The sequence below is a fragment of the Ovis canadensis genome, chromosome 8 (genome assembly GCF_042477335.2).
Source record: "Ovis canadensis isolate MfBH-ARS-UI-01 breed Bighorn chromosome 8, ARS-UI_OviCan_v2, whole genome shotgun sequence".
Classification (NCBI taxonomy): domain Eukaryota; kingdom Metazoa; phylum Chordata; class Mammalia; order Artiodactyla; family Bovidae; genus Ovis; species Ovis canadensis.
The window spans coordinates 80,978,136-81,122,314 of NC_091252.1; the positions used below are offsets into that span (position 1 = coordinate 80,978,136).

General features: G+C 39.9%; 1 protein-coding gene and 1 non-coding gene across 5 annotated transcripts; one reads left to right on the forward strand and one right to left on the reverse strand.

Annotated features, from left to right (window-relative positions):
- Positions 1-1,398: 1,398 nt before the first annotated feature.
- EPM2A (EPM2A glucan phosphatase, laforin) lies at positions 1,399-116,890 on the reverse strand. 4 transcript variants are annotated; one of them, XM_069598636.1, is made up of 4 exons: positions 116,366-116,890; positions 60,749-60,923; positions 13,797-14,038; positions 1,399-5,059 (listed from the first exon to the last, which is right to left on the reverse strand). In XM_069598636.1, the coding sequence occupies exons 1-4, from the start codon at positions 116,664-116,666 to the stop codon at positions 4,782-4,784; spliced, it is 996 nt and encodes a 331-aa protein (XP_069454737.1). In that variant the 5' UTR covers positions 116,667-116,890; the 3' UTR covers positions 1,399-4,781. The 4 variants fall into 4 exon arrangements, with proteins under 4 accessions (XP_069454737.1, XP_069454738.1, XP_069454739.1 ...); XM_069598637.1 differs by lacking the exon at positions 116,366-116,890 and adding an exon at positions 84,260-85,303; XM_069598638.1 differs by lacking the exon at positions 116,366-116,890 and adding an exon at positions 82,495-82,678.
- A 24,057-nt stretch (positions 116,891-140,947) lies between these two features.
- Positions 140,948-141,020, forward strand: TRNAG-CCC (transfer RNA glycine (anticodon CCC)). Its single transcript has one exon. It is a non-coding gene; the product is annotated as a tRNA-Gly (tRNA).
- The last annotated feature ends 3,159 nt before the right edge of the window (positions 141,021-144,179 follow it).

A 144,179-nucleotide genomic window follows, 5' to 3' on the forward strand; every position in this document is an offset into this window, starting at 1 on the left:
AGAGGGCTACAGTCCGTAGGTTTGCAAAGAGTCAGACATGGCTTAGCAACTGAGCAGGGACACCATCAAACCAGGAGTGAAACTGTCCTGCTTGCCTTAGAATAAGTTCACATTTTCTCTGTGACTCTAGATTTCTTATCTGTAAAATGGGGATAATAATAATATTTACCTTATAGGATTTGCTGGGAAGATGAAATATACTGATATATATATAGCACTTAGACTTACACGGACCACGTATGCTTTCAATAGTTACTAACTACTCTTGGCCTTAACTCATCAAACCACACCAAGCTCCATTACAGGCACTGTAAGTACATCACCAAACATTATGTTATGATTAATATGAAGTCACTCAGTCATATCTGACTCTTTTCGACCCCATGGACTATAACCTACCAGGCTCCTCCATCCATGGGATTTTCCAGACAAGAGTACTGGGGTGGGTTGCCATTTCCTTCTCCAAACAAAACGAATACAAATTTTGGCCTTTCTGATTTGTACATTTGTAGTAAGAGGACGCAGACAATAAAACAAATAAGCAAATGATGTGCTGTACCAGCCAGTAATATGTTCCATGAAGAAGAATGAAGCAGAGAGTGAGGAGTGGGAGGCTGGGACTGGGTGTGGTGATTTTAGTAGGGTGGTGCAGAGAGGCATTGCTAGAGAAGGGATGGGAGTGAGCCCTGCGCATACGAGGGAAGAGACCACTCCAGGCAGAGAGAAGAGGAGTCTACATGGAATAATCAAGGAGCACGACGGCCAGTGTGGGTAGAGCAGAGTGAGGCAGAAAGCAGTAGGAGGTTAGGGCAGAGACGTAACAGGAGACCAGGTTGTGGAGGTCCTTTTATTCTGAGCGGCAAAGCAAGACACTGGAGGTTGTGAGCATGGGAGTGGCATGATCTCACATAAATTTTATAGGATTGCCCTGGCCACTGATGAGCATGGTCAGGGCAGGAGGAGAGGCAAGGTGAGACACGGGCAGGGAGATCAGGTAGGAGGCTGTTTCTGAAGTCCAGTCTACAGATCATGGTGGCTTTACCCAGGGCTGTTTGAGGGAGGAGGTAAAACATAGTCAGGTTATATAGATATTTCTTAAGGAGAGGTAACAGGTTTTCCTGACGGATTAAATGTGAGCTTTGAAAGGAAGAGTGGGGCAAAAAATGACTTAACGCCACCAAGGTTTGTCAGCAATCAGATCAACAGAAATGGAAACCTGGAATAGAAAAAAAAAAAAAGAAAACAAAAAACAAGAATGACTTAATTCCATTGAGGTCGGAACCTGAGACTTTGCTAGCTTATTTATATTAACCGGATTAGGGAAGACTTCTGGGGTCATGGTTTGGGGAAGGAAGGAACAAAGTTGTCACTGTTGTTCTATTATTGCCATTATTTTTGTTGTAATGAGAGGGAGTTTCACCAGTCCTTCTCTTTTTATTCTTAATCCATCTCCTATCAGATTTTCTCTTTTTTCCCAGCAGGTAATAAGCACTGTGCATCCCACTCCTCTATTTGGTCAACACACTACAGCAAGCTGATCCTTTTTCCTATTGTGATCTAGTCCCATAGAGAAGTAGATGGATACTTACCGTGACCCTCTATCCAGGGAACATAACCTTGATCCTACCCCTACCCCTCGTTTCTACATTCATATCTTCCTTTTCAATCTCCTCAGTAGTATCGTTATAAAAGGAAACACCTGCTTTTTCTTCTTTTGGAAATTTTGCTGTTCTTTGCTTTTTTTCATTTTAGCCATTTCTCTTCCACTTACTCCAGGTTCCATTAATCCTCCCACCAATTCTTCCCCACTAACAACACTGTCTGCTCTCACTCCCATGAAACTCTCCAGCAACCCATCAACATGGCAATAAATCTCCTGACCTATCTCCCTAGCTCATCCCTTTCCACCGGTCCTCAATCTTTTTTTTTTTTTTTTGCTGCAGGAAGAGTCATTTGAGGTCTCTGAGTTCGATCTTCTGTAAAATAAAGGACTCAAACTAGATTGTCTCCAAAGATATTTTCAGTTCTAACTTCTGACCAAATTGACTCTGTTTAGTTATTCAGGATTTTTTCATGTATGGCAATTTCTCATTTCCTAGTGAGCTCATCCTCAATTTTTTACCCCCTTCATTACTTCCTATAGTTTCCAAAATCCTAACCACATTTTTCCTTAAAATGGTCAAACCAAATAGTTTTCACCCATACCTTAATGTCAATCAAAAGAGTGTGTTTCTTTTTTTAATTTTTCCTAACATTAGCACACAAAATAATTAAAGGAAAATGTTTCGAGTCTAAGAGAAAGTAAATTTATTTGGACATTTCTTCACCGTGGGTGAGATGTTATGATTTTCTTTGAAAAATGTGTGACTGAAAAGTATTGTTAATGCCAGTGACAAGCAGCTAATAGAACAACATCACTTTGATTTTCTCTGACACACCCTTGAGCTTTCCATCTTCCTGTCTTTGTGGTGTCCTCACCTATGACTTTCTTTTGTCCTGTAACAGCCCATTTTGATCAGCTAATGAGAAAGTGAGAGTGATAAGGAAGAAACAATTTAGCTCAGCCAACTGACTCATTTTCAAATAAGGAAACAGTTTGTTCCTTGAGATTTCAGTCTAAGTTAGAAATATTTTAAAAACCCTGTACACAGAGGTCATTTTTAATGCTTTTATTTAGCAAAAGTTCCAGGTGATTTTTAAATACATTGGACATCCCATTCATTGAAGATGGGAAGTTTTTCCAAAACATTTTTTAATAGCCCTAAACTGATTTTGTCTGTCGAAGCAAAACAGGGAAAAATCTACCCAAAAAAATGTCTTTCTATAGTGAAAGTTACATAGCTGGACTTCCTAGACATTAAAGAAATTCACAGACACACACACACACACACACATTATATAATTAGAAATATTCCATTTTTAAGATTAAATTTTACCAAACATGATATGACTATAAATGGGTTACTTGAACACAGTAGTTATTTTTACTTGTTGTTAACTAGAGAGCTGGTCTTCACATTATATAATCTTAGCTTATAAATTTTACTCTGAAAATCATAGGATACATTTGTCCTGCCTAGCCTTCTCTGCTCAAATGAAACACCATTTCCTCTGAGTCCTAGCTACAGGCCTCCTCTCCCTCCTCTCAATTCCACTGGAACTCACCTTTCCTCCTTCTAGTCCCCATACTTCCTAAATCAGACTCTCTCACAACTATCAATAAATATTTATGGAAGAAAAGAAGGAGCAGAAAAATAAATAAGCATTGTAGGTTAACAGAAAAAAGTATGGCTCTGAGTCAAACAAACCTCATCATATTTCATCTATTTATTCACCACATGACTGAGGACAGCTGATTTCATCTCTGTGAGTCTTAGTTTCCTCATCTCTATAAGAGAGATAATAAAAACCTTCCACATGGGGTACCATGAAGATCACATTACATAAGATTGTAAAGCATCCAGCACATAAGAGGCACCCAATAAAAATTATTTCCCCTTTCCCGTACCAGCCAATCATTACTAGTTCAACCCTGCAGTGCACCTGATTGAACACAGGGATGCTTCTAGGCTATGAGCTTTTTGAAGGCAAACTCTTATTAGTCTTCGAATTTCTTAGAGAGCCCCAGATAGTGAATTGCACTGTCTGGAGGCACAGTAAGTGTTTTGCATTAAACTGAGCATAAACCAGGATCATCCCTAATCTGTGAAACAATTAACTATGGACTTTGGCACTTGGGGCTCTTCTGAGAACACAGCTCCTCTTGTGAGCGACGTATGGCTGGGGCCACTCCGGCCTGGAGACAGCCCACTGTGGTTTAAATTAGGATAACTAACTTTCCTGAATTCTATGGTGACTGTTAGAACACTGCTCCATTTCTCACTGTAGAAACTGCGGCAGACAAGTTGACCTTCCACTGGGAGAGACTGAACTCACTAAAGTGTGCTGGCAACACCACAGGTGGTGTGCGCTTCACAACACTGAGTCAAATAAACCTGGGTGATAAACTCCAGCTCATCCCTGACCAGCCTTGAGACCTGGGCACCCTAGCTCTGAGCACAGAGCCTCAGCTAAAACACACAAAGATAGTAAGGTTACTGAGGTCATCGCACTGGGTTGTGCATACAGAAGGAAGGTGAGGCTTTGGAACACGTTTCAACAACTCTGAAGTAGGATGCAAAAAAAAAAAAATACAAAGGCTAGAAAGTCATCTTTTGGGGCCATATGGGGTTCTCCTTTTATCATAGTCCAGGCTCTCACCCACTCTATTCTCTTCTTTGGCCAACTGACCTATTCTTACAATTCCATTTCAGTTCAGCAGAAAAGTTGTGTGCGTGTGTGTAACATCTAGGTAACTCCCGAACCTCTCCTCCGCCTGCCAAGTCACAAGGCAACAAGCCAAAGCAGGGGTGTGTTCACAGGACAGCCAAGCACTGACCGTGCAGCAGGGGCCATCTGCCTGCCGGCACAGACTTGAGCCCGGTCCCTTTCCGTCTGATGCTGGAACCGCACTGCACGGCCCAACTACTCGTGGATTTTTCTCGGAATCAGTCACAGCACCCTTTGCAAAATATTTCAAAGAACATCCAGTTCAACTAAAGCAGAGCCGAAAGTCAGCCCCAGACTAAAGAAGGCGGGTCGGGATTGGGGGGTGGAGGGAGTAGGGGTGACAGGACCCGTCTTTCCAGTCGAAGAAGAATCTTGGCTTTTAGGTCAGTAACTAGCGTCACTCCAGGCTTCCTAAGGAAACTCGGAGGGAAGGAGGCGGATCCATCATCACCCTACACACCGCACACGGAAGACCGAATCCTCCCGAATTTCTGATAAAAGTCTTCCTCTGCGCGGGCCAGGGCTTCTTCGTCAATGTACACTGCCGGCCTCTTGGCCACGAGGAAATACTGCACTTTCCGGCGGCTCCAGCCCAGCACGTACTGCAGCCAGCCGCACACGGCGGCGGTGGAGCGCCCCACGCCGGCGTTGCAGTGCACGTACACCGTGTGTCCCTTCTCCAGCAGCGCGTGCAGGAGACACACCGCCTGCGGCAGCATCTGGACGCGGCCTGCGGTTGAGAGAGCACAGTACAGACGGGTGAGACCGGAACCACCCCGGGCCGCCCCTAACAGTCATTCCAGCGGCGCACCCCAAAAAGCGCGGCTTTTCGGCGGGAGAGGCGGAGATGGCGGAGCTTGCTTCCCTCCTTTGTATAGAAGAAAAGGGTGAGACGATGGCAGAGCCTGCTCATCACAAAGTGGAAAGAGCAGCCGGGAGGCAATAGGTCAGATCTGAATTGTCACTGGGTTTTGCTGCTCTTTTGAGTGAGCCTGCATCCTTGCAAACCTCCCTTCAAAGGGAAGTTCACTAGAGCCTAGCCTCAGAAGCATGGGTCCTTTCATCTATCAGAGGGGTCTGGGCAGAGGTTTAAAGGATTTTAAAGAGAAGCTCACAGGTCCTATCACCTGAATTTCCTTTAATCCAATAGGATCTTCCAGGTAAATGCAAGCAGAATTAGTCCCTATTGGTTAAAGGAGTCCATCTGCCTCATCGGACAAAAGCTAATTTTGATTTTCCAGGGGAATGGCTAACTTGTTAATTGACACACGTGGGATAGCCAGTCATTTATGTATTCCCTCATGATAGTGTGTACTGGGGCTTCCCTGGTAGCTCAGCAGTAAAGTATCCGCCTGCAACACCGGAGACCTGGCCTCGATCCCTGGGTCAGGAAGATCCCTTGGAGAAGGGAATGACAACCCATTCCAGTATTCTTGCCTGGGAATTCCCATGGACAGAGGAGCCTGGTGGGCTACAGTCCATGGGGTCGCAAAGAGTCAAACATGACTTCGTGTCTAAATCACCACCATCATCACAGTGTGTATTGAAACTGATTCAGTTTCCCTCTACTGGGCAATTAGGATTATAGGTGTTGCTGGCCTGTGGCTCCTGTCCTGATGATTGGATGTCCGGTGTCTTCCCCTCAGCACACTGAAACAGGATATACAATGCTCAGCTGAGGCCCGCTTGACCACTCCCTCTCTGTCATCCTAGGGACAGAGAGCCCCCTAAAGCCAGCAAACTCTTAGATGCCTAGAGCTTCTTCTGCTCTCAGATTCTCAGAGCAAAATGAATCTGGTGGGTTATTTTTGGAAGGTGGAGGATGGTCATTGTAAATTACTTCGAGAATGGGTGGAAGAGGGAAACTATACAGAGTCTTGGGTGAAAACCATGTGCTCTGAGCTCACATCCTCCAGCAGCTGTCTGTCCTCACCCACACGGAGACACCACAGCCCGGGGGGGAGGGGAGCGGGGGGATCTTTCGAGGGCCACAGAGAAGGCCTGTCCAGCCTTCACACGTACCATCCCACTGGATCACTGCAGAGGTGGGAAATGCCCCTCCCTCACTGAGGCCTAGAATTCTCCCATGAAGCTGCTTAGGTAAGTTTAAACTTGCCTTAGATGTCCTTTTTTTAAAATGCAAGTGCCTTGAAGGGGCCCACACAACACATTGCAGTCAGGCGTCAGCACCTTAGGAGAGAGTTACCGAAAACCCCGCTGTGGCCTGAAGACCCTCCCAGTGACCACTCTACTGTGACAGGAGGGGCCTTAGCTTTAGGCCCAGCCTGCTATGATATCAGAGTCGGAGATCTATATGGAAGCCAAAAAGGATTTTAGTAGCTTCCAGTGTGCTGTTACTCCCTCTGACTAAGGAATTTAAAGGCCCCACATGGCAGTTTAGAGATGGTTTTAACAGGAATGATTTAAGCAGAGCACACTTCACAGATCCTGCAGCTCCATCTCTCCCCACTGCCTGTTGCCACACTTTCATGCTCCCTGCCTGGTCCCTGAGGGCATCTGAGTTGAAGCCACACTAGCCCCTAGGCCTTGCTTGACTTCTGAGTCCAAACTGTGCCATAAACTTTAATTGATCTATGCCTCTGTGCTTGGTTCAGGGTGCTCTGAGGACAGCTTGGGGGGCATGCCATACAGTCGGTTACTCACAGGACTCTCCTAGAGGCAGTGAAGTAACACTAGAGATGTAACAAGGCGTAAGACACCATATGTATCAGAGCATGGTCTTGCTGGATGTCTCAGGGAGAGGGCTGTGTATTTGGTCCACTATTTGAGTTGGAAAATCAGATGAGGCAAAACCTCCAAGGTCTGTGTGAGTGACCCTGCTTATAACTATGAGGCCTATTCAAATGCAGAACTTCTCTTCCGTGGAGTAGGGGGGAGTTGGGGAGGGGCGGTGTTAGACGTTTAAGGATTGTTGGTCAGGAAGGGAACTTTCAGGGATGGATCCAGGAAGCTTGGGCTCTTTCTGCTCCTGGCACAGCTGGCATCACTTCCCAAGTTCCCCATTACAGTTGCCTCTCCAGTTTCCATGTTCATTGCCAGGGAATTAACAGAAACATTTTTAATGGGAGTTTTCAGTAAATCCCCAATACACAAGTAGACCACAGCGGCCATTAGCAGGAGGAGCTGCTGGAGTCAGAGACCCAGAGTTAATACTCACCTTCTGTAGCGTCAGGACCAGCCTGCCCTGGCCAGGTCTACATGGACCCATCAGAATCCCCTCTCTTGACCTTCTCTCTGGCCAGAAATACCCCAAGGAAGGGTCTGCACCAAGTGACCAAAATGACCTAGTATTTCCCCCTTTCCTTTTTATCTGTAAAAGATTCTTCAAGAGGTATTTTAAAAGTTGAGAAAGGATTTGTGTTAGTTTAAGGTTCAGTGAGCTCAGACACATAATCCTGGAATGTAAATGTCAGCTGCCACTCGGAAACTCCAGAAGGCTCCCAGTTTAAACACAGGTCTCACCCTCTAGAGGTCTTCTAGAATCACTCAGCCGTCCCACTTAAGAACTGTCGAACACTTATTTAAATAACACGAAGAAAGAATAAAAAGGGGCACCAGCCTATCTAGGATGCCCACCCAGCTCAGCCTGGCCCCAGCTGGGCCCTCCTTTATTTTGACTGTGCTTTGATTGGTAGCTCAGACGGTAAACAATCAGCCTGCAATGCGGGGGACTCGAGCCCAGTTCCTGGGTTGGAAAGATTCCCTGAAGAAGGGAAGGGCTACCCGCTCCAGTATTCTTGCCTGGAGAATTTCATGGGCAAAGGAACCTGGTGGGCTACAGTCCATGGGGTCGCAAAGAGCTGGACACAACTGAATGACTTGCATTTCACTTCACTTTGATTGATGACAGCGAACATGTACTGAGCTCTTTCTATCTGCTCAGCACGGCTCTAAGCTCTGTGTGCAATAGCTCCTTTACAGCCACCTCTCAACAAATATGGGCCTGGCACTATTATCACCCTCAGTTATATCAGAAATTTGTGCAAGGTTATTCCTTAATGGCCACTCCAGCCATCCAAATTCTGAAGTCTCTGGTTTTAACCTCTGTACCACTATCTTCCCTAACCTAGCTGGTCCATGGTTGGCTTGCTGGCCCCCTGCAGTCAATGTGAAGCCCCAGTGAGCCCCTGCTTCCACTTCCCTAGTCAGGCTGCAGCTGTCACCCCAGTGGGACAGTGACACCCTCCCTGGGGCTCAGCATCTCTGTCCCTACCCAGACAGCTGTCTGTGCCCTGCATGTCTTCTTGCTTGAAAACCATTCTAGGGAGCCTGAGAAAATACACGTCATCTTGAAAAAATAATCACAACCTAAAAGTTGGGAGTTATGTTTTATTTGATGGGAATTTTTAGGACTTCAAGCCCGGGAGACAGCATCTTAAGTCACCCTGAGAGAACTGCTCCAAGGAGGTGAGGGGATGAGCCAAGTTATACAGAAATTTTACAACAAAGGGCAGGGAGTTTGAACATCAAAAGATTATTGTTAAGTAAAGGAAACCAGATGTCCCCCGTTAAGGAATGTATCTTTTCTATGTAGGGGAAGATGCAAGAGTCTGAGCTCACTGGAACCATTCCTTTCATATGCATCTGAGCTATTCTGGAGCCAGTATCCTGTGCTCTTCACATCCTGAGCTCCTGTGGGCTCAACCATAGGGAGTGACTGTAGTCTGAGTGCTGTGGATTATGGGTATTCTTCTTCCTCAGTGCCCTTTGACCTCACGAGCTCACATCAGAGGGCTGGAATCACTGATGACTTGACATCCTTGTTAACTGATGTGGCAGGAAATATTCCATTTCTCATACATAACCCACCAAGGAATCACACGAGGGTGCCCAGAATCAGGGCTCACACAATAAAGCCAGCGTCAATCAGAGGCCCTAGGTTGAATGTTTCATATGTTTAGCCTCCAGATGGAATTTAATTCAATAAAATGCTTCCATTTTTAAAAACAATAATATCCCCAAGGCAAGAGAGAACCACTGATTTTTTTTTTTTTAGTGTAAAATATTCCGAATTTTAAATGTTGGCAAGTAAATTGAAAATTTTAAAGCCAGTGCAGGTCCAACAAAACACTCCACCATCTGTGATTTTTACTTTGGAATTTAAAACAGGCCTTGACTCCCCATAGATGCTCAATAAACATTCACTGAATACATGAATTAAAACAAAGTAAAACAAAACCATTAATACTGATTTGATCTGAGACAGTCCAAGACCCTTCTTATCTAATTTCTGGTCCACATCTCCTCCAAGTTAATCCAACTCTGGAATGGCTTTTGGGGGTCCCTGAAGATATCTGAGGTTGACCTAAGGCTGACCCTGAAAGAAATTGTTCCTGGCATAAGTTTCAGCCTTTCCAATACACACACACACGTCTTTCCTTTCTTAACCCAGAGGCAGATTAATGCTGAATATATTACAATTTTATTTGAGTGCATCTTCTTTTCTTTAATATAGATAAGGTCCCTGTTATCTATAACACCCTTTAATAGAAATGGAAGAACTGGCACTGATAATATGGCCCCAACTTTGGAATTTTCAAAGCTCTTCCATATCAATTATCTTATTCTACTGCTATAATCCTGTGAGGCAGATATTATGACTCCCCATTTTCCAAGTCTGCCCGTATCACACAGCTGCTCCAGGGTGATGAGGCTCAAGCCAGGTGCCATGGCTCCGGCAACACTGCATTTAGTGTGTTGAGTCAGAGAAAAGACTCAGACCGTGGCAACAAAGGGGTGGGCAAGGACTCTGGAGCGCATATGAGCCCCTTTGGGAGGCAAGGCTAGACCGTTTGTTATAAATGGCACTGCGCTGACAGAGGTCAAAACACAGTGTGAGTGCTTCCCGTGGGAAGGATAACTTCCTCTGGTGAACAGATTTCATGTGCTCAGGTGAGTGCTACATTCGGGAACTTTTCGTTTCTCAAGTGAAAGACACAAACCAAAAAAAAAAAAAAAAAATTTTTTAAGAAAAGAAAAAAATCCCTAAACAATCCCAACCCTTCTGCATGACAAAAAGTACAAGAGTGAGAATCGATGGCACAATTGATTATAACAGGTCTGTGACAACCAGTGGTGACAGTCAGGCCTAACAAACAGTCTTTCTTCTCAGACTTTATCTGACAGCATTATGCTGTGGCTCAAAACACTTCCAGATGGATTTTTCTCTAGAGTTCTAAAAATATTCAGCTGAATTAATCTATGTGTTCATTGTGCTAATATTGTGAGCCACGGAGATTGATCTATTGGTCAAAAATTCCTCTGCAATTCAGGAGTGGTTGTTAACCCTTTGATTACTCCCCCAGGTTTTGCTGAACCAGAGAAACTCTTTGCTCTCAGGTTTTGGCTTTTTTCAAGTGGGAGCTTTCATTTTGTTGCCATTTCTCTTGTTTCCAAACTGCCTCAGTGTGAAAGACAGTCCACTGTATACGTGGGTCCTGGGACTCCATGACCCCCACAAGATTTTAACAAAATTACAGTGGCTCCTTGGGGATAGCATTTTCCCTCAGGCTTCTGCACATTCCCAAACTATCGAACAAATTCCCTACCAGTTAGCAAGGTTTTGGGGTAATCAGTGCTTGGGGTAGGGCAAGCCATATTTATCTCAGCTTCTCTGAGCCTAGTCTCACATCCTATTCCAATGCGATAATGAAGCTAGAAGCAGAACCCTCCCTGGAAGCTATGGGCACACTTTCCTAACAACCTTCTCAGTTTTGAAGCCAGAGAAGCAAACTGGACAGGGCAAATGTGACCCAGGTTCACTGTACTTTTCTGTGCAAATAATGATTCGGGTTTTTTTTCTTTTTTTTAATTCCTTGGAAAAAGACGGAGCTCTCGAAGCTCTCCAATGAATGGATCAGCATTCATTATCAAGAAGAGTAACCAACCAACCAAACCTTCAGAAAGAAAAACAATACCTCATCTCCAGTGATATTTCAGTTCAGACAGGCCCATTGAGGGGCCTGGCCTGGCCAGCAGGACCATAAATATTCATAAAGAGTTAAGATGGCCAAGGTCCTAAGACTGTCAGAGTCCCCAGGTCCCCACCTACATCTTGGAGTATTGACTAGGGAGACAAGCTATCTCCCTAAAAACTCATGAAGTGAAAATGAAAGTTGCTCTGTTGTGTCCGACTCTTTGCAACCCTGTGGACTGTAGCCTGCCAGGATCCTCAGTCCATGGAATTCTCCAGGCCAGAATACTGGAGTGGGTAGCCATTCCCTTTTCCAGGGGTCTTCCCAACCAAAGAATGGAACCCAGGTCTCCCGGAGGCAGATTCTTTACCCTTTGAGACACCAGGGAAGACCAAGAAGCTCATGTCTTTGTCTAAATCCAGCTGATGATGAACATGGCAGGTTGAAAGTGTGGGTGGTGGTCTGTATAAAGTGCATGAAGAGTCCATGTGAGCATGTAAAGAAGCTTCATTGCACAGTGGCAAGCGCAGTATTCTGAGTCTGACTGTGTGTGCTGAAATCCAGGCTGGGTCTCTGCTGTATGACACCAGCCAGGTTACTTAACTTTTGTGTCCCTCATTCTCTTTCTCAGAAAAATGAAGATAACACCTCCCTGGACTCTTGTCATGAGAATTAAATGAGTTAACATTAGAAATTGTTCAAACCAGAGTTTGATACATAATGCATTTTGGGGGGAAGACAACTGATGATAGAAACATTTCCTTGCTGGACATCACTGTCTTCCTTCTTTCCTCCAGAATAGCAGTTCACCAAATGCCCTCAGAAGGCTGATGCTGAAGCTGAAACTCCAGTACTTTGGCCACCTGATGCAAAGAACTGACTCATTGGAAAAGACCCTGATGCTGGGAAATGTTGAAGGCAGGAGAAGGGGACGACAGAGGATGAGATAGTTGGATGGCATCACCGACTCGATGGACATGCGTTTGAGCAAGCTCCTGAAGTTGGTGATGGACAGGGAGGCCTGGCATGCTGAAGTCCATGGGGTCGCAGAGTCGGACAGGGCTGAGCCCCTGAACTGAACTGAACCGCTCTCATTCTGCGCCAGTCCATAGCTCTCTGCTGCCCTCTGCTGGCTTCTGATTGATATTATTCGAGTAGCTTGTTCTCTTGGATTCAGAGATCTCCACTCCTTTCCTTCAAGAACCCTATTCCCCGACCAGGCTGAAATACAGATTATTCCTCTAAAACCCCACGCCTCCATGCCTTGGTTGTTCCTCCCACCTGGCATGCCCTTTCTCCCTCTACGTTGACCTGCCTCAAATCCCAGGACACTCACATCGCCTCTCTGTGCTTCTCTGCAGAAATTCTCCTCCCACACCATAAACCTCCTAGCGCGTGTGACTCATCCTCATCACCTTCTTCTTTGCACTTTAATTAGCTTTGAACTTGCCTTACTGCCTCTTACCGTGAGATCAAACTGTTCCTCATTTGTCTCTGATTCTTGGCAGCACCTGTGTCACACCCTAATTCCCTCTTCACAGAGACAGGTTCAGCCAGTGTTTGTGCAGTAAATGGAAGCATCACTCTTGCCACCCTGCCCCCAGCTGCAGTTCTCTCTCCTTACCTCTCACCTTAACTGCTGCAGTAACTTCCTAACTGGCCTCCCCAGACCCACTGTGGGCCCATCCCTACATACTCCAAACTGCAATCAAAGGGCACTTTGGGGGGTAGTGGGGAGAAAGGTTATCTTAGCATCTCTCAGCCTCCCTCCCTTTCAACTGCTTCTGACTGCATAAGGATAGAGTCTCAAGTTTTCTTTGTGTCTGCAGGACTCTGCTCCCTTCTTTCCAGACCTGCAGCCACACTGCCCATCTTTCAGTTCCTGCAATACTATGTGCTGTCCTGCAAGGAGGACTCTCTACAAGCTACTGCCTTGGTCTGGAAGCCTCTGCCCACCTCACTTGTGCCCAACTCCCACTTTGGATCTCAGCTCAAGCACACCCAAGGAAACCTTCCCTGACCCTTCTTCCTAGGTCTGATTCGCCTGTGCATGCTCTCATTGCAGGATCTATGTAACTCTCTAATCAGAAAACTGACCAGAGCTTTACATTTCTATTTGCAGCCATTTGATTACTGCTTATCTTCCCTATTGGACTATAGCTTCCTGAGGACAGGAGCTGTGCCTGCTTTTCTTCACCTTTGAATTCCCAGCCACCAGCCTAGGGCCCCACACACATAGTAGATACACAATAAATATGTTTGATGAATAAATAAGTTAAAAGAACCAATGTGAAACGGAATCTTAGCCAAGGTGTCAAAAGATATATAGATCTTATATATATATCATATATGTGTATATATATATATATATAATATATTAACCCCCAAACCTTATATTTTTTCATAGCTATCATTCACATACAGGTTTTCAATTATAGACAGGTAGGTAGGTAAATAGGCAGACAGACAGACAGGCAAAAACCAACAAAGGCTTCTCTGAAACACATCCAGCAAGCTCCCTTGGACACTTACCTTCAGTGCTCATATCCGGTGTGGGCATCCAGATGTAGGCCAAGCCTTCCTCCTTATACAGCCTAATCATAGTGTCTGGTGTCATGGGTTCTGGGTAGCGGTTACAGCCTGAGGAATTCTGTACAATATCCCATTCCGTCTGGAAATTCATGACAGCTGTAACCCCTAGTTCATGCTTCAGTTTGATGGTTACGTGTTCCACTTGGCGAGGGCAGCTACCCAGCCAGATATTTGGTAGAATCCTAAGAAGAACACATGGAGTCAACTATAACTATTGTTGGTGTTATTGCAGCTGCATAAAACATGCAGTATTAAAATGCAATTAACCTTTAACACTGGGCACAGGAAAAGTTGTATGAAGAACATGAGAACCAATATTACTATTAAAAGACAAAAATACTGGTGATGGCATTTTGAGGGAAACAAATAATTCAATTAACTAGAAGGTCAGGGTATAGGCATCAGGAAACCAAATCTAGCAATATATTAAAATAAGTCCACCACATTATACTTATTCCATGAATGTATATGTGGTTCAATATTAGGAAATCCATCAACATATTTAAAAGTACTAACAAATTAAGGGAAAAACTCCTATGACTATATCATAAATTCTGGAAAATATGTGCTAGAATTCAGCAATCATTCCTGTTTAAAGCTCTGTATAAAAATTTCAAATAGTATGAGATTAAGAGAAACTAATAACAACCTTCTTTTAAATAAAATCAAAGTAAGGACTATTTCCATTAGTATTCAACACTATTCTATATGCTTCATCTAAAGCTATAATGTAGAAGAAGAAATATCTCTCTGTCAAAAAAGATTCAACTATAAGAGCTATGAACAATATTAAAAGTGTTAAGATTAAATTATCTGGATGAAGGAAAATACACAAAAATCAAATAACCATTCTCTGTACTACTAATAGCCAGGTAGAAACAGATTGGGAGCAGGAGGGGAAGTCTTATTCAAAAATAATGACAAAATTATAAAATATCTAGGAATGTCTTTAATCCAGAAAAAACTATAAAATTTTATTAGAGGACATTATAAAAATAATAACAACAAATAAGTAGACACACTGTGATGCTGTAATTTATTATAAGAAATATATATTTGTTCTTCATCCCCATATCTGACACAGAGTTCCAAAATCCATTGAAATTTCCTAAGTGCTGACAGCCATAAAGGTGTCTTTTCTTAATGAATTTGAAATTCAGCTAAGGGTGGGACTGGTTCCTCTGCCGTTCCCTTCTCCTCTTGCCTTCAAACTTTCCCAACATCAGGGTCTTTTCAAATGAATCAGCTCTTCACATTAGGTGGCCAAAATACTGCAGTTTCAGCTTTAACATCAGTCCTTTCAATGAACACCCAGGACCAGTTTCCCTTAGGATGGACTGGTTGGATCTCCTTGCAGTCCAAGGGACTCTCAAGAGTCTTCTCCAGCACCACAGTTCATAAGTATCAATTCTTCTGCATTCAGCCCTCTTTATAGTCCAACTCTCAATCCATACATGACTACTAGAAAAACCATAGCCTTGACTAGACGGACCTTTGTTGGCAAAGTAATGTCTCTGCTTTTGAATATGCTATCTAGGTTGGTCATAACTTTTCTTCCAAGGAGTAAGCATCTTTTAATTTCATGGCTGCAGTCACCATCTGCAGTGATTTTAGAGCCCCACAAAGTAAGTCAGCCACTGTTTCCCCTGTTTCCCCATCTATTTCCCATGAAATGATGGGACCGGATGCCATGGTCTTAGTTATCTGAATGTTGAGCTTTAAGCCAACTTTTTCACTCTCCTCTTTCATTTTCATCAAGAGGCTCATTAGTTCTTCTTCACTTTCTGCCATAAGGGTGGTGTTATCTGCATATCTCAGGTTACTGATATTTCTCCAGGCAATCTTGATTCCAGCTTGTGCTTCCTCCAGCCCAGTGTATCTCATGATGTACTCTGCATAGGAGTTAAATAAGCAAGGTGACAATATACAGGCTTGATGTACTCCTTTTCCTATTTGGAACCAGTCTGTTGTTCCATGTCCAGATCTAACTGTTGCTTCCTGACCTGCATACAGGTTTTTCAAGAGGTAAGTCAGGCAGTCTGGTATTCCCAACTCTTTCAGAATTTTCCAGGTTATTGTGATCCACACAGTCAAAGGCTTTGGCATAGTCGATAAAGCAGAAGTAGATGTTTTTCTGGAACTCTCTTGCTTTTTTGATGATCCAGCAGATGTTGGCAATTTTATCTCTGGTTCCTCTGCCTTTTCTAACACCAGCTTGAACATCTGGAACTTCACAGTTCACGCATTGCTGAAGCCTGGCTTGGAGAATTTTGAGCATTAGTTTACTAGCGGGTGAGATGAGTGCAATTGTGTGGTAGTTTGAGCATTCTTTGGCATTGCCTTTCTTTGGGATTGGAATGAAAACTGACCGTTTCCAGTCCTGTGGCCACTGCTGAGTTTTCCAAATTTGCTGGCATATTGAGTGCAGCACTTTCACAGCATTGTCTTTTAGAATTTGAAATAGCTCAACTGGAATTCCATCACCTCCACTAGCTTTGTTCATAGTGATGATTTCTAAGGCCCCCTTGACTTCACATTCCAGGATGTCTGGCTCTAGGTGAGTGATCACACCATCGTGATTATCTGGGTCATGAAGATCTTTTTTGTATAGTTCTTCTGAGTATTCTTGCCACCTCTTCTTAATATCTTCTGCTTCTGTTAGGTCCATACCATTTCTGTCCTTTATCGAGCCCATCTTTGCATGAAATGTTCCCTTGGTATCTCTAGTTTTCTTGAAAGGATCTCTAGTCTTTCCCATTCTACTGTTTTCATCTATTTCTTTGCATTGATCACTGAGGAAGGCTTTCTTATCTCTCCTTGCTATTCTTTGAAACTCTGCCTTCAGTTGGATATATCTTTCCTTTTCTCCTTTGCTTTTCACTTCTCTTCTTTTCACAGCTATTTGTAAGGCCTCCTCAGGTAGCCATTTTGCTTTTTTGCATTTCTTTTTCTTGAAATGGTCTTGATCCCTGTCTCCTGTACAATGTCCTGAACCTCCGTCCATAGTTCATCAGGCACTCTGTCTATCAGATCTAGACCCTTAAATCTATTTCTCACTTCCACTGTATAATCATAAGGGATTTTATTTAGGTCATGTCTGAATGGTCTAGTGGTTTTGCCCACTTTCTTCAATTTCAGTCTGAATTTGGCAATAAGGAGCTCATGATCTGAGCCACAGTCAGCTCCTGGTCTTGTTTTTGCTGACTGTATAGAGCTTCTCCATCTTTGGCTGCAAAGAATATAATCAATCTGATTTTGGTGTTGACCATCTGGTGATGTCCATGTGTAGAGACTTCTCTTGTGTTACTGGAAGAGGTTGTTTGCTCTGACCAGTGCTTTCTCTTGGCAACACTCTATTAGCCTTTGCCCTGCTTCATTCCGTATTCCAAGGCCAAATTTGCCTGTTACTTTAGGTATTTCTTGACTTCCTACTTTTGCATTCCAGTCCCCTATAATGAAAAGGACATCTTTTTTGGGTGTTAGTTCTGGAAGGTCTTCTAGGTCTTCAAAGAACCGTTCAACTTCAGCTTCTTCAGTGTTACTGGTTAGGGCATAGACTTGGATTACCATGATTTTGAATGGTTTGCCTTAGAAATGAACAGAGATCATTCTGTCGTTTTTGAGATTGCATCCAAGAACTGCATTTCAGACTCTTTTGTTGACTATGATGGCTACTCCATTTTTTCTAAGGGATTCCTGACCACAGTAGTAGATATAATGGTCATCTGAGTTAAATTCATCCATTCTAGTCCATCTTAGTTCACTGATTCCTAGAATGTAGACGTTCACTCTGCCATCTCCTGTTTGACCACTTCCAATTTGCCTTGATTCATGGACCTAACATTTCAGATTCCTATGCAATATTGCTCTTTACAGCATCGGACCTTGCTTTTATCACCCTTCTCCAAAGGAATTTCCAATCCCAGGAATCAAACCCAGGTCTTATGCATTGCAGGCAGAATCTTTACAGTCTGAGCCACCAGAGAACCCCATGTGAAGAGGGGCAGAGGATCCAAAGGTTTTTTACTTTATTACTGACTCCAAAGAATTCTGAGACACTCCACTGGGCCCAGTGGGCTGAGAAAAAGACCACAAGAAGGGATACATTTAGAGCAGCCCAGAGCTATGCTTGACCAGGACTCTGAGTTGAGTAGTCAGTCTTTGCAGGAATGGAAACGTCACACCTATGGGTCACTGCCTCTTCTTTCTGGCTGTTGTAATGAGAGAAGGAAACTTCCTCTATCTGGACATTCCCTTCCTTCTTTCAAACTATCCCATAAAGACTCCTCCCGCAGCAATCTGCTGGGGGACAAAGCAGGTAATAGTGTTGGGCCGCCATACCTATACTTTGGGGTTTAACTGAGCATACTTATGTACACTCAACTGGAAAAGAGGCAAGTGGACAGCTCAATTATACAGCCTTCTGAACAATCATGTACTTTTACTGGCAAAATTTTGAAGTGAACTAGTTACATATTAAAATGAATATTCATGACAGACAAGCTAAATTCCAAATGTTACCTAGAGTTCTATTAAATACTGTACTCTTTGAGTAGGAGCATTTAGTATTTTCTAGTAAATAAATGCCAAAATAAAGTGGCTAGCATGCAACAATTGCATAAATACCAAAGAGTTCATATAGATATACAAAGGGTAAATCAAGACATTTGAGCCTATGAAATAAGAAACCAGAATCCCAAACCAGACTCACTATATAGATCATACTGTGTTGCTTAAAAAGAGCATTATTTTATCATCTCATTCAGTCTTGGTCTTCAAATGTATTTAAACTAACCAGTAACCTTAAGAAACTTAGAATAAATCAAATATAAAGAGGCCCAAAGTTGGTACCTTAACATACATATTTCCCACATCAAGTTTCTAATGGAAATAAGCCCTTGAAATACACACCAACAGATACACATGAATAACACCAGTTTCTATATCAGATATTTCCAACTTTCACATAGCATAATTAATTTGCCCTCTAAAAATGCTAGGAGTCAGAGTACAGATTTAAGAAATTAATATAAAGTAATTCCTGATTTTTTAAAGTAAGATGTCCTGAACCTAGGAGATGGGTAACTAAAGTTAAATTCTGAAAACAAGCAGCATATTAAAGGAGAGAAAATTGAAGTTGTAAGGTAAATTATATAGAACCATTCTATGGGATATGGAGACAAAATACTGGGCTTGTTGGAAACACACAGAACCATAGAATATGCTTAATCAGACAGCTAATGTGCCCTTGATATGCATCTTGTTTCAGCTTGTTGTCTCTTATAGTAGGTGATACATCTCTAGTCATGTGTGTCCTTTCTAAATAGTAATTAAACTTTTACTTCTCCACTCAAAAGAGAAGATTTGACACCATTAAAAAATCAATTTTTACTCATCTCAGTTTTAATCTCCTTTTGGTGTCAAAGATACTTTAGATGATAAAATTAGGATTTTTTTTTAAAGGTGAGAAGCAATTTGTTGAAATATGAATAAAAAGTCTTCTGTAAGGTAGTTTTAATGAGAAGACATACCAAACTTCAAAGACTCAATAACAGAATAAAAATCATAGCTTGCAATTATATTGTAAATGACATCATAAAACTTCCAGAGAACTATTTTATGAATAACTCACTATCAATCATGAATTACATCAGAGATTTCTGGCATCTTCACTATAGATTATTTGGAAAGGTCAAAGAGAAAGCACTGTACCAAATGGATATTGACAGTCAACCCAGATGTGGCTTTGCATTCAAGACACATGTGGTGCTTTTATAAAAACTATTATCAGGATCTATCCCAGAGATACTCACAAAGAGGCTCCAAAGTGAGGTCTCAGATTCTGTGAATTGATTTTTATTTTATTTTTTTAGAAATTAACCATATTACATGCATAAGATATGCAGCTAGATTCCAGAACCATTAGCTAGAAGATCCCAATAAGTGTGCAGGAGGAGCTGAGTATATAAATCTCAATACCTTTTGGCAGCAATAAAGATTATGGAGACCAGAGGACGTGGACTTGCTTAGCTCTACACATGGACCAGTAAAGTGAAGCTCTTACTTTTTCCAACACTAGTTTCAAGACCACAAATGATTCCTAGACAAACAGTGAGGAATGGGAACTCTCGGTTGTGAGAGAGTATGTGGAATGCAGGATCTTTAGCTGCAGCATGTGGGATCTATTTTTTTGTTGTTGGGACATGCAGGATCTTTAGTTGTGACATGCAAACCCTTAGTTGAGGCATGTGGGAACTAGTTCCCTGACCAGGGATTGGACCCAGGCCCCTGGCATTGGGAGGACAGTCTTAGCCCCTGGACCACCAGTGGAGTTCCAAGAATGTACCATTATTGAAAAAAACTACTCACGTCAGTTTTGACTATTACTACCATGACTCAACACAGTTGAATTTAAATAAAATCCACCCTAGTGATGTCACAACTTGGTTGAAGACCAACGGAAAAACATGGATGGCTGACATTCTGGAACCTTACTTTCTTGGATTGCAAATCAAAAGCAGTTGCATTCATTTGAGTGAATCTGGATTTGTGGTTCCAGGTAATTACATCACAATCCTACACCATGTGCTTCACTTGTCAGTCTGGGACCTGTGGTACAACAGCTACTGAAGCATAAGAATCAGAATTCACTTGCCACCTCAGCTGTCAATCAAAGGAGCCCTCACTGGCAATAATGAGTACAATGGGCAGAATGAGCACCCAAGCACTTCACACAAAACATCACAGGGTATTGAGAGAAGGGGAGGGGGAGCGTGCAAAAGACAAGAGAGATATCAAGAAAGAAGACAGTTTTATAGGCTCCACATTGCAAATTCCATCCTTAATGGCCAGAAGAAATGGCAGAATAACCTTTTCTTGAAGGTGAAAATTAGCATTATTTTTTGTCCGCAGGAAAGAAAAAATTAGGAAAACTACAGGAATGGTGACATCAATGTAGGAACATAAGCTTTTGTTTATTTCTTATCACACTAAGAGATACAGCTCTTGAATTGTGGCACCCTATTCTTAGCCATACAGACAAAGAACCATTTGAAAGACAGAGAAAACAGATTTTGCTGAGGTTCTTCGCAAAATCCAGCTTAAGAATTTAGGACAAAAAGAAAAATGAACACATTTCCTAAGATGGATAATTGTGCTACGTTTACCTTATTTAATATTTTGTGGGCAATCTGATGTGAAATTAAAATGTGATCTGGCTTTTAAATAATGGGTGAAGAAAAAGTCTATCAGTCCTATAATTTAGATCTCATTAGTGAGAAAGCAAGAGAAACATTAAAATCAACCTCCAGTAAGCTCCAAGCTTCATTAGCATGTATAGCTCCTTCCACTGAAAATTTGTTCTCTGGTGTCAGGTGTTAAGTTATTGATGCCAAATTTCTACCCCCAAAGGGTGCTTGTAACAGATTTCAGTCAAGGCTGAATAACTGCTTAAAGACAAATTCTAATTTAGTGAGTGATGCTAATTAACTTCTTCAATAAAAAATAATTTTATTATTGCTTATGGGTCATAGACTGCAGAGTATAGAGAGCGTATGTGAATTTCGCCCAGTTAGTCTCTTAGACTTTTTGGATGTTCAGTGTAGTTTTTAGCCACATGAAGCAAATATTTTTGACATATGTTCCTTTATTTTCTATATTATAAAATGCCATATAAGTAAATTAATTGTGAAGGTCTGTTATGGGTTGAATCACTTTTCTCCCACATTCCTGTGTTGAAGTCCTTAACCCCATGTACCTTAAAGTGTAATGGTATTTGGAGATAGGTTCTCTACAAGGGGTAATCAAGTTAAGGTGAAGCCACGAGGGAAGGCTAATTCCATACGAATGTTGTCATAAGAAGGGAAAATTTGGTCACAGACATGTATGGAGAGAAGAGGACGTGAAGATAAAGAGAATGAGATTTCACTCTTACAGGCCTCCAGAACAAATCAATCTTATAGACACATTGATCCCACACTTTTAATCTCCAGAACTGTGAGACAATGTATGTGTGCTATCCAAGCCCTCTGGTTGGTGGCACTTTGTTATTGGCAGCCCCAGGAAGTGAATACAGGGTCTAAAATTCAAAGGTAAAATATATACAATTAACCAGACTCTTCAAATATCCATATATCAGGTGCACATAAAGTTACACATTTTAATAGATATTTCTCAACTTTTATCCTGATGTTCAGAATTCTACAAATACAACTAACATTTGATTATGGTGCCAAATTATTCTCTTACACACAATTCTGCCCACTGTCCCTCCTTTATTCGGGTCCTTCAGTCTATCACTTGAGCACTTACAACATGGCAGAAGAGCTCATCAGGCCCCTGACTGTGCTTTTGTCTTTTTTCTTGATATAATGACCCAGTTCTAAAGTCCTGAGGTATTTAGTTTTGATAAATACAAAAGAATCTTGGGATCCTCTGCTTGGCTTTCAGAGAATGAATGACAATGGAGAATTACCTGAAATGTATAAGAGCACAGTCTCTCAGATTCATAACTTCTTCAGACTCTTAGATCCCAGAGAGTTTGGCCTTCTTATTTTTGCAAATGTGTTGCCCTGAAATGTAGGTTTATATGGCATATTGTGAAGAAGGCAATGGCAACCCACTCCAGTACTCTTGTCTGGAAAATCCCATGGACAGAGGAGCCTGGTGGGCTGCAGTCCATGGGGTCGCGAAGAGTCGGACACAACTGAGCGACTTCACTTTCACTTTTCACTTTCATGCATTGGAGAAGGAAATGGCAACCCACTCCAGTCTTCTTGCCTGGAGAATCCCAGGGACAGAGGAGCCTGATGGGCTGCCGTCTATGGGGTCACACAGAGTCGGACACGACTGAAGCAACTTAGCAGCAGCAGCAGCATGCCATATTGACAGATAAAGAAGGCAGCTAGCACACTTCAGTTTCTCAGTCAAACAAGGTACCACAAACTGAGACAAATAACCAGGTTAGCAGCCTTAATTGTTTACCTTGATACAAATTTCAACAAATGTTCTATTAAAATATCCTCATGGCATGTTAATTTTGTTTCCAGTGCTGAGCATTCCTTGAAAGAGTAAAATGTCATGTTTAACATTTCTTCACTAATGAACTTGGGAGGATTTGTTCAAAATTAATCACTTGCATAATGAATTAGGTACCACAGAAGATCAAAGAAGTAATAAAAAATTAAGCATGTGAATTTTGTATTTATTTTAAAGTTATCTTGTCTATTCAATAAAAATGTAATGATGTCTGCTTTTTGCCAGGTACTCAACAATCAATGGTGAGCAAACAGTCAAGGCATGACCTTATTTGAGCCTACATTCTTTGAGGAAAACAGACAATAACTAAATAAATATTCAAAATGTATAATATTTATAAATTAATTTGGATTGTGCTATTGATGATTTTTATATTTCTCCCAGCAATCTTGATTCCAGCCTATGCTTCATCCAGCCTGGTATTTTGCATGATGTACTCTGCATATAGGTTAAATAAGCAGGCTGACAAAATACAAAATTGACGTACTCATTTCCCAATTCAGAACCAGTCCGTTGTTCCATTGTCTAGTTCTAATTGTTGCTTCTTGACCTGCATACAGATTTCTCAGGAGGCAGGTCAGGTGGTCTGGCATTCCCATCTTTTGAAGAATTTTCTACAGCTTATTGTGATCCACACAGCCAAAGGCTTTGGCATAGTCAATAAAGTAGAAATAGATGTTTTTCTAGAATTCTCTTGCTTTTTCAATGATTCAACAGATGTTGGCAATTTGATCTTGGTTCCTCTGCCTTTTCCAAATCCAGCTTGAACATCTGCAAATTCATGGTTCACGTACTGTTGAAGCCTGGCTTGGAGAATTTTGAGCATTACTTTGCTAGCATGCGGGATGAGTGCAATTGTGTGGTAGTTTGAACATTCTTTGGCACTGCCTTTCTTTGGGATTGGAATGAAAACTGACCCTTTCTATTCCTGCGGCCACTGCTGAGTTTTCCAAATTTGCTACCATATTGAGTGCAACACTTTGACAGTATCATGTTTTAGGACTTGAAATAGCTCAGCTGGAATTCCATCACCTCCACTAGCTTTGTTCATAGTGATGCTTCCTAAGGCTCACTTGACTTCAGACTCCAGGATGTCTGGCTTTAGGCGAGTGATCACACTCACACCACACAACTTCATACCACACATGATCACACCACACAACCTCAGATATGCAGATGACACCACCCTTATGGAAAAAAGCAAAAAGTAACTAAAGAGCCTCTTGTTGAAAGTCAAACAGGAGAGTGAAAAAGTTGGCTCAAAACTCAACATTCAAAAAACTAAAATCATGGCATCTGGTCCCATCACTTCATGGCAAATAGATGGGGAAACAAAGCACACAGTGACAGGCTTTATTTTCTTGGGCTCCAAAATTACTGCAGATGGTGACAACAGCTATGAAATTAAAAGACACTTGCTCCTTGGAAGAAAAGCGATGACAAACCTAGACAGCATATTAGAAAGCAGAGACATTACTTTGCCAACAAAGTCCATCTAATCAAGGCTGTGGGTTTCCCAGTAGTCATGCATGGATGTGAGAGTTGGACCATAAAGAAAGCTGAGCACTGAAGAATTGATGCTTTTGAACTGTGGTGTTGGAGAAGACTCTTGGATCAAACCATTCAATTCTAAAGGAAATCAGTACTGAATATTCATTGGAAGGACTGATGCTGAAGCTGAAGCTCCAATACTTTGGCCACCTGCTGTGAAGAACTGACTCACTGGAAAATACCTTGATGTTGAGAAAGACTGAAGGCAGAAGGAGAACGGGACGACAGAGGATGAGACGGTTGGACGGCATCATCGACTCGATGGACACTGAGTTTGAGCAAGCTCCTGGAGTTGGTGATGGACAGGGAAGCCTGGTGTGCTGCAGTCCATGGGGTCACAAACAGTCAGACATGACTGAGTGACTGAACAGAACTGTGCTATAGAGAACATTAAAAGGAAACTAAAGTAGAGAACCACAGAGGAACTAGAATTTACATAAGACAATCAGGAAGGTCATTCCTGAAAAAGTGACATTATTCATTTTTTTAAATTGAAGTATAGTTGATTCACAATGTTGCGTAAATTTTTGCTGCACAGTCTATAAGTGTGATTCAGTTATAACATATCCATGCATTCTTTTTTATATTATTTTCCATTATGGTTTATCATAGAATATTGAATACAGTTTCCTGTGCAGTACAGTAGGACCTTGTTATTTATCCATTCTAGGTATACTAGTTTGCATCTGCTAACTCCAAACTCACTCTCCATCCCTCTCCTCCTCCCCTCCCCCCCTGGCAACCACAAGTCTGTTCTCTGTATCTGCATCTGTTTCTGCTTCACAGATAAGTTCGTTTGTGTCATAGTTTAGATTCCACATATAAGTAATATCATGGTACTTGTCTTTCTCTTTCCGATGTACTTCACTTAGTATGATGACTCTACATGCCCATGCTCACGCTTAGTCACTTCAGTCCAGCCCTATGGACTATAACCCTCCAGGCTCAGTCCATGGTATTTCTCAGGCAAGAAAAATGGAGTGAGTCTCCAGGGGATCTTCTCAAAGCAGGGATCAAACCCACAGCCCCTGCACGGCAGGTGGATTCCTTACCCGTGAGCCATGGCGAGAAGCCCATGATAACTCAGCCCATCCACACTGCTGCAAATGGCATTATTTCACTCCTTTCTCTAGCTGAGTGCTATTCCAGTGTGTATATGCGCCACATCCTCTCTGTCCATTCATTTGTCAGCGGACATTTACATTGTTTCCTTGTCTTGGCTATTGTGAATATGCCGCTATGAACATAGAGGTTCATATATCTTTTTGACTTATGCTTTTGTCTGGATGTATATGGCTCAGTGGGTAAAGAATCCAACGGCAGTGTAGGAGATACAGGAGACGTGAGTTCAATCTCTGGGTCGTGAAGGTCCCCTGAAGGAGAAAACGGCAACCCACTCCAGCCAGTATTCTTGCCTGAAAAATCTCATGGACAGAGGAGCCTGGAGGGCTAAGTCCATAGGGTTGCAAAGAGTCAGACACAACTGAGCGATTAAGCACACACACACACATGCCTAGGAGTAGGTTCCTGGATCGTATGGTAACTATATTTTTAGATTTTTAGGAACCTCCATACAGTTTTCCACAGTGGCTATACCAATTTACATTCCTATCAACAATGTACAAGGGTTCCCTTGAAAAGATAATATAAAACCGAGACATGCTGTAGAAAAACGAGCAAGAGATGCCATGCTTAATGGTGAGAAAGAAGATATATTCTTTAAGAACTGATGATGGAGTGAAAGGAATAAGGAAGAAGTGTGGCATGAGATAGACGGAAAAGACCGTGCCAGGCCTCACTGATCCACCAAGGAATTTGTACAAGAATATAAAAGCAGTGAAATGTCAATGAGTGATTTTTAAGCCTAGGAGTCACATGGACTTGTTTTATAGTTTTTAAAAGGTGAGTGTGGCTGCTATGAGAAAGAGGAAAGACCTTTTGAATAGTGATGGCTTGGAATAGAGTTAGTAGCGCAGATTGAGAAGTGGATTAATTCAAGATGTACTTTAGCAGTGGAACCAGCAGCACTTGCACATTAATTGGATGAAAGGACTGAGGAGAGGGAGAGATGCTAAAATGGCTCTAAGCTTCCGTGTGTGCATGCGTGCTAAGTCACTTCAGTCGTGTCCAGCTCTTTGCAACCCTATGGACTGCCACCCACCAGGCTCCTCAGTCCAGGGGATTTTCCAGGCAAGAATACTGGAGTGGGTTGCCATGCCCTTCTCCAGGGGATCTTCAAGACCTAAGGATTGAACCCAGGTCTTTGCATTGCAGGCAGATTCTTTACCATCTGAGCCACCAGGGAAACCACGGCAGACAAAGTGGTCCACAGCGAAACTGATTTGATTTAATCAGTTCTCTAAGGAGTTACTTTTTAAAAATGTATTCTTTGTACCTGTAGGTCTTTATTTCAGCTAGGATACAAAAAGGCTGGAAAATGAAAAAATCATGATTGTTTTTCTTTCTGATGTTAATTCCTCATCAGCGCCATTAATCATTTGTTTGAAATACAGGGAAGTTCTATTGTGAAAAGGATTCTATTAGGTACTTTGAGTCATAGCAGGTGCTTTCTTTATAATTTTCTTCATTCAGGGTATTTGTATGGTTATTATTCATCTAGACCAGCGTTTCTTAAATATTAATATACAGAGGAATCATCTGGGATGGTGAGAAGATGCAGATAGTGATTCAATAAATCTAGGTTAGAGACTGAGATTCTGCATTTTCACAAGCTCCCTTCTAATAGTATCAATGCTGCTGACCTTTGGAACACACTTGAGTAGCAAGGAAACCTGAGTCTCCCACTTTGGCAGGTGGATTCTTTACCACTGAGCCACTAGGGTAGCCCCATACATCACAACTGATCAATACAATTCATAATCTTCAGGTGTACTGAGAAGGAAACAAAATAAGGTTCTCTTGCAAGTAGAAACAGAAAGACAAGCCTTTCATCTCTGTTGTTGATACTAATACTACAGACCTAATCCCTGAGCAGAGAGGCTTGCTATTTTTAAAAATTCTACTAATTACAGAAAAAAAATTAAATCTCTTTAGCCCTCTTTCTTGATTTCTCACTGAAGAATCTGTAGAAAGCCAAATGGTTATATTTACATAATAACCTCCCTTGGTTCTAAAACATTCCTCTTTTCTTCTTATTTACAATGCTTATTGGCCTCTTGATAGAATGAAAAGTTCCCCTTTGTGTTATCTTTTTAAAATGAAATGAGTATTTTTACATGTAGATGCTGAAAACTAGGAATGATACACACAAGACTTGAAATGTGTGGAACATCAGGGAATTTAAACGGTTGAGAGCTCTGATACAATTAGCAGTGTTACTGTCAGGGGTGGGCTTCCCTGATAGCTCAGTTGGCAAAGAATCCACCTGCAATGCAGGAGACCCCAATTCAACTCCTAGGTTGAGAAGATCCGCTGGAGGAGGAATAGCTAGTCACTCCAATATTCTTGGGCTTCCCTTCTGGCTCAGCTGGTAAAGAATCCAGCTACAATATGGGATACCTGGGTTTGGTTCCTGGGTTGAGAAGATCCTCTGGAGAAGAAAAGACTACCCACTCCAGAATTCTGGCCTGGAGAATTCCATGGACTGTACAGTCCATGGGGTTGAAAAGAGTCTGACACAACTGAGCGACTTGCACTTTCACAGTCAAGGGTGTCAGAAGTTAGATAAGGTTGCAGAAAGATGAACATTAAACACCACCTCTTGAGATGTAAGTAGTTTGAATGTCAAGTATAGAAGAGAGAGATTTGTAGCTATCAGTTCAGTTCAGTTCATTTCAGTTACTCAGTCATGTCCAACTCTTTGCCACCCCATGGACTGCAGCATGCCAGGCTTCCCTGTCCATCACCAACTCCCGCAGTTTACTCAAACTCATACGCATTGAGTCAGTGATGCCATCCAACCATCTCATCCTCTGTCGCCCCCTTCTCCTCCCACCTTCAATCTTTCCCAGCATCAGGTCTTTCCTAATGAGTCAGTTCTTCGCATCAGGTGGCCAAAGTATTGGAGTTTCAGCTTCAGTATCAGTCCTTCCAATGAATATTCAGGACTGATTTCCTTTAGGATGGACTGGTTGTATCTCTTTGCTGTCCAAAGGACTCTCAAGAGTCTTCTCCAACCAAATCAACTTTTGAATTGATTCAAAAGCATCAATTCTTCTGCGCTCAGCTTCCTTTATAGTCCAGCTTTCACATCTATACATGACTACTGGAAAAACCATAGCTTTGACTAGACGGACCTTTGTTAGCAAAGTAATATCTCTGCTTTGTAGCTATAAATACTGTAATACTGGGACCTAGAAAATCCCTGTGAATTTTGCTTCTTTCATTCTGCCTACATTCAGGGCAAATATACTTCATGATGTCCAAAACATAGCCATGACAGTCGATTAACCTGCTTAAGGAGGTTGAATCAAGTTACCCACACATCCTGAGAATCCATAAATATGGGGAAAAAGTCCACAGATATGCCAAGTGGTCTCAAATAAACAGTCAGACATGTATTCTAATACAATTCACAAAGAGAATTAAATACAAATAATACCCAAACTAAAATTGTCACGTTTAAATTGGTGAAATTTCAAACAACCCTAGTCATCACGAGATTGCCTTCGGCTATGTGGTGCTCTTATATGCAGTTAATTCATTCTGGCAAGACCTTCTCAATACAGTTTTATTTCAGGTCATCCATTCCACTGAGCATACTTAACTTCCATTCATTTAAGTGCTTCATTGGGAAAAACTGGCCTTACACTGTTTCAGCTAAAACTGCCTCTTCCATGTTTCATGGCCAAGGACATCGTCACCCCCACCTTGTGCTGTGTTTAGATGTTTTCAAGAGTTTTCAGGAAACTTATTCTGTATTTGCAACTGGGTTTAAATGTGTGGAGGAATGTTCAGATTTCAAACTTTTGAAACATAACTGGTATCTAAATCTCTGTCTCTTGAATAATATAAATCATCCACAGGCTCCTACTAAGAGAAATCAGTCTAGCAGCCAGAGACCCAACATCTGTCAAGTCCCATCTGGCACAGTTGACATTTCACGGTTTAATGAACACTTTCTATCTCTGTCTCAAATTACCTCTCAATTACACCTAGCAAATTACCAAATTACATCCTGATTACATTATCCCAAGTTACACATATCCTATTGATCACTTCCATTATCCCACAAACGCCTAGTTTATTCTTGCTTATGCTTCTGCTTCCTTCATAAACTATGTCCTCTAGAAGCCTTGTAAGTGCATTTCTCAGCATTTCAGACTCTGGTCTCTGTTTGATTTATATACTCTTATCTCACTAATATACGTTTCCATCTATAACTGCCATCTACATGCTGGTAAATTTCAAATATATTGCCTGCAGCTCAGACCTCAATGCTCTATTGGAATTCTCAACTCATATTCTCATTAAGTATCACCTGAACTCATCTCCACCATCTTCTACTCTTTGCTCCTGATCCATAAACCTGATCCTCCTGGTTGCTTTAGAGACCCATGAATTGTACCACAAGTCACCCAGTCACCTAAGCCAGGGAACTTTTCTTCCCTCTTTCCACTTCCCCTCCCTACAGGCCATTATCTCAGTCATATAAGTCAAGCTCCTGAAGCTGGAGAATCGGTCCTCTGTCCTCCATTCCCATTGCTTTCCTTCAGATTCTCAATACTCTAGAAGTGAATTACACTAGTACACTAAAATAACCTCCCAGTCTGTCTCCTTTCCACGCTGTAGCTAAAATGATCTTTCTAAAACACAAATCTGATCATGTGACTCTACTGCCTAAAACGCTAAGGTGACTACCCATCACTTTCATATGAAGTCTCAAGTCTTCAGCCTGACCCTTGGGAATCTGACCCCTGCACACCTCTCTCATCCTGATTCCCCATATGAACCCCACTCTCCATTTAGGGGAGATAGTAATAATTCTCCTGAGGCACTGTGCATGCTCCCTTCTCTGCCACTTATCCTGCGCTCTTCCTCTTGGGATTCATTTTCACTGCTCATCCATCTGATTAAACCTATTCAATCTTCCCTGGTCCCTCACAATCTCACTTAGGTCCTCCTTCTTTGTGTTCCCATAACAAACACACAGGGTTTCCGTGATAGCTCAGCTAGTAAAGAATCCACCTGCAATGCAGGAGATTCCAGTTCAATTCCTGGGTCAGGACGATCCCCTGGAGAAGAGATAGGCTGCCCATGCCCATATTCTTGGGCTTCCCTAGTGGCTCAGATGGAAAAGGATCTTCATGCACTGTGGGATACCTGGGTTGGGAAGATCCCCTGGAGGAGGGCATGGCAACCCACTCCTGTATGCTTGCCTGGAGTATTCTCACGGACAGAGGAGCCTGTCTGGCTAGAGTCCATGGGGTTGCAGAGTCAGACACAACTGAGAGGCTAAGCACAGCACAACACACACACACCATTATTTCAGGCTCTGACCTCTCCCACTCAAAATTTTGGTTTCTCTGAGCATTTTCCCCACTATACTGTGAGCCGCTTGAGAACAAGAATGACATCTTATTGATCACTGTATTTCCAGAACTTAACACTATATCCATCATAATGTTAGCAATTGAAAGCAAACAGGTGATTGAATAAATGAATGAGTGAATGAATGACTGAACAAGTGTCTTTACTTGGTTCATTTGACTGCATGATGGTTCTTACAGCTATCACCAATGGAACAGCATTTCTATGACTTGGGAAACTGTAGAGAAGATACTTTTAATTGCGTTATCCCAAGGATATAGGTGTTAAATTACTGGTTGAAATTAGTTTAAAAATAACAGTTTTCTCTGCAGACAAATGCGGAAGTTGTTTTTAGCCATAATATAAAGCTATGTCACCCAGCACATTTCCTTTTTTTGCATTAACTACCAGAAAAGTTAAAGACAAACTTAGTGTTCAATAGTAGTAATTAGACCATCTCAATTCACTAATAATTTCTATCCCATTTCCTCTCATAGATGGTCAATTTCTACCTAAATTATTTTACTACAGATAATTTATTCTCTAAATTCTTCTATTATAAATTATTTTAATATCTGTAAGTAGGTAGAGAATGGTGGCAAAAACCTAATCCTTTCAAATATATTTCTTCCACCTTAAGTCCCAGGTATTAAAAAGTCACATCAAATTAAAGAGAGGAGGGACAAATTAGGATGGGATTAACAGAAAGTAGATACGCAATAAGAATTTACTGTATAGCACAGGGTATTATATTCAGAAACATGTAATAACCTATAATGGAAAATAATCAGAAAAAAATAATTGAATCACTTTGCTGTACACCTGAAACTACCACAATATTGTAAATCAACTATACTTCATTTTTTTTAAAAAAAGGTCAAGATCAGCCTCTGTTTGAGCCACACAGACTCCTGGCAACCTACCAGAATCCCTGAGTTTCTTGGGTAGTCTTGTTCTGCAGCTATGCGTGTCAATCCAAAAGTCCCACTCACATAAAACTGATTGAATATTATAGCCACCGGTACAATTTATCTGTAATAATAAAGTTCCACTCATGCTTGGAATGTGGTCACAGTTTTATTAATTATAACCCATGGACCATAGCCATAAGTTTCATTTCATGCCATGTAGTATTTTAAATGTAAGCTGTTAATGCAGCTGGACAAATTTAGCAGACAATAACAAATGTGATTCACAACCCGACTCCACATGAGAATCTCCTGGGGATAGCTTTTGAAATACTTACACCAGATCCTCAGTAAAAACGTAGTTTCTGAAGATGTAAGGTGGGGCCCAGCATCCTTTTGCCCAAGTACCTCGAGTGATTCTACCATACATTGAGGCTTGAGAATCAAGGACTCAGAGCCAGAAAAGAAGTCCGAGTTAGAGATGAATATTCATCATCTTTCTCTTGAGAGGAGATTGCCTATCAGAATTTTTAAACTGAAAATAATTCTACTTTTAAAAAATCAAACTCTTTATTTACCCCCATTGAAATGAAACTCATTAGAAAAATATGAATTAAAAAGGGGAAATTAGAGATTATTATTAATTTTTAAAAGGATTTCTGTCTTTATAAAGGATTAATTTAAGCATTTCTTCAAGTACCAGTTACTGACTGAATTGACTTGTAGACTTGTCTCAGTCATTAATTATACTTGTGACCTTTGCAAAGTCACCTGAATCTCTCTAGATGTTGCTTTTCCAATCTGTTAACTGAGAGAACTGGAAGAAAGACGTACTTTCTCAGCTCACACTATTTCCCAGAGATGTCAAGGCATTACACAGAGGTGGAAGGGTGGCTGAGGGCACAGACCATGGAGCCAGGCCGCCTAAATTTGAATCGGGACACCATTGATTATGCTACCTTGGGCAGATTAAGTAAACTTTCAGTGCCTCAGCTCCATCAGATATGAAGTGGCGTTAACGATACTACATTGTTAGTATTCCCTGGTGGTCCAGTGGCTAAGAAGACTCAGATCTCCCAATGCAGGGGACCTGGGTTTGATCCCCGGTTGGGGAACTAGATACCACATGCCGCAACTAAAATAAAATAAGAAGATCTAGTGCAGTCAAATAAGTAAGTAAGCAAAAAAAAATACTACATACTTCACAGAGTTTTGAGATTAAATGAAATAATATATGTAAAAGCATTTACAATGGTTCTGACCATGTAGTAATCACTGTTAAAGCATTAGTTACCATTTCCACCACTAATATTACACCCCAAAAAAAGTCAGGGTCCTGAGTATTGCTAGTGCATTGATGAACCTTTAAGAAGGGGGTTCATCATGTAGCATTTCAAAATATATTTGACCAGTTAACCTTTGGTTGCAGGGGGACAGCTTTCTATAGATCACACTTTGGAGAAAGCTGGACTACATGACTGTCATGTCCCTTTAAACACGAGTATCCTGTGATTCATCTCCATATCTTAGAGACCCAGAAAACTATGGCCCGTGGGCTAAATCCAGCCGGCCATCTGTTTTTGTAAATAAAGTTTTCAGGGAACACTGCCATTCTCATTTGTTTACATATTCCTGTATCTACTTTCACACTACAACAAAAGAGTTGAGTAGCTGCAACAGAAACCATATGGCCCACGTAGCCTAAAATATATACTGTCCGACCCTGTGCCAATGCCCATCTTAGATGTGTAACGCACCGCAAAGCCTACAGCTCTTCTCCATAGTAACTCAACCGAGAGAAATTTTATTCTATGAATAGGCATGTCTATTCTATCAACCCAGTTGGCTGGAGAGAGAGAAAAAAAGAGTCATCAATGTGGGAGGCAAAGAGAGACTGGATATGGAGGTTCTCAATTATATGGTCTGGAAGATAAACAGCAAAAATCACAGAAGAAAAACTGCTGATGAGGAAAAAAAGGAAAGCAATTGGAAAAACAGGAGGTGACCCGAAGTCCTTGACCCTCTTTAAAGGTGCAACGTAGGAAGAACATATTTTCCCATCACTTTCCCAAAAGTCTACTCATCCTCCCCAAAATATTAGATTCCCTTTATAATTACTACGATTAATCAAGAACAATCCTAGAGAAATGCTTTCCTAGAAAAATGCTTTTGTTATGCTATTTGTTTCTTTACATAGATGTGTATGATTATCTTAATTTTATAGAGGAATAAACAGCAAAGTTTATGCAACTTTCCCATAGCTGATTAATGGTTGAGCTCTTAGTCAAAACTTGTTTTATTGGTCTCAGATTTCCCATTATGCCTTCACTGAAGTTATTTGGCTTTAGAAATTCTCTTAAATGCAGATAAGTGCTAGGTAAAATTCTGATGACCAGAATTTCTTATGCACTGTGCTAAATAATTGTTTATCACTGGGCAAAGCTTTACTATTTCTATCCATATGAATAATCTATTGCTCTCCATTAGCTGAGCTTTTGAGTGGGGGGGGGGCGGTAAGGAAGGAGGGGAATGGAGAGCCAGGTGATATAAGGAATCTGACTGCATCCTGTACAGATAGCAACCCTGTTGAAATGTATCTTACCAAGAAAGATAAAGAAAGGATTTCATTCAGTATGAATAGAAACACAGGAAGCTATTGAAGAATAGACAAAAATGTACTGTTTGAAATCACAGCTGCAAACCTTATCACTTATATTCCGTTACTACAAAGACTAGTCAGCTTTTCTTAGCCAAATGTGAATTAGAAGAAATATAATTTAGTGTTTAGAAAATATGCCTAATTTACCACCCAAGCCATACAATTTTGTCTTGAAGTAAGGAATTCTACATCAGCTTTTTAAAATGATGGTGATTAAGTAGACTACAATATACTTCCAGTCCTCTCTTCTTTTCATTATTCGTGGCACCCTGATGAAAAGTAATTATGCTTTGGTGAATTTTCCTCTTAGATGTAATTTGGACCACTTATCTGAGATTCTCAGAAGGGAGCTGACTTGACAACTAAAGAGAACACCTGTTTCTATCAATGTAAAGGAAGCTTTCCTGAGAGGCTTTTCCTCTGCTTAGCAATGCATAGCATTTCTGCAACCAGAAATATTGAGTGATGTATTAATGAACTGCCTTCTCTATTCAGCAAACAGAATCAGGAATTGAATGGTATATTTTTACATTTACATAAGGGAAGAAGGACTAATGGTCATGAATATAAAATAACCAAAAGAGGAGAGGGAGTGTGGCAGTGATTAGGAGGACTGAGCTAGGCTATCGGCTCTAGTGACTTGCCCTACCTGCATTGAGACCTCTCAGTTACTCAAGTGCATAAAAAAATTCATAACTTGGGATTCTGTTATTTTATTGAATAGGCCAAAGGAGATCTGCAGAAAAGGATGGGATATGTTTTATTGTTTCCAACACACATTATGTGTGTGAAAATTCCATCCATCCTCTTTTCATTGATATTAAAAGCAGGTAGCTGGCATGATACTAACTGTTCATAAAAAGAGTATGGTCCCTCCATTTTATTGAAACACTAAGTAATTCCATTTTCTGACTAGGACCAGTGATGCTTCAAATATAAGAGGCTTTATTTTTTCCTTTTATGATCAATAAAAAGGCTATACTCCTATTACTTTGGCTTTTCCATCCTGTTTTAATGAACATCAAAAAGCACTTTTACAAATATAATCTTTTGACCTCACTGCATTCTTGAGATGAACATCAACAAGTAAAATAAGTACAGCACCAAAGATCTAAAACACAATTTAGGTGGATCTACTGAAAATCAGTTAATGGTATTTAAGGAAATTTGATTTTCTTTGCCTGTACTTTACCATCCCTTTCTGTTTGCTTCTAATGGGAATTTAATTTCCTTCCCTTCCTTTACTGAAAGGAAATGCTGCAACAAGTTGTTTCGGTTGTTAATATTTGTAACACATTAGGAGTTTGCACCCTATCAAGTTTTCTAAGCAAATCCCATGGATGGAGGAGCCTGGTAGGCTGCAGTCCATTGGGTCGCTAAGAACACGACTGAGCGACTTCACTTTCACTTTTCACTTTTATGCTTTGGAGAAAGAAATGGTAACCCACTCCAGTGTTCTTGCATGGAGAATCCCAGGGATGGGGGAGCCTGGTGGGCTGCCGTCTCTGGGGTCGCACAGAGCTGGACACCACTGAAGCGACTTAGCAGCAGCAGCAGCAGCAATACTCAGCACATGAACTTTAAAAAACTTTCCACCGAAACGCAATATACACTAAAAATACATGCAAGTGTACTGCTCAATGATTTTTTTATAAATAATATATTCATATAGCCAGGACCCAAAATCAGAAACAGAATTTCTACCAGGCCCTAGAAGACTCTCCTCACACTCCTTTCTAGTCATTATAAAGATAACCACCATTTGAACTTCTTCTGACCCTAAAGATGTCAGTTCCATAGGGTCAAAGGTAAGTATGTTAAATCTTACAAGCAGGAATTTCCTACTTGTGTGGTTAGGACTGTACACACTCATCGCCACACACTCATCGCCACACACTCATTGCCACAGGCTCAGGTTCAGTCCCCAGTCAGAGAACTATGATCCCACAAAGCTGTGCAACATGACCATAAATAAATCAATAAAATTAATCTTACCAATCCTCATTGATCCCCCAAACATAAACCTGGCTTCAAAATTCTCCATAGTGATAATCAAGTCAGGAGACTAAAAACAATATCTAAATCTATTTGAAAATAATTTAAAACTCTATACCATCTATGTATAAAGATAATAGGCTGCTGCTGCTGCTGCTGCTGCTGCTGCTGCTGCTAAGTCACTTCAATCACATCTGACTCTGTGCGATCCCAGTGAAAGTGAAGTCACTCAGTCATGTCCGACTCGTAGCAACCCCATAGACTGCAGCCTACCAGGCTCCACTGTCCATGAGATTTTCCAGGCAAGAGTACTGGAATGGGGTGCCATTGCCTTCTCCAAAAGATAATATGAAGACATATATATATATATATATATGTATATATATATATATATATATATATGTAAAAGATTTAAGAAATAAACTTCCATGAATCCTTCGTAAAACTACCCTGTAACTTAATTCAACCAACCTGGGGATGATTTTTAAAAGACTAACAGCAGATAATGCCCCTATATGAAAGACATGATCATCAAGCAATTTATTTAAATATGTAATTAAATCTAAAGAGTTGATTATAATGACAAAACAATGTGCTATCACTTAAAAAATAAAGCCATACAATATTAAAAATAAAAATAAATAATTGTAAAGGACAGGGGGAAAAAAACCATTAACACTAAGAATTGAGATTGTAGTCAAGAGAGAGTGGGTTCTTTACCTATCAATGTAATGATATCTACAGTCATTCAAGAGGAGGCCTGTTGGCCTTTGAATTGATTAAATTGAATTTGAAGTAACAGTATGTTCACATTCAAAACATAACCTAAAGGAAGACAAGAAACATTCTGTATATCTTCTAATCATCAGAAAGGAGATCCTATATAAAAGAAAGAATAACAGGAAATATTTAGAAAGCATTAAAAACAGGAAACAAAATAAAATGGTATAATTAAAACTGAGCATCTTATAACACTAAATATTAACACACTATATTTACCTATTAATGGAAAACTACTTTTCCACTGACACAAAATATAAATCTAACTACATGTTAAACATAAAAGGTAAGGTAAAAACACTAATTTGGAAATGAGTAAAATAAGTGGATAGACAAAAATTTACCTTTTTACTATTAATTTGTCCTTAGATTCTAATTTGCAAAAATTAATCAAGGAACAAGATTTTAATGACAGGCAAGATTGAATTCAAGGCAAGAATATTAAAAGATTTCATTTTATATTAAATGAAAGATTTCACTTTTTCAAAGGAGACAACCTTCTGAGTAGAAAATTAAGATTGTATTTTATGACTCAAATAAATATAGAGTTTTTATTGTCTATAAGCGACCAAGGAAATTACTGATCTGCCCAAACTTTTATCCAGGAAGAATTTTCCTACAGAATTCTGGAAAACAAGATTGTTGCTTGTTCATAGTGCCAGTTGGGAAAATAATTAAGCATGTATCAGGCACTTACTGGAGAAGGAAATGGCAACCCACTTCAGTGTTCTTGCCTGGAGAATCCTAGGGACGGGGGAGCCTGGTGGGCTGCCGTGGATGGGGTCGCACAGAGTCGGACACTACTGAAGTGACTTAGCAGCAGCAGGCACTTACTAAGTGTGTTAATGTTTTATCTCCTTTAATCTTGGCAACAGCCTATTAAGGTTTTAGCTCATTGTTATCTTACAGATGATGCACAGCAGTTAAGTAACAAAGCTTTACTGCTTCAGTTCAGTTCAGTTCAGTTCAGTTGCCCAGTCATGTCCTACTCTTTGCAACCTCATGAATCACAGCACACCAGGCCTCCCTGTCCATCACCAACTCCTGGAGTTCACTCAGACTCACGTACATCGAGTACGTGATGCCATCCAGCCATCTCATCCTCGGTCGTCCCCTTCTCCTGTCCCCAATCCCTCCCAGCATCAGAGTCTTTTCCAATGATTCAACTCTTTGCATGAGGTGGCCAAAGTACTGGAGTTTCAGCTTCAGCATCATTCCCTCCAAAGAAATCCCAGGACTGATCTCCTTCAGAATGGACTGGTTGGATCTCCCTGCAGTCCAAAGGACTCTCAAGAGTCTTCTCCAACACCACAGTTCAAAAGCATCAATTCTTTGGCTCTCAGCTTTCTTCACAGTCCAACTCTCACAGCCATACACGACCAGTGGAAAAACCATAGCCTTGACTAGATGGACCTTTGTTGGCAAAGTAATATCTCTGCTTTTGAATATGCTATCTAGGTTGGTCATAACTTTTCTTCCAAGGAGTAAGCATCTTTTAATTTTATGGCTGCAGTCACCATCTGCAGTGATTTGGGGGCCCCAAAAAATAAAGTCTGACACTGTTTTCACTGTTTCCTCATCTATTTCCCATGAAGTGATGGGACCAGATGCCATGATCTTCGTTTTCTGAATGTTGAGCTTTAAGCCAACTTTTTCACTCTCCTCTTTCACTTTCATCAAAAGGCTTTTTAGTTCCTCTTCACTTTCTGCCATAAGGGTGGTATCATCTGCATATCTGAGGTTATTGATATTTCCCCCGGCAATCTTGATTCCAGCTTGTGATTCTTCCAGCCCAGGGTTTCTCATGATGTATTTTGCATATAAGTTAAATAAGCAGGATGACGAGATACAGCCTTGACATACTCCTTTTCCTATTTGGAACTAGTCTATTGTTCTATGTCCAGTTCTAACTGTCACTTCCTGACCTGCATATAGGTTTCTCAAGAGGCAGGTCAGGTGGTCTGGTATTCCCATCTCTTCCAGATTTCTCCACAGTTTATTGTGATCCACACAGTCAAAGGCTTTGGCATAGTCAATAAAGGAGAAATAGATGGTTTCCAGGAACTCTCTTGCTTTTTCCATGATCCAGCGGATGTTGGCAATTTGATCTCTGGTTCCTCTGCCTTTTCTAACACCAGCTTGAACATCAGGGAGTTTACGGTTCACGTATTGCTGAAGCCAGGCTTGGAGAATTTTGAGTATTACTTTACTAGCATGTGAGATGAGTGCAATTGTGCGGTAGTTTGAGCATTCTTTGGCATTACCTTTCCTTGGGATTGGAATGAAAACTGACCTTTTCCAGTCCTGTGGCCACTACTGAGTTTTCCAAATTTGCTGGCATATTGAGTGCAGCACTTTCACAGCATCATCTTTCAAGATTTGAAAGAGCTCAACTGGAATTCCATCACCTCCACTAGCTTTGTTCGTAGTGATGCTTTCTAAGGCCCACTTGACTTCACATTCCAGGATGTCTGGCTCTAGGTGAGTGATCACACCATCATGATTATCTTGGTCGTGAAGATCTTTTTTGTATACTTCTTCTGTGTATTCTTGCCACCTCTTCTTAACATCTTTTGCTTCTGTTAGGTCCATACCATTTCTGTCCTTTATCGAGCACATCTTTGCATGAAATGTTCCCTCGCGTCTCTAATTTTCTTGCATTGATCGCTAAGGAAGGCTTTCTTATCTCTTCTTGCTCTTCTTTGGAACTCTGCATTCAGATGCTTATATCTTTCCTTTTCTCCTTTGCTTTTCGCTTCTCTTCTTTTCACAGGTATTTGTAAGGCCTCCTCAGACAGCCATTTTGCCTTTCTTTTCCATGAGGATGGTCTTGATCCCCATCTCCTGTACAGTCACGAACCTCTGTCCATAGTTCATCAAGCACTCTATCAGATCTAGTCCCTTAAATCTATTTCTCACTTCCATGTATAATCATAAGGGATTTGATTTAGGTCATACCTGAATGGTCTAGTGGTTTTCCCTACTTTCTTCAATTTAAGTATGAATTTGGCAATAAGGCTGCGACGGCACGCAGAGAGCGGGCATCTGCGACAGCGCGCACAGCGCGGCCGAGAGGAGCTACCCCACGTCTGAGGTCAGGGGCGGCAGCCGGAAAGAGTTATCCCGCGTCCGAGGTCAGGGGCGGCGGCTGAGAGTGCCAGGCTGTGACAGCGCAGGAGCAGCGGAGAGGAGCTATCCCCGCCCTGAGGCAAGGGGCGGCGGCCGGGAGGAGCAACCCCACCCACGTCCAAGGAGCAGTGGCTGCGCGGGCGCTGGAGGGCCTAGAGGAGCTATTCCACGTTCAAGGTCAGGGAGGGCAGCGGTGAGGAGATATCCCTTGTCCAAGGTAAGGAGCAGCGGCTGCGCTTTGCTGGAGCAGCCGTGAAGAGATACCCCACGTCCAAGGTATGAGAAACCCCAAGTAAGACGGTAGGTGTTGCAAGAGGGCAGACACACTGAAACCATAATCACAGAAAACTAGTCAATCTAATCACACTAGGACCACAGCCTTGTCTAACTCAGTGAAACTAAGCTCTACTGCTTAGGAATTGTTAAAGTGGAATTCAATACCTGGCAGTTCAACTCAGAGCACATGCTTTTCATGAATACATTAAAATATGATGGAGAGAAAAGGCTACTAACACAGATTGAGTATGCATGTACCTTGAATTCACATGAGGATGACCAGATAACAGTCTAAGACTGAAAGGCTACCTGCACCTCTGCTGATTGGCGGTGATGGGCCTTCTGAGATCCTACAATCCTGGCCAGGACTGGCTAAACACATTACCTAGGCTGAATACCATAAAGTGAGTATGTCAGGGCTCCTCAAGATCACTCCAGATTTGTTGATTTACTAGATGATCTCACAGGACTCAGCATATAGTGTACTTGTGCTGAGATTTTATTACAGTAAAAAGATACAAAGCAAAATCAGCAAAAGGTACATAGGAGAAGGCTGGATGAAACCAGATGCAAGCTTCCAAGAGTCCCCCAAAACACACAGCATAATTGCATGGGCATGCTCAATTCCTCCAGCAACAAGTTGTTAAAATAAATAGGAAGAATTTTCTACCAGGGCAGCTCATTAGAGACACCATCAGTGGTTTTTACCGGAGGCTGAGAAATAGGTATCCTCTGCCTGTGGGCATGCTAAGTCACTTCAGTTGTGTCCAACTCTTGGAGACCCTATGAACTGTAGCCCACCAGGCTCCTCTGTCCGTGGGATTTTCCAAGCAAGAATACTTGAGTGGTTGCCATGTCCTTCTCCAAGGGATCTTCCCCAGCCAGGGATCAAACCCACATCTCTTATGTTACCTGTGTGGGCAGGCAGGTTCTTTACCACTAGCGCCACCTGGGAAGCCCTGCCTAATATGTACCAAAATTCTAGATTCCCAAAAGGAAGGCAGGTGTTAAGTATAAACACATCTTTTTGCAGTTTGGGTGTAGTGAGCCACCATTATTTTTTAGGGAAAATTTTTTTAATCAGTCTTGGGTCAATGGCGGGGGGGGGGGGGGGGGGGGCGGGGTTCTTTATTAGTTAGATTCCCAGAGACCACCAAGACAGCCAACCTTGCAAGCATGTTTTTCAAAGAATAAGCTATTTTAGATCTGCTCTGTTCTTTTTCTGCACAGTGAACATGAAGCAATTACCTTGATCTAAAAATTCCCCTCTATGCTTTGTGATCAATTGACCCTCTAACATATGCATTGATCCTCTACACTTATGACTCTCAGTTATGTGCAAGGCATTGTTTTAAAAGCAGTGAACAGATGTGATGCTGAATTCAGGCATATATCCTTCACTGAAGGAGTATATAGTCTTCTTATAGGCTTCATCGTTAATTAACTTTTACATGGGTTACAATATGGAGGCACGACAACTGGGAATACAACAGTAAGTGAAACGGACAGAGTCTTTACTCTCATTACCAGAAAAGGGGTAGGTGGCATCAGAGAAGGGGCCTGATCTATATCCAGATATGTCAACATGATGACACAGCATTATCGTCATGGAAAACAGTTGACACTGGTACAGTCCTGCTGCCAAAGGAGCCATCTGAAGCTGGATGGGATAATTTCCTGATCCAGTGTGACTATGTCCTATCTGCAGGATGCCATGCACAGTATTTAAAGTCTCAAAATATCCTTGTTCTCCAAGGCTCTATAACACTCCTTTGATAGGGTGGCAACATGAAATTTGCCTAACCATATAGATAAAAATGGGAGCAATTGAATATTGTACTTCTACAGGTCAAATAATCTGAATCTTACATTTATTAGTCAATTTTTTAGGAAATGCTAGAAATTTTTTTTCAGTGTTCTATGCTTTCTTCTCATTTACATTCTTTATTTCTTTTCTTCCATTAGCTCCTTCTCCTTCTGTGCTAGTTTCTCTTAACCACCTGATCCGTAATCTGAGACCTAACTTTCAATTTAAGTAGCATTTTTGTAACAATCTGTATGGTCAGTTGGGATCTGAAGCTGCTACAGGGCAGATTTTAATTGGAATTTTAGAAACAGGAAACAGCCTTTTGTGAAGATTTTCAAGTTCATTTTAAGGACCAATTTCATGCTCTCATCAAATGACAGACATTTTGCTCTTAAAATAGCAGATTTACAATCTCTGTTCCCAGAATCTGCTGAACTCAGACATAAGATCACTCAGGTGACGCATCTCTGGGGACTGCTCTTTAACCTTGTCCTAAACTGTCACTATCAAATTCCCATCAGTTTAGTATATCATAAGTCTATGCTTGGTCTTTCAACTTCTGGGTTAAACTTTGTTTCCTTAATTTGTCTTAGCACGCTAGCTACCTTTATGTGCACGCTACATTTGCTATTAATATTTCAGTTGTCCCAGAAAATCTGTTTGCATTAGCAAGAGGGCAGCCTGAGACAAACATCTTTAAATAAGCTAAAGGAATTGGTCAAGTCAACAAGAAAAAAATATGTTAAGCCAAAATTGGATAGTAAATACTGTCTGCATCTGTCTAAGCATTATGCTTCACCTTCTCTTTATTTTGTGTTTTATCTATAGATATGCTCCATTAAATGACCTGCGCTGAACTACTTTATAGCATTTTTTTTAATGTATGGGCTTCTTATTTTTAATGAATATCTGTAGTTTGGATTCACCATTTACAACACAAAAGATGGTTTTTGCTCCTAGACTCATTATTTCTTCTTCTCCTTGCAATTACTAGACCTCTGAGACAGCTTCAGTCAGAGTTAGTTGTTCCTTACTGTTATTTCTAAAGGCTTCCCTGATTGTTCAGTTGGTAAAGAATCTGCCTGCAATGCAGGAGATCCGCGTGCGATTCCTGGGTCGGGAAGATCTGCTGGAGAAGCCCACTCCAGTATTCTTGGGCTTCCCTTGTGGCTCAGCTGGTAAAGAATCCCCCTGCAATGCAAGAGACCTGGGTTCGATCCCTGGGTTGGGGAGATCCCTGGGAAAAGGGAAAGACTTCCTGCTCCAGGATTCTGGCCTGGAAAATAGTCCATGGGGTCGCAAAGAGTTGGACATGACTGAGCGACTTTCACTTTCATTTTCACTTTATGTCTAATCCTAGAAGATGCCTTTCCTATTCTTTTCATTTAAAACTCAACTTATTTTGTGATGGCATAGTTCACTGAATCCCAGATGGAAGCTATGTTGTTTTCACTAAAATTCATTTCATAATTAAGCAATAAAAGATCAACTAAGGGATGACATGCCTTATAAGGCTATTTCTATTTCAAAAAGCTAAATAGTAGGAAAATCTACTTAGCCTTTTCTAAGTTAAAGTAATAAAAAGCCATCTAAATTCAAAATCCAAAAGTAGTTTTATTTTTAATTAAAGTAATGTCAAGTGTTAATCTTGCCAGTGTATTAGGGGTTTCATACAATTTTTGAATCTCCATTTTCCTACAGTGTTTAGAAATATTTGTTTCTAGGTTTAGATACTTTTCCCTTTGCAAATTCCAGGAAGACTTTTTAAACTCTTGTAGAGGAGGAATACATTTCTTTCCTATTGTCCTTCTATGGGCTTCCCAGGTGGTGTAGTGGTAAAGAACCCGTCTGCCAGTGCAGGAGACCAAAGAGATGTGTGTTCGATCCCTGGGTTGGAAAGATACCCTGGAGGAGGAAATGGCACCCCACTCCATTATTCTTGTCTGGAAAATTCCGTGGGTAGAGAAGCCTGGCAGGCGACAGTCCATGGGGCTGCAAAGAGTCGGGCACAACTGAGCACATAAAGCATTATTGCGGTTTTACTCGCCCAGTAGAATCCTCTGTACATCCTCTAAAACCTACTCCCTGCTTTCATTAGCCTAAATCTGAGAGTAAGGCCCCAGCAGTCCTGTTAAACACTTCCTGTAGCCTGTGGACAGAAAACAATCCTTTCATTATAAAACGAGAGCCTGAACAAGTAGGTGTTATTAAGGTCTGTGTTTGTGTGTGTGTGTGTGTTGCTACATCCAGTGTTTTTTTCAGAGTATTTATCAACTACTTGGTGAAACACTTAGCATTTACATATGCTAAATTAATATTTAATTACCATTGATTTATTTATCAGGAAAAATAAGTCTATAGGACCTTCAAAGCAAAAAATGTAAAGAACTTTAAGAAAGAAGGACAAAAAAGGCAATTCACAACTTATCAAAGCATGAAAATAAAGATCTTACTTTTCAAAAAAAAATCTTTGAATGTACAAGTCATAATAGGGTTTTTATGATGTAGAAATATTCAACAGCAAAACTGATTATCTTATTTAGTATGTAACATACGCATTTTCACTATTCTTTCTTCATTGATCCCTTCTCCGTGGGTTTCATGATTTTGCATTCTGTTTGGCCAAAGATGAGACTATGATCTAAGAAACTAGTCATTTTCAATCTATTTAAATGATCACAATCAATGACCGGCAAAGTAATATACATATACCAACGCTCTGAAAACAGGAAAGAGCATTCCCCAGTGTGTTCATTGACTCCAATATAAGTAGGACCACTGTTCTTCTGGAAGTGGACATTCATAATGGGTAGCATAATTACTTAGACTACTTTCTGATCTGGGTAGAGTCACACAGAAAACTATCAAAACTATTCGGTCTTCAGTACTCATTTTAAATGAGGGAATAACTTCTTTGATTGTCATAGCTACTGTAATATTGGAATTGGGTGAGTCTTGCAAAAATTAAAATTCATGAGTCAATACATTTACATTCCATTAATTACCCAGCTCGTGAGTGTATGTCTACCCAGTCGTGTCCAACTCTTTGCAACCCCATGGACCGTAGCCTGTAGCCAGCCAGGCTTCTCTGTCCACGGCATTTTTCAGGCAAGAATACTGGAGTGGGTTGCCATTTCCTCCTCCAGGGGATCTTCCCAACCCAGGGATCCAACTCGCAACTTCTGCATCTCTGGCATTGGCAGGGGGATTCTTTACCACTGCACCACCTGGGAAGACCTTATTCTGCTCACTCAAACCTAGAAGTCCTGTCTCTTCTCACTCTCATCTGATGACGTTGGTTCCTATCTCATGGAGAAAAGAGAAGCAATCCACATGCCCTCACTACTTCATTGACTTACCTACACACATACCCATTGTCTGCTTCCTCCGAGACCACAGGTGAACTCTTTGCTCTCACGTATTCAGATCACTCTTGTTTACAAAAAATATTTTGCCCCATGATTCTTCCCTTTCTTCTCTAAATCATTAATTGTTTCCACTTTATGGAATCACTGTCTTTAACACCCAAGCATTCTGTAATAGCACCCATTTTACAAATTACCCTCTCCCACCATATATTTCCTTGATTCTCTGCTGTCTTTTATAGCAAAATTGTCGTTTTTCCTCACATAATGACTTAGGAATCCAAATTGCTTAACTTATATGATAGAATAGTCCCCTTTTCTTACTACCATTCCTATAGACACACCCTGAGATCTGAAAATCAAGTTCTCTCTTTTAATCAAGTTTCTCTCTCAGTCTCCTGAACAAGACATTTCAATCATAATTTAAATAACAATGTTGCTGACAATAAAAAAAGGCAGCACAGAATCCAGCTGCTTCCTTTTATACTTGTACATAAGCCACAACAGCACTATCAGCAGAAACTGACTTCTCCATAAACTTTAGCAGACACATTTTAAATGACGCCTAAGAAAAAAAGAATTAAAGGGAAGGTTTACAATTAGTTCATATTACCATTAAGGTGCTAATAGTTATCACTTATTTTTTATATGATACTGAAAATAAATCATCCTAATATAATAATCTATATAACATGAAATATATAATCTATTTAATATATTTTTAAAATTTTATAAATAAAAATATGTATTTTAATCATTAGAAAAACAGGACATCCATCAATTTGACCTTATAAAATATAAACAGCATTATTTATATGAGGAAAAGGAACTCTTTATTCTTTTTTTTTATTTTAAGGAACTCTTTGAAGAAATCTCACACATTCAATTAAATTGTTGCTGTTATTGTTGTTCAGTCACTAAGTTGTGTCCAACTCTTTGCAACCCCATGGACTGTAGTATGCTAGGCTTCCCTGTCCTTCACTACCTCCCTGAGTTTGCTCAAATTCAGGTCTATTGAGCCAGTGATACTATCTAACCATCTCATCCTCTGCTGCCCTCTTTTCCTTTAGCCTTCAATCTGTCCCAGCATCAGGGTCTTTTCCAACGAGTTGGAAGTTTGCATCAGGTGGACAAAGAATTGGAGCGCCAGCATCAGTTCTTGCAATGAATATTCTGGGTTGATTTCCTTTTAGGATTGACTGGTATGATCTCCTTGCAGTACAAGGGACTCTCAAGAATCTTCTCTAGCACCACAGTTCGAAGGCACCAAATCTTTGACGCTCAGCCTTATTTATGATCCAAGCCTCACATCTGCACCTGACTACTGGAAAAACTGTAGCTTTTACTATACAGACCTTTGTGGGCAAATAAATGGATTCATTGCCCAATCAGAAGAACTCAATAAGAAGGAAGATTATGTTTCTATTCTATGCCTAGTATGATGATCAATTATATCTTGGCTTTTATGTTTACAAAAACTTCAAATCATTCAATCAGATGCAAATATCAATTGAAATTACATTCTTCCTTTGGCGAGAAATGTGTTGATTGTGAACTACAGAAGGAGCACAATGTAATTAAATTCTGTTCAGTTCAGTTCAGTTCCTTGGCTCAGTCATGTCCGACTGTTTGCGACCCATGAATCGCAGCACGCCAGGCCTCCCTCTCTGTCCATCACCATCTCCCGGAGTTCACGCAAACTCACGTCCATCGAGTAGGTGATGCCATCCAGCCATCTCAATCTCTGTCGTCCCCTCTTCCACCTGCCCCCAATCCCTCCCAGCATCAGAGTCTTTTCTAATGAGACAACTCTTCACATGAGGTGGCCAAAGTATTGGAGTTTCAGCTTCAGCATCATTCCTTCCAAAGATATCCCAGGGCTAATCTCCTTTAGAATGGACTAGTTCGATCTCCTTACAGTCCAAGCGACTCTCAAGAGTCTTCTCCAACACTACAGTTCAAAAGCATCAATTCTTTAGCACTCAGCTTTCTTCACAGTCTAACTCTCACATCCATACATGACTACTGGAAAAACCATAGCCTTGATTAGATGGACCTTTGTTGGCAAAGTAATGTCTCTACTTTTGAATATGCTATCTAGGTTGGTCATAACTTTCCTTCCAAGGAGTAAGTGTCTTTTAATTTCATGGCTGCAATCACCATCTGCAGTGATTTTGGAGCCCCCCAAAATAAAGTCTGACACTGTTTCCACTGTTTCCCCATCTATTTCCGATGAAGTGATGAGACCAGATGCCATGATCTTCGTTTTCTGAATGTTGAGCTTTAAGCCAACTTTTTCACTCTCCTCTTTCATTTTCATCAAGAGGCTTTTTAGCTCCTCTTCACTTTCTGCCATAAGGGTGGTATCATCTGCATATCTGAGGTTACTGATATTTCTCCTGGCAATCTTGATTCCAACTTGTGCTTCTTCCAGCCCAGGGTTTCTCATTATGTATTCTGCATATAAGTTAAATAAGCAGGGTGACAATATACAGCCTTGACGTACTCCTTTTCCTATTTGGAACCAGTCTGTTGTTCCATGTCCAGTTCTAACTGCTGCTTCCTGACCTGCATATAGGTTTCTCAAGAGGCAGGTCAGGTGGTCTGGTATTCCCATCTCTTCCAGATTTCTCCACAGTTTATTGTGATCCACACAGTCAAAGGCTTTGGCATAGTCAATAAAGGAGAAATAGATGGTTTTCAGGAACTCTCTTGCTTTTTCCATGATCCAGCGGATGTTGGCAATTTGATCTCTGGTTCCTCTGCCTTTTCTAACACCAGCTTGAACATCTGGAAATTCATGGTTCACCCATTGCTGAAGCCTGACTTGGAGAATTCTGAGGACTACTTTACCAGCGTGTGAGATGAGTGCAATTGTGCGGTCGTTTGAGCATTCTTTGTCATTGCCTTTCTTTGGGATTGGAATGAAAACTGACCTTTTCCAGTCCTGTGGCCACTGCTGAGTTTTCCAAACTTGCTGGCATATTGAATGCAGCAGTTTCACAGCATCATCTTTTAGGATTTGAAATAGCTCAACTGGAATTCCATCACCTCCACTACCTTTGTTCATAGTGATGCTTTCTAAGGCCCACTTGACTTCACATTCCAGGATGTCTGACTCTAAGTGAGTGATCACACCATCGTGATTATCTGGGTTGTGAAGATCTTTCTTGTACAGTTCTTCTGTGTATTCTTGCCACCTCTTCTTAATATCTTCTGCTTCTGTTAGGTCCATACCATTTCTGTCCTTTATCGAGCCCATCTTTGCATGAAATGTTCCCTTGGTATCTCTGATTTTCTTGAAGAGATCTCTAGTCTTTCCCATTCTGTTGTTTTCCTCTATTTCTTTGCATTGATCGCTGAGAAAGGCTTTCTTATCTCTTCTTGCTATTCTTTGGAATTCTGCATTCAGATGTTTATATCTTTCCTTTTCTCCTTTGCTTTTTGTTTCTCTTCTTTTCACAACTATTTGTAAGGCCTCCCCAGACAGCCATTTTGCTTTTTGGCATTTCTTTTCCATGGGGATGGTCTTGATCCCTGTCTCCTGTACAATGTCATGAACCTCATTCCATAGTTCATCAGGCACTCTATCTATCGGATCCAGGCCCTTAAATCTATTTCCTACTTCCACTGTATAATCATAAGGGATTTGATTTAGGCCATGCCTGAATGGTCTAGCCATTTTCCCTACTTTCTTAAATTTAAGTCTGAATTTGGCAATAAGGAACTCATTATCTGAGCCACAGTCAGCTCCCAGTCTTGTTTTTATTGACTGTATAGAACTTCTCCATCTTTGGCTGCAAAGTATATAATCAATCTGATTTCGGTGTTGACCATCTGATGATGTCCATGTATAGAGTCTTCTCTTGTGTTGTTGGAAGAGGTCGTTTGCTATGACCAGTGCATTCTCTTGGCAAAACTCTATTAGTCTTTGCCCTGCTTCATTCCGTATTCCAAGGCCAAATTTGCCTGTTACTCCAGGTGTTTCTTGACTTCCTACTTTTGCATTCCAGTCCCCTATAATGAAAAGAACATCTTTTTGGAGTGTTAGTTCTAAAAGGTCTTGTAGGTCTTCAAAGAACCGTTCAACTACAGCTTCTTCATTGTTACTGGTTGGGGCTTAGACTTGGATTACTGTGATATTGAATGGTTTGCCTTGGAAACGAACGGAGATCATTCTGTTGTTTTTGAGATTGTATCCAAGTACTGCATTTCGGACTCTTTTGTTGACCATGATGGCTACTCCATTTCTTCTAAGGGATTCCTGCCCACAGTAGTAGATATAATGGTCATCCAAGTTAAATTCACCCATTTCAGTCAATTTTAGTTTGCTGATTCCTAGAATGTCGATGTTCACCCTTGCCATCTCCTGTTTGACCACTTCCAATTTGCCTTGATTCATGAGCTTAACATTCCAGGTTCCTATGCAATATTAATATTTCTCTTTACAGCATCAGACCCTGCTTCTATCACCAGTCACATCCACAACTGGGTATTGTTTTTGTTTTGGCTCCATCCCTTCATTCTTTCTGGAGTTATTTCTCCACTGATCTCTAGTAGCATACTGGGCAACTACTGACCTGGGGAGTTCCTCTTTCAGCATCCTATCATTTTGCCTTTTCATACTGTTCATGGGGTTCTCAAGACAAGAATACTGAAATGGTTTGCCATTCCCTTCTCCAGTGGACCACAGTCTGTCAGATCTCTCCCCCATGATCCACCCATCTTGAGTGGCCCCACAGGGTATGGCTTAGTTTCTTTGATTTAGACAAGGCTATGGTCCTAGTGTGATTAGATTGACTAGTTTTCTGTGATTATGGTTTCAGTGTCTGCCCTCTGATGCCCTCTTATAAAAGCATATTAAAAAGAAGAAAATGACTTTTCCAACAAAGGTCCATCCAGTCAAAGCTATGGTTTTTCTAGTGGTCGTATATGGACTTGAACATTGGACCATAAAGAAACTGAGCACCGAAGAACTGATGCTTTAGAACTATAGTGTTGGAGAAGACTCTTGAGAGTCCCTTGGACTGCAAGGAGATCCAACCAGTCAATCCTAAAGGAAATCAAAGAGTTGGACACCATTGAGTGACTAAAGGAAATAAGTCCTGAATATTCATTAGAAGGACTGATGCTGTAGCTGAAACTCCAACGCTTTGGCCACCTGATGCAAAGAACTGACTCATTAGAAAAGACCTTGATGCTAGGAAAGATTGAAGGCCAGAGGAGAAGGGGACGACAGAGTATGAGATGGTTGGATGGCATCACCAACTCAGTGGACATGAGTTTGAGCAAGCTCCGGGAGTTGGTGATGGACAGAGAAGCCTGGTGTGCTGCAGTCCATGGGTTTGCAAAGAGTCATACACAACTGAGTGACTGAACTGAACTGAATAAGTATTAAGGATTAATTGTTCACTGACTATATATAAAGTTGTATATTTCCAAATATTTCTGAAGAGTGGGAATGAATGTAGGTCCTGGGATTATAAAAATGAAGTAAAGTGTCACCTAGAAGCAGCACAAGATTACAGGCATTTGATGGCTCCCTCTGAAGCCAAAGAAGCTGATATGGAGTACAGTCACTGTTAGGTCAATATAGCAGCAAAATGTTGCATAATGCTTTTGTCTTTAACTGTAATCCTTGATTATTTCTAGAACTGCCTTTGGCATTCATCAAGTTCAACTAGCTCACTTTGCAAATCAGGAGACTGAAATTCAGAACTGTTATAGGATTTTCCCAAGGTTGCCCTGCAGTAAATGAGAGAGCTAGGCTGGCACCAAATTCCTCACTCTTTCTCCAAAGTAATTAATGCCATTCATTTGGAAAATGTGCTAGATAAAACAGTATCCAAAATGTGTGAAATTATTATTCTACAGTGTATAAAATAATTTTGACTTTTGAAAATTACCCAATATCTTTTCTTCATAAACCAAAGAGGCTACAAAGTATAAGTGTGCTTTTATAACACATTTTCTAAACTATAACATTTTTATAAGAGTTTAAAGTGTGACTCATAAAGTCTAATTTATGGCTCTTGAAATGTGTTTAATTGGCAATAAGTCATTTCAAGGTACAGATAGCACAGTCCCTTCCCACTAAAGTCTCATTAGGTTAGTTATCTCTGTCTTTAATGCAAACATTCATTCTTTGGCATAAAAAAAATCTGTCAATGAGAGAGATGTAGTTTGGTACCAAATATATGAATATGGAAGTGCATACCAATTTATAAAATCTCATTCTGGCATGGTAGAATCTTACTTAGTTTGGAGGACAAAATACAACCTAAATGTTAGAAATGAAGAATGTACTTAATATTTATTGAGCTACTCTTTACCAAGTTTATGTCAGACATTTTGAATACTTTATTTAACTTTAATTTTATTGCAGAAAAATTGATTTCACAGATCTAACTTGACTTTTACCAAATCCCTTTACAACAAGAATAAAGACAGTCTGTCAGAAATTAAACACATAAAACCCCAAGAAAGAGATAACGTGAGGAAAGACAACAACAGAATTGTGGAAACTGGAAAGCAATTGATTGATGACTGAATAATTTAACAGACTGAGGAAAAATAAATTCAAAGGTCAACAGTAAAGAAAGCTGAGAACTGACTGGAATTGAACTACAGAATCCCCAACGGGCTCAGAAACTGGATTTCCAGGTACTTCCAAATGTAAGTGAAAAGCACAGAACTGGCAAGTCTGTTTAGGACACAGCCAGACCCTCAGATTCATTTTCCCACTCTTTTCAGCTGGGACACTTTGCCTCCATGCTCCTGATAAAGAGTAGAACTGTGTTCTCTGTGGAAGGTTAAACAAGTCTCTGAACTGGGCAACACAGATAATTAAATGAAGAGTTTCTGGAAAACAAAAAGATGATAGCAGAAATAAAAAACTAAATATTAGTGATGGGTGATTAAGTAAGTTAAGAAAATCTGTCAGAACAGAAATTTAAAAAAAAAAAAACCCGCAGATAAGCAAAATATAAACGACTCAGACTAGGATTCCAGTATCTGAATAATAGAAGGTTCAGAAAGGGAAATCAGTCATCAAAGAAATAATTCAAGTAGTTTACCTAAAAAGAATTTGGAACTTCAGAATTTACAGATTTAGGAAATCTACTCACTGAGAGCTTAGCAAAATGCATAAAACAATGGCCACATCAAGACATTCCATCATTAAATTTCACAATACTGAAAATGAAGATTCTGACAGCTTCTCCAGATGGGAAAAAAACACAGTTCAAACCTAAAGGATCAGGAGCCATAATGGCTTCAATACTCAATAGCAAAGCTGGAAGGAATACATTCTTTGCAGAAGATTTAGATATATGTGAACAGTTAGGGGTGTTAAATAGCATTTACACAGGCATATGAATAAACATGGATACTGATCTCATTAGGATGATGGTATAACTATATTGAGAGGACTGAACAAGAGAAGGATGTCACTGAGGTTTGTGGGGGAACAGGAAGCAAAAAGAGTGACAGTTTCATTTTTCATGGTGTGAAAGCAGTAGATAATAACAAAAACTAAAATCAAGAAGTAGTAATATAGTCATATTTTTTATCATTTGTTTGTGTGTGTGCTCACTCAGTCATGTCCGACTCTTTGCAATCCCATGGACTGTAGCACCAGGCTCCTCTGTCCATGGAATTTTCCAGGCAAGAATACTGCATTGGGATGTCATGTCCTCCTCCAGGAGATCTTCCCAACCCAGGATTTGAATCCCCATTTCTTGTGTCTCCTGCATTGGCAGGGGGATTCTTTACCACTGTACCACCTGGGAAGCACTATTTAGCATTTATCTGAAGGTACCTTTGATGGTGTGGATCACAATAAACTGGAAAATTCTGAAAGAGATGGGAATCCCAGACCACCTGACCTGCCCCTTGAGAAACCTGTATGCAGGTCAGGAAGCAACAGTTTGAACTGGACATGGAACAACAGACTGGTTCCAAATAGGAAAAGGAGTACTTCAAGGCTGTATATTGTCACCCTGCTTATTTAACTTACATGCAGAGTACATCATGAGAAATGCTGGGCTGGAGGAAGCACAAGCTGGAATCAAGATTGCCGGGAGAAATATCAATAACCTCAGATATGCAGATGACACCACCCGTATGGCAGAAAGTGAAGAGGAACTAAAGAGACTCTTGATGAAAGTGAAAGAGGAGAGTGAAAAAGTTGGCTTAAAGCTCAACATTCAGAAAACTAAGATCATGGTATCCAGTCCCATCACTTCATGGCAGATAGATGGGAAAACAGTGGAAACAGTGGCTGACTTTATTTTCTTGGGCTCCAAAATCACTACAGATGGTGATTGCAGCCATGAAATTAAAAGACACTTACTCCTTGGAAGGAAAGTTATGACCAACCTAGATAGCATATTAAAAAGCAGAGACATTCCTTTGTCAACAAAGGTCCATCTAGTTAAGGCTATGGTTTTTCCAGTGGTCATGTATGGATGTGAGAGTTGGGCTATAAAGAAAGCTGAGTGCCAAAGAATTGATGCTTTTGAAGTATGGTGTTGGAGAAGACTCCTGAGAGTTCCTTGGACCACAAGGAGATCCAACCAGTCCATCCTAAAGGAGATCAGCCCTGGGTGTTCATTGGAAGGACTGATGCTAAAGCTGAAACTCCAATCCTTTGGCCACCTGATGTGAAGAGCTGACTCACTGGAAAAGACCCTGATGCTGGGAAAGATTGAGGGCAGGAGGAGAAGGGGACAACAGAGGATGAGATGGTTGGATGGCATCATTGACTCGATGGACATGGGTTTGGATGGACTCCAGGAGTTGGTGATGGACAGGGAGGCCTGGTTTGCTGTGGTTCATGGGGTCGCAAAGAGTCGGACACGACTGAGCGACTGAACTGAACTAAAATTAGCAAATAATCAGCTTAAAGATGTGAAGGCGGTTTTCTACAGACACACCAAATGAGTGGTGATACAGAGTTTGGGGCGTGGCAGACTTTTCTTCATAATAAAGCCTATTGATCTACTAGATTCGTGAAACATGTGCATGTACACCTTGGTTGACTTTTAAAACTACACGGTATACACAAACCTCCTAACCATTGTCACACCATAGAGTGTGAATTTCTGTAAAGGACATCCACAGTCCCTCTATTGGAGGTTATCTCTCTGGATCTGATTATGGGGATCAGATGTTCTCTTCTACATGATCTGCTCTCTAGGTTGCCCTGTGTTCTGGTGTTCTCAGAAGAGTCCTCGTTTATACCTGTATGCAGGCTGATTATCAAAAGTACCTATTTTTACTCTCAAAATTATCCTGATTGGGTCAACTTAATATTGCTCTCACAGTTCCATACCTTTGTACTTGCTATTGTCTTTACCTTGACTTTCCTCCCCCAAATGTCCTCCTGGAAAAGAAAAATCCTCCCCATTTCCCTTCCAGTTCTACTGATAAAGATTTCCTTGCACTAAAGATTTCTATTACGGTCCCTCATTCTGCTGCAAATACAACTTCACTTCAGCAATCATCTTACAATATTAGAGCTGTTTATGTGTTTGTCATCCACAAGAAGATGAGTTCCTGAGAACAGGGATCACTGTTGCTGCATCTCTAATGGTCCAGCACTGAGCCCAGGGGCTCCGCAGAGTAATCCATACAATTCTTACTCAGTGAATGAAATTGTCACACTACACAACATTCCTCTTGATAAAAGTGAAAGAGGAGAATGAAAAAGCTGGCTTAAAACTCAACATTCAAACAACGAAGATCATGGCATCTGGTCCCATCACTTCATGGCAAATAGATTAGGAAACAATGGAAACAGTGTCACACTTTATTTTCTTGGGCTCCAAAATCACTACAGATGGTGACTGCAGCCATGAAATTAAAAGACGCTTGCTCCTTGTCAACATTCAAAAAATGAAGATCATGGCATCCAGTTCCATCACTTCATGGCAAATAGACTGGGAAACAATGGAAACAGTGACACACTTTATTTTCTTGGGCTCCAAAATTAATACAGATGGTGACTGCTGCCATGAAATTAAAAGACGCTTGCTCCTTGGAAGAAAAGCTATGACAAAATTAGATAGCATATTAAAAAGCAGAGATATTACTTTGCCAGCAAAGGTCCATCTAATCAAAGCTATGGTTTTTCCAGTAGTCATATATGGATGTGAGTTGGACTACAAAGAAAGCTGAGCACCGAAGAATTGATGTTTTTGAACTATGATGTTGGAAAAGACTCTTGAGAGTCCCTTGGACTGCAAGGAAATCATACCATTCAATTCTAAAGGAAATCAGTCCTGAATATTCATTGGAAGGACTAATGCTGAAGCTGAAGCTCCAGTACTTCGGCCACCTAATGCAAAGAACTGACTTATTGGAAAAGACCCTGATGCTGGGAAAGAGTGAAGGCAGGAGGAGAGGGGATGACAGAGGATGAGATGGTTGGATGGCATCACTGATTCGATGGACATGCGTTTGAGTAAACTCTGGGAGTTGATGATGGACAGGGAAGCCTGGTGTGCTGCAGTCCATAGGGTCATAAAAAGTCATACATTACTGAGCAACTGAACTGAACTGAACTGAACTGAACATTTAATTATTAGATATTTTTTTACTCTTCAGTTCTTGACAGTCTTATCATTATGAAGGGTACTGACCTCACAATTTTTTTACCCCAACCATAAAAATAAAACTAGGCAAAATTCCATTCCCATATCCAAACTAAAGGCTGATAATTTGTGATTATAAATTATTAGGTGAGTTTGACTATCTCTATTATTATATATGCTCAAACATATAACCTATCATGGATGCATCTCTCTCAGCAATAAAAACAAATCCACAAATAACTTTAGCATTGTACATCAAATGAATACAGTAAGTAGATAGCTATTAGATGTTTTCAGTTTAACGATGAAATATATTATTGTCTTTTCAACTCATAAACTGAATTCACATTTTTATCTTGTCCAGTTTCAAGTGAGGATGAATTGTAGCTAAAATTTATAAGGGGAGTTAGACTGAAATAACTGATAGCACATAAAAGTCTTCCCCTTTTAAATTCTAAATTAGTCTTTATTTAACTAATCACAGAAGTTCTCACATTTTTTATGTCTCAAAGAATCATATGAAGAGGTTGGAAAAGAAATTCCAGGAATTGATGGGGCTCATCAATCTATATTTTTTAAAAAAACAAAACATCCAATTGATTTTTATTTTTAAAAATCATACCACCCAATTGATTTTCAAGAAGATAATTTTGAGACAGAACTGTGAGAAACACTGGAGGTTAATGGAACTTCTTAAAATCAGAGAGATGCCAACAGATCCACTATGAACAATTGCTATTTATTTACAAGTTCCCAGTTATCTCTATTAAAGAAATAAATAAATAGAAGGAATACTGTTAGGCCCAAAATTCTAAGCATGAGATTTTTTCTCATTTATATATGTATGTAGGTATTGTATCTGTGTTATACTACATATATATAATACACCATGTGTAAATATATATATTCTACATACTATACATATTATGTATCTATCGTCTATTTTATGTACATATATTATTATATAATTTTATATATTATATATTTTTTTCTTTTTATACCTGAGGAAGATAACAGGCTGAATTACCTGAAAATTCAGTAGGACAGAGACTTAGTGAAACTAAACTGCTTTGAAGAAAATTTTTAATGTAACCTTTCTTGCATAAACAATGAATACATGAACTATGTTTCATATTCAATTTCATATTCATATACAGCCATTATACCATATGTGAAACTGAAGAAATACCTTCTTTAAAAATGGAAACATTTTTTAATAAAAATTGAAATGTTTACTTGGGGAGGGAAAGTTCTCAGAGTGAGAGGTGTGCCCCACACAGATCCTCCCATCTCTTCATTCCAGAAGGGGTGGTAGGAGGGCCCAGGCTGATTATCTGCTTCTCTTCCACTCACTGAGATGTGATCTGCCCAAATGCACACAGCCTGGGTGAACACACTCATAGGTATAAAAGCTAGTAATGGCAGATGAAATTCATGCTCACCTACTGTTTCAAATAATGACTATGAAAAATTAAGGGTTAGCAGTTACTTTTTAAGCAAACAATGAAAGAGAGAAGGATCAAAAATGAATAGAGAACAACTGATTTAGGAGGAAACAAGATCACTCCAGGAATAGAAGATAACTTTAAAATAATTCTCCATAGTAATTTAAGCAAGTACTCATTCATAAACTAGAACAAACAAATATGCAAAAAGAGAATAAAAGAATAAGGAAGAGCCCATGAAAATTAAGAACCGAAATTAAGAGAAAAAAAAAAATAGGTAAGCTGGAAAAACAATGAAGTCTCCCAAAATGTAAAGCAATAAAACCAGAAGCTGAAAAATATTTTTTAAGAGTCAAAAATATAGTACAAGTCCATGAGGTCTAACATCCATCTAAAGAGTGTCTTCAATGACAGAACAAAGACAAGGAAGGAGGAGAAATAATCCAATAGCAGAAGAAAAAATCCCTAGAGCCCAAGACATGTCTCAGCACATGAAAGGGTTCAGAAAATGTGACTCAGCAAAAATGAAAAAGAATCCATTAACACATCTTGATTAAGTGTCAGAACATCTCAATGGATGTTCCTTCTCATTCTTTTCTTTTGATCTTCTTTTTCTCCTTGATTCCTAAATTGTGTGAATCTGAGGACTCTTCTTTGTAACTTCTTTATTTTCATCACCTCATCTATTGGCTCAATCATGTCTGACTCTTTGTGATTCCATGGGCCACCAGGCTCCTATGTCCATGGGATTCTCCAGGCAAGAGTACTGGAGTGGGTTGCCAGTTCCTTCTCTTTATTTTACTTATTTGCTACATGGTCTCAACTAGAGTGATCACTTTGAATGTCACCTGTATATTGATAACCCCAAGTTTATATTTCCATTTCCAACCTATCCCTGAAACTCCAAAACTAATAAACAACCTACTCTTTCAAATAATAACTATGAAAAATTAAGGGTTAGCAGTTACTTTTTAAACAAACAACGAAAGAGACAGGGATCAAACTCCACACAACACATGGATTTCTTTTCTGCAATCTAGCCTACATTTCAAAGGCAATATGTCTAAAATAAAATTTTCATCTCAGTCCCTACTCCAAATTGTTCTTCTCCTAAATCTTCCTCATCTTATTTATCCAGTTGCTCAGACCATAAAAACACAAGTCATACAGAACTCTTTTCCTCCTGCTGTGCATCCAAGCCATTAGCAAAGCCAACATCTAACATGAATTTATAAGAAAAGTGTGTCCAAGAAGAATATTCATTTCTTAACACTATGATAAAGTTGTTTTCTCCGTCTCTCCTACCCCTTATAGCCCTGTTTATATTAGTTATATCTCTCATTCAAAGCAATACAATTTTTAAGAACATGAGAATGCATCTTTGTCTATGGTACAAACATTGTGTGTCCTACAGTAAATAATACATACAGAGAATTTTAAATGTTGAATATTGGTTTTAAATTTCAAATCATCAAATTACAAAAGATTCATTTATATTTGCTAAATTAAATCCAACTTCTATAACCCTTGAAAATGTAAAAATAATGAAAAATAGAAGTTAATGGGTGAAAGTAGATGTGGAGGAAAATATAGGGACAATAAATCTCTGACCTCACACATTAGAAAATCAAGGGGCACAGTCAAAAATTTATGGGTCAAGAAATAGAATTTTTATGATGTTAAATAACAAAAGAATTTTTTTAATGAACCTGGTAGGGGTTGGAAGAGGGGAGAAAAAATAAGTGCGCTAAATTTGTCTCATGTAATAGCGGGGAGTCAAAAGCTATTTTTTTTTCTATTTTTCTGAAATATTTTAATTAAAAAAATTTTTTTTTGTATTGGAGTATAGTTGATTAACAATGTTATGATAGTTTCAGGTGAACAGCAAAGGGACTAAGGCATACATATACATGTATCCATCCTCCTCCAAACTCCCCTCCCATCCAGCCTGCCACATAACATTAGGCAGAGTTCCGTGTGTTATACAAAGGTCCTTGTTGCTTATCCATTTTTAGATATGGCAGTGTGTACATGTCCATCTCAAATTCCCTATCACTTCCCCATATCCTTCCCCCTGGCAACCATAAGTTTGTTCTCTAAGTCAGTGAGTCTCTTTCTGTGTTGTAAGTAAGTTCATTGGTATTATTTCTTTCAAAAACTATTTTTAAATTGACATATTAATAAATAAAATATGTGCATATTATTTAACTCTTGGATTTAAGTTTCAGAAAAACTAGCAATAAAATAGTTTAAAATAATTATTTCTGGTGAGTGGGAATGAAAGGAAAGTGTATGGAACCTTACTTTCCATTTAGTATCCTCTTCAGTGTCGAATTTGTATTATGACACATACTGTTAGTATAATAATTAAATAGACAAATAAATAAAAATAAATCTGTTAATAAATAACAAAACAAATGACCACATCCAATCTAGTCTTATGTCTAGATCTTCATACATATTTATTTGAATCATATTTTATAAAGAGACATCAATTTTTGTTTCACTGCTGGTCAGTAGCATAAAAGATACAAAAGCTGATTTATGATATTTTTAATCTAGTTTTTATTTTTAACCTACTATATAAGTACAAAAATTGGTTAACTAGTGTCTGGTCAAAATATGTTGATGCCAGAGTATGTATTTAGTAAAAAAAAATTCTATAAAAAGGATTCTTCATGTCTAGAACCAGAAAAGCTCTTACAGTAATTCACTGTAATTTACCTCCTCAAAGTACCCCAGGCCTATATAACCCTCCAGAGGGAGAGGCTTCAGTTTTTAACATAGTGACCACTTCCATTGTCCTAATGCTACTCTTGTCCTACTTCTATGCTTATAAACATGGCACTATTTTTACCTTGAATAATGCATGGCTTGGTGGCCTGCAATATTAAAATAGAAGTCCGTTGTGTGCTTCATCTCATTGGTGTGCCCAGTGGCCTCGATCCAGTGTCCTATTGGGAGACAATAAACACCATCCACCAAGTTGTTTTCATTGTAAGTACAGCAACGGTCATGGTGAGGCCCGTTGCCTAGAACAAAAAGAAATGACAAACAAAGCAATTACATTAATGCTTTGCTTCAACAGTCATAGAGTTGCTGATACAAAATTAATAGCAAGACAAAAATAAATACAAAGCTGCATAATCTACACATCTCAGATCTCAGTATAAACAAAAATAGACTAAGTTGGTGATGGACAGGGAAGTTAGGCGTGCTGCAGTCCATAGGGTCGCAAAGAGTCAGACACCACTGAGCAACTGAACTGAAGAGGGAACACAGTAAAAATATGTAAAGAATTACTTGTTAACTTCAGAGTACTATGCTCCCAATGAATACATGGATATTTACAAAAGCATATTAACTCAGAATTTCATGGGACTGCTCAGGGCCTTAAGAGCCCATTGTGAGTCACTCTGCAGCCTGATAAGCTGTTGAAAGGGGCTTCCCAGATGGCTCAGATGGTAAAGAATCTCCCTGCAATGCAGGAGCCCTGGGTTCAATCCCTGGGCCATGAAAATCCCCTGGAGAAGGAAATGGAAAACCACCCCATTATTCTTGCTTGAAGAATTCCATGGGCAGAGGAGCCTGGTGGGCTATAGTCCACAGAGTCACAAAGAGTCGGACATGACTGAGCAACTAACAGTTTTACTTTTCACTTTTCAAGCTGATGATAAGGGCTCTTAAGGCTATTTATGTCCCTATGCTGCATACTTTTATCTCCCTGGAATTTATGACTCCCTCCACATTTATGACTAAAATCAGTAATAAAATGTTTCAGTATCAGCTCAAACAACAGATTAATTTTTTTTAATAAATACATTTATAAATAATAAAATAAAGGACCATATCCAATCCAGTTTGCATGTAAATCAGTGGTTAGTATTATGTTCAGATGAGATAACTAAGCATCCACAGAGATTAACCAGCTTGCCCAGGATCATAGAACAAAGTACAGAGTGATCAGTAACCTGGGACCCCTAAGCCCCCACCTTTTAGGCACTTGATACCTTCATGCTGTTTTCTACTGCTTACTTTATAAAAGCACCAAGACAGACCCTCTGCCCTCCAGGGAGTGCAGCAAAAGAGGCAAGACAGGACAGCATGCCTCTGATAACATTTTTTGCTTACATCACAGTTCTGCCCGGTATCCACTTCACTAGTAAACAGACCCTCAATTTCTATGACAATTATTTCTACATTATTTTTATAATCTCTATGTGACTACCACATTTCAAGTCAATCTTTTCCTTAAACTACCTAATTTTCATATATTGTCATTAATAAGAAAAACATATAAAGTGTTAGTCACTCACTCATCTCCACTTCTGTGCAACCCCATGGACTATAGCCCACCAGCCTCCTCTGTCCATGGAATTCTCCAGGCAAGAATACTGAAGAGGTTTGCCATTCCCTTCTCCAGGGGATCTCCCGACCCACAGATTGATCCCAGGTCTCCTGCATTGCAGGTGGATCCTTTACCATCTGAGCCACCGGAGAAGCCCAAGAAAAACATATAATCAAAATAAAATAGGAATAAGTCACAATTATTATAAATATGAAAATTCGATTCAGTCATTCCTTGCTCTGTCTTCCAAAATATTTTATCTAAGGTTATTTAGCATATAGTGGCTCAGATGGTAAAGCATCTGTCTACGATGTGGGAGACCAGAGTTCGATCCCTGGGTTGGGAAGATCCCTTGGAGAAGGAAATGGCAATCCACTCCAGTACTCTAGCCTGGAAAATCCCATGGACAGAGGAGCCTGGTAGGCTACAGTCCATGGGGCCGCGAAGAGTTGGACACGACTAAGCGACTTCACGTTCACGTTCACATTCATGTTCTATCTTTTAAAATGCTTAAGTGATTGGGCAGTTCTTTAGAACATAATTCCCCTTACCAGACAGAGGGTACAGGATGGCCCCTTTAATAAATAAATCATCATTGATCTTCCTAGCTTAGGTTCTTCTTTTTCTCTTGATGGCTACAAGGTACTATACCAATTACCTTATCAACCTTGATATTTAATAGAGAAAACCAAACTATACTAGCAATCTTACTTCTAGAAACATATCCAACAGAAATATAACAAAAGTAAAGAAAGATACTTGGATACATACATGTGTGTAACAATACTATTTTAATAGCAAATACTATAAACTATCTCAGTTCAACTATTCATTCTCCCAAAAAATACTTATTGAATGTTGACTATATGACAGGCATTATACTAAATCTTGTTAAGGATTAAGGTATTTCCCATAAAAGCAATTTTAAAAAATGAATTATTTTAATCAGGCAGGTGACATGACCAAATTTTTATTGTGAAAATATCTCTCTGGTTACAGAGTAAAAAAATTAACTCAAACACAATGAGATTAGAAGCAGAAAGTCCACTTAGGAAATTTCTGTGTTAGCCCAGGTAAGAGTGATAAAAGCCTGAAAATAGAAAGGAATGGGACAATTCAGGAGGGAAAAGCCACAGGACTTAATGATTAATTGGATATGGGAGGTGAAGATAAAAAGAGAATCAGAAATGATTCCTAGGCTTCTGCTGAATACAACTCAATATATAGTGATACCATTTACTGAGATGTGAAAACCGGCAGAGTTGGAAGAAAAGACAGTCAGTCTGGTTTTGGCATTTGGGACTTGGAGTGCTATTTAGATACAAAAGGAGTTGTCAAGTAGAGAGCTGGAGTTATTGATTTGACACTCAGACCAGAGATCTGAAGTAGAAAAATAAGTTCATAAGTCATCTAAGTATAAATGGTAACTGAGACAAAGATATAGATGACTTACAAAGAAAAACAACGTTGATTGAGGAGATAAGACTTCTGGAACCAATTTTGAAAGCATCTCACCATTTTACAGCTGGATAGAGAAGAATAAGCTTAGAAAGGAGGAATAGAAAGGGAAGCTGTAGAGGAAAACTAGGAGTGAGTAAGTGAGGTGGGAAACCATAGACTAGACTAAAAACAGGACGGATGCCTATCTAACTTGAAACAGTAGTTATATCTGGAGAATGTAACTGGGAAGGAAGGACTATTTTACTCTAAATTATTTTGAATCCATTGCATTTGCTATAAAAAGAAGGCATTACTTTTTAGCTATGAAAGAAAAATATCTATGGCTCTTGCTGATCAGTACGAGACTTACAACAATTTACATGTTATAACTTAAATAAATATAATTATTGAGGAACTCAAATATACATAAATTACACTATTCAAGAAAAATTATGTATGTAACATGAACTTCCTAAGAATGCTTCATTCCTAGAATTGGGGTTTTTAATTACTCATTTTTACAAATACATATTTTAGGAGAAGTAACAAGACACATCTATCTCTCTCAGTCAGAGAGGTATCATGTCAGTGAAGGTGTAGCGGAGAGTGGGAGCTCCCACCTCATTCAGTAGTAACAAGGAGTCTGATCCCTTCAGCTGTCAATGCAAACTGGATGGGGAACCTGGGTGATGAGGTAACACCCTCCACCCTCCTGCTGGAGCAATGTCAGAGAACCAGAAGGTGGATCAGATGCAGAGTCTCATAAAATACTCAAAATGCCCCAGCTTCAATAGAAAGTCACTCATTATATGAAGACTCACAAAAACCTCAAACTGAATGGGAAAAAAATGCTCAAAAGATGTTATATTCAAGATGACAGACATGTTAGAACTATCTGACAAAGACTTTAAGCTTCAACAATCCATTGAACACACTTGAAATGAAAAATTGCAGTCTTATTAAGGAAATAGAAGATGTAAATAGGAACTAAATGGCAGTTTTAGAACTGAAAAATATAACAGTTGAAATAGTAACCTCAGAGGATGGGCTCAAGAGCAGAATGGAGGTCAGAAAGAAAAGAAATAGCAAGCTATAAGATAGAACATAAATTATTCAACAGAGAGAACACAGATAAAAAAAAAAAATAGAGCCTTAGGGACTTGTAGAACTATAACAAAAGATGTAACATTCCTGTAAATGGAATCTGAAGAAGAAATGAGAAAGGGGATGTAGCAGAAAAATATTTGAGAAAAATGATATCTAAATATGTCTAAATATTTTCTAAATTTGCCAACAAACATACAGGTTCGAGAACTAGCACAAACTCCAAAGAGGATAAACAAAAAGAAATCCATGCCACAACATATCATAATTAAATTTTTGGAAACTAAACACAAAGAAAAATCTTGAAAATAGCCAGAGAAAGATAACAATTTAGGAAAACACAAAGAAAAAGTCTTGAAAGTAGCCAGAGAAAAATAACAATTTAGGGAAATAATCATTCTTATGTCAGTAGTTTTCTAAAAAAATAAAAGTCAGGGCGAGGTGGGGAGGGGGGTGGGGGGGTGGGGGGGTGGGGGGGTGGGGGCGGGGGGGTGGGGGGGAGCCTACACAGAAGATCTCTATAAATAGAAAGGAAGTTGTTTAACATCAGAAAGGAAGAACATGATAAGCAAACAGGTAAATACAGTAGGTTTTCTTTCTTCTCTTGAGTTTCTAACAAATATTACAGTGCTCTCTGATGTCCTACATGTATGTAGTGGAAATATTTAAGGCAGTTATATGGAGAAGGGCAAAGAAATAAGATTCCTCCAATTCATTTAATATGGCAAAATGATGAAACCAGTCATCTATGACAAGTTTGTATAATATAGGTAAATCAAAATAGAATTCAAAAAAAAAACTGTTTAAGTATGAACCATATTTCCATAAGAAGGCAGAGAAAGGAAATAGAAAAAAAGAGAGAGAGAGAGAGAGAGAAAATGACCATAAACAAATGAAAAAAAAATAGCAAACTTAAGTCCTAATATACCAATAATCTCATTAAACATAAACTGTCTAAATACACATTAAAATACAGAAATTTTAAGAGTAGATTTTTGATTTTTTTTTTTTTTTTAGTGAACCAGCTATCTGCTGTCTAGGAAAAACTCACTTCAGATTAAACAGGCAAGTGAAAAGTAAAAGTATAGAAAAAGATACACCATGGAAGCACTAATTAAAAGAAAGTAGAAGTGGTTACATTCTTATCATATAAACTAGAACCTGAAAACAAAGAAAAGCACTAGAGATAATGAGGGTAATTATATGGTGGTCAAAGTATCAATCCAACCTGGATTGATGGAAGGATTATGCAAAGTGATATAAGACAAAGAAAGACTAATACTATGTGATCTCACTTACATGTGGAATCTACAAAACAAAAAACAAAACACAAAAAGCAATGAAAATGTGTTTCAATGAGTGAATAACAAATTCTGGTATGTCCATACCATGAGTCAGCCAAAACAAACAAACAAAAAAAGGAATGACCTGTTGATAATGCAATAACCTGGGTAAATCTCAAAAAATTATGCTGAGTGAAAAAAAAGTCAATCCCACATATTATATAATACCATTTTTATAACATTCTCAAAAAAAATGTATAGAAATGGAGAACAGTTTAGTGGTTGCCAGGGTTTGGAGGGTAGAGGAGGTGGTAATCAGGTGAGGCTGTAAAGAGGACACGGAAGATCCTGGTGGTGAATACGTTACTAATGAGAGAAATGACAAAAGTTACTCAAAATCTTTCTGTATTATTTCTTACAACTTCATGTGAATCAAATAAAATTACTTCAAAATAAAAAGTTTCATTCAAAAATAAATAAATCTTGGTTTGCCTGTTTTTTCCAAATAGACGAGAGAATTTTTAGGTATCCAATCCGCTTGTTGTTCCATAGGACTGGCCTAAGAGTACAATGTGTAGTTGTTCAGTCACCCAGTTGTGTCAGAGTCTTTGAGAACCCATGTATTGCAGCACACCAGGCCTCCCTGTCTTTCAACACCTGGAGGTGGCCCAAGTTCATGTCCATTGCACTGGTAATGCCATCCAATCATCTCCTCCTAGTAAACACATTGTTCACTAGCACTGTGATCATTTATGCCTAGAGGTTTAGTTAAATTTTCCAGGTCTCTTCTACCTCATGAAGGTGTCAGTTGGCTACTACGCTGTATCAGGTTAAAAGGTAACTTTGTGGCTTCTTTGAAGTTTGGGGTAGGATGAGGAGGGAACCTGCAGGAGTGAATTCTCTGTTCCATTGGAGCCACCCACTGTCAGTCACTTATTAGCATTAATTTTAAATAAATAAACATACAAACAACTCACTAAGGCAAGATAAAGTAACCTGTTTATTGGCAGAAAAGTAGAAAAGGATTCATTTAATTAACAATAAATGCCTATTTCCTTAGAGCGGACTTGGCCATAATGTTATTAGTTCATTGAGGCAAATCACGTGAATTAAAATAAAGCGACGAATGTGAAGGAGTAAGAAGACAGCTTTCTGGCATTCCAATTAAAGCCAGGGAAATAAGAAACCTCAAAAAAATCTAAAACTCTGGACTAACACATTATTTTAAATAGTTCTGTAAGTTTGAAAGTTCAAGTTAAAATGACTTTATTTTTTAGTCAGAACGTTTGAAATATGGGACAAGCAAAATTCATTGGATAGCAGTCTACTTAAAATTCTAATTATTTTGCATATGTTGTTTTATTTGAATCTATCCTCTTCGGAGTTTAATTACCTTGCAGTTTTTATTTCTAGCACATGAACATCAATTTGAACCTAACACATTAATCTCTAATTTTAGCTAGTAATTCACCCAAATCAGATCGCTCTCATGCCCATCTGTTACTTACTACTCCAGAAGTTATTGGTGCATAAAGTTGTACAAACATGGTATAATCATTACCAGCGCTGGCATTTTGATATTCTGTTCCAGTGGCAAAAGCAAAACAAAATAAAATGCAAAAAAATATTTTTGTTCAACCAACTGCCTCTTTGAGAAAGTGGCTCTTGTTCCAGTTGAGCACTTTGATAAATTGCAGCAGGCAATGGTTGAAAATAGTTGAGTTTGGGAGTAGTGGTATCTCTAATTTTCTTGAAGAGATCTCTAGTCTTTCCCATTCTGTTCTTTTCCTCTATTTCTTTGCATTGAAGGCTGAGGAAGGCTTTCTTATCTCTTCTTGCTATTCTTTGGAACTCTGCATTCAGATGCTTATATCTTTCCTTTCTCCTTTGCTTTTTGCCTCTCTTCTTTTCACAGCTATTTGTAAGCCTCCCCAGACAGCCATTTTGCTTTTTTGCATTTCTTTTCCAGGGGGATGGTCTTGATCCCTGTCTCCTGTACAATGTCACGAACCTCATTCCAGAGATCAGATTGCCAACATCTGCTGGATCATGGAAAAAGCAAGAGAGTTCCAGAAAAACATCTATTTCTGCTTTATTGACTATGCCAAAGACTTTGACTGTGTGGATCACAATAAACTGTGGAAAATTGTGAAAGAGATGGGAATACCAGACCACCTGACCTGCCTCTTGAGAAATCTGTATGCAGGTCAGGAAGCAACAGTTAGAACTGGACATGGAACAACAGACTGGTTCCAAATAGGAAAAGGAGGACGTCAAGGCTGTATATTGTCACCCTGCTTATTTAACTTCTATGCAGAGTACATCATGAGAAACACTGGACTGGAAGAAACACAAGCTGGAATCAAGATTGCCGGGAGAAATATCAATAACCTCAGATATGCAGATGACACCACCCTTACGGCAGAAAGTGAAGAGGACCTAAAAAGCCTCTTGATGAAAGTGAAAGAGGAGAGTGGAAAAGTTGGCTTAAAACTCAACATTAAGAAAATGAAGATCATGGCATCTGGTCCCATCACTTCATGGGAAATAGATGGGGAAACAGTAGAAACAGTGTCAGACTTTATTTTGGGGGGCTCCAAAATTACTGCAGATGGTGACTGCAGCCATGAAATTAAAAGACGCTTACTCCTTGGAAGAAAAGTTATGACCAACCTAGATAGTATATTCAAAAGCAGAGACATTACTTTGCTGACTAAGGTCCGCCTAGTCAAGGCTACGGTTTTTCCTGTGGTCATGTATGGATGTGAGAGTTGGACTGTGAAGAAGGCTGAGCACCGAAGAATTGATGCTTTTGAACTGTGGTGTTGGAGAAGACTCTTGAGGGTCCCTTGGGCTACAAGGAGATCCAACCAGTCCATTCTGAAGGAGATCAACCCTGGGATTTCTTTGGAAGGAATGATGCTAAAGCTGAAGCTCCAGTACTTAGGACACCTCATGCGAAGAGTTGACTCATTGGAAAAGACTCTGATGCTGGGAGGGATTGAGGGCAGGAGGAGAAGGGGACGACCCAGGATGAGATGGCTAGATGGCATCACGGACTCAATGGACGTGAGTCTGGGTGAGCTCCGGGAGATGGTGATGGACAGGGAGGCCTGGCGTGCTGCGGTTCATGGGGTCTCAAAGAGTTGGACACTACTGAGCAACTGAACTGAACTGAACTAGGAGTAGTGGTGGGAAACAGCTAAACTGCATCACAGAAGAGAGGACATGGGGGCAACCAAAGAAGGAAAGGATAGGAAAAGAAATGTGAAGATTGAGAAAGAGAAGGAAAGGTGAGATGGAGAAAGAGGAGAGAGATGGGAAGATTCGGCTCGCAGACTACGTAAAGCAAAGTTGATAATCAGTGCACATTGGTCATGAGACCACCAGAGAGCAGGTAAAGGCAAGTGTTTTGATACCTAATTTGAAGTTGTTTGTCCTTCTATAATATTCCTCTCTACTCACCAAGCCCCCCACCCCAACCTTCAATATAACCTATTACATTCACACACAAATTTCTTGCATGGAGAGAGAGAGAGGATAGTTCATTAATGAAAATTCATTTTAAAACTTAATTCCTTGCCAGTGTTGACTTGATGTATAACAGGGCAATATAAGCAAAGCAACAAGAAGCTATATCTGCTAAGCAGAGCAGAAGCAGGGAAGCAGATGTAAGGAAGACCCAGAGGATTTAAATCTTCCCTTCTCCACAGTTATCTTAGAGAGTGTTCCATCCTCCCCAATCTATAGGAACAGGGATACATACATGTATCATAAGGAGGAAGACCACAGTTTATATCTAACCTATGCAATTATACAGTCACTTTCAGAATCTGCATACACACCACAAAATAAAACTTTAAGAGCAAAAACAAGAAAAGTTAATAGGAAAATAATAAGTAACATAAAATTATGAAAGAATATTATTATTTACAGGATTTTTATCTCATTTGGTTATAGAATGCAAAAATCTAAACTGCAAAGTGTTAAGTAGACAACACCTCATGCTAATGGCAAAAAAAAAATGAAATCTGGCTAATGAAAATTAGGAAATCAAAGACTATCTATGGGCAGGAAGAAAGTGCTATACCAATTCAGGTAGGTATGTAGATGAAAGTTCACTTTCTGTATAACAATATTGCATTAAAATAATAGGAGGTTTATATACTCAAGAGTTCTATGCCATGAGTTAAAGCTAAAATAACTCCAAGGAAAAATCCAATACAAAACAATTCCACAAATTCAGGAAAGAGCTCCAAGAGTTTTGATTTAAAATTATAGTAATGACTACAAAGACACTTCACAATGATGAAAATAGGAACTAGATTTAGAAATAATAAGGCTTTTCTACAATAGACATGAGAATATTATTGTTAAGGAGGCTAGAATTTGGAGGACCAGAAAGGAAAACACTAAATGTGACAGGATGATTATGATAATGAATCAAACATCGGACTCCTCTGTATGTGTGTATGTGTGTGTGTGTGTGTGTGCACCCACATGCATGCAAATGTGTATATGTGTGTGTGACTATCTTTCAAGTTAAAAACAACTGATTATTATTGGTGATTGATATCTTTATGGCAAATGGTAAGTTGAAATGCGATATCTAAGCATCATCCTTTCGGTAAATCTGTACAGGTAAATTTGTCTAACCCTTCAAAATAAGCTACTCAGCTTAAGATGGTTACTTGACAGAACCACAAGTCAGGGGGCTCCTACCTTTGTATGTAATAGGTCTGGCTTCACTTGTTCTTGTTAATAATCAGACTTAAGACCATTCACTTATGCTTCAAATTCTATGAAACAATCAACAAAAATCCTTAGACAGTTGTTTATTAGGCAGGTGTAATGTGTTGGTCCTCTCAAAGCTGAGCTTAAGGTGTGCAGAAAACGGGAACAGCAGGAGTGATTAATAAAGCTTAGCCTTGGATTCACTCTCTGCCAGGCCTCCAGAGGGGATCTTTTAGGTAAAACTCCCCAAAGAGCCTTGATCAGTTCCAGCTAAGAATTTAAAGAAAAACTTAATTAACACCTGCCAAACCATGCAGAGCAGAATATTAGGAGGGAATTTTCCATGATTAAATCAAGGTTTAGATCAAGCTAGGTTGAAGAAATATAATTAAAAAATGGTTATGGGCAAAGCAAAATTCAATAGTTCTTTTCCTAAAAGATTTGCTAATAATTTAATATCTCTTCGTTGCAAACAAAATTAGGTACCCCCGAAATTTATATGCTGAAACTCTAACCCCCAAAATTACTTTCTCTGGATATAGGGCTGTTAGGGAACTTTCTCTGGATATAGGGCTGTTAGGGAATTCAGGTTGAATGAGAACATAAGGGTGGAGTCCTAAACCAATAGGACTGGTGCCCTTCTAAGAAGGGAAAGAGAAACAAGAATCTCTCTCTCCATGCAGGCATTGAGGACAGGCTATGTGAGGACACACCAAGAAGGCAGCCATGTGCAAAACAGAAGAGTCCTCTCCAGAAACCAAATCTGCTGGCCCTCTGATTTGGGACTTCTAACTTTCAGAACTGTGAGAAAATAAATTTCTGTCATTTAATCTACCCAGTCAATGGTATATTGTTATAGCAGCTCAAGCAGATGAATGCACTCCCATATATGAAATATTCTAGAATTTAATTCGGTTAATGGACTATCCAAGGATTATTGAGAGATTGTTGTATATCCAGTCCTGGAGTAAACTGAAGTAGACAAATGAAATTTACCACATGATTCTCACAATGAATAGATTATTGTTGATTAGACAACAGTTACACAAAGCAATTTGTGAATGAAACAAAACTAAACTAAATGATGAAAATAATTTTAAAACTACCTAAGACACTGATACATAAGCAGACTATTCAAGGACTGCAAATAAACTTAATCTCCAGGGACACTTTCCATTCATTATGACTGGAATGCAATGTTGGGATGAATTCTAAAGAGCAATTGGCCCACTAGGAAAGGAAACTATGATAGATTTGTGGTGTGTACATGGGTTTCCCTGGTGGCTCAGTTGGTAAGGAATCCACCTGCAATACGGGAGACCTGGGTTCAGTCTCTGGGTTAGGAAGGGAAAGGCTACCCACTCAGTATTCTGGCCTGGAGAATTCCAAGGACTCTATAGTCCATGGGGTCACAAAGAGTTAGACATGACTGAGAGACTTTCACTTTCATTTTTCACATGGATATAGAAGACTGAATTTCGGAGTATCAGTGTGAGCTACATCTAGTGAGAAAGGTTTTGTGATAAAGAGGATGGATCACAAACTGGGATGACAATATCAGATGCTTTAGATACATAACAAAGATGACAATACTGGATGCTTTAGATACTTAACTAGCCACAACAATGTATCAATGAGTATGATTTAAAGCAGGAAATAGATAACAAGAACAAATGTCTATTTTAGTGAGTAGAGTGAAAACAAAATATGGACTTGTAGGGGGTCCATGCTGCTGCTAAGTTGCTTCAGTCGTGTCCGACTCTGTGCGACCCCATAGATGGCAGCCCGCCAGGCTCCCCCATCCCTGGAATTCTCCAGGCTATAATACTTTCCAAATTCTAAAGCAAGCTGTGTAAAACAACCGGATTTCATGACTTGGAAAAGCAGAAAAGAGAATTACCAGTTTTCTAACCATTATTTAGGCAACTAGACTTCCTTTTTTATTACAGATGATTTCTATGAATTAATGATTCATAAGGATGCACACGTCTTAAAACGGAAAGCATCACAAAGATTGAAGATTCTCTTAAAAAACATCCCCCAAATGGCATTACTAGGCAATTATGCTTCCATTTAAAATTAACTACAACAAAGCTCTCCATTTTATATAATTTTTAGAAAAGATCTGAAACTTAGATTGTTCTTAATAGGCTTGACTCAAAGCACCAAGACTGAATATTAATAATTCATTCAATGTGATGGTAGTCTAGAGAGAAGCCAAAAGATTTGACCACCTGATTTGAAGCGATCAGATCTTGTGGTAGCTAATTATGCCATGACTCAAGGGATTAAACAAGAAGATCCAGATATTAAAATGCTCCATCTCTGCATAATTGGACATACTTCTACATACTGCAGTTACTTTCTATGTCACACGCAGTGATGTTTATTCACATATTTAATATATTTTTATTTGATTGCTCTAATAATGTTTAATGTTGATTTTCCTACTGCCATTTAAACAATTTTTATAGTAGTGTCTAGACTTTTGTTGTTGTTTAATTGTCAGGTCAATTTTTCTCTTCATAGCACTCTTAGACTTGACTAGAAATTTCATCACATTTCATTGTCTGAACATAAATCCAAGTTACACTATAAAAATAAAGCATTTACATTAATATTACACTCACTATATGAAGCAAATGCTTTCAACCAAATTTCACTACTTTGTTTGACATACCTTGAAGCCCACGACAAAAGTTCTCACGTCACCTATCTTTTGTGCATGCATGCTAAGGCACTTCAGGCATGTCCGACTCTTTGAGACCCTGTGGACTGTAGCCTGCCAGGCTCCTCTGTCCGTAGGATTCTCCAGGCAAGAATACTGGAGTGGGTTGGTATGCCCTCCTCCAGGGGATCTTCCCAACCAAGGGAAGGGACCTGCATCTCTTATGTCTCCTGCATTGGCAGGTGGGTTCTTTACCACTGGCACCACCTGGGAAGCCCTTATCTTTGTGTACTTTAAGTCAAACAATGCTGAGGCAGAAGGCAATACCTTCCCTAGTAACCATATCTCAAATGTCCCACGTTTAGATGCAAAGAACTCGAGATAATCATCTTCATCCCAGGAACTCTGAAAAACAGTGAGGACTGTTTTACATTTAACTTCGTTCTGACCCAGTTCACAAGTGCACAAGCATTGCAGTAGTTTCAAAGTAAGTCAACGCTTTCTAGAAAGTGGACTAAATGGTTTAATGAGACATTCCCTTGAACTGATCTAGGTCCAATGTGAAAACCATCTCTGTGGCTTCATGCTTTAGTTTCTTCCATGACAAAAATATTTTTTTTTTATGATGGAGATACAGCTAATGTAAACATCACATAAGCACTGCTCTAGTTACTGAAAAGAAATTAGAACTAAACAACTAGTTGAAATAAAGGATAGAGTGGCCCAATGTTTTTAAACACTAAATTGTTTCTGAAATTGATAAGCCAGCTTAAAACCTTTTTAATGAGACATTATACTGTGAAGAAAGCTGAGAACCGAAGAATTGATGCTTCTGAACTGTGGTGTTGGAGAAGACTCTTGAGGGTCCCTTGGACTGCAAGGAGATCCAACCAGTCCATTCTGAAGGAGATCAGCCCTGGGGTTTCTTTGGAAGGAATGATGCTAAAGCTGAAACTCCAGTACTTTGGCCACCTCACACGAAGAGTTGACTCACTGGAAAAGACTCTGATGCTGGGAGGGATTGTGGGCAGGAGGAGAAGGGGACGACAGAGGATGAGATGGCTGGTTGGCATCACTGACTCAATGGATGTGAGTCTGAGTGAACTCCAGGAGTTGGTAATGGACAGGGAGGCCTGGCATGCTGCGATTCATGGGGTCGCAAAGAGTCGGACACGACTGAGTGACTGAACTGAACTGATAAGCTGTAAAAATAAATTAGAGAGATTTTCTTAAAATTTACCAAAGCCATAAACTACACATGTATGAAAAATAGTTGATGGAGATTTTTGCTTCTCTGAATCTTATGTCTGACTGCAAGCAACAGAAAAACTAACAGTGACTTCAATAAATACACATAGATCTTTCATGCAACAAAAGATGCAAAGCCAGGCAGTCCAGAACTGGTGAAATACCAAGTACCTTCTAAATGTCTGCTTTGCCATCCTTCACACATTGACTTTGCTGTCATGCCTGTCAACTCATGTTCAAAGGGTGACACTCTACTAGTCATGAAAAAGAGTGAGGAGCCCCTGTTCCTTTTCATGAGGAAATTGAAAGCTTTCCTGGGAGCCTCACCCAAAAGACCTCTTACATCTCATTAGCTAGAGCTAGGCAACATGGACATCCTTAGACCGATTATTAACCAAGATGAATAAGAGTACCACACTCTTTAGAGCAATAATGACTGATCCCATTGCTACCCAAACAAATAAGGATTTCTGGTATCCTGAGAAAATGGGGGAAAACAAATGCTAATTAGGCCACTGAGGGTGATGATAATGGGTTGGAACACATCATCTTTCTCCAGCAAATAATCTCAGAAGATAGACCAAATTTCTTTTGGTATCTCACGTTTCTCCTTGATTTAATTCAAAAGTACCTAATGCATTAAATTTTTATTTGTGAAATATTTTAAAATAAATTGACAATAAAACTAAAAGCATTTTAATGTATTTTAAAAACTTTAAAATTGCCCACAAGCCACCCTTAAAAAAACAGAGAATATAGGCTGTCTGGTTCTTGACTGTGTTTGTCTTGTGCTAATATAACCTCTTCACTCTAACAGACTCTTCTTCTATGAGTGGCCTTATAAGTATGTGCTTTCAGCTGTGTCCAACTCCTCATGACCCCATGGACTGTGACCCACCAGACTCCTCTATCCATGGAATTTTCCAGGCAAGAATAATGGAGCAGGTTGCCATTTCCTTCTCCAGGTTATCTTCCCAACCCAGGGTTCTAACCCGCATCTCTTGCATCTCCTGGATTGGCAGACGGGTTCTTTACCCCTGAGCTACCAGGGAATCTCCTACTCTTAAATTGCCCCCAATCCCTCCTCTTCCAGTTTTCCTTTAGTCTCTGCCCCACCATCATCTCTGACAGCCTCATTTTCCTTCTAACTGCCCCAGTTCTCAATAAATATCCTCATTTCCCTATTCATTCTTCAGGGGCTACAGTTTGGCATCTGCCTTCATCGGCTTACTGAGGGGGGGGGGGGGGGAAACAACTTCAAATGAAGTCATCGTATCAGATTGATTTTTCGCTTTTCTTTACCAGCCTCCAGCTTGTAATGATAGTGTGTACTCTGTTGAAACTCTCCTGTCTCGGCTCCATATTACTATTCCCCTGGGAGGATATCATAGCAGTATAATAGTGTATGGACTCTACATTCAAACTCAGACTGCATTCCAAGTTATACTATTCACTACCTGTAAACAGTAATAAGTCATTTAAGCAATCTATGCCTCTGTTTTCTCATTTGTGAAAAAGGGAGAGTAGTACTATCTACTTCACAGGTGTGTTCTGAGAGACTTCAATTAAGTGATCCATTTGAAGAATTTAGCACAGTACCTACCACAGGTGCTGTTCAATAACAACTCAGTAGGAACACTTAACTATTACTCTTCTTTCTATCTCTTCCACTCCTGGTCTGTTTGCAAAACTGGTCACTGATATGCAAAACAGGTATACCTCAAAAATAAGCTCAAAATTTTTTAACAGCTTTGTTCATATCTACATGTTCCAAAGATAAGACCAATGATTTCTTTCCAGCACCTCAGCTGGTTTACAAATTCTGACCAATCTCTTATCAAACCATACTAACTTCTTCCTAAAATCAGAACTAATTGAAACTCCCAAATCTTTTCACTTTGAATTGCTCTCTAGATAAATTCTCTAGGTCTCTATTTTTACAAAATAATTTATTAATGCACATATAAGGCTTGACTTTTATTAATTTCTTGTTGGTTTATTCCTATTTGGGGGACTTAAAATTTTGAGTAATGCTTCTCTCAAACGAAATAGCAACTCTTTCCCGGTTTTCTCTCATCAGCAAGTGTGACAAAGCATGCTTCCTAAATTACTAATAAAGAGATTTAGCAGGGAAGGACCTAGAATAAAGTGACTTGTGAAATGCCAGTTGCACTTATCCTCATGTTCCTACGAGCTTATCAATCAGAGTACTTTAGGTCAGCCGTACAACTTCAGTGAACCCACCTAACTAAACTAAGTAGCCATTCAGTCACTTTCTAATCTGTAAAAGTGTTGGTCTCTCAGTCATGTCTGACTCTTTGTGGCTCCATGGACTGTGGCACACCAGGTTCCTCTGACAATGCAAATCTCCTGGCAAGAATACCAGAGCGGGTTGCCATTTCCTTCTCTAGGGGATTTTCCTGACCCAGGAATCGAACCCGGGTCTCCTACATTTCAGGCAGATTCTTTACCATCTAAGCTAAAAAATCCTTAAATAAGATACACTGTTCCTACATTTTTTCCATTTGTACAAATGAGAATTGATATTTTATGAAGTAAAAATTCTAAAAAAGATTTTAAACCTACTTTAAAATATGTAATGATGATGAAATGCCAGATTTTTTTAAACTTTTTGGAGTCATAAATTCTTTCGAGAATCAATAAAACTCTATGGATCATCTTCCACAAAAAAAAAAAAAAATGTTTGTGTGTTCATGCAAATAGCTTATCACTATTCTGTACATAAGAAGAGAGGATATATGATTCATAATTATGACCTTAAGAGAAAGAAATGAAATTCATTTTAACAAATCAATTTGTGTTTAAACATCTATCTTTCTATCATTACTTTTTTCCTCCTTGAAAAGAGGAAAAATTTACTTGACATAAAACAATTAAAATTTAAATTTCTTATCAAATGTCAGCCATTTAAAAATAAAGATTTCTCTATTTACACCATTTTACAAACAACTTTTAAACAGCTTTTCAAAGGAGTTACTTTCTCTTATGCAGTGATTATGGCAGTTTAGAAATTGCACTGACGGCTCCTTCCAAGGGGAAACTAGCAACCCACTATGTTGATAAAGAATCTTGGTTTGGTTTTTTTTTTTTTCATGCTACATGGAAAGACAACTCAAGGAGACCCAGACCATCACTCTGTTGTTGTTGTTTAGTTGCTAAGTCATATCCGACTCCTTTGCGACCCCACGGACTGTAACCCGCAGGGCTCTTCTGTCTATGGAATTTCCCAGGTAAGAATACTGAAGTGGGTAGCCATTCCCTTCTCCAGGGGATCTCCCGACCCAGGGATGGAACCTGTGACTCCTGCATTAGCAGGCAGATTCTTTATCACTGAGCCACCTGGGAAGCCAACCATCCCTTATATGGAAGCCTTACTATCAAAAGAAGTCAGCAAGGAATAACTCATCAAGCTTTACAAGTGTACTTTTCCTATTGAACTGATCTTGTAGAATTAATTTTCTAAGAAATTCTGACACAAGGTAAACTGATTTGCAACCCTGACTGTGTTTCACAAACATGTCATAGACATCAAAGGATTCAGCATAACCACTTTATTATCTTAGGGTACATAGGATAAAACTAGCATCAGTGGTATTATCAGTCAAAAATGTCTATGTGAGTTTATTGAAAAATAAAATTGTTAGAGCACTCACAAAAGAAGCCAACAGCAAGATATTTGTAGGTGATTTTAACTGATTTTAATTACCTACATCAAAGTAATTTAACTACATCTGAGCTAAGTTAAGCTATCTAAGGCTTCTTCCCAAAAGAAGCAAAGTGTTTGTCCCTCAATTGTGTCCAACTCTTTTCAACCCCATGGACCATAGCTCTCCAGGCTCCTCTGTCCATGAGATTCTCCAGAAGAGAATCCTGGAGTGGGTAGCCATTCCCTTCTCCAGGGGATCTTCTCAACCCAGGGATTAAACCAGGGTTCCAAAAGTTCTGGATAAATTGCTAAGTTTTAGTGATTGTCCTCATATTTATGTCAATCACTTTTAAACAAATGGTAACAGATTCTCAGAATTATTTTGGGAGGGAGTGCATGGGATGGGAAAGGGTGGAAATAAGATTGGGAGAAAATGAGATGGTGATTAAATTCTTTTCTATGACATTATATACAAACTATAAAATTATAGTAGAGTGCAAGTGAAATACTGCCACCCAGTGGAATTAAGATAGAAATAAAATCTTTGAAAAGAATGCAAGAATTTCATACCACTTTTCAACTAGAACAATAGAGCTTAATAATTTTTAAAGTACTTTCAAATATATTATTTCTCAAAAAAAAAAAAAAACCCAGTGGGACCGACAACAAACATGTGAGTACCTCTTTTCCTGAGTGTGAGGTTCTGGCAGATTACATGACTTGACAGAGTCCTATATTTATCCAACAGCAAAGCAAACCCCAGAGCTCAGGGCTGCTGGCACTCAGTCCGCTGCTGCTGATACCATGCAGTTCCTTCTAAAAAGAGCCTCTATCTCCACCCTTGACCAAAACCTGCACTTCATAGAGGAGAAAAGTGAGACTCAGAGATTATCTGGTCTTCTCAAACATTTCCAAGGGATTGCAGGAATATAGATTAAAGTAGAACCCTACTGGGGTTTCCCTGGTGGCTCAGGGGTAAAGAATCCGCCTGCAATGCAGGAGCCGCAGGTGATGCAGGTTCGATCCCTGGGTAAAGAAGATCCCCAGGAGGAGGGCATGGCAACACACTCCAGTATTCTTGCCTGGAAAACCCTATGGACAGAGGAACCTGGTGGGCTACAGCGCAGAGTTGCAATAGTCACACAAGACTGAACTGACAGCACACACACACACACTTACACCCACTGTGATAACTGACAACTTCAAGTTTTCAGTGGCATAGAAGAGCAAAGGTTTACTTCTCTTCTGTGCTAGAGCTCATTATAGATTGGCTCAAGGAGATCCAACCAGTCCATTCTGAAGTAGATCAGCCCTGGGATTTCTTTGGAAGGAAAGCTGAAACTCCAGTACTTCGGCCACCTCGTGTGAAGAGTTGACTCATTGGAAAAGACTCTGATGCTGGGAGGGATTGGGGGCAGGAGGAGAAGGGGACGACAGAGGATGAGATGGCTGGATGGCATCACCGACTCGATGGACGTGAGTCTGAGTGAACTCCGGGAGTTGGTGATGGACAGGGAGGCCTGGTGTGCTGCGATTCATGGGGTCACAAAGAGTCGGACACGACCGAGTGACTGAACTGAAGTAAGGACTCTCCTTCATGTGGTCATCATCTCTGTGCTGGGACCTTCAGAAAGAGGAACCATTTTTTGGAATATCAATAGTAATCTCTTTTCAGAGAGAAAAAAGTAAGGCAAAGCAACAGGAAGTGACATACATCATTTCTTCTTACACTTCATTGACTAAAGCAAGCCATATGACAAAGGTATACATCTTCAATAGGGCAAAGAACAATCTCCCACAGGGAAAGGATGCAGATATTGGTAAACAATAATCAACTACCATACCCTCATCTGTTCAAAATATGCTAAGGAAAAAGTGGTTCTCAATTACACAGAGGAAAGAGGTCAGATCCTTTAATATGTGGGATGGGATTCAAGCAACTTTACTTAAACATCAAAAAGAAAGGTTAGGGACTTCCCAGGTGGTCCCACAGCTAAGAAGCTACCAATTCAGGGGACCTGGGTTTGATCACTGGTCAAAGAACTACATCCCAATATGCCACAACTAAGAGTTTGCATGCCCCAAATAAGACCCAGCACAGCTAAATAAATAAAAGGAAAATCTATCACAGAAGGCAAGGGCTTGAAATATTTGTTTCATAAATGGGAAATAAAAATGAGTATCTATTAAACAAGTAGACCGAGAAAACATATTTAGAATGTTTGTAAGTATAAGTAATGACTCTAAGTCCTAGTCCTGGATACAGCACTTTATCAATAGAAACTCATAGAAGTTGCCTGTGTTCAGGGAAGGATACCATATCTCATCAGATATGGCAGGGTTACTCTCATCACATGGCAGGGTTACTTAATCTACATATACACAAAACTATAGTTATGTGGCTGGGGCTACCAGAGCTAGATAAACACAAATTATATCTATTATCAATCATCATTGCTGCCTTACTTACACATAAGTTAAATCTACAACAAGTTGAGTGGGGGTAACAGAACCAGCATATGCACTAATTGCATATATGATGAACATGTTGTTGTTCAGCTGCTAAGTCACATCCAACTCTTTGCAACCACATGGACGGCAGCATGCCAGGCTTCCCTGTCCTTTACTAGCTCATGGAGTTTGCTCAAACTCATGTCCATTGACATAAGTGTTGATTAGATTCAGTAGAAATGTTTTCATTTTAGGGCTTCTGATCAGAGACTTAACATTAACATAGGCAGAGGGAACAAACCATACCCATCTCTCCTGCTAGAGCAAGTTTTCATATTATTTCCCCAAAGCCAATGGAATAATGCAGCATGGTTTGTTACAGATCTGAGACTGCTATGGTTTTAACAGAAATCCAAGAAAAGGATACAGCACTAACAAAGAGGTGCATCAAATATTGCGAGAAAATAAGCCTCTAGGTAGACTGAAAGTTAGATTGTTTTTAGGAAATAGCAGGAAAGTACAGGCAAAGTACATTTTTTTAAAGTAAATAACTGCCAGATTTTGAGGAAACTGAAAGGTCAGACTAGAAGTTTAGACTCATAGGAAATAAGAAACCATCAAAGAACATTCAGTCACACATGGGACATGATTGAATCTGTGCTTTAGGAAGACAGCAGCATGGAAGAAAGAATGAATAGAGAAGGGAAGCAGGGGAGTTAGACCTGTAAATGCCAAGGAACCAAACTGACTGCAGAGGCAGGAAGATGAACATAAAATGGGATGCAGGTGCAGTTTGAAATATTTAACCTGCATAATCTCTTACAGTGGTCTTCCAAGTCAGCTGCTTATCAAAAGCACTTGTAAAATTCTTACTCTCTGGACAATCTCAGAATTGTTAAATCAAAATCTTGGCCTAGGAAACGCCCTAGAGACTCATGATGCAGGCATTCCAGTCTAAGAAGTACGAATATTCCATACACTTGAGTGACTAAGCTATAGTGTCTTCAAACCAGGATGACAGAAAAAGAAACTTTGCAAAGGCTGATTATAACTTGAGGTTTGAATAGCCTGAGTTTAAAGTACTTGCAGGACATCCAGATGCAAAAGTCTCATAGACGATAGAATAGATAAGCCTGACACCCAGAAGAGGGATTAGAGCTAGAGATATATTATCATGGAATTGGAGGAGGTCCTCCTAAGAAAGAAGGTAACTTAATATAAGAGGTGATCTGAGGGAAGAAGCTCAAAGAGCACTTAAACCTAACAGCAGTGCACAGAAAGATGAACATGGTAATGTTAGGGTTAGCCAAGAAAGGACAAATGTATTTAACAGATAATGCCAATAAATCAGCATTAAACCAAATTGCTCCACTTGTTTACAACAGAGTGAAGCACTATACAAAACCAATTCATGCATTTCATCCTTTTATATGCCCACTGCCTATTCTATAGTTTTTATTATCCATCCAAGTATCTGCATCAATATCACCCGAAATGGTTTAAAAAAAAAAACACCTCTCAGTGATTGAACATCTGAAAGACAAATAGCCCAATGAAATTTGAGTGAAAAGATGTGAATAGACATTTCTCCAAGAATATACAACACACATGTATCTTCTGATTGACACGTGGCCAATAAGCATATGAAAAGATACTTAACATCATCAGCCATTCAGTTCGGTTCAGTTCAATCGCTCAGTCGTGTCCGACTCTTTGTGACCCCATGAATTGCAGCACACCAGGCCTCCCTGTCCATCACCAACTCCCGGAGTGCACTCAGACTCACATCCATCGAGTCGGTGATGCCATCCAGCCATCTCATCCTCTGTCATCCCCTTCTCCTCCTGCCCCCAATCCCTCCCAGCATCAGAGTCATTTCCAATGAGTCAACTCTTTGCATGAGGTGGCCAAAGTACTGGAGTTTCATCTTCAGCATCATTCCATCAGCCATTAGGGAAATGCAAATCAAAACCACAATGAAACATCACTTCACACCCCCAGAATGACTAAAATAAAAAATACAGAAAATAACAAGCATTGTCAACCAAGTGAGAAACGGAAACTCTGAAACATTGTTGGTGGGAATTTAAAATGCTGCAGTCACTTTGGAAAACAGTTTGGCAGTTCCTCAAAAGTTAAACAATGGAGTTCCCATATGATTCAGCAGCAAACTTCTGGGTATATACCCAAAAGAAGTAAAAACATCGGTCCCCACAAAACTGTACATGAATGTTTATAGCAGCATTATTCAAAAACTTCGGAGAAGGCAATGGCACCCCACTCCAGTACTCTTGCCTGGAAAATCCTATGGACAGAGGAGCCTGGTAGGCTGCAGTCCATGGGGTCGCTAAGAATCAGATACGACTGAGCGACTTCACTTTCACTTTTCACTTTCATGCATTGGAGAAGAAAATGGCAACACACTCCAGTGTTCTTGCCTGGAGAATCCCAGGGATGGGGGACCCTGGTGGGCTGCCGTCTATGGGGTTGCAGAGAGTCAGATACAACTGAAGTGACTTACCTTACCTTATTCAAAAACTTAGAATAACCCATATGTCCATAAGGGGTGAGCAATGAATAAACAAAATGTCATACATTCATACAGTGAATATGATTCAGTCATAAAAGCAAGATGAGCTGAGACATGCTACAGGATTCAGGAACATTTGAAAACATCATGCTTAGTGAAAGTTGGTTACACAGGGCTGCATAGTGTATGGTCCCATGTACATGAAATACCGAGAACAGGCAAATCCATAGAGACTGAGAGTACAATAGTGTTTGCCAGAGGACAGGGGTATGGGGAGGAATGGGAACTGATCAATAATGAGCACAAGGTTTCTTTTTGGAGTAGTGGAAATATTTGAGAATGGGTGTTGGTGGTTATACAACTTTATGAATATGCTGAAAACCCCTGAATTATATAACTTGAAGGGGTGAATTGTATGATACATGAATTATATCTTAACAAAACTGTTAAAAACATGGATTTCCAAGCATCATTTTTGGAGATTGTGTTAAGTCTGTGATTGACCCCAAATCTGTATTTTAAACAGCTCCCCTGGTGATTCCAATGCTCCAAAAGTTTGGGGTGGGGAGACAGAGGGGGTCACTGATGCACCTAGAAACTTCACCAGCGAGTTACTTGAGTTATATTTGAAGAAAAAAGATGCCAACAGAGAAGGTTAAAAATGAACAATGTGGCAAGAAAGGCTGCTTCTGCCCAAGTCCTCTAAGTCCCAAGAGAGGTCCTCCTCATCAGCCCAGCAGATGCCCCCAGGTCCCCTGCAGACACCATTACCACCCTCCTCCCCAGCTGCCCCTACAGCAAGACCTCCTTTACCAAAACCCTACTTTCCTACAGCTCACCCCACCTGACCCTAGGACATGCAGGGAGCCCCTCCATAAAAGGCTGAATGGCTTACATGCCTCTGAGCCCTCCGATTTGGGCTTTGTCCTTCTCACTTCAGTAAAACCAGGACTCTCACTTGAGGAGGATAAAGGCAGGACACCAATTTCCTGTTGGATACACATCAGGCAGATTTTTTTAAAATAATCTAGTTTTTATTTTCGTAGTTACAGATAAAAGGGGTCAGGGAAGAACTTATTATTCTTTAAATACCAAGTTCAAAATACTACCCCCAAGACTTTCCCAACTCTTTCTTGAATTCCCACCTGGATGAACTTCCTCCATAACACCGTAAATAGATTCTTAGATTTCTGTCACAGTCCTTACTTGATTAAAAGTCTTTTTCTCTCAGCTAGAATATGTCTCTCAAATGCAAGGGCTGTGAATTTTTCACCTATGTTTCCAGCACCTATTGCAATTCCAGGTGGATAACTGAGCCTCAAAATTGTTTGTTAAATGAATTGAATAAACAAATCAATACAGATTCTGATTTCTTAGTTTTTGCCTAGTTGAGGGATTTTTTTCTCAAAGGCTAAAACCAAAGTAAGGTTTTAAATAATAATAAAATTGGTGGTTTAAAGATACTGATATATTTTTATTTTCATGACACTTTCCCCTTTGTAATAGCAGACTACCTAGAAGAGTTTCTTTTTTAAGTTTGATTTGGATTATGTCTCTCTATTCACACCTAATTACATTGATCCACTAATGAATTCTAAGTACATCTCTCTGAGAAATAATAAAACCTCTTCAACCATCTGGAGAAGGTGATGGCCCCCTACTCCAGTACTCTTGCCTGGAAAATCCCATGGATGGAGGAGCCTGGTGGGCTGCAGTCCATGGGGTCGCAAAGAGTCGGATATGACTGAGCGACTTCCCTTTCACTTTTCACTTTCCTGCGTTGGAGAAGGAAATGGCAACCTACTCCAGTGTTCTTGCCTGGAGAATCCCAGGGACAGGGGAGCCTGGTGGGCTGCCGTCTATAGGGTCACAGAGTCGGACACGACTGAAGTGACTTAGCAGCAGCAGCAACCATCATCAAAAATAACATTATCAAGTGAAAATTTCAGATTCAGATTTCTAAACAGATCAAGTAAAGACAAAAGTCTGTGCAAAAAAAAGCATACACAGCTCAGGGATAAAGTACTTTTAATAAATTTTTATGGGATACTCTTTCATTACAAATAATATAGGAAATGTAACCAAAAAATAATAATGATAAATAGGCCAATAACAAAATCTTAATATTTTTAATACAAAATATTCATCACTTTAATTTACAAAGAATGCTCCTCTATATTAATTCAATTCTTCCTCATAATTATTCTGAATTAGTAAGTGTTAAAGCAACACTTAAAACCAATGTGTTCTGCACAACACCCAGAATCTGCGCAAACTCAGAATTCAATAAGTTATATATTGTATGGTTCTGAGGGCTTCCCTGATGGCTCAGTGGTAAAGAGCCTGCCTGCAATGCAGGAGACCTGGGCTCAATCCCTGTGTTGGGAAGATCCCCTGGAGGAGGGCATGGCAACCCACTCCAGTAATCTTGCCTGGAGAATTCCATGGACAGAGGAGCCTGACGGGCTACAGTCCATGGGGTCACACAGAGTCAGCACGACTGAAGTGACTAAGCAGCAGCAACAGAATAGTTCTGAATCTAAGATCATGGAAATAACAGTATAACTCCCAAATATAATTTTCTGTGTATGGGACTCTGAATTATTCTTCTTCTGGATAGTGACTCTCACACTCATCAAATAGATTCTTAGCAATTGTGGTCAGTAAAGACAGTAGTATATGACATAAATGTAGTAAGGACATAGATGTAAATGCTATATTACAAACATAAATCTACAAACATAACATCCAGAACAAGCTACAATATGCATGAACCTTTGAAAACATTATGCTAAGTGAAAGTCGATTGTACTACAACAGAAATTTTGTCAATAACAGGTCAAATCTATTATTTCTCACAGAATAGAGCCTCTTAACAGTAAGCTGAAAAAAGGAAATGATTTCAAAGTAACCATTCCTCTAATTCTCTTTAATTAGCTAAAATTTGGGATAAAGCTCTTTGTTAACATAACATTATGATTTAACATTTAAAAAAATGAAGGTCATGAAACTGAAAATGTTAAGTATCTCACTCCACTGTATACTGGCTGTACTACAGACCTCAGCCAGCTGCACATGGCCCATGATCCCACCATCAGAGCAGAAAACAGAAAATTTTTAACAGAAAATAAAGAAACTCAAATTGATGGTCATCTTGGAATAATGGAAAAATTTCATTAGCTTACTGCTATGGAAACACTGGCACCAACACTGGTAACCAAGACAGAGCTATCTCTCATGCCTAGAGGAGACCCACCCAGCTAGTCAGACCTGACCTGTCAGCCAAGTCAGTTTCTTTCACAGAAAGTTGAAATCTCCTTGGGCTTCTTCCATCTCATTAAGCTATCCATTCTCTGACTTTCTACAAATCAAAATTTATAAATCTTTTTCTCATTCACTCTCATGTTCCAGACACTCCTGAGCTTTATCTTTACACAAAGAAACATTGATTGGAGTATAAAATCTCTACCATATACATGTCATTTCCCTAAATTCCCCACCATAAAATATGTTATACTGGTTTAAACTAATATTTTATCTAGCTCATTTTGTTTCTACAAGAGCACCAAGGGACATTTTTTGGATTTTAGTTGTTCTGCCACCTCTTAGGAAAAAAAAATTTCCAGACCATTTCTCCCTCCTCACTGGGTGAGGATGCAATGATATTTTCTTTAATTTTCACTAAAATTAGAACCCCATTCTGCTTCTAGAGAACAAGAATAAGTCATCTAAAAGCAGCAAGCATTTTCATTTCAGTTCTCTGGCAAATTATGGAAGGTCAGGTACTGGGGGAGATGGAATGAGAAACTGTATGTCCAGTTCTTTGCAACCCCACAGACTATACAGTCCATGGAATTCTCCAGGCCAGGATACTGGGTGGGTAACCTTTCCATTCTTCAGGGGATCTTCCCAACCCTGGGATCGAACCCAGGTCTCCCACATTGCAGCTGGATTCTTTACCAGCTGAGCCAAAAGGGAAGCCCAAGAATCCTGGAGTGGGTAGCCTATCCCTTCTCCAGCGGATCTTCCCGACCCAGGAATCAAACCAGAGTCTCCTGCATTGCAGGCAGATTCTTTACCAACTGAGCTATCAGGGAAGTGTAATAACATCTATTCCTGGATTATTTTAGTCTGGCACAATTTATTTTGGATATGTGGCTATGTGGTAGGCCATGGTTTGGTCCAAGAGCAGGAAGAAAAAAAAAAAAAGGCCATTTATTTTGATTTCAATGTCATTCCTCTTGGTCTCAAAACTTTGGGTCATTTTAGCTGAAACAACACATTAAAAAAATATTTTGGAGGAAAAGAAGGTTGAAGAAGATTAAGAGAGTATCAAAAGAAAGAACCATTTGTAATAAATTAAGTCTCAACTCACTTCTCCATTGTTTCTCCATCAAATCCCTTCTTAGTGACCGTGCAGAGACAGCCTAGGTATTACACAGCCACCATGACCTCCTGCTCACCTATGAAGTCCCAGAGCTCAGAGTTTATGTACAAGATATTAAAATTCACTCATCAAACTATTTGCAGGGCAGGAGTAGAGACAGAGATGTAGAGGACGGACTTGTGGGGGAAGGAGAGAGTGGGACAAATTGAGAGAGAAGCATTGACATATACACACTACCATGTGTAAAACAGATAACAGAGATTAGCTCAGTGCTCTGTGATGATCTAGGGGGGTGGGGCAGCGCAGGTGGGAGGGAGGCTCAAGAGAGGGCATATATGTATACCTAAATAGCTGATTAATGTTGTACAGCAGAAACTAACACAACATTGTAAAGCAATTAAACTCCAATTTTTAAAATGTAAAAATAATAAAATTGACTCATCAAATCTCCATGCCCTGCAGAGGTGATATTGTCAGGAAGGAAAAGTGCTAAATCATGACACTTGTGTTCTAGCCTAATGTTTCTCACAAGGCTAGCAGTGTGTGAGCTTAGGTCATCCACTTAAACTTTATGGGTCCCACTTTATCCATCAAAAAATGAGGAGAGTTAATTTGGTGATGTTATGGTTCAACATAAACTCAGGTTTCCTAGGATGGTTTCAAGATGATTAAGAAAGAGTAAAATTAAATTTATTGTAATTTTTAGTGAGTAGAATTTTTCATTCAACAGTAATAAACTATTGCTGAAATGAATATTTCTTTCTTAGCATTTCATGAGTCACTCTTCAAAGTTTTATTTATACTTGTTTTCCATAACTATCTCATTAAGCTATCTCATGTAATGCTCTACCAGGTACCTCAATTTATGTTCCCCTTTTAATGGTTTATTTGATAGTTTGAGTGCAGTAAGCATAGTTATGCTCTTCAAAGACCCTCATCTCCTAATGGATGAAACAAAGGACCAAAGTTATATTTAGGAGAACTTTCTTCTACTCAAAGTTTATCCAATTAAGAGTGAGTGAACTGTATTCACAAAATTGGACTGAAATGTGGATATCTCTTATGCAGTATGTATCCATTTATCCTCCACTCAAACACAGTCCTCACCAAGGCATAGCACAGTAAAAGCAGAAGCATAGTAGAAATGGGTGGTGCAAGTAATTTTTCAGAGGCTGCAGCATGGTCTAGAATACACTGGCAACACAGGTATAGTTTGGGGTCAGTGTATGGAGTAGTCTAATATTACTTAAAACTGGTGCCTCAATAAGCACAAACTGTCTTTAAGATCAAGAAATTTCATCTTGGTAAAAATGGAAATGGACAGGTAATTCAGTTCCTAGAAAATGCTGACTATCTTAAAGCTACTACGTTTTTCTAGATACTTTATAAATTAGTCCTCACAATAGCCCTGGTGTGTTAATTACCCCTTTGCAGAAGGGAAGAAATGAACTCCTGGCATTAGGTAATTCATGTAAGGTAATACAATAATTCTGGTAGAATCTGCAGTGTAACCTGGGTTTATCTTATTGCAAATATTTGTTCTTCTTACTGTACTATTATTTCCTTTCCTATTGCCTTCCAATAGGTGCTTTCATTGAGAATATCGATAACAGTAAAGTAACTATAGAGGATTTTTTCTTCCCAAAGACAAATGATAACCTGCCTTAATAATACAGACTGTAGAGAACCGTTTGATAAATTAAATATATATTGGAAAAGATTTACTACTGATTATAGGTTGAATTGTGCCTCCCAAAAATTGTATTGCTCAAGCCTTACTCAATGCCCATTTCTTCAGAGTAAAATTATTTGGGGAGTCTTTGCAGTGGTAATAACGTTAGAATGACAGCATTGGGGTGGACTTTATTCCAATGTGACTGGTATCTACATAAAAAGAGTAAATTTGAACAGAGAGACACATGGAAGGTGATGTGAAGACACAGGGAGGAAGACAACCATCTGTAAGTCAACGGGTGAGGACTAGAACACAGTTCTTCCTCATGAGTCTCAGAAGAAACAAACCCTGCCCACACTTTAATTTTGAACTTCTATCCTCCAAAACTGTGAGACAATAAATTTCTGTAGTTTATCCCATCCAGTCAATAGGAGTTTATTATGACAGCCTTAGCAAAAAAACGCATTATCTTAAAAACATAAAGTTGCATGTTTATTTGCATAATCTTCCTAAATTATTATAATCAATTATTTAAGTATTAACATTTTAACATGTCAGTTCAGTTCAGTCCCTCAGTCGCATCCAACTCTGCAAACCCATGAATCGCAGCATGCCAGGCCTCCCTGTCCATCACCAGTTGCGGAGTTCACTCAGACTCATGTCCATCGAGTCCGTGATGCCATGCAGCCATTTCATCCTCTGTCGTCCCCTTCTCCTCCTGCCCCCAATCCCTCCCAGCATCAGAGTCTTTTCCAATGAGTCAACTCTTTGCATGAGGTGGCCAAAGTACTGGAGTTTTTCAGCTTTAGCACCATTCTTCCAAAGAAATCCCAGGGATGATCTCCTTCAGAATGGATTGGATGGATCTCCTTGCAGTCCAAGGGACTCTCAAGAGTCTTCTCCAACACCACACTTCAAAAGCATCAATTCTTCAGCGCTCAGTCTTCTTCACAGTTCAACTGTCACATCCATACATGACCACTGGAAAAACCATAGCCTTGACTAGATGGACCTTTGTTGGCAAAGTAATGTCTCTGCTTTTGAATATGCTATCTAGGTTGGTCGTAACTTTTCTTCCAAGGAGTAAGTGTCTGTTAATTTCATGGCTGCAGTCACCATCTGCAGTGATTTTGGAGCCCCCAAAAATAAAGTCTGACACTGTCTCCACTGTTTCCCCATCTATTTCCCATGAAGTGATGGGACCAGATGCCATGACCTCGTTTTCTGAATGTTGAGCTTTAAGCCAACTTTTTCACTCTCCTCTTTCACTCTCATCAAGAGGCTTTTTAGTTCCTCTTCACTTTCTGCCATAAGGGTGGTGTCATCTGCATATCTGAGGTGATTGATATTTCTCCCGGCAATCTTGATTCCAGCTTGTGTTCCTCCAGCCCAGCATTTCTCATGATGTACTCTGCATAGAAGTTAAATAAGCAGGGTGACAATATACAGCCTTGATGTACTCCTTTTCCTATTTGGAACCAGTCTGTTGTTCCATGTCCAGTTCTAACTGTTGCTTCTTGACCTGCACAATAGGTTTCTCAAGAGGCAGGTCAGGTGGTCTGGTATTCCCATCTCTTTCACAATTTTCCACAGTTTATTGTGATCCACACAGTCAAAGGTTTTGGCATAGTCAATAAAGCAGAAATAGATGTCTCTTCTGGAACTCTCTTGCTTTTTCCATGATCCAGCGGATGTTGGCAATTTGATCTCTGGTTCCTCTGCCTTTTCTAAAACCAGCTTGAACATCAGGAAGTTCACTGTTCACATATTGCTGACGTCTGGCTTGAAGAATTTTGAGCATTACTTTACTGGCCTGTGAGATGAGTGCAATTGTGCACTAGTTTGAGCATTCTTTGGCATTGCCTTTCTTTGGGATTGGAATGAAAACTGACCTTTTCCAGTCCTGTGGCCACTGCTGAGTTTTCCAAGTTTCCTGGCATATTGAGTGCAGCACTATCATAGCATCATCTTTCAGCATTTGAAATAGCTCAACTGGAATTCCATCACCTCCACTAGCTTTGTTTGTAGTGATGCTTTCTAAGGCCCACTTGACTTCATATGCCAGGATGTCTGGCTCTAGGTGAGTGATCATACCATCGTGATTATCTTGGTCATGAAGATCTTTTTTGTCCAATTCTTCTGTGTATTCTTGCCACCTCTTCTTAATATCTTCTGCTTCTGCTAGGTCCATACCATTTCTGTCCTTTATCGAGCCCATCTTTATATGAAATGTTCCCTTGGTATCTCTAATTTTCTTGAAGAGATCTCTAGTCTTTCACATTCTGTTCTTTTCCTCCATTTCTTTGCGTTGATCACTGAGGAATTCTTTCTTATCTCTTCTTGCTCTTCTTTGGAAGTCTGCATTCAGATGCTTATATCTTTCCTTTTCTCCTTTGCTTTTCACCTCTCTTCTTTTCACAGCTATTTGTAAGCCCTCCCCAGACAGCCATTTTGCTTTTGTGCATTTCTTTTCCATGGGGATGGTCTTGATCCCTGTCTCCTGTACAATGTCATGAACCTCATTCCATAGTTCATCAGGCACTCTGTCTATCAGATCCAGGCCCTTAAATCTATTTCTCACTTCCACTGTATAATCATAAAGGATTTGATTTAGGTCATACCTGAATGGTCTAGTGGTTTTCCCTACTTTCTTCAAATTGTCTGAATTTGGCAATAAGGAGCTCATGATCTGAGCCACAGTCACCTCCTGGTCTTGTTTTTGTTGACTGTATACAGCTTCTCCATCTTTAGCTGCAAAGAATGTAATCAATATGATTTTAGTGTTGACCATCTGGTGATGTACATGTGTAGAGTCTTCTCTTGTGTTGTTGGAAGAGGGTGTTTGCTATGACCAGTGCATTTTCTTGGCCTAACTCTATTAGTCTTTGCCCTGCTTCATTCCACATTCCAAGGCCGAATTTGCCTGTTACTCCAGGTGTTTCTTGACTTCCTACTTTTGCATTCCAGTCCCCTATAATGAAAAGGACATCTTTTTTGGGTGTTAGTTCTAAAAGGTCTTGTAGGTCTTCGTGGAACCATTCAACTTCAGTTTCCTCAGCGTTACTGGTTGGGGCATAGACTTGGATAACTGTGATATTGAATGGTTTGCTTTAGAAATGAACAAAGATCATTCTGTCATTTTTGAGATTGCATCCAAGTACTGCATTTCGGACTCTTTTGTTGATCATGATGGCTACTCCATTTCTTCTGAGGGATTCCTGCCTGCAGTAGTAAATATAATGGTCATCTGAGTTAGATTCACCCATTCCAGTCCATTTTAGTTCTCTGATTCCTAGAATGTCAACGTTCGCTCTTGCTATCTCTTTTTTGACCACTTCCAATTTGCCTTGATTCATGGTCCTGATATTCCAAGTTCCTATGCAATATTGCTCTTTAAAGCATCAGACCTTGCTTCCATCACCAGTCACATCCACACCTGGGTATTGGTTTGCTTTGGCTCCATCCCTTCATTCTTTCTGGAGTTATTTCTCCACTGATCTCCAGTAGCATGTTGAGAACCTACTGACCTGGGGAGTTCCTCTTTCAGTATCCTATCATTTTGCCTTTTCACACTGTTCATGGGGTTATCAAGGCAAGAATACTGAAGTGGTTTGCCATTCCCTTCTCCAGTGGACCACATTCTGTCAGACCTCTCCACCATGAGCTGCCCATCTTGGGTTGCCCCATGGGCATGGCTTAGTTTCATTGAGTTAGACAAGGCTGTGGTCCTAGTGTGATTAGATTGACTAGTTTTCTGTGAGTATGGTTTCAGTGTGTCTGCCCTCTGATGCCCTCTTGCAACACCTACCATCTTACTTGGGTTTCTCTTACCTTGGGCGTGGGGTATCTCTTCATGGTTGCTCCAGCAAAGTGCAACTGCTGCTCCTTTACATGTCAATACTACTCTAAACAAATCACAGTTATGGCAAAAAAAAAAAAAATAGTAAGACATGAAGACAAATTAGTTTTTGCTTAGGAATAAAAGTGGAATAAAAAATAGTGATAATGATGTTGAATTTATGATCAATACAATCTAAGATTAGGATGCTGAATACAGAGTGTGATTGAGTGTAAACAAATGCCAGTTTAATACTAAAGAGTTAGTAATCTGTTTGTTTCCAAGGCAAACCATTCAATACCATGGTAATCCGAGCCTATGTCCCAACCTGTAATGCTAAAGAAGCTGAAGTTAAACAGTTCTATGAAGACCTACAAGACCTTTTAGAACTAACACCCAAAAAGATGTTCTTTTCACTATAGGGGACTGGAATGCAAAAGTAGGAAGTCAAGAAACACCTGGAGTAACAGGCAAATTTGGCCTTGGAGTATGGAATAAAGCAGGTCAAATATTAACAGAGTTTTGCCAAGAGAACGCACTGGTCATAACAAACACCCTCTTCCAACAACACAAAAGAAGGCTCTACACATGGACATCAACAAATGGTCAACACTAAAATCATATTGATTATATTATTTGCAGCCAAAGATGGAGAAGCTCTATACCATCAGCAAAAACAAGACCAGGAGCTGACTGTGACTCAGATCATGAACTCTTTATTGCCAAATTCAGACTTAAATTGAAGAAAGTAGGGAAAACCACTAGACCATTCAGGTATGACCTAAATCAAATTCCTTATGATTATACAGTGGAAGTGAGAAATAGATTTAAGGGCCTAGATCTGATAGATAAGAGTGCCTGATGAACTATGGAATGAGGTTCGTGACATTGTACAGGAGACAGGGATCAAGACCATCCCCATGGAAAAGAAATGCACAAAAGCAAATTGGCTGTCTGAGGAGGCCTTACAAATAGCTGTGGAAAGAAGGGAAGTGAAAAGCAAAGGAGAAAAGGAAAGATATAAACATCTGAATGCAGAGTTCCAAAGAAGAGCAAGAAGAGATAAGAAGGAATTTCTCAGCGATCAATGCAAAGAAATAGAGTAAAGAACAGAATGGGAAAGACTAGAGATCTCTTCAAGAAAATTAGAGATACCAAGGGAACATTTCATATAAAGATGGGCTCGATAAAGGACAGAAATGGTATGGACCTAGAAGAAGCAGAAGATATTAAGAAGAGGTGGCAAGAATACACAGAAGAACTGGACAAAAAAGATCTTCATGACCAAGATAATCACGATGGTGTGATCACTCACCTAGAGCCAGACATCCTGGCATATGAAGTCAAGTGGGCCTTAGAAAGCATCACTACAAACAAAGCTAGTGGAGGTGATGGAATTCCAGTTGAGCTATTTCAAATGCTGAAAGATGATGCTATGATAGTGCTGCACTCAATATGCCAGGAAACTTGGAAAACTCAGCAGTGGCCACAGGACTGGAAAAGGTCAGTTTTCATTCCAATCCCAAAGAAAGGCAATGCCAAAGAATGCTCAAACTAGTGCACAATTGCACTCATCTCACAGGCCAGTAAAGTAATGCTCAAAATTCTTCAAGCCAGACGTCAGCAATATGTGAACAGTGAACTTCCTGATGTTCAAGCTGGTTTTAGAAAAGGCAGAGGAACCAGAGATCAAATTGCCAACATCCGCTGGATCATGGAAAAAGCAAGAGAGTTCCAGAAGAGACATCTATTTCTGCTTTATTGACTATGCCAAAACCTTTGACTGTGTGGATCACAATAAACTGTGGAAAACTGTTAAAGAGATGGGAATACCAGACCACCTGACCTGCCTCTTGAGAAACCTATTGTGCAGGTCAAGAAGCAACAGTTAGAACTGGACATGGAACAACAGACTGGTTCCAAATAGGAAAAGGAGTACATCAAGGCTGTATATTGTCACCCTGCTTATTTAACTTCTATGCAGAGTACATCATGAGAAATGCTGGACTGGAGGAACACAAGCTGGAATCAAGATTGCTGGGAGAAATATCAATCACCTCAGATATGCAGATGACACCACCCTTATGGCAGAAAGTGAAGAGGAACTCAAAAGCCTCTTGTTGAAAGTGAAAGAGGAGAGTGAAAAAGTTGGCTTAAAGCTCAACATTCAGAAAACTAAGATCATAGCATCCGGCCCCATCACTTCATGGGAAATAGATGGGGAAACAGTGGAAACAGTGGCTGTCTTTATTTTTGGGGGTTCCAAAAACACTGCAGATCGTGATTGCACCCATGAAATTAAAAGATGTTTATGCCTTGGAAGGAAAGTTATGACCAGGTATGGATGTGAGAGTTGGACTGTGAAGAAAGCTGAGCGCCAAAGAATTTATGCTTTTGAACTGTGGTGTTGTAGAAGACTCTTGAAAGTCCCTTGGACTGCAAGGAGATCCAACCAATCCATTCTAATGGAGATCAGTACCGGGTGTTCATTGGAAGGACTGATGCTAAAGCTGAAACTCCAGTACTTTGGCCACTTCATTCAAAGAATTGACTCATTGGAAAAGACTCTGATGCTGGGAGGGATTGGGGGCAGGAGGAGAAGGGATGACAGAGGATGAGATGGCTGGATGGCATAACCAACTCAATGGACATGAGTATGAGTAATCTCTAGAGCTGGTGATGCACAGGGAGGCCTGGCGTGCTGCGATTCATGGGGTCGCTAAAAGTCGGACACAACTGAGTGACTGACTGAACTGAACTGAACTAAATCTTCAGCAGGAAAGAAAACAGTACCAAATATAAAGGCTATTTTAACAAGAAAGATATAGGTTGGATTCTAATGTGTGTGTTTGTCTGTGTGTGTACACACATATATACATATATACACCCATACACAAATATATTAGAAATTAAACACAATAAGAATTGTCATTTTGCACAGTTTTTAATAATATGCTGTAAAAAAATTTAACAGCAAACTTTTAAAAATGAAATGAGATGTGTGAGACGGTAACAGGCAAGACAGGGGTCTTCAATTGGAGGAAATAGGCTGCAAGTGTCAGATATTTTTCTCTCTCTCTTAAGCAGCAGGAAGAAACAAACTACAAGTGCCAGATTTTTTTTCCTTTTTCCATACAAAATTAAAAGGTTTCTCTTAAAATTCTGTGTTCCCATGATGACACTTCATTCTACCTGATCTTAACTTTTCTCAAACCTTGAGCTAACCAATGCGTTTTTCTTATGGAAATGTTTTTCTTAAGCGATGTTAACGAAATTATGTATTTGCTTTGGAATTTGTCTTTCTTCAAAATGATTTCTCCTAAGACTAACTTTTTTTCTTTTCTCAAACCTTGAGCTAATAATAGCTCAACAAACCAGTATTCATATCAATTGTTTCATGGCTGGGGGATGACACAACTGTGCCATCCTATCTCAAAAATGCATGTTGTGGGAGAGGGGCCTGGTGAAACTCCCTCAGCCTTGACGTGTCTCTCTTATCTGATTAATAGTTTTCTAACAGACATAGGGCAATGGCACCCCCACTCCAGTACTCTTGCCTGGAAAATCCCATGGACAAAGGAGCCTGGTAGGCTGCAGTCCATGGGGTCACGAAGAGTCGAACATGACTGAGCGACTTCACTTTCACTTTTCACTTTCATGCACTGGAGAAGGAAATGGCCACCCACCACAGTGTTCTTGCCTGGGGAATCCCAGGAACGGGGGAGCCTGGTGGGCTGCCGTCTATGGGGTCGCACAGAGTCAGACACGACTGAAGCAACTTAGCAGCAGTAGTAGCAGCAACAGACATAAAACATCTGGCTAAAGACTAGCAGGGGGGCACTCTTTCTGCCCCCTTCTGATGTCTATGTCAGAAGCTTTGTCTATCTATTTTATACTTTAATAAAAGCTTTTTACTACACAAAAACTCTGAGCAATCAACCCTCGTCTCTGGCCCCATATTGAATTCTTCTCCTCTGGAGGCCAAGAATCCTGGTGTCTTTCACGGCTCAGCAACAACATTTGACTTGTTACAGGCAAGTTATAGAGACTTCTTCCTATAAGAGGAACAACTTAAAAAATGGCAAAATATATGAACAACGTTTTTTGGATGTTGAACAAAAGGCAGTACAGGACAGATATCTCTGAGAAAAGGAAAAAAGACAAGGGGAACAATATGAATGCCATGGATATCTGCTTGTAGAGAATTTCTGAACCATGACCCAGGGATAGAATCCCAAATAGCATCCAACAGTGTCACTGATTGAGGAACTAGAAATACGAATATAGGGAGAATAAATTGACTAGAATTTGCACGGCCTAATTCTAGACAGGAGAAAGCTGTATGGAGAGGTCCATAAATATTCATAAAGATCTCTTAGATTCTTTGGTTTCATGCCTATCTGTGGACGTATAAGTTGGAATTTGACAGAGCCATATAACAAATGATGGAAAAAAGAAACTTCTAAAAATTGTAAGCCAAAAAATTAGCACAGCTCACAGAGCTGGGACACATTTGCGTTTCTATCAGATAGAGTGAGAAGATCTTATTTAATACATGAAGCAACCAGGAGAAAATGTAGAGGGATCATTGCTTAGAAGTGGGGCTAAAGTAGCTCTACAGTAAAAGCTACTGTGCCATGCATTTATAAACCTTCAAGATAAACCTCAAAAGGGACAAGCTAATCAATAAAGAACTGCTACAAAGAAAAATCCCAAACTTCCTTAAAAACAATGTAAAATTACAATGTCTACAATCCAAACAAAAATCAATAGATACAAATGTCATTTTTTTCTATATACTATCAACGAACAATTGAAACTTAAAATTGAAAAGTTTTAAAATACACCATTAAAAGTATCACCCCCCCCCATTAAAAAAATGTATAAATCTAATGAAACATGTATAAGATCTGTATTTGGAAACTACAAAACATTGGTAAAAGAAATTAAAGACCTAATTACATGTTTTTAATTTATTTATTTGGCTGCACTGAGTCTTAGTTGCAGCACTCGGGATCTTTGTTGCCATGTGCAGGATCTAGTTCCCCAACCAGGGATCAAAACTATGCCCCCTGCATTGGGACCATGGAGTTTTAACCACTGAACTACCAGGAAACTCTGCACAAAGACCTAATTAAATGGAAATGTATTCCATGTTCACAGATTGAAAGAATTAATAGTGTTAATATGTCAATTCTTCTGAATTTGATCTATAGATTCAATGCAGTCCCAACAAAATTACAGCAAGCCATTTTGTAGATTAAACAAATTGATTCTAAATACATATGAAAGGGCAAAAGACCAAGAAAAGCCAACACAATACTGAAGAACAAACTTGGGGGACTCATGCTACACTATTTCAAGATTATAAAGCTACAGTGATCCAAACCATGCAATATGGTACAACAGTAGACACAGATTAGTGGAACTAAATAAAGAGCCCAGAAATAGATCTGTACAAATACAGTCAACCTATTTTTGATTAAGGCAATTCAAACAAGACAGGATACTATTTTCAACAAATGGTGCTAGAAAAACTGGACACTCATATGCAGTCCACGGGGTTGCAAAGAGTCAGACATGACTGAACACCTTCACTTTCACGTTCATATAGAGAAGAAGGAAAAAAAAAAAAAACCTAGATGCAGACCTTATATCATACACAAAAATTAACACAAAATGGATTATAGACCTGCAAATAAAATGCAAAATTATAAAACTTCCAGAAGATAACATATGAGAAAATCTAGATAACCTTGGATTTGGGGAAGAGTTTTTTAATTCAAAAACCACAAGCACAACCCATGAAAGGAAAAAATGGTAAACTGGACTGAATTAAAATTAAAAATTTTCATGGTAAAAGACACTACTAAGAGAATAAAAAGACAAGTTATAGACAGGGAGGAAATGTTTGCAGATAACATATCTCTTAAGAATTTGCATATGAAATACACAAAGAAGTCTTAAAAATCACTAACAAGGAAACAACCAACTAGAAAATAGAGAAAAGAACTGAGCAGACTTCCAATTAAAGATGTTATACAGATGGCAAATAAGGATTTACAAAAATATACAACATGATTTATTTTTAGAGTATTGCAAATTAAAACAATGAGATACCATGACACACCTATTAGAATGGTTAAAATCCAAAAAATGAACAAAACCAGAACTGTTGTACTGGGCTACATCTACTGCAGAAGAGACTGAAGCTCTTTTTTTTTTTTTTAATTCATTTTATTCAAGTTGTAAGTAGCTGATTTACAATATTGTGGTTTTTAAAATTTATTTATTTTAATTGGAGGCTAACAGAATCCAACATCATATTGCAAAGATCATACATCATGACCAAGTGGGCTTTATCCCAGGAATGTAAGGATTCTTTAATATCCACAAATCAATCAATGTAATACACCACATTAACAAATTGAAAGGTAAAAACCATATGATTATCTTAATAGATGTAGAGAAAGCCTTTGACAAAATTCAACATCCATTTATGATTAAAAAAAAAAAACCTCCAGAAAGCAGGAATAGAAGGAACCTACCTCAACACAATAAAAGCTATATATGACAAACCTACAGCAAACATTATCTTCAATGGTGAAAAATTGAAAGCATTTCTACTAAAGTCAGGAACAAGGCAAGGGTGCCCATTCTCACCACTACTATTCAACATAGTTTTGGAAGTTTTGGCCACAGCAATCAGAGAAGAAAAAGAAATAAAAGGAATCCAGATTGGAAAAGAAGAAGTGAAACTCTCACTGTTTGCAGATGACATGATCCTCTACATAGAAAACCCTAAAGACTCCACCAGAAAATTATTAGAGCTAATCAATGAATTAGTAAAGTTGCAGGATATAAAATTAAAACACAGAAATTCCTTGCATTCCTATACACCACCAATGAGAAAATAGAAAGAGAAATTAAGGAAACAATTCCATTCACCATTGCAACAAAAAGAATAAAATACTTAGGAATATATCTATCTAAAGAAACAAAAGACCTATATATACAAAACTATAAAACACTGATTAAAGAAATCAAAGAGGACACAATCATTATGTAGTGGCCTTCTTTGTCTCTTTTCACAGCCTTTGTTTTAAAGTCTATTTTATCGGATATGAGTATTGCCACTCCTGCTTTCTTTTGGTCTCTATTTGCATGATATATCTTTTTCCAGCCCTTCACTTTCAGTCTGTATGTGCCGCTTGTTTTGAGGTGGGTTTCCTGTAGGCAGCATATATAGGGGTCTTGTTTTTGCATCCATTCAGCCAGTCTTTGCCTTTTGGTTGGGGCATTCAACCCATTTACGTTTAAGGTAATTATTGATAAATATGATCCTGTTGCCATTTACTTTATTGTTTTGGGTTCAGGTTTATACACCCTTTTTGTGTTTCCTGTCTAGAGAATATCCTTTAGCATTTGTTGGAGAGCTGGTTTGGTGGTGCTGAATTCTCTCAGCTTTTGCTTGTCTGTAAAGCTTTTGATTTCTCCTTCATATTTGAGTGAGATCCTTGCTGGGTACAGTATTCTGGGCTGTAGGTTATTTTCTTTCATCCCTTTAAGTATGTCTTGCCATTCCCTCCTGGCCTGAAGAGTTTCTATTGAAAGATCAGCTGTTATCCTTATGGGAATCCCCTTGTGTGTTATTTGTTGTTTTTCCCTTGCTGCTTTTAATATTTGTTCTTTGTGTTTGATCTTTGTTAATTTGATTAATATGTGTCTTGGGGTATTTCGCCTTGGATTTATCCTATTTGAAACTCTCTGGGTTTCTTGGACTTGGGTGATTATTTCCTTCCCCATTTTAGGGAAGTTTTCAACTATTATCTCCTCAAGGATTTTCTCATGGTCTTTCTGTTTGTCTTCTTCTTCTGGGACTCCTATAATTCAAATGTTGGAGCGTTTTATATTGTCCTGGAGGTCTCTGAGATTGTCCTCATTTCTTTTAATTCATTTTTCTTTTTTCCTCTCTGATTCATTTATTTCTACCATTCTATCTTCTATTTCACTAATCCTATCTTCTGCCTCCGTTATTCTACTATTTGCTGCCTCCAGAGTGTTTCTGATCTCATTTACTGCGTTATTCATTATATATTGACTCTTTTTTATTTCTTCTAGGTCTTTGTTAAACCTTTCTTGCATCTTCTCAATCCTTGTCTCCAGGCTATTTATCTGTGATTCCATTTTTATTTCAAGATTTTGGATCATTTTCACTATCAATATTCAGAATTCTTTCTCAGGTAGATTTCCTATCTCTTCCTCTTTTGTTTGGTTTGGTGGGCATTTCTCCTGTTCCTTTACCTGCTGAGTATTCCTCTGTCTCTTCATCTTGGTTATATTGCTGTGTTTAGGGTGGCCTTTCTATATTCTGGGAATTTGTGGAGTTCTCTTTATTATGGAGCTTCCTCACTGTGAGTGGGGTTGTATCAGTGGCTTGTCAATGTTTCTTGGTTAGGGAGGCTTGTGCTGGAGTTCTGGTGGGTGGAGCTGGATTTCTTCTATCTGGAGTGCAATGGAGTGACAAGTACTGGGTTATGAGATGTCAATGGTTTTGGAGTAACTTGAGCTGCCTGTATATTGAAGCTCAGGGGAGTGTTCCTATGTTGCTGGAGAATTTGCGTGGTATGTCTTGCTCTGGAACTTGTTGGCCCTTGGGTGGTGCTTGGTTTCAGTGTAGGTATGGAGGCATTTGATGAGCTCCTATTGATTAATGTTCCCTGGATTCAGGAGTTCTCTGATGTTCTCAGGATTTGGACTTAAGCCTCCTGCTTCTGGTTTTCAGTTTTATTTTTACAGTAGCCTTAAGACTTCTCCATCTATACAGCACCAATGATAAAACATCTAGGTTAAAGATGAAAAGTTTCTCCACACTGAGGGATACCCAGAGAGGTTCACCTTCTGCCTGGCCCATGGGCAGTTTCCCCAGACATAGTGATAAGATGGATCCCAGATTCCAAACAGCTTAGGGTCCCAGCAGCATCCACAGCGGTATTTTTCACAGAACTAGAACAAATAATTTCAAGATTTGTATGGAAATACAAAAAACCTCGAATAGCCAAAGCAATCTTGAGAAAGAAGAATGGAACTGGAGGAATCAACCTGCTTGACTTCAGGCTCTACTACAAAGCCACAGGCATCAAGACAGTATGATACTGGCACAAAGACAGAAATATAGATCAATGGAACAAAATAGAAAGCCCAGAGATAAATCCACACACATATGGACACCTTATCTTTGACAAAGGAGGCAAGAATATACAATGGAGTAAAGACAATCTCTTTAACAAGTGGTGCTGGGAAAACTGGTCAACCACTTGTAAAAGAATGAAACTAGATCACTTTCTAACACCACACACAAAAACAAACTCAAAATGGATTAAAGATCTAAACATAAGACCAGAAAATATAAAACTGCTAGAGGAGAACATAGGCAAAACACTCTCTGACATAAATCACAGCAGGATCCTCTATGATCCATCTCCAAGAGTAATGGAAATAAAAGCAAAAATAAACAAATGGGATCTAATTAAAATTAAAAGCTTCTGCACAACAAAGGAAAATATAAGCAAGGTGAAAAGACAGCCTTCTGAATGGGAGAAAATAATAGCAAATGAAGCAACTGACAAACAACTAATCTCAAAAATATACAAGCAACTTATGCAGCTCAATTCCAGAAAAATAAACGACCCAATCAAAAAATGGGCCAAAGAACTAAATAGACATTTCTCCAAAGAAGACATACAGATGGCTAACAAACACATGAAAAGATGCTCAACATCACTCATTATTAGAGAAATGCAAATCAAAACCACAGTGAGGTACCACTTCACACCAGTCAGAATGGCTGTGATCCAAAAGTCTGCAAGCAATAAATGCTGGAGAGGGTGTGGAGAAAAGGGAACCCTCTTACACTGTTGGTGGAAATGCAAACTAGTACAGCCACTATGGAGAACAGTGTGGAGATTCCTTAAAAAATTGCAAATAAAACTGCCTTATGACCCAGCAATCCCACTGCTGGGCACACACACCAAGGAAACTAGAATAGAAAGAGACACATGTACCCCAATGTTCATCGCAGCATTGTTTATAATAGCCAGAACATGGAAACAACCTAGATGTCCATCAGCAGATGAATGGATAAGAAAGCTGTGGTACATATACACAATGGAGTATTACTCAGCCATTAAAAAGAATACATCTGAATCAGTTCTAATGAGATGGATGAAACTGGAGCCGATTATACAGAGTGAAGTAAGCCAGAAAGAAAAACACCAATACAGTATACTAACACATATATATGGAATTTAGAAAGATGGTAATGATAACCCTGTATGCGAGACAGCAAAAGAGACACAGATGTGTATAGTGGGCTTTTGGACTCTGAGGGAGAGGGAGAGGGAAAGGGTGGGATGATTTGGGAGAATGGCATTGAAACATGTATACTATCCTGTAAGAAACGAATCACCAGTCTATGTCCGATGCAGGATACAGGATGCTTGGGGCTGGTGCACAGGGATGATCCAGAGAGATGATATGGGGTAGGAGGTGGGAGGGGGGATCATGTTTGGGAACTCATGTACACCCGTGGTGGATTCATGTCAATGTATGGCAAAACCAATACAGCAGTGTAAAGTAAAATAAAGAAAAAATAAAAATTAAAACAAAAACAAAAAACAAAGAGGACACAAATAGATGGAGAAATATACCATGTTCATGGACTGGAAGAATCAATATAGTGAAGATGAGTATACTACCCAAAGCAATCTATAGATTCAATGCAATCCCTCTCAAGCTACCAATGGTATTTTTCACATAACTAGAACAAATAATTTCAAGATTTGTATGGAAATACAAAAAACCTCAAATAGCCAAAGCAATCTTGAGAAAGAAGAATGGAACTGGAGAAATCAACCTGCCTGACTTCAGGCTCTACTACAAAGCCACAGGCATCAAGACAGTATGATACTGGCACAAAGACAGAAATATAGAACAATGGAACAAAACAGAAAGCCCAGATATAAATCCATGCATCTATGGACACCTTATCTTTGACAAAAGAGGCAAGAATATGCAATGGAGAAAAGACAGTCTCTTTAACAAGTGGTACTGGGAAAACTGGCCAACCACTTGTAAAAGAATGAAACTAGAACACTTTCTAGCACCATACACAAAAATAAACTCAAAATGGATTAAAGATCTAAATGTAAGACCAGAAACTATAAAACTCCTAGCGGAGAACATAGGCAGAACACTCTCTGACATAATCACAGCAGGATTCTCTATGACCCACCTCCCAGAGTAATGGAAATAAAAGCAAAAATAAACAAATGGGACCTAATTAAACTTAAAAACTTTTGCACAACAAAGGAAACTATAAGCAAAGTGAAAAGATAGGTTTCAGAATGGGAGAAAATAATAGTAAACAAAGCAAATGACAAAGAATCTCAAAAATATACAAGCAACTCCTGCAGCTCAATTCCAGAAAAATAAATGACCCAATCAAAGAATGGGCCAAAGAACTAAACAGACATTTCTCCAAAGAAGACATACAGATGGCTAACAAACACATGAAAAGATGCTCGACATCACTCATTATCAGTTCAGTTCAGTCGCTCAGTCGTGTTCGACTCTTTGCAACCCCATGAATCGCAGCAGGCCAGGCCTCCCTGTCCATCACCAACTCCTGGAGTTCATTCAGACTCACGTCCATCAAGTCGGTGATGCCATCCAGCCACCTAATCCTCTGTTGTCCCCTTCTCCTCCTGCCCCCAATCCCTCCCAGCATCAGAGTCTTTTCCAATGACTCATCTCTTCACATAAAGTGGCCAAAGTACTGGACTTTCAGCTTTACCATCATTCCTTCCAAAGAAATCCCAGGGTTGATCTCCTTCAGAATGGACTGGTCGGATCTCCTTGCAGTCCAAAGGACTCTCAAGAGTCTTCTCCAACACCACAGTTCAAAAGCATCAATTCTTCAGCACTCAGCTTTCTTCACAGTCCAACTCTCACATCCATACATGACCACTGGAAAAACCATAGCCTTGACTAGACGGACCTTTGTTGGCAAAGTAATGTCTCTGCTTTTCAATATGCTCTCTAGGTTGGTCACAACTTCCTTCCAAGGAGTAAGCGTGTTTTAATTTCATGGCTGCAGTCACCATCCGCAGTGATTTTGGAGCCCCCCAAAAAAGTCTGACACTGTTTCCACTGTTATCATTGTCACTCATTATCAGAGAAATGCAAATCAAAACCACAATAAGGTATCATCTCATGCCAGTCAGAACAGCTGCTATCCAAAAATCTACAAACAATAAATGTTGGAGAGGTGTGGAGAAAAGGGGACCTTCTTATACTGTTGGTGGGAATGCAAACTAGTGTAGCCACTATGGAGAACAGTGTGGAGATTCCTTAAAAAACTGGAAATAGAACTGCCATATGACCCTAAAATCCCACTGCTGGGCATACACACCGAGGAAACCAGAATTGAAAGAGACACATGTACCCCCATGTTCATCGCAGCACTGTTTATAATAGCCAGGACATGGAAGCAACTGGAAATCTTTATTGCAAAATTCAGTCTTAAATTGAAGAAAGTAGGGAATACCACCAGGCCATTCAGCTATGACCTAAATCAAATCCCTTATGATTATATATATAGTGGAGGTGACAAATAGATTCAATGGATTACATCTGGTAGACAGAGTGCCACAGTCAGCTTCAGACCTTGTTTTTATTGACTGCCTCAGTTCAGTTCAGTTCAGTCACTCAGTCGTGTCTGACTCTTTGCGACCCCATGAATCGCAGCACGCCAGGCCTCCCTGTCCATCACCAACTCCTGGAGTTCACTCAGACTCATGTCCATTGAGTCAGTGATGCCATCCAGCCATCTCATCCTCTGTCATCCCCTCTCCTCCTGCCCCTAATCCCTCCCAGCATCAGAGTCTTTTCCAATGAGTCAACTCTTCACATGAGGTGGCCAAAGTACTGGACTTTCAGCTTTAGCATCATTCCTTCCAAGAAATCCCAGGGTTGATCTCCTTCAGAATGGACTGGTTGGATCTCCTTGCAGTCCAAGGGACTCTCAAGAGTCTTCTCCAACACCACAGTTCAAAAGCATCAATTCTTCGGCGCTCAGCCTTCTTCACAGTCCAACTCTCACATCCATACATGACTACTGGAAAAACCATAGCCTTGACTAAACAGACCTTAGTCGGCAAAGTAACAGAGCTTTTCTATCTTTGGCTGCAAAGAACGTAATCAATCTGGCTTCAGTATTGACCATCTGGTCATGTCCACGTGTAGCATAGACTCTTGTGTTATTAGAAAATGATGTTTGCTATGACCAGTGTGTTCTCTTGACAAAACTTTATTAGCCTTTGCCCTGCTTCATGTTGTATTTCAAGGCCAAACTTGCCTGTTACTCAAGGTATCCCTTGACTTTCTTCTTTTGCATTCCACTCCCCTATGATGAAATGACATTTTTTTCTGGTGTTAGTTCTAGAAGGTGCTGTAGGTCTTCACAGAACAGGTCAACTTCAGCTCTTCAGCATAAGTGCTTGGAGTATAGAGTTGGACTACTGGTGATGTTGAATGGTTTTCCTTGGAAAAGAACTGAGATCATTCTGTCATTTTTGGAGAGTGCACCCAAGTACTGCATTTCTTGGGCTTCCCAGGTGGCAGTAGCAGTAAAGAACCCATTTGCCAATGCAGGAGACATAAGAGACACAGGTTCTGATCCTTGGTCAGGAAGTTTCCCTGGAGGAGGAAATGACAACCAATACCAGAATTCTTGCCTGGAGAATCCCATGGACAGAAGAGCCTGGCAGGCTATATCCCATAGGGTCGCAAAATGTTGGACATGACTGAAATGACTTAGCACATAGCACACACTGCATTTCTTACTTTTTTTTTTTTTTTTGACTGTGAGAACTACTTCATTTCTTCTGAGGGATTCTTGGCCACAGTAGTAGATGTAATGGTCATCTAAATTAAAATCACCCATTCCCATCCATTTTAGTTCACTGATTCCTAAAATGTTGATGTTCACTCTTGCCATCTCCTGCTTGATCACATCCAATTTTCCTTGATTCATGGACCTAACATTCCAGGTTCCTATGCAATATTGTTGTTTACAACATTGTACTTTACTTTCACCACCAGACACTTCTACAGCTGAACATCATTCCTGCTTTTGCCCAGCCACTTCCATTCTTACTGGAGCTATCAGTAATTGTCTTCCCCCAATAGCATATTGAACACCTTCTGACCTGGGGATGGGGGGGGAGCTGGTGTCATATATTTTTGCCTTTTCAGACTGTACATGGGGTTCTTCAGGCAAGAATATTGGAGTGAGTTGCCATTTCATTCTCCAGTGATCCATGTTTTGTCAGAACTCTTTGCTATGACCCATCCATCTTGGGTGGTCCTGCATGGCATGGCTCATAGCTCCTTCACAATGATAAAGCTGTAATCCATGAAGTGATGGTTTTTAATACCATTCTACAATAAAACAAACCAGAGCTCTTTGGAGAAATGACTGATTTTTTTGTTAGGGCTTCTACAGTACATGTAGCATAGTACAACAGTTTTGTTCAATTATAAATATGAAAAAGAACTATAGGAATACCTTAATGACATTGCCAATTCAGTTCCAGGCTATCAAAATAAAGCAAATATCAAAATAAGGCAATTAAAAAAAAACAATTTAAATACCTTAAACATACTCTGTTGCTAAAAATGCTGATCGTCATCTGTACCTTCACCAAGTCATAATTTTGTTTGCTGATGGAGGGTCAACGCTGATGACTACTGACCTGTTAGGATGGTGGCTGGTAAAGGCTGCAGTGGCTGTAGCAATTTCTTTTAAAAAAAGACAACAGTGAAATCTACCACGTCAATTGACTCTTTCTTTCATGAACAGTATTTCTGAAGCACACAATGCTATTTGATAGCCTTTGACCCATGACAGGACTTCTTTCAAAACTGGAGCTAATCTTCCCAAGACCTGCTCCTGCCTTATCAATTAAGTTTATGTAATATTCTAAATATCCTCTTGTCATTTCAACAGTCTTCATGACATCTTCCCAGGAGTAGATTCTATTTCAAGAAATCACATTCTTTGCTTATGTATAAGAAACAACTCCTCATGGGGAAAGCCTTACCATGAGACTGAAACAACTGAGTCACATTTTCAGGCTCCACTTCTAATTTGAGTTCTCTTGCTATTTCCACCACATCTGCTAATACTTCTTCCAAGTCTTGAACCCCTCAAAGTCATCCCTGAAGGCTGGAATCAACTTCTCCCAAACTTCTATTAATATTGATATTTTGACCTCTTTCCATGAATCACAAATGTTCTGAATGGCATCTAGGATGGTGAATCTTTTGCAGAAGGATAAAAAATATAAAAATAATGAAAAAGTTTGAAGTATTGCAAGAATTACCAAAATGTGACACAGAGACATTAAGTGAGCAAACGCTGTTTATAAATGGCACCAATAGACTTGTTCAACACAAAGTTGCCACAAATCCTCAATGTAAGAAGAAAAAAAAAAATGGGACATCTGCAAAGCTCAATAAAGTGAAGTAGAATAAAGCAAGGTATACCTGTATGTGTGTTGAAGGGTAGGGAGAATGCCAGCAAAGTTAATGCTTTCTAGATTAAAGGGGATGCCTATGGCTGACATTTCCACTCTTTCCTCTCCTCCCTTATTCTACTGAATGCAGATGCAATGATTAGAACAGCAGCTGTAGCCTTGAGGGAAAAGCTAAGAAAATACAATGGCACCTTACTTGGTATCCACAAGCTATGAACCATTATCACTATCATCTACCTATGAACTTTTTATAGCACAAAAACTAACCCTTATGTGTTTAAGCAATTGCCTGTTGTGTTTTCTGTTACTTGCAGCCTGTTGCCATGCCCTCCTCCAGGGGATCTTCCCAACCCAGGCATCAAACCCAGGTCTCCCGCATTGCAGGTGGATCCTTTACTCTCTGAGCCACCAGCCTCCAAGAACACTGGAGTGGATAGCCTATCTATTTTCCAGGGGATCTTCCCAACCAAGGAATTGAACCCAGGTCTCCTTCATTGCAGGCTGATTCTTTACCAGCTGAGCTACCAGAGAAACCCAACCTGCAGTCTATTGCATTCCAAACTGTTTATCAAACAGTCCACATTTTTTGCAGGGGGAAGATCCTCCTCCCTACTGTTCATACTGTTTCTATTTCTTACAATCAGAGTCCAAGGCATTATAACTAATGCAATTTTAAACTATAAAAGAGGTATAAGGAAAGGAACAGGTGCCAAGAGAAAGAATAAAAAAGTAGTTAAGAAAGACATGTGGGGCTTCCCTGGTGTTTCAGTGGTTAAGAATCCTCTATTTCCACAGCAAGGGCATGGGTTTGATCCTTGGTCGGAGAACTATGATCCTATATGCCAAGGGGAATGGCATCAATAAATAAATATTTTTTAAAAAGAAGAAGAAAGACTTGTAAGAAGAGACTTAACAAATAGATGCCAATGTGGAAAAGTTGAAGGAATGGTCTCCCACCTGCCTCCTTCCACCCTACCTTATCCCTAACATGAAATAACTATGCTCTCAATACAGGACGGAATGGTTTTCCGGGAAAGGACCTTAGAAGAGGTGTAAGGTCTAGAGATCTGAACAGAACATATCTTGAGATAACTATGTATTCACCAACGGACTAGAAGGTAAAAGAAAAAGGGAGCAGCATTCAGGAATAAAATAGATTGAAATATTTCTACCTATAATCACATTTTTGTTTGCTTTGTTTTGTTTTACTTTCTTAATGATAAGGACTACGAGTCCTCTGGATTCTCACCCATTAACCCTAAGTGAAGAAACTTTCCCCTCCACAAAATCTGCCAAATTACACGATATCCCATGAGTATACTTCCATTTACAGGAGATTTTGGATAAACACAAGCAACTTCAGCAGGGATCCAGCATAGTTGCTTCTACAAATCAACATAACCTTTATTCATAAAAATAAATGGTCACCTAAAGATTACCAGACACTAGAGGAAAACTTTTAGCATTAAAAAAAATATTGCTATGGGGAAAGGAACAGAAAGTTAATGCAAGACAAAAACAAATTCAATCAATTCTATTATATGCTCAGAAAGATTTAAATATAAATCATCCATACCGGAAGAAAAACCAGCTCTGGGGAAAAAAAAAAAGAAATCAGAGAATAACAGAAAAATGTGGGAGATTAAAAATGACTGTCAAAAAAAAATTTTAAGTCAGTTCTCTTGCCTGGAAAATCCCATGGACGGAGGAGCCTGGTAGGCTGCAGTCCATGGGGTCGCTAAGAGTCGGGCACGACTGAGCGACTTCACTTTCACTTTTCACTGTCATGCATTGGAGAAGGAAATGGCAACCCACTCCAGTGTTCTTGCCTGGAGAATCCCAGGGACGGGGGAGCCTAGTAGGCTGCCGTCTGTGGGGTCCCACAGAGTCGGACACGACTGAAGCGACTTGCAGCAGCAGCAGCAGCAGTATAAGACGTAACTAATGGGATGGATAGTATTAAAAACAAAACAGTGATCTGGAAACATAGTCAGGGAAATCTATCCAAACAAAAGATGGAAAACACAGGAGAAATGCTAAGAGATACTCATATAAAAGCAGAAGGCACAGTATATGAGTAATACATGTCAGAGCAAAGAACAGAGAAAACAGAGAGGGGGAAATATAGAAACAATAGAAAGTTTCCATTAGTAAAAAAAATAATTCCTGGAATTGAAAAAGGCAACCAATTGTAAAGTCATGGCACCCCACTCCAGTACTCTTGCCTGGAAAATCCCATGGACAGAGGAGCCTGGTGGGCTGCAGTCCACGGGGTCGCTAAGAGTCAGACACGACTGAGCGACTTCACTTTTCACTTTCATGCTTTGGAGAAGGAAATGGCAACCCACTCCAATGTTCTTGCCTGGAGAATCCCAGGGACGGGGGAGCCTGGTGGGCTGCCATCTATGGGGTCGCACAGAGTCGGACACGACTGAAGCGACTTAGCAGCAGCAGCAGCAAGAACAACAACAACAAAAGACTGAGACACAACCTGGTAAAATAATGTAAGGAAAAGTTTTTAAGCTTCAAAGAGGAAAAAAAAAAAAAGTGCCAACAAAGAAATGGGCTTACTTTGACGTGAGAATTATCAACTACAACTGGTGCTAGAAGGTACTGAGGCAGTGCCTTCAAAGCAAACATTATTTTGAGACTAGAATACTGTACCAGATGACTAATCAAACGTGAAAGCAAGATAAAGACCTTTTCAGGCATTTAAGAACTCAGGTAGTTTATCTCTCAGTTACTGTTTCTTTAAATTATTTCAGGATACGATTGAATGAAAGGACTAAGATATTCAAGAAAGTGGAAAATGTGAATCCTAAACAATGCAATTAACACAGGAATCCAAGTAAAAGCAACAACAATAATATAAATCCCAGATAGCTATGCTCAGAAAGACATACATCAATATAGGTAAAAATTAAAACAAAACCCCCAAATCTTCAAGGAACAATGTTTTCAAACTGTGAGGAATTTACATTCATCAGATAGTTCATTTAAACTAGGAAATTTTGAGGATCAAATGCTGTTCCTGTTTTTAAAAAGTAACTAGAAAGTTTAAAACAAGGTGTAAAAAAACATTGCCACTCAAATATAAAGTAAAATGAACTCTGATATCATTTTACATAAAATCTGAGCATGATTTATAGTGTAAGAGAACTTTTCCTCCTAGTACACAGGTTTCATGTTACAGAATTATATTTCTAAACTTTTAAATTAGTGCAATTACACTACTTGGTTCTGCAATAATTATTTCCCAATCATAATAGTAAAAATAACAACAAGTAACACTTATTTAACACTTATATGTCCTATCCTAAGCTCTTTAGATTTATTAGCCAGTTTGGCCCTTTTAACAATAGCACAGTAAAGTTAAGTGACTTGCCCAAGGTCATACACTGGTTGGTGAAGCTAGACATTCTGGCTCTAGAATCCCTGCTCTTAAATACTGGCTATGCTGCTTCTCATTTTGCTGTCTGTTAACTTACAATTCTTTGAATCAACCTATCAGCCTAAAACAAAATGGCATAATAACAATTATACTACAAAATACAAATTATATAGAACTTAACATAGAAACAATGATTAACCGAAGTAAAGAAAAGGAAAGGAGTGTGCAGGTGTTATTTTTCTTAATCTTTTATATATACATGGGCTTCCCAGGTGGCGCTGGTGGTAAAGAATCTGCCTGCCAATTCCGGAGACATAAGAGACACAAGTTCTATTCCTGGGTAGGGAAGATCCCCTGGAGGAAGGCAAGGCAACCTACTCCAGTATTCTTGCCTGCAGAATCTCATGGACAGAGGAGCCTGGGGAGGAGGCCACAGTTTATAGGGCTGAAAAGTGTCAGACACGACTGAAGTGACTTAGCATGCACACATGCAACTTTGTATATAAAAGAAGCATAAAGGAAGAAATTTCTACATAATAGAAAGTCAACAGTAAACTACATGAGTATAATGTAAAATAATAATATAAAAATCAGCAGGGAGGGGAGAGATAATGAACCTGAGCTAAATTTCTCATATTTCACAGCAAGTAAGATGATTAATTTTATAGGTATATAGCAGCTGTCAGTAGACATTGTCTAATTTTAAAGTGTAACATATAATTCATGTGGCAACTCTCAGAAAACCTAAAAACAGAAAAATTCAAGTTGATAAATTAAGAAATTCAGAAAAATATCTGCATTTGGGAGAATTCAGAAAAACTAAAAATAGAAAAGGAGGACTGGAGAAAGGGAAGATCTTTGTTTTTAACCATCTTAATTTTTATTAAAATTATCAGATATTACTTTATTATGAAAATAACTATGCAATACTACTAATAAGAGAATATCCTATAAAGAAGGGCATAATCGATGAGAGTACCTTTCAATTCTGTCATGGTAACACAAAAGGACAATAAATGGTACCAGACTATGAAACTCAGTGGGGTGCAAAAAGAGGAACAAGGATAACATATAAACATATTACAGAACACTCATGTTCTTTGCTGATTCTTTGTTTCCACATCACTATGGTCACTCCAGTACTCTTGCCTGGAAAATCCTATGGACAGAGGAGCCTGGTAGGCTGCAGTCCATGGGGTTGCTAAGAGTCGGGCACAACTGAGCGACTTCACTTTCACTTTTCACTGTTATGCATTGGAGAAGGAAATGGCAACCCACTCCAGTGTTCTTGCCTGGAGAATCCCAGGGTCAGAGGAGCCTAGTGGGCTGCCATCTATGGGGTCGCACAGAGGCAGACATGACTGAAGTAACTTACCAGCAGCAGCATGAGCTAAATGGCCCACTTTTTCATATAAACTTCCCCAGGGACCTTTCATCCACTTTAGACAACCACTGAGCCACACACACTCCAGTCCCCTACTCTGTACGTTTCATTTAAAGAAAGGGCTGTCTAAATTCAAACTCGGGCAGGAGTCTACACTTGGCATCACTTTTTCAGGGAATAATTTGGCAACCAGAATAATTTGGCAACCCTTATTCCCTGGTGGCTCAGATGGTAAAGAATCTGCCTACAATGCAGGAGACCTGGGTTGGGTTCCTGGATGGGGAAGATACCCTGGAGAAGAGAATGACAACCCACTCCAGTATTCTTGCCTGAAAAATTCCATGGACAGAGGAGACTGGCAGGCTACAGACTATGGGGTTGCAAAGAGTTGGGCACAACTGAGCAACTAACACTACTACTACTACTGAAATGTAAAACACGGCTACCCTTTGACTTAACAATTTCACATCTCAGAATCTACCCTACAAAGACATTCCCAAATGCTCAAAGAGAACTTTATACAAGGACTTTCAATTAAGCTGTTACTGTTTATAACAGAAGATGGAACGCAATCTAAATGCACACTGGTAGATACAGAATATTTCATTACCATTTAGAAAATGAAATACATCTACATGGAGTAACACTAAAAAGTTTTTGCAACATGTTGCAGAGCAAGAAAAGGCAAGAAGGTGAAGATATTATACAACTTGTGTGTGAGACAAGTACACACTTCATATATTGGTATACATGGGCTTAGGGTGAGTGGAGGAAACAAGTTTTTACTTTTGTACATGTTTTTGCTTTTTTTTTTCCCAGCCACCACATGGTTTTGTATTTTTGTATTGGTTTTGTATTTTAAGAAATCAGAGCATATCTCCACTGCCAAATTATGCTGTGCTTAGTTGCTCAGTCGTGTCTGACTCTTTGTGACCCCATGCCTCTTGATGAAAGTGAAAGAGGAGAGTGAAAAAGTTGGCTTAAAGCTCAACATTCAGAAAATGAAGATCATAGCATCTGGTCCCATCACTTCATGGGAAATAGATGGAGAAACAGTGGAAACAATGTCAGACTTTATTTTGGGGGGCTCCAAAATCACTGCAGATGGTGACTGTAGCCATGAAATTCAAAGACACTTACTCCTTGGAAGAAAAGTTATGACCAAACTAGATAGCATATTCAAAAGCAGAGATATTACTTTGCCGACTAAGGTCCATCTGGTCAAGGCTATGGTTTTTCCAGTAGTCATGTATGGATGTGAGAGTTGGACTGTGAAGAAGGCTGAGCACCAAAGAATTGATGCTTTTGAACTGCGGTGTTGGAGAAGACTCTTGAGAGTTCCTTGGACCGCAAGGAGATCCAACCAGTCCATTCTGAAAGAGATCAGCCCTGGGATTTATTTGGAAGGAATGATGCTCAAGCTGAAACTCTACTTTGGCCACCTCATGAGAAGAGTTGACTCATTGGAAAAAACTCTGATGCTGGGAGGGATTGAGGGCAGGAGGAGAAGGGGACGATGGCGGATGAGATAACTGGATAGCATCATGGACTCGATGGAGTTGGGTCTGAGTGAACTCCAGGAGTTGGTGATGGACAGGGAGGCCTGGCCTGCTGCGATTCATGGGGTCGCAAAGAGTCGGACAGGACTGAGCGACTGAACTGAATTGAACTGGGCTGTAGCCAGCCAGGCTCCTCTGTCCATGGGATTCTCCAGGCAAGAATACCGGAGTGGGTTGATATGCCCTCCTCCAGGGGATGGTGAAGGCAATGGCACCCCACTCCAGTACTCTTGCCTGGAAAATCCCATGGACGGTGGAGCTTGGTAGGCTGCTGCAGTCCATGGGGTTGCCAAGAGTGGGGCACAACTGAGCGACTTCACTTTCACTTTTCACTGTCATGCATTTGAGAAGGAAATGGCAACCCACTCCGGTGTTCTTGCTTGGAGAATCCCAGGGACAGTGGAGCCTGGTGGGCTGCTGTCTATGGGGTCGCACAGAGTCGGACACGACTGAAGCGACTTAGCAGCAGCAGCAGCCTCCAGGGGATCTTCCCGACCCAGGGATCGAACCCAGTTCTCCCGCACTGCAGGAGGATTCTTTACCTTCTGAGACACTAGGGAAGCCACATATTCTGGGCTTTGAAAAAAAATTCGAAAAGAGAAAACGCTCAACATCTTGCCATTTGTTCAGTCTCAAATGGAAAAGAAGAAAAATAAAATACACTAAGCAGCATGCTGCCGTTTAGGATTAGCGAAAAGGCTAGCTTTACTGGGTGGGTCATTTTTTAGTGGATTGGGGCAGGAAAATGAGGGCACAAAAACAGTCATGGCGGAGTTGAGGAGCAAAACCCAGGAGCGGCGGGGCCCAGGGAGCCCGCCTCAGAGAGGGTGCGAGGGGCCAGGCGGGCGGAGGCCAGAGCGTCTGGGCAGCAGGCGCAAGACACCAGGTCCCGGGTGTGTGGGAAAGAGGCCGGAGGGGTAGAGACCGAACTGACGGCAGACCGGGAACACAGCGTCCACCAGGGGAACCGGTCGGGAGCGGGACGCCCGGCTGGTGGCGACAGCTGGGCGGCCAGGCCAGGGTCAGCCCGGGGCGCCCGGGCAGTCCGGGCGGCGGGCAAAGCCCGAGATCCAGGCCGAGCGCCCGGGGAGCCGCGGGGGGACAGTGGAATCCGCCCCAGGCCGAGGCCGGGGCCCCGGGGTGCAGGGCGGCACAGCAGCCCCCGTACCTTCCCAGGAGAGCTCTCCTCCCGGCTCGCGTTTCAGGAACTTGTACCAGAACGTGTCCACGCGGCCCGGCTCCGCCCCGTCCTGCGCCGCCTCCTCCGCCGCCAGCTCCACCTCCCCGAGCCACAGGCCCGGCTCCTGCAGCGCCAGCGCGCCCGCGCCCGCCGCCGTGCCCGCCGGCCTCAGACGCACGGCCCCACGCGGCTCCCAGTGCCCCAGCTCGGGCCGGGACCCCACGACCAGCAGCTCCGGCCCTGCCCCGGCCACGGCGGGCGACACCACCACCCCGAAGCGGAACCGCATGGCGGCGGCGGGCGGCGCGACTCCGGGTGCCCGTGTCCCTGCGACCGGGAGACTCGGCCCGAGCGCTAGGCGGACGCGGCGATTGGGTCCCGGGCGCGGGCGGGGACACGTGCGAGGCTGCACCTTTTTTGGGCTGCATCACGCGGCCCAGGAGCCCGAGCCTGATCCAGGCCGGGGCCTCTGGCCGTGGGAGGTGGTTCGCTGCGTGCACGACCCGTCGCGCCGGGAGAAGGAGGCTGCGCCCGACCCGCGGCCTCTTCTAGCGGCTCCGCGGTTGGCTGGGGACCCGGGGAAAGCAAAAAAAAAAAAAACAAAAACAAAAAAAAAAAACGGGCTAGGAAAGCAAACTCCCCATAAACTCCGAGAGTTTCCAGTGACCTTTCCAAAAGACTCGAAATTATTTCTGTGATTATAGGAATAATGTGGTCTTTTCTATCAAAGAATATAATCAACTTCCTTCCTAGGAAACCCATGCCAGTTTGTAGTCTTAAGTTCCTGTACTGCATGGCAAATAGAAGGCAAAAGGTTGGAAATAGTGACAGAGTTCCTCTTCTTGGGCTCCAGACTCAGTGTAGGCTGTGACTGTAACCATGAAATCAGTGTGGACGGTAACTGTAGCCATGAAATCGGAATAGGATTGCTTCTTGCCAGGAAAGCTATGACAAACAGTGTGTGGAAAAGTAGAGACATTATTCTGCCCACACAGGCCGATTTAGTCAAGGCTGTGGTCTTCCCAGTGGTCACTTTTGGTTGTGAGAGCTGGACCTGGACCATAAGGAAGGCAGAATCCAAAGGCAGAATGCCTTCAAACTGTGGTGCTGGATGAGACTCCTGAAAGTCTCTTGGACAGCAAGAAGATCAAACCAGTCAAGAGAGAGATCAACACTGAATATTCACTGGAAGGACTGATGCTGAAGCTGAAACTCTGGTATTTTGGTCATCTAAAGTGAACAGACAACTCATTGGAAAAGCCCCCCATGCTGGGAAAGATTGATAGCAGAAGGAGGAGAGGGCATCAGAGGAGGAGGCATGACCGATGATGGACATGACCTTGGGCAAATGTCCAGAGATAATGAGGCACGGAAATGCCTGGCGTGCTGCAATCCATGGGGTCGCAGAGAGTCAGACAGGACTGGGCGACTGAACAACAACTAGGAAAGTTCCTGTAACCAAGCTGCACATGTTGGTAGGTCTCCAGCGTTGCAAGCGGATTCTTTACCAACTGAGCCACCAGGGAAGCCCCTCCCCCACCCAGATGCTTCATTCGTTCCCGGCCTCCTCACTTGGCAGCTGCTTCACTTGAATTAGCCAATCGCGCTGGATTGTGCTACCACGCTCCCATCAATCCGAATTGTTGTTGTTGTTCAGTCGCCCTGTGCGAGTCTTCAGGGTCCCAAGGACTGCAGCACGCCAGGATTCCCGGTCCCTCACAATCTCCCAGAGTAAGGTACAGCACGTCAGGGATAAACACGGAGAGAAGCAGACTTCCCGCTCAGTGTGATTGACCGCCAGACTGTTGTAGAGTATTTTTCTCATTCTCCCCGGCACGAGTCGGATTAGATTTCCAACAATTTGGGAGCTCGTCGGGGATCCACATGACCTGGAGAGATCGAGTGAACTACCCACCCCTACAAGTAGCTAAGAAGCACCTCTTCTGGGGATATTTCTCCTACAAGGGAAACAGCTGGAATTGAAGCTACTGGAAAAGAGTGCAAGAAACCTCTGAAGAAAGAAAGGGGGTGGGTGGTGATGAGCCTCCAGTCGAGTGCACACAATCAGAGGAGATGTGTGCGTGCTACCTCGCTTCAGTGGTATCCGACTTTGCAACATATGGACTGTAGCCCGCCAGGCTCCTCTGTCTGTGGAATTCTCCAGGCAAGAATACTGGAGTGGGTTGCCATGCCCTCCAAGAATCAGATGATAGGGATAAGGTCGTAAGAATTCTTCCTTAGGCAAGAAGGATTCCAAGGGGAAAAAGGCCAATAACTAGATTCCCCTAAATGGTCCCCTAGGACACATGCTCCAACTTTGGGGAGATAATCCTAGGAGGAAAGGGAAAAAACAGATCGTTCTGTTTCATTTGGACTCAAGAACCTATGTTGAAACCATCAGTATTTTGGCCTAAGTTTGGGTTAGATGAAGGTTGGATCTGCCAATTGCTTATAGAGTTTGTTAATGACAAGAGTCCAGTTGCCCAGGAAGAAATAGATTATGTTCTTTGTTGGAGAAAGGGGCCAGTGGTTCTGTTCCGCTTAAAGATGGAACTAGGTAAAGAAAGGAGAAGGAAAATAGGAAGTGGGATCCTCTCAACTGTTTGCCTCATCCTTATAACCCAGGAGGCCTACAGCCTGAACTGCCCAGGAACAGCCTGAACCGCTTCAGGTAGAAGAGGAAATAAGAACAGAAGAGAGGGAAACCAAGATGGCCACCATGGCCTCAGCACCCTCTCCAGCACTGTTCCCCTCCCTTCCTCCACTGAGGAAGGAGATAAAACAATGTAAAGTGGACATTCAAAGTTCACCCTTCCCCTCAAAAGGAGAGAAACCTCAGGCCGTCTACTTCTCCAAGAAGTTCACCTAGGAGGAAGGGGAACTGGATTTGTGGACATCCCCCTTACCAGCTCCAAGGTTCAAGAATTGAAGAAAGAACTGAAGGCCCTACTAGAGGATCCACCTGGGGTTGCAGACCAGCTGGATCAACTTCTAGGCCCCCAGATTTTTACATGGGCCGAACTTATGTCTATCTTAGGTGTTGTGTTTTCTTGCTAGGAAAGATCAGTGATTCCGAGAGCAGCAATGGCCGGCTGATTGGAAAAGGAAATACCCAGCTAGCCCAAATGCCTTAGTAGCTGAAGTGAAATTCCCTAACCAAGAAGCCACAATGGGATAATAACAGTCCTGAACATAGGGGTCATATGAGAGATCTCAGGGACCTAATAATAAAAGGGATCAGAGAGTCAGTTCCCCAATCCCAAAATATTACTAAGGCCTTTGACATCAAGCAAGGAAAAGATGAAGGGCTGGTTGAATTTCTGAGTAGGTTAAAAGACCAAATAAGAAAATACTCTGGATTGAATTTAGATGATCCTCTTGGCCAAAATATGTTAAAATTGCATCTTATAACTAATACTTGGCCAGATATTTCTAAGAAATTACAGAAATTAGACAATTGTAAATATATAAGTTTAGAAAAATTAAGGGAAGCCAGAAGGTATATGTAGGTAGGGATGAAGAAAAACAAATAATTAATGTTAGAAACCAAATTTCCTTGGACCAAGTGCCTCCCAATTACTCTTCTCAGAATCAGAACTGCCCCTCGTAAGAATACTGGATTATTCCCATATGAGATGCTGTATGGCTTACCATATATGGGTCCAATTGCTGACCTGCCAAGCCTGGAAACTAAAGACCAGTTTCTGAGAAATAAATACGTGGCCTCTCCTCTACTCTGCCTTCTCTTAAGTTTCAGGGCCTGTTGGTTGGCTCAGGCTCCATCCTTGGATTTCCCATGCATCCTCATCAGCCTGCTGATCGTGTTCTGAGGAAAACCTGGAAGGAAGACAACTCAAACTGGCCTGAGAAGGACCTGATAAGGTACTGCTCATGAAGGAAACAGCTGCCCGCACTGCAGAGAAAGGTTGAACTCATTATAGGAGAATCAAAGGGACTCCATCCCCTAACAAAAAAGAACAATGGGCTGTGGTCCAACACTCCAATCCTATAAAGCTGTCTTTGAAAAGACTTTAATATCCCTCTTGGTCATTCTATATACCTAGATGCTGATTGTTGGGGGCAGCCCTTATCAGGTCAACTTAATTATTAATGTGACCATGAGCATGGATCCCCTAACTGTGAAATTGATGCTTTCCAGGTCTTGCCTTATGGTGACCTACACAGCCAAAAACAGCTATCTGAAGAACATAAGTACCTTTGTCCTGAACCATATCGGGCATGTCAGGAAATGATCCATGACAACTCTCCTGCTATATTTGGGCCAAAGTATGGGGGACTACCCAGGATTGGTTACACGGCTGAGCCATATAAAGCAGCTCCCACCCTAGTGGAACTAAAAGATTATCCCTGGCAAGGGGGGGTCTCTGAGATGATTATGGGAATCTACAGTGTAACCCACTGTTGTTAACAGTCAAACCAGAGATAAGCATCCATCTCTTGAGCATTGGTATGGACTAGGGGCAGACATATCCAGGAGATATCCACTGGGAAGGTTAGCTATTAAGCTTGTTAAAAATTTTACCTCCTCATTAGTGACATAGACCCAGAACTCTAAACAAACTTGACCCTCAGTTCCTAATGACCCTACTAAGGTCACCATGGTAGAGGTGAAGGATTAACACCAAACTCTAGATCACAGCTAGAAACCAGATAGCAGAGAGATTAGAACTGGTGTTATTCTGATGGTCCACCATCAATAAAAGTGTGGATTGGATAAACTATATTTATTCTAACCAGCAGAGATTTGTTAACTATACTAGAGACACTATCAAGGGAATAGAAAACAATTAGACTCAACCAGTAAGATGACCTGGGAGACTGGCTGGCCTTAGACATGATCCTGGCAGAAAAGCAGGGAGTATGTTATGCATGTGTGCATGCTCAGTCGCTCCCATCAGGTCTGACTCTTTGTGACCCTATAGACTGTAACCTGCCAGGATCCTCTGTTCATGGGATTCTCCAGGCAAGAATACTGGAGTGGGTTGCCATTTTCTTCTCCAGAGGATCTTCCTGACCCAGGGATCAAACCAGTGTCTCATGGGTCTCATGCCTTGCAGGCAGATTCTTTACTACTGAGCCACCAAGGAAGCCCATATGTGTCATGATAGGAGGTCAATGTTGTACCTTCATCCCCAACAGGGCCGCCCCTTATGGCACAACAACAAGAGTCCTGCAAGGTCTTACCACCTTGGCTAATGTGTTGGCTGAAAACTCAGGGACAGATAATCCTTTCTCCATCCTGATAGTGGCTCAGCAAATGGAAAGGTATAAAGACCTCTGTCTTGACCTCCCTAATCATTGTATTTGGAGGAATGGCCCTAGGAGGATGTTGTATAATTCCATGTATTAGAAGTCTTGTGTTAAGAGTAATGGAAACTGCCCTGTCTAAACAGTCTGCAAAAGACCATCAGAACAACTCTTACTATTAGACACCTCAGAACATGAACTCCAGACCTTCCATAGGTCATTTACTCCCTGGGCCCCAGGTTCTTACCTGTGAACTGAAGAAATAATGACCTATAAAGGCCCTTCCAGCTCTAAAGTTTCTCTGGTTAGTGCAAGAGGCACCGCTCAGAGCCACGATCTCATGCAAAAACATTTCATACTTTTCCCTTGTCTAGACCAATGTGATGCCTGAAATGACACACAATCACTTTATTTTTGGAAGAATGTTATAATACTTTTAGTATGTATAAAATGGGTTTACAGTAAACATTTTCAAGCTTTTCCGAGGTAAAACAAACAAACAAACAAAAAAAGGTAATTCTATGACTATGAATTTATGGCTTTGATAATTTTTAAATGGCATAAAATAAAACCTTTTGCTTTAAATCTGCTTTCAATAAAAGTCAAAAATATTTTTTCAACTTAAAACATCATTTTGGGCCCAGAAACACAGGCTGTTTGGTCAAAAGAAAACTATTGAGGATGAGGTGCAGAGGACAGGGGCTTCAATTTTGGTTACTGCCTTAAGAAAACCAGTTGTCCTGTTTACATATTTGTGACTTTTTGATTCTTTATTAAAATTTTCTTCGTGGTCTTAACATGTCTGTATTCACCGACACTTAAGATATCAATCTTCTGTGAACTAAAGACACTAAAGGATGCCTCTTTCAGTATTGAAAAGCTTGTGGGTTACAGTCCATAGGGTCGCAAAGATTCAGACACTACTGAACAAGCACTCACTTGCTTAATGCTTGCGAATAGTTGGGGAGAAAGTCAACATTTCAGGCCTTCAGAATATCATAAGTAAAACAAAGAAGTACAAATATGTAACCTACAAACTCAGTCTCTCAGTGGAGCAATTAGTAAGCTATTAATACATTTCATTTTAAATATTGATATTCCAGTCAGTGTTTGGTTAGTTGCTAAGCATAAGGATAAACACAAAGAAAATTGTGAAGACTGAAGAGCTGGCCAAATACGGTGAATTCGGTAGCAAAGTAGACATTAAATCACAGTGGAAGTGAGTCAGTTTATTAAAATTGCTGTTACACAATATTCTCAGGGTCATTTTGGGAAAATGAGAGTGCTTTGAGCATGCAAAGACCCTGGAAGCTGGCAGTTGAGACCTTTCTTGAGCTCTGCATGCTGCCCCTGCTGCATGGGTTCCAGATGGCATTATTCCCACCGGCTCTTCCAGAGGGAATACTACCCATTCTGGAGATGAAACAGTAGCAAAAAACGAAAACAATGTATTTGTTCAACAGACATTATTTCCTTTTCTTCTCTCTCCTCATAAAGAAGTTGAGTAACAGTTGGAAGCACCATTTTTTAAGGCCCTAAACAAAATTTGTAATGGCTTATTTTTGGCAATGGCAACCCACTCCAGTACTCTTGCCTGGAAAATCCCGTGGATGGAGGAGCCTGGTAGGCAGCAGTCCATGGGGTCTCGAAAAGTCAGATACGACTGAGGGACTTCCCTTTTCACTTTCATGTATTGGAGAAGGAAATGGCAACTCACTCCAGTGTTCTTGCCTGGAGAATGCCAGGGACTGGGGAGCCTGGTGGGCTACCGTCTATGGGGTCACACAGAGTCAGACACAACTGAAGCAACTTAGCAGCAGCAGCAGCAGCATTTTTGGCATAAATTTAAACATAGTATAAAAGTGCTAGCTACATTGTACCCTTGGTAAAATGCAGTTGGGAAGAGAGACAGATATGGATTAACAGACATATTTTAAAGTCTCATCCATACTTTGTCAATCATTTGAACTTTTTAACAGTGATAATTAGAATAGCTATGGGGCCCTTTTTATGTGCCAGACACAGGGTTTTCATATTCATATTATCTCATTTAATTCTCTCACCACTCCCATGAGATGACTGCAGTTGTTATCCTCATTTTTATATGTGAGGAACCAGGCTAGAGAGGTCTAGTAAACACAGCAAGGAAGGGGCAGAACCACGTGCTAAAAGACATCCATTGAGCTCATAGTTAAAGATAATTTAATATAATATTTGTTTTCTGATAAGGAAATCATTTACCAAATTTGAAATCCCAGCATATTTGAATAGGTTATTCCCCATTAGTTCTTAAAAATGAACTTTATGTAATTATTTCCTGTAACAAAACTCATGCTTAGGAATAATTAGAACAGATGAATCATAAGTGGCAGTCTTAACTGATCAATGAGTCTGTAAAACTCATAAATATCTTGGTATTTAATGTGAATTTGCCCTCAGGTGATAGAAAAATGGTAACTTTTAATGCCTTAATATGCCTATCTTGTTGGCAGAGGAAACACAGATTTAAGAAGGCAGTATGAAAAAATTTATCAATCATTAAGCTGTGTTATTTCCAGCTCCTTTTCCTTGTTGTCTATGTGAGATTTCTTTTTACATTTCAATAACTGAGGGTACTTATTAAAAGAGATTATTTATGAAACCCATTTGGGATCAGATTCTTGATGCTATAATGACCAGCTGAATTAGAGCAAGAATTAGAACAAGAATTAGCTCAGCAGAGTAACATAATTCTGATGATAATTTTTAAAAGACAAAACTAATTTATTGTCATTTTATTTCATTTCTGTAGTACTATCTCCTATATAACTATAATATATCTTCACAGATGAGTGATAAGTTCAAATTTAGAGTTTAAGGATCCAATTCAAATGTAAATTCTTTCAAAGCTCCCTCAGGGAAAGCTATTACTGGGATCTGGTCATTTCTGTTTTCTGAGGCAATCTTTCACTAGTCAGTGAGTTATCATAAATCTTTCCTTATAATATTGTGTGTGTATTCACACACTCACTGATGTAAAACATATTTCAACCAAGTAGTTTAGAAACCATTATAAGGATTAGTTTATGACTTGTCAGAATATACTGAATTAAATGTGTCACATACTACTGCCAATTGTGTAGCTTAAAAAAAATAACAAAAGGAAAAACAAAAAAACCTTCCAGAGAGAATTTGAATACAGCTTAAAAACGTTTGCATATTGCAGCTTCTCTTCCAGCTTGGAAAACTGTAGGTTAAGCTACTTGAAATCTCTTTGAGTATCTGGAGCAGTAGAAGGATTTGAACCCTACCAAGGCTTTGTTCAAAAATCCCACAACGTTTCTCAACTATTTAAAAAATCCATGTTCCTTTTGGATATATGTAAAAAATCTTCTATTTCCAGGAGATTCCAATAATTCCATTTCCCACCCCCGCACAGACAATGCATCATCAACAACAGCTAGTTTTGTCATGCTTATTTCTCTATAATTCATGCAATCAAAAAGGTTAATGTTTAAAATGCTCCAAGTATAAGATGACAATGAAATGCATACCTTTTCCAAAGGCGTTAACTTTGCCCCTTCCCTCACACATTTCTTCCCACTCTCTGAATTGTGAAATCCACATGTCTTCCTGGAATTTCTCAATTGGGAGCTTCTATTCAGCAGGTCAGCCTGGTTTCTGTTAGGCAATGACCTCAGCTGACTTTTCCTATGGAAAGGAGAGAGCCAAGCTAGGTGGCCAGACCTCGAGGTTAGAGACCCCAGTCTAGAGTTCCTTCAGTGGTAAAAAGATCCTCCTAGGGCCTGGATAACTTGCATGGCAGGCTAATTAACACCTTTCTTCAGGAGGGTAGAGAGCCTGATAATGCAACACTTGGGAATAAAACAGCAGTAGGTAGAAGGGATGATTTAAAACTCCCAAGGGAACTTTCAAAGAGTTTGTGAAAAAGGAAAGAGGTTAGCTGAAAGCAGAGCTGGCTTGTTTGTCCTTAAATGGAGAATGGAGATTGAGGTGGGAGAGGAGGACAGTTGTTGGGGGTCGGGGGAGGCCAGGAGGCAAACCTGACAGCACTTTTTAAGAATTTGAATGCACTGTAATTTACCCTTTGCATATTTTTCCTTAACCATTGTATTATATGTGTTTATATTAAGTATGTGTGTTAATTGCTCAGTTATGTCTAACTCTTTGCAACCCCATGGACTGCAGCCCACCAGGCTCCTCTATTCATGGAATTCTCCAAGCAGGAATACTGGAGTGGGTTACCATCTCCTTCTCTAGAGGATCTTCCTAACCCAGGGATCAAACTCAGTCCTCCTAAATTGCAGGCAGATTCTTTACCATCTGAGCCACCAGGGAAAGTGAAAGTGAAGTTGCTCAGTCATGTCCGACTCTTTGCCACCCCATGGACTGTAGCCTACCAGGTCCCTCCATCCATCCATGGGATTTTCCAGGCAAGAGTACTGGAGCAGGTTGGTATATCCTTCTCCAGAGGGATCTTTCTGACCCAGGGATCGAACCTGGGTCTCCCACTTTGTAGGCAGATGATTTTACCGTCTGAACCACCAGGGAAGTCCTATTAAGGAAGCCCTATATTAAGTATAAATACTTTAAACATGAAACAGTTTAGGGTGCCGATTTCTGAGGTGGGAAGAAAACAGCAGGCAGGAAGTTGGGGTGACAACATTCCTTTACTTCACCATCACTGGACAAAGGCCAGGATGCTAGAGAAAAGGTAGGCATTGGTGGGAGGGAACCATAGGGAGAAACATGAGGGGGAACCCCACTGGCCTTCAAGAGGAAAGAAAGGATAAAGCAGTATCTGAGTAAATGCCGTGGGCCTTCCCCAAATCTCTAATTCTTTTCAGGGCTCCCTCGAAATGCAAAAATAGGTTAGAAGGGGAACACGTCTTCATATTTTAATTAATGAAACCAGCCACTTTTTAAAGAAATATACTTGTCCAAGCAGGCACTATGGACATTGCCAATGTATAATTTTCCAGAATGTATCTGCTGCAAATTAATAAGGGAACCAGCAAGGTGGTAAAGATGGTTCAAAAACAATTCAAGAAACAAAGTCTATAGACACTAAAAAATTGCTAGATCACTAGGTTAGATACAAAATTGATTAATTTCCCACTGGGCAATAAAACTGTGACCTTTGGGTTTCTCTGTTCCACCACACAGAAATCAATTGCATCTTTAACCATGAAACATTTACAAAATATAATATATAACTTTGAGGGTAGGGTCTTAATCAATGATAAACAGTAACATAAATCAAGGCAGGAAGAATAATTCTTGAATGCATCTGATGGATACTGTTCCCGTCTGCCCGACATGCAGTCAACTTGCATTTTACTTCTAAGTTTTGAATACTTTTTCCTAACTATATAATAATAATAATAATAACTTCTCATTTATTTGAGCGCTGATCTACTGTGAGGTAGGCACCGTGCTAGGTGTCTAACATACCTCATCTTACTTAACCTTCTCCACACTTCCACAACATAATTATGATCTCCATTATACAGAAGGATGAAAGTTTCTGAAACATTAACCTATTTACCTCAAGCCGTACAGCTGATAAATGACAGAGCCGGGAACTGTACTCAGGAACGTCTTCTCCAGCATATGGTTGTGCAGCTCACATATTGCACAGAAGCACTGAGATGGAGGGATCGGTGGAGCTGAAATGCAGCCCATGCTGCCCTTGCAAACCCTTTTAATCTGTGTCCTTTTTTCTTCCCATAAAACACCTGCTCCTTGGTAAGCCTAGTACCACAGAGTAAATCCATAGAAAGCCATGGGGGCTGAGAATACTAGGGGTGACACACATCACTATTTCCTTCTCCCAGAGGAAAATATTCCCAGTTCTTACAAAGGTATATATGTAAGCTAAAGCCCTGATTCCACACTGGGATGATCCAGAGGGATGGTACGGGGAGGGAGGTGGGAGGGGGGTTCAGAATGAGGAACACATGTATTCCTGTGGCGGATTCATGTTGATGTATGGCAAAACCAATACAATATTTTAAAGTAATTAACCTCCAATTAAAATAAATAAATTTATATTTTAAAATAAATTAATTAATTTTTAAAAATAAAATAAAAATTAAAAATGGGCAGAACTGAATAGGCATTTTCCCAAAGAGGAAATGCAGATCATCAACAGGCACATGAACAGATGCTCAACATCGCTAATAACCAGGCAATTATAAACCAAGACCACGACAAGATGTCACCTCACACCTGTCCAAACAGCTGTCATCAAAAAGGGCACAAATATCAAATGTTGGTGAGGATGTAGAGAAAAGGGATCCCTCATACACTGTTGGTGTGAAAGTAAATTTGCGCAGCCACTGTGGAAAATAGTACAGAGGATTCTCAAAAAACTAAAAATAGAGCTACCATATGACCCAGCAATTCCACTCCTAGGTATCTAGTCGAAAAACACCAAAGCACTAATTTGAAAAGAAACATGCCCTCTAGTGTTCATGGCAGCATTATTTACAATAGCTAAGATATGGGAGCAACCTAGGTATCAATCAAGTGATGAGTGGATAAGGAAGATGTGGCATTTATATACAACGTAATACTACTCAGCCATGAAAGACTGAGGCAACGTGGATGGACTTAAAGGACATTAGGCTCAGTGAAATAAGTCAGAAATACAAATACCGTATGATATCACTTACATGTAGAATCTAAAGACTACAACAAACAAACAAATATGACAAAAAATAAGCAGACTCACAGAGAGAACAAACTAGTAGTCACTGGTGTGAAGAAAGATGGAGAAGTAATATAGGGACAGAGGTTTAAGATGGACAAACTATTAGGTATAAAAGAGGCTACAAGGATACACTGTAAAACATGGGGAATATAGCCAATCTTTTATGATAACTATAGATGGAGTATAACCTTTAAAATTTGTGTATCACTGTATTATACATCTGTAATATAATATTGTACATCAATTTTTTTAAGTAAATGAACAAAAACAAAGGCAGCATTCTGCCACACAATATGTTCATAGACACAGTATCACAGTGCAGAGCCTGTGTAAGAAGGAAGGAGGGGAGAGAGGGAACAAGAAAAAGCATTATTTTTTAAAAAGTGGGAAAAAAAGATAACTGTTTAGACACAGTTTGGTAAATATATTTTCACTCATTAGGACAGATCCTTTGCAAAAATTACAGCTCTAAGCAGATTGTATATATCAGCCTGGGGGGCGGGGGCGGAAACAGATGTATCTAACTAGACGTAGAACAGTAGTCTAGATGTTATATACATTCTCTGTGGTGAGATTATCTGCCTTTGGAGTTCTACCAAGTGGAGGAGTCTGCATCCTCTGCTAAGACTTGGAGAACTAGAGGCTTCACAGTCATTCCGTAGCTCTAGGAACTCCAAAAGATGAATGAAGCAGGGAACAAAAATTCTTCTGCTTCCTTCCTTAAAAGGAGGCCAGAAGAGGCTGTGGTGAGGGAAACAGTTTTCTGAACCTGACTTAGCAGTTTCCACTTCAGCTTATCAATATAAATATGAACCAGATGGAGTGAAGTGCTATTCTCTCTATGCCACCACATGCAAAAAAAGAGCTTGCAGGATGTACCCAAAAAAAGCAAATGAACTGTTGTATTGCCCCTTTAAGTCACGTGAATTGTGAACTCTGCTTTTCAAAGGAAAACACACATAAACTTGGTTTGTAAAAATCTAGAAGAGACTTTGTTCACTTCACCATACACTAAGGTTCTAACTTGTACTTTATAGTGGTAGATAGGAAAAATAACCATTTCATTTTTTTTAAAATCCCTCCCCCCAAAGCAACTAATTCATATCAGAACATCAATATACAAATACTGTTGAAATCGACAGCACTGGATTAGGCAACTTGGACTTCATAAATATATGATCCTTGGCCTCGAGGAGTTTATGGCGTAGTCGTTAGAGACAAACACACGTGAAAAATAGACTTACAGCACAGATGTTATTTTTAATATAAGGATACTAAATTATGTGTCACAGAGCAAGGACTGACAACTAGAAACAGAAATCAGAAAGGGCCGAACAGGACTGAAACACCAAGGACCCAGAACGGCTGCGTCTGACCATCAGGTCATCAACAACTTGGAAGCAGAACATGGGAGAGACAGCAAACAAGAGATGGAGATAAGGGGACACACATATCCCAAGTCAGGGGACTGCATCCGCAAAATCGGAAGCAGAAAGCCTCAAAGCATGTTTCAGGTAAAGTCATTTTAAAGGACCAAAGGATATGGATTCCAGAAGTTGGTTTCTAAAATAATTATATAACAGACATGTATTTTTGCCCTACTCAGTTACATTTCAGAGTAGTCATGCACTTTATTTCACATGTTTCACATACCACAATTTGTTTTTTTTCTGTCTTTATTGAATGTGTGACAATATTGCTTCTGTTTTTTATGTTTTGGTTTTTTAGTCACAAGGCATGTAGACGAGGGATCGAACCTGTATCCCCTGTGCTAGAAGGCGAAGTCTCAACCACTGGACCACCAGAGAAGCCCCCACATATCACAATTTGTAATAAAAAGCAATGGATAAACAGACAAGCCGCTGCTGCTGCTGCTAAGTCACGTCAGTCGTGTCCGACTCTGTGCGACCCCATAGACGGCAGCCCACCCAGGCTCCTCTGTCCCTGAGATTCTCCAGGCAAGAACACTGGAGTGGCTTGCCATTGCCTTCTCTGAAAGAGGCAAGTATGTTACTCCTTTCTATTGCAAAGGAGTGGAAAATGAAAAAAAAAAAGAAAAAAGAAAATGTCCTGGGTGTTAATGTTAAAGAGAGAATAAGAAACTTATTGAAATCAAGAGGTGAAGCATTTCACACACCTTCAGTTCAGTCGCTCAGTCGTGTCCGACTCTTTGCGACCCCATGAATAGCAGCACACCAGGCCTCCCTATCCATCACCAACTCCCGGAGTTCACTCAAACTCCCCACACACCTTAGTTCAATATAAAGACATGAGTTCACTTAGGCTATTTCGTAACAGCAGGAATGAGCACATGGTAAATTTCGATAGTCTATTTGCTCATTACCTTCTGCAGTGAATATGTGAGTGCATCACCTTCAAGCCTATCAGGCAAACAATATTAATCATGGAAAGACTGATATATATACATTCAATAATTTCATTTAGGTATCAAGCTTTTTGGAGTATTAGGTTAGGTGCGGATAGTGCATTCTTAAGTGAATCTCTTTGGGATGCAGTAACACTCTTTTTAGAGCGTGTGATTTATTATCACTTTGAGGTAAGGATTGATTTTCCAGAGTCTTTAATTTTCAATAAATGTCCAGCTCTGACATAGTCACTGCAGGGCCACTAAATTCACCAGGAAAAAAAAAAAAAAAGAATCTGTGGTTTAACTACATCTGTATGTTCCAGGTGGAGCAGCAATTGATCCTATAATTCAATTTAGAAATTCCTCCATAGAATAAAAGAAAACATCCTTTGTTTCACCAGATTAATGCCTTTAATATTTAATTAGTTTAATATACTTAGTTTACCATTTTGCCCTGAATTAAAAAATTCAAGCTACTGCATTTAGAACTGCAGATTTTCAAGATCCTCCTGGTCCTGCGTATTCCAGCCTCTTTGTGTGACACACAAGCAAACTGAGGTGCTTATGAAACCATTTTTTAAGTTTCCATTCATTTGTTTTCACCTATACATCTAGGTTCCTAAAACATGAAGGATTCTTAGAGACACACTTCCTCTTATTTCTATCCTCCTTATTCTCACTCCCTTTCCTGAAGGGCTGACTATTTGGTAACCTCGTGTCACTGATACATTCACCAGAACATTCCCAATCCATGATGAATAATAATGTTTTCACTGTGTTGTGCAATTAGCACCAAAATCTTAATTCCAGAACTTTTTATCAATCCGAACAAGGTCCCATGCATATTCATGTGTGTGTGCACGTGCATGCTCAGTCATGTCCACCTCTTTGCAACCTCGTGGACTGTAGCCCACAAGTCTCCTCTGTCCGTGGGATTCTCTGGGCAAGAATGCTGGAGTCGGTTGCCATTTCCTTCTCCAGGGGATTTTCCCGACCCCGGGATTGAACCTGCATGTCTTGCATCTTCTGCGCTGGCAGGTGGGGTCTTTACATATTCTTAAACAGTCTCAATTTCCCTCTTCCTCCATCTTCTGGTAATCCCCATTCATCTTTCCATCACTATGGATTTGCCTATCCTGGAGATTTCATACAAATGGAATTGCCTTAAAGTCTCTACTGTTGTCTCTGAGATGTCTTTACAAGCCACTGATAATCGAATCGACAAGCTTTGATACTGGTACTTTCCTTTTTACTAAACTGATAGTTGCATTGTGTTCTATCCAAAGAATCCCATGCCACCTTTTGTTTAAAGCAAACAGTTTCTGAAATTTGAAGTTTGATACCTTGGTGACGGTTGTCCACATCAGCCTGTCACAGTTTTAAATACTGTGCCATTCTACTAAGGGGTATGGTACCTCTCCTGCCCTTAGTTGCATCACTTGGCATGTGATAAACAAGACTTCTGCATGTGTCTTAGTAACAGAACAGCTCTGCTTCATCCACCTGCGGCACTCTCTGTCAGGTCCCATAAAGCACTTTGGGATATTGCTTTGCATGAAAATAGGAAAAAGTTTAACATTATAATCTCTCTAGAATTTTGACCCAGATATGCATAAAACAAATTTAGAAGTTTTTAGTGGGTTTCCCAGGTGGCTCAGCCAGTAAAGAGTCCACCTGCAGTGCAGAAGACATAGAAGAAGGGGGTTCGATCTCTGGATTTGGAAGATCCCCTGAAGGAGGAAATGGCAACCCACTCCAGTATTCTTGCTCAGAGAATCCCATGGACAGAGGAGCCTGGCTGGCTACAGTCTATGGGGTTTTCAAGAGTTGAACACGACTGAGGCGACTGAGCACAAAGGGAATTGTGATCTTTTCACTAATGATAAATTCTTTCTTCAATAGTATAAAACTTTCACTTTGCTGATTCCTTGCCTTTCTTGTATACAAGAAGTTTTCAGATTCTAGACTGGATCATACTGTAAACTTTTTGAAGATACTTTGGAGGGCAAACCAGTCACAAGTAGTCACCATCAGGGACATGGTTGAAATGAAGTGACAACAATATAAAGAGCTATGATCAAGCTGCCACAGTGATTGACCCAAGGCAGACGTCAGCAAACTTTTTCTGTAAAGGGCCAGATAGTAAATATTTTATGCTTTGTGGACTACCTGGTTTCTGTCCCAATAACTCGACTTGCAACACAAATACACCATGGGCAATGTGTAAGATGATGAGTGTGGTTGGGTTCTAATAAAGCTTTATTACAAAACTAGGCACAGGATACAGTTTATTAACCGTTGTTGAAGGAATGGCACATGATCTAAGCTGGTCCATTAAGATTTCTTCCCCAGCTGGGGAAGGAAAACTCTCTGAATATTAGATTCTAAGACTAAAGCTGAGAGCTACCTGCATCAAAGGTTCTAGCCTCAAGGGCACAGTCTGAGAAGGGAGCTGACACACTAAGAGGAGCAAAGACAAGAGACAGAATCATCTCATTATTCAAGGCTATGAATCCTTTTTTTCAGGTCAGCACTTCTCCGGCCCTTCTGTGCTTAGGTTTTATGTACCTTTTTACTCTTTTTTTTTTTTTTGGTGTCAGCTGATTCAACTTGTGTTTCTTGTGTTCATTATCCCTGACTGTGTAATCTTGTTTAAGCTCTCAAACTCTGCCTCACTTTCTTCACTTGTAAAATGAGAAGAAAAATGAACCTGCTTCACTGGGTGGATGAAGAAATCAAATGAGATATAGTATATGGGAAAGTGCTTAGAACAATGCTTGGCAGATAATAAACACTATGCAAATATTATTGCCATCATTCTCATCATCACTATTGTTAAGAATCTGGTTGCTTGGAAGAACTTAATATGTATCTGGAATGTTACATTTTCATTAAAAGAAAGAATAATTAGTTCACACAGGCAAACCTCCTGGGCAAAAATAACTCATTAATTTTTCCCTTTGTAATAAAGGTTATGAAGGTAATGGAAGGAAAGAACTGTCAACACCATGGATTCTAAGACTGATATTTTCAGAATTCAGGAATATGTACTAAATTAAATAGTCATGACCTTAAGAATAAGCAGTGAAGTCTATGTTTAAAATGCAAGGGCTTAAACGTCATTTTGCTTTATTTCTTAGCTAGGTTACACAGATCACCTAGCTGGCATATGTTCACTAGTAAATTGGATATGCAGTAATGTGTCTCCATTAATCTTCAATAACACTAATGCTTCAGCAGTTTGAGATGCCAAGATAAAAACTACCTGTGCAAATCCAGACCATTCTTAGAACTAGTTAAATCATTCATATCTACTAAAGAACATTGAAAACTTTCATTTTGTGATAATCATTTCCTTATTTCTCTTTATACTTTTATTTCCTACATATATAACCATCATATAGTATGGCAGAGGTTACTAGTATTCCCTAGCAATTACTAGGGTTAAGTCTCAATGTAGTCTGATAGGAAACAAACTATTCTTCTCTGAGAGGAAACCATTTATCAAATGTGCTACAGGGCCTGGCTAAAACATACAGGCAGAAATTGACAGGCTATACCTGAAAATGAGGGAATGGAATATAAGCTGGATAAGATATTGGGTTATTTATTTGAAGGCCCTCTTCTGTACTTTGGGATATATCATCTTTAGCAAGGACTCCTGAAGTCAGTCCTAATACATTCTAGGAATGGCTCCTTCAAATCTGGGGCCGCGGAAGGCGGGGAGTTGAAGAGGGGAAGATAGTACGTAGTGAATGATGTGAATGTTGAAATTGCCTTGGCATAGTATTAAGAAATTAATCACTCAGTCATGTCTGACTCTTTGTGACCCCATGGACTGTAGCCCACCAGACTCCTCTGTCTATGGAATTCTCCAGGCAAGAATACTGGAGTAGGTGGCCATTTCCTTCTCCAGGGTATCTTCCCGACCCAGGGATCAAACCCAGTTCTCCCACATTGCAGACAGACGCTTTACTGACTGAGCCACCAGGGAAGCCAAGGCAGAGTATTAAGGAAGGGATAAAAAGACAATGGGGTGAGCAGGCTAGATTTTATTTAGAATACAGGGTAAGCGAAGCCATCAGCTGACCTTGCTTTGTGAAGAATAGAGTGTTTTAAGAGTCAGTAGTCTGAGATATGCCAGCATACTCCCTTGGAAGTAAAGAACTGCCATCTTGCAATTCCTACAACTAAGAAAAAGACACAGATTTTGTTATGCCTCTTTGGATTTTGGAGAATATATACCTCAGGAGAATATCACCTCAGCCCATTCACTGGGTCCCTGGGAAGACTACCAGTTGTGGTCGAGCCCAGAAGAAAAAGGTCTCTGCAGCAATTCCAGTATATGGTACAAGTGACAATGCCTTTAGTAGCGTATGTCTCAGCTGCTCCCATCAAACTAGAGATGTTTGACGTAGTCAGCAGTGCTGTCTGGCATCTCTGCAAACTCCAGAGCAGCTCTCCAATAAAAATTAACAAGAAATGGTGCATAAATATCTTAATTTCTTTGTCCCTAAAATAAGTTAATTCTGGCTCCCCTGAGTTCCCTGATGGGGCTAAGCTCTAGTCATCCACAGTAATAGCTGGTTTGAAAAGTACCATATGTTGTCAGCTTCCACTTCTTGTCTATTTCCCCACTGCAACTAATATTGTTCTTTCCTTCCCAAAATAAACTATTGGATTGAACCATATTTGCCGTTTTTGCAAGTCATAAATTATTAGATACCAGTAGTTTCATAAGTTTCAAATTAACTTTTGAGCTGAATCCTTGATTTAGGATTCTGAAGACACACATACTAAAAAGTTATTTCACCTATTTTTTGAATTTTGTGTAAATGAAACCATATCACATGTATTCCTTTAAAACTTAAGCTTTTCGTTCAACATTATGTTTTTGAGATACATTCATATTGGGTCATGGAAATGCAGTTTTTGTGTATATACAGTATATTTTATTGCTTGAATATTTCATATTTTATAAATTTTGTTGTCAATAGATAGGCAAATTAGTTTTAGTATGGTCCTATTATAAACAGTGGCGCTGTTGACAGCCTGGTATCTACATCCTGATATACATGCACAAGTTTCTCTGGAGTATGTAACTAAAAGTCAAATTGCTAAACCATAAAGTATGTTGATATTCTATTTGTTCTTTAAAGAATACCCAAAATAGGAAAAAGTAACCTTTACTAGGATTCAACTCAGTGTGTGCAGCATCTTCCTAACCTCTGCTTTCTACACGGCATATCTCCAGTGAGAGAACTTTAATTCTATGCAGCCCTGGGTGGGAAAGAAGACACAGATTTCTGATTCTTCTTAGAGTAACTTCTTCTATGTTTTCTCCTTGAAGAGTGTAATCTCCCTGTTTTCTCTTTTCTTCAACAAATAAATAAACCTAATTCCTTTAGTTATTTCTTCATAGAATTTATTTCCTATGGCTCTGATTATTTTCATGACTCTTCTGGGCCACCCCTTGATTTTTCAAATCTAGGATGACTATAAAATTTATTGTCCAAAGCAGGTCAATTTTGAGGATGGAAAGAAGTATTAAAATAATGAACTGTGCTAACTGACTTAGAACAGATCTAAACAAGATCCATCTTAGGCAAACCAGAATGTACTTTATTCATATCACACTTTATGTGGAGTGTTCTCAAACCAAATAAGGAATGCTTCTGGAGGACTGGCTCGTATTAAGTGTTAAAGAGGAGGGGTTGGCTCCATGACACGTTCCCATTTACAACCCCAGTCTCAGGGATGTTATTATGAAGTTATTATGCCTAAGTAACAGCGCATAATGGTATTCCTAAACAGAAAGAGCAGACCATCAGTCTCTTAGAGGCAACAAGAATATACTAACTAGGTTTCAACTGTGTCCTTTAGGGAAATTGTGACTGCATATTTGATCTTCCTTTTGGCAATAGACACAAATCTCATGGTAATTTAGTATTCAAAGGAGATTCTTCAAAAGTATTAGCTGGTTGCTGAGTAACGATAGGAAAGAAGGTGAAATGGGGGGAATTTTGCTAACTTCCCTTGTATTTACTGGCTTCAGAAAACAGGTCTTTTATGGTTAGGGTCCATTTGACAATTTCTACTTAAAAAATTGAAAGTGTGACATTTTTCTGCAAGAAGAAATATGCAAAACAAAACTATTTTAGGCACAAAGAAATTTCACAGGGTTAGTATTTGTTTATATAGAACAGTCTGTAATGCATCTCATTGTTTAGATAAGTGAAATATCCGAATAAAGAAGTAAAATGTTTGGGAAAAAGTCAAATTGCTTCGGAAATGCTTAGGATTTTCTCAAATAATTCGGTAATAATAATAGAAGTGGCCATTTAATAGGAGCTGCCTTGTCGTGGTCACTGAGCTGCAACTTGAGTTATATCACAAAATCAGTTCTGTTCAGTCGCTCAGTCATGTCCAACTCTTTGCGACCCCATGAACCACAGTACGCCAGGCCTCCCTGTCCATCACCAACTCCCGGAGTACACCCAAACCCACATCCATTGTGTCGGTGATGCCATACAACCATCTCATCCTCTGTCATCGCCTTCTCCTCCTGCCCTCAATCTTTCCCAGCATCAGGGTCTTTTCAAATGAATCAGCTCTCCTCATCAGGTGGCCAAAGTATTGAACTTTCAGCTTCAACATCAGTCCTTCCAATGAACTCCCAGGACTGATCTCCTTTAGGATGGACTGGTTGGATCTCCTTGCAGTCCAAGGGACTCTCAAGAGTCTTCTCCAACACCACAGTTCAAAAGCATCAATTCTTCAGGGCTCAGCTTTCTTCACAGTCCAACTCTCACATCCATACATGACTGCTGGAAAAACCATAGCCTTGACTAGATGGACCTTTGTTGGCAAAGTAATGTCTCTGCTTTTTAATATGCTGTCTATGTTGCTCATAACTTTCCTTCCAAGGAGCAAGCGTCTTTTAATTTCATGGCTGCAGTCACCATCTGCAGTGATTTTGAAGCCCTCCAAAATAAAGTCTGACACTGTCTCCACTGTTTCCCCATCTATTTCCCATGAAGTGATGGGACCAGATGCCATGATCTTAGTTTTCTGAATGTTGAACTTTAAGCCAACCTTTTCACTCTCCTCTTTCACTTTCATCAAGAGGCTCTTTAACACTACTTCATTTTCTGCCATAAAGGTGGTGTCATCTGCATATCTGAGGTTATTAATATTTCTCCCAGCAATCTTGATTCCAGCTTGTGCTTCTTCCAGTCCAGTGTTTCTCATGATGTACTCTGCATAGAAGTTAAATAAGCAGGGTGACAATATACAGCCTTGACGTACTCCTTTTCCTATTTGGAACCAGTCTGTTGCTCCATGTCTAGTTCTAACTGTTGCTTCTTGACCTGCATACAGGTTTTTCAAGAGGTACATCAGGTAGTCTGGTATTCCCATCTCTTTCAAAATTTTCCACAGTTTATTGTGATCCACACAGTCAAAGGCTTTGGCATAGTCAATAAAGCAGAAATAGATGTTTTTCTGGAACTCTCTTGCTTTTTCGATAATCCAGCAGATGTTGGCAATTTGGCGTCTGGTTCCTTTGCCTTTTCTAAATACAGCTTGAACATCTGGAAGTTCATGATTCACGAACTGTTGAAGCCTGGCTTAGAGAATTTTGAGCACTACTTTACTAGCGTGTGAGATGAGTACAATTGTGCGGTAGTTTGAGCATTCTTTGGCATTGCCTTTCTTTGGGATTGGAATGAAAACTGACCTTTTCCAGTCCTGTGGCCACTGCTGAGTTTTCCAAATTTGCTGGCATATTGAGTGCAGCACTTTCACAGCATCGTCTTTCAGGATTTGAAATAACTTAACTGGAATTCCATCACTTCCACTAGCTTTGTTTGTAGTGATGCTTTCTAAGGCCCACTTGACTTCACGTTCCAGGATGTCTGGCTCTAGGTGAGTGATCATAACATCGTGATTATCTTGGTCGTGAAGATCTTTTTGGTACAGTTCTTCTGTGTATTCTTGCCACCTCTTCTAATATCTTCTGCTTCTGTTCGGGCCATACCATTTCTGTCCTTTATTGAGCTCGTCTTTGCACTAAATGTTCCCTTGGTATCTCTAATTTTCTTGAAGAGATCTCTAGTCTTTCCCATTCTATTGTTTTCCTCTATTTCTTTGCATTGATCACTGAGGAAGGATTTCTTATCTCTCCTTGTTATTCTCTGGAACTCTGCATTCAAATAGGTATATCTTTCCTTTTCTCCTTTGCTTTTCACAATTTTATTTATCACAAAATAAAATCTCCTTAATTTTCTTAACTAGAAATTATGATTCCATTTTGTTGACTAAGATAGTGAAGCTTAAGTAGTTAAGTAAATTATTCTTCTCTTACAAGTTAGAAAGGGTTGACCCAATATTTGAACCCAAAACTGTTTGACTCCCATGGCCTCTTTAATAAGATATTTGTAAGGCTTTGCTTTTATTTGCTACCATGTAAATGCTACAGTCGAATGACACTAAGTTAAGAGAGACATAAAACATATCACTGAGACTTGAGGTAAGTAGAGATTTGGGAGGACTACTTTAAAAAGCAATCTACACTTTCCTTGAAAAGATGTTTCTAAAGTAAAAAAAATCAATTGTTTAATACTTATACATTAAAGAGGTTGATGTAATCTAGGAAATATAAAAGAATTCTATTTTAAAATAAATACTGAATTTCATATTCTTTCTTGGGAAGTCAAACAATGTCATTTAGGAAAAATAGGTGTTAATTGGCAGAATAATGTAAATAATCACATAGGAGGCATTTAATACCCAAATTAACAGAGATAAGATATGTTTTCTGGTTACCTCTCAATTCTATCCAATTTTTGTTATGACAAAAATTCACTTTGGTGGATAATTGTGTAGCTCACTTGTATTTTTTTACTTTAATTTACTTTAAAGCTAAGATAAATAAAAGAAGGTAGGCCAGAAGGTAAGAAGATTAGAGAAAAGTGGTGATTAACTTATGGAAATTAGATGGAAAGAATAAAATGAAAAAGAAAAAAATTATTATGCATGATGGGCAATAACATCAAAGTTTAATATTATTCTGAAGCAGAAAACTCGAAATCATTAGAATAATGCCCCTGTATAACCTTTTTCAAGATGAATTGAAGCTTTCAAGAAGCTTTGGAAATTATATTTTTTCATTGTTCTTCTCCTCATTGCCTATCGTGCATACAATTTTTTTCTCTCCCATTTTATTCTTTCCATCTAATTTCCATGACTCAATCACTATTTTTCTCTAATCTTATTGCCCTCTGACTCATATTCTTTTATTTTGTTGATCTTACTTTGTAACTTCTAGCAACTTCTTTTGAAATATCTGAACCACATTCTGTTTCTTTCTTCATAGTAAAGTGATCCTTTATTAGAAAAAAAGGTCATAAAGAACCATGTTTATTTTAAACTTTGGCCTTACTGAGGATAAATACAAAATAAATTATTATGGTTAAGGGGAAAAGTTTTCAAGAGTAAAATTACATATAAGTTCCCAAATGTAATACATGCCACATCTTCAGTAGAAAATATTAGAAATGTCAAGATAACTTTTTTGTGAGCTTTCTAGATATGATTCTTTTATTACTAGCAAAGCTAAAGATAACACATGAAACTAACTCTGGACAATATTGCTAACTTAGTGTCTCAAAATCAAGAATGATGGATTTCTGAGAAACTCTTATGATTTTAAAAAGTGATGTTAGGTAGCATTTTTCTCAATTTCTGCACACTATAAAGAAATAAATTTAATTGTCTGATTCTGCAAAAGGAATATCATTTAAATCCCTGACCACTGAAGATCTGATTTTGAATAAAAGATTTTGTTAAATTATAATATCATAAGGTTTGGGATCCAGAAATCCCAAAGAGAATTTGTGAGTCTTTTTTAATAAAACAGCAAAAACACAATCCTAAAATCCTAAACACGAATCCTAAGAGATTTAGGATGTATGTGTGCGTGTGCTGACTAACAACAGTAGAAGAAAAGGAAACCAATATAAGAGTAGTGAGGTAGAAAAATAATGACCTTTCAGTGTAGTTTGGCTCTGCGGTGGGGGCGGGGTGGGGGCTGGGTATGTATTTAAGAGCACTAATAGGCCTGGGGATGGAGAATAATGATCGTCCTAGTTGTGGTGAGAAGGAGACCTGAGCAGCTCCAAATCACAAGGACATGGATAAGAACAGTAGCTATAGGACTTCCCTGATGGTCCAGTGGCTAAGACTCTGCACTCCCAATGCAAGGGGCCCAGGTTCAATCCCTAGTCAGGGAACTAGGTCCTACAAGCAACAATGAACAGTTCACGTGACACAAAAAGAGATCCACATGCCATAACTAAGACCTCGTGTAGCCAAATAAATAAAATAAAATGAAGTATAATATTTAAAAAACAACAGTGGGATACTAGGAGTTCACCTTGGGAAAAAAATAACAGGAGGGTATTTAATCTACAAATTATGAACAAATTAGCTTTTTGCTTAAACACATAAGTGGTAAAATCTTTATAGAGTTATTAGTATTAAACAAGTGGTTATTATTTATAATCAGTATCTGAGGAAACTATAGACAAGCAGATGGGCTGATGACACGTAGTTAAATATACTCAAAAGATAAAATTACATAGCAAATTTTAGTTAGTGATGTGATTGGAATAAACGTTACATTTGTGCTTGGTAAGGTCAAAGTGAAAGCGAAAGTGATATTGGAGGAGGAAATGGCAACCCACTCCAGTGTTCTTGCCTGGAGAATCCCAGGGACAGTGGAGCCTGGTGGGCTGCTATCTACGGGGTCGCACGGAGTTGGACACGACTGAAGCGACTTAGCAGCAGCAGCAGCAGCAGCGGCAGCAGCAACAGTGTTTACACTTGGGGTCCAACAGTTGCCAGATGTTTTTCTATTCATCCTTTCTTTTGAAGTCTTCATATCAAGAGAAGGATAAGTAAGAGCCTTTAAAAAGAGAATAAATAATATTCTGGAAATTTTTTAAGGTTACAAATTAACAAGAGAGATCTGAAAAGTCAGCCGAATTATCCACTTGCTCTTCAACTATAGCCTTTTATAAACTAGCATCTTACATATTTGCAGGGAACCAGCTTAATTTCCTGTGGCAGTTCATTTCTCAACCCTTTAACTATCTAAAATTTCAGATTTATTTTACTGGGTTGGGCATTGTCCTTGACTCCTTTTTCTAGTGAGCATTATTTGGTAAAAACAGTTCCAATCTTAGTGCTGAGAACCCATGTGGGTCTTAAATACAGCTCTACTTTGTGATCGTGAGCAGATTCTTAATCTTGTCTGAGCCTTAGTTTCTTCATGGAGAAAAATGAGTAATAATACTTCTTGAAATTTCACAATGTTCTGGTAAGAATCAGTGGGATAACCGATTTATAATCATGTAATTAAAATGTATGTGAAAGTATTTGGTGACCTACATTCTGTTAGGCATACAGACATGATTACTGTATCTCATGCACAAAAGTAAAGAAACTTCTCAATTTTGTTCTTCTCTAATGGTATGTCCTGAGGAGAAGGGGACGACCCAGGATGGGATGGCTGGATGGCATCACTGACTCGATGGATGAGAGTCTGAGTGAACTCCGGGAGTTGGTGATGGACAGGGAGGCCTGACATGCTGCGATTCATGGGGTCGCAAAGAGTCGGACACGACTGAGCGACTGAACTGAACTGAACTGAGATGAATGATTCTACTTCTTTTCAGTGTTTTCTTACATGTCATGTTTGTTAACTTTGAAATAACTTGTTTTCTTCTGGGGCCTCTAGTGTTTACCATGGTTTTACTATTCCTTCAGGAAAACATTTTCAGCCCTTTTCTGGCTCAAGTATCTTTTAAATGCACTGCAGTCAGGAAACTATAGTTAGTCAATAGACCTTTCCTTATTGAAATTTGTGAAGTCTAAAGGACTTCATGACTTACAAATGGTCTATTTTACCCCTAAATAAACTAATTCAATAAATGGATGAATAAAAGCCTCTTTAAAGTTACTTAAGACTTCATAGCCGGAGAAGGCAATGGCACTCCACTCCAGTACTCTTGCCTGGAAAATCCCATGGACAGAGGAGCCTGGTAGGTTGCAGTCCATGGCGTCGCTAAGAGTCGGACAGGACTGAGAGACTTCACTTCCACTTTTATGCATTGGAGAAGGAAATGGCAACCCACTCCAGTGTTCTTGCCTGGAGAATCCCAGGGACGGGGGAGCCTGGTGGGCTGCCAACTGTGGGGTCACAAAGAGTCAGACATGACTGAAGTGACTTAAAAAAAAGGTCAAAATTTTTGATGCTCAATATCTATCTTTATCTCTAGATAAACAGAAAAATATTTTAAAAGATACTTACTTTTACATTTTATTATATATGTGGCAAAATGGAATTTTTCCTTTTCTCAATTTTTTTCACTTAATGGTGTACACACACATTCGCACGTGTGTGCACACACATACACTCTTTTCCCAATGATCTCTTCAGGCTCTGGTCCATCCTCAAACAGAATCATTCAAAATGAAGTTTTAGACTTTGGCAAAGCATAGAAAAGATTCAGAGACCCATACGAAAGTGCAAGTTGCTCAGTTGTGTCCAACTCTTTGCAAGTCCATGAGCTATAGAGTCCATGGAATTCTCCAGGCCAGAATACTAGAGTGGGTAGCCTTTCCCTTCTTCAAGGGATCTTTCCAACCCAGGGATTGAACCCAGGTCTCCCACATTGCTGGCAGATTCTTTACCAGCTGAGCCACAAGGGAAGTCCAAGACCCATATAGGTTATGCTATGCTGCTGCTGCTGCTGCTGCTGCTGCTGCTGCTAAGTGACTTCAGTTGTGTCTGTCTCTGTACAACCCCATAGACGGCAGCCCACCAGGCTCCCCCATCCCTGGGATTCTCTAGGCAAGAACACTGGAGTGGGTTGCCATTTCCTTCTCCAAAGCATGAAAGTGAAAAGTGAAAGTGAAGTCGCTCAGTCATGTCCGACTCTTCACAACCCCATGGACTGCAGCCTACCAGGCTCCTCCGTCGATGGGATTTTCCAGACAAGAGTACTGGAGTGCTATAAAAGCAGTCTATTAGTAAGAAAACCGTCTCTCATGAATGTTTCTTTTTGAAAACTAAAGGAATCAAAGCACTCTGCACTCAGAAATTAGCTAATTGAGAACAGAAGTCTGCTCACAGCATCTATGCTGTTAACAGCTACTCATGTGGATATTTGTTGATGTTCATTTGCTTAGTCGTGTCCGACTCTTTAAGACCCCATGGGCTGCAGCATGCCAGGCTTCCCTGTCCTTCCGTATTTCCCGGAGCTTGCTCATGTAGGTATAAAGAAGTGATTTTGAAAGGAAAGATGAGGAAAGCTTTGTCTATGTTGAACTGTGACCCTTGCAGGCCATTTAGGAGATAAAGACAAATAGGTCAACACTATAGCGTT

What these genes read in the sequence shown, in the direction of transcription:
- EPM2A (XM_069598636.1), bottom strand. Translation starts at nt 116,666, where the DNA reads ATGCGGTTCCGCTTCGGGGTGGTGGTGTCGCCCGCCGTGGCCGGGGCA. An exon ending in AGGAGAGCTCTCCTGGGAAG is followed by an intron (nt 60,924 to 116,365) that starts GTACGGGGGCTG and finishes TTTTTGTTCTAG; the next exon opens with GCAACGGGCCTCACCATGAC. An exon ending in CAAGCCATGCATTATTCAAG is followed by an intron (nt 14,039 to 60,748) that starts GTAAAAATAGTG and finishes TGTTCTTCTTAG; the next exon opens with GATTCTACCAAATATCTGGC.